Source organism: Saccoglossus kowalevskii, chromosome 4, assembly GCF_978046115.1.
Source record: "Saccoglossus kowalevskii chromosome 4, keSacKowa6.1, whole genome shotgun sequence".
Lineage (NCBI taxonomy): Eukaryota > Metazoa > Hemichordata > Enteropneusta > Harrimaniidae > Saccoglossus > Saccoglossus kowalevskii.
In genome coordinates this window covers 3,781,822-3,904,756 of record NC_140644.1, presented here as the reverse complement: position 1 = coordinate 3,904,756, position 122,935 = coordinate 3,781,822, and the positions used below count along the sequence as shown (strand labels likewise).

Sequence of the window (122,935 nt, the reverse complement as noted above, 5' to 3'; positions counted from 1 at the left end):
GCGTACATATAACTATCATAGTTTAAAGTAGTTAACTCGGTCTGACGAAAATATAATTAGCATAGTTCGTCGTAGTTAACCGGTCTTAACGAATATATAATTAAAATAGTTGATAGTATAGTTTACTAGGCCTGACGTAAATATAATTAGCATAATTCATTATAGTTAACTCGTCCTCATGAATATATATTTATCATAAGTTATAGTAGTTAACGAGGTCTGACGCAAATACAATTGTCATTGTTCATTATAGTTAACTAGTCTTCATGAACATATATTTATCGTAGTTTATAGTAGTTAACTAGGCTAGACGTACATACAGTTATCTTAGTTCATAACAGTTAACTAGGCTAGACGTAGATATAACTCTAATCATAGTTTGTAGTAGTTTCCTAGAACGAAAAATGTTACACAGATGTAATCTTTTTTATGAAAACAAAAAACACAATACCTTGGAATTATTTTTGAAACGTATAAACAGATATCAAAGACTATTTAAGTTGGTTTCTTCTAATATCACCGTGTTTGCAATCCAATAAATATCAGTGAGAAATTGGAAAAAATACAGCGCCATAATCTAGAATAAGATATATTTAGAAACTGGGTTTATTTTCCGTGACAAACAAGTGTTGAAAATGGATGCGATTAACGGTAAATTGACACTGATGACGAATCAAGTTGTTCGTCGGCTTGGTGGTGCGCCCTCTTGTGGTCATTGGTTCGAAAGGCAAAACAAATTTGTTGGCGAAAAAAGTGTGAAAATAATAGTTTGAGGGCAAGTAAAATATTTTATGAAAAGAAAATATGAGAATGGGATATAAAAATGAGAGAAAAAGATAAAATTGAGAGAGAGAAAATGAAAAAGCCTACGACACGTGGTATTCCCAGCCGGTCTCCCATGCAAGTACTAACCACGCCCGACGCAGCTTAACTTCGGTGATCGGACGAGAACCGGTGCATTCTACGTGGTATGGCCGTAGGCATCTGTATCACATATTTAAGTCACTACATCACATCGCGTCGACAAGGTTTCTTCTTGTTTTGTTCTATATATCGTGTGGAAAATTCCTAAATGTGGCGTATATAAAACTGAAACGGACTAATGATGGTAAAATGCCACAAACACCGTCAACACCTTTTCTAGTGACTACTATACAGTCATTGTGTCGGAAATTTGTACTCTGACCCTAGTTTCATTTGCATATTGCTTCATGCTTAAATATTAGATGTCGTGTGCCCTGGACTTAAAAACTCGTACGCATGACAAATAAATACATGTGTAGCGAACCCTCTTAATTTAGTTGGTTTGTTTTGTTTTGTTGTATTTGTGTGGGGCGGTACATTTTAGTGGGTGCCGTAGTTCGATGCATTAACGTAACGAGAATACTAGGTCTATTAATATAACTCCTATTTCAATTCTTCATTCACGGCTAATATTTACGAGTAGCGAATCTCCTTAATTTAGATAGTTTATCTGTGTGTGAGAGGGGCAGATATATTTGTAGGTATAATTACCATAGATCTTAACTAGGCTTGACGGAGATAACATTATTATAGTTTATATTAGGTAACTGATCTTGGCGTACATATAACTATCATAGTTTAAAGTAGTTAACTCGGTCTGACGAAAATATAATTAGCATAGTTCGTCGTAGTTAACCGGTCTTAACGAATATATAATTAAAATAGTTGATAGTATAGTTTACTGGGCCTGACGTAAATATAATTAGCATAGTTCATTATAGTTAACTCGTCCTCATGAATATATATTTATCATAAGTTATAGTAGTTAACGAGGTCTGACGGAAATACAATTGTCATTGTTCATTATAGTTAACTAGTCTTCATGAACTTATATTTATCGTAGTTTATAGTAGTTAACTAGGCTAGACGTACATACAGTTATCTTAGTTCATAACAGTTAACTAGGCTAGACGTAGATATAACTCTAATCATAGTTTGTAGTAGTTTCCTAGAACGAAAAATGTTACACAGATGTAATCTTTTTTATGAAAACAAAAAACACAATACCTTGGAATTATTTTTGAAACGTATAAACAGATATCAAAGACTATTTAAGTTGGTTTCTTCTAATATCACCGTGTTTGCAATCCAATAAATATCAGTGAGAAATTGGAAAAAATACAGCGCCATAATCTAGAATAAGATATATTTAGAAACTGGGTTTATTTTCCGTGACAAACAAGTGTTGAAAATGGATGCGATTAACGGTAAATTGACACTGATGACGAATCAAGTTGTTCGTCGGCTTGGTGGTGCGCCCTCTTGTGGTCATTGGTTCGAAAGGCAAAACAAATTTGTTGGCGAAAAAAGTGTGAAAATAATAGTTTGAGGGCAAGTAAAATATTTTATGAAAAGAAAATATGAGAATGGGATATAAAAATGAGAGAAAAAGATAAAATTGAGAGAGAGAAAATGAAAAAGCCTACGACACGTGGTATTCCCAGCCGGTCTCCCATGCAAGTACTAACCACGCCCGACGCAGCTTAACTTCGGTGATCGGACGAGAACCGGTGCATTCTACGTGGTATGGCCGTAGGCATCTGTATCACATATTTAAGTCACTACATCACATCGCGTCGACAAGGTTTCTTCTTGTTTTGTTCTATATATCGTGTGGAGAATTTCTAAATGTGGCGTATATAAAACTGAAACGGACTAATGATGGTAAAATGCCACAAACACCGTCAACACCTTTTCTAGTGACTACTATACAGTCATTGTGTCGGAAATTTGTACTCTGACCCTAGTTTCATTTGCATATTGCTTCATGCTTAAATATTAGATGTCGTGTGCCCTGGACTTAAAAACTCGTACGCATGACAAATAAATACATGTGTAGCGAACCCTCTTAATTTAGTTGGTTTGTTTTGTTTTGTTGTATTTGTGGGGGGGGGGGGGGCGGTACATTTTAGTGGGTGCCGTAGTTCGATGCATTAACGTAACGAGAATACTAGGTCTATTAATATAACTCCTATTTCAATTCTTCATTCACGGCTAATATTTACGAGTAGCGAATCTCCTTAATTTAGATAGTTTATCTGTGTGTGAGAGGGGCAGATATATTTGTAGATATAATTACCATAGATCTTAACTAGGCTTGACGGAGATAACATTATTATAGTTTATATTAGGTAACTGATCTTGGCGTACATATAACTATCATAGTTTAAAGTAGTTAACTCGGTCTGACGAAAATATAATTAGCATAGTTCGTCGTAGTTAACCGGTCTTAACGAATATATAATTAAAATAGTTGATAGTATAGTTTACTAGGCCTGACGTAAATATAATTAGCATAGTTCATTATAGTTAACTCGTCCTCATGAATATATATTTATCATAAGTTATAGTAGTTAACGAGGTCTGACGGAAATACAATTGTCATTGTTCATTATAGTTAACTAGTCTTCATGAACATATATTTATCGTAGTTTATAGTAGTTAACTAGGCTAGACGTACATACAGTTATCTTAGTTCATAACAGTTAACTAGGCTAGACGTAGATATAACTCTAATCATAGTTTGTAGTAGTTTCCTAGAACGAAAAATGTTACACAGATGTAATCTTTTTTATGAAAACAAAAAACACAATACCTTGGAATTATTTTTGAAACGTATAAACAGATATCAAAGACTATTTAAGTTGGTTTCTTCTAATATCACCGTGTTTGCAATCCAATAAATATCAGTGAGAAATTGGAAAAAATACAGCGCCATAATCTAGAATAAGATATATTTAGAAACTGGGTTTATTTTCCGTGACAAACAAGTGTTGAAAATGGCTGCATTTAACGGTAAATTGACACTGATGACGAATCAAGTTGTTCGTCGGCTTGGTGGTGCGCCCTCTTGTGGTCATTGGTTCGAAAGGCAAAACAAATTTGTTGGCGAAAAAAGTGTGAAAATAATAGTTTGAGGGCAAGTAAAATATTTTATGAAGAGAAAATATGAGAATGGGATATAAAAATGAGAGAAAAAGATAAAATTGAGAGAGAGAAAATGAAAAAGCCTACGACACGTGGTATTCCCAGCCGGTCTCCCATGCAAGTACTAACCACGCCCGACGCAGCTTAACTTCGGTGATCGGACGAGAACCGGTGCATTCTACGTGGTATGGCCGTAGGCATCTGTATCACATATTTAAGTCACTACATCACATCGCGTCGACAAGGTTTCTTCTTGTTTTGTTCTATATATCGTGTGGAGAATTTCTAAATGTGGCGTATATAAAACTGAAACGGACTAATGATGGTAAAATGCCACAAACACCGTCAACACCTTTTCTAGTGACTACTATACAGTCATTGTGTCGGAAATTTGTACTCTGACCCTAGTTTCATTTGCATATTGCTTCATGCTTAAATATTAGATGTCGTGTGCCCTGGACTTAAAAACTCGTACGCATGACAAATAAATACATGTGTAGCGAACCCTCTTAATTTAGTTGGTTTGTTTTGTTTTGTTGTATTTGTGGGGGGCGGTACATTTTAGTGGGTGCCGTAGTTCGATGCATTAACGTAACGAGAATACTAGGTCTATTAATATAACTCCTATTTCAATTCTTCATTCACGGCTAATATTTACGAGTAGCGAATCTCCTTAATTTAGATAGTTTATCTGTGTGTGAGAGGGGCAGATATATTTGTAGATATAATTACCATAGATCATAACTAGGCTTGACGGAGATAACATTATTATAGTTTATATTAGGTAACTGATCTTGGCGTACATATAACTATCATAGTTTAAAGTAGTTAACTCGGTCTGACGAAAATATAATTAGCATAGTTCGTCGTAGTTAACCGGTCTTAACGAATATATAATTAAAATAGTTGATAGTATAGTTTACTAGGCCTGACGTAAATATAATTAGCATAATTCATTATAGTTAACTCGTCCTCATGAATATATATTTATCATAAGTTATAGTAGTTAACGAGGTCTGACGCAAATACAATTGTCATTGTTCATTATAGTTAACTAGTCTTCATGAACATATATTTATCGTAGTTTATAGTAGTTAACTAGGCTAGACGTACATACAGTTATCTTAGTTCATAACAGTTAACTAGGCTAGACGTAGATATAACTCTAATCATAGTTTGTAGTAGTTTCCTAGAACGAAAAATGTTACACAGATGTAATCTTTTTTATGAAAACAAAAAACACAATACCTTGGAATTATTTTTGAAACGTATAAACAGATATCAAAGACTATTTAAGTTGGTTTCTTCTAATATCACCGTGTTTGCAATCCAATAAATATCAGTGAGAAATTGGAAAAAATACAGCGCCATAATCTAGAATAAGATATATTTAGAAACTGGGTTTATTTTCCGTGACAAACAAGTGTTGAAAATGGATGCGATTAACGGTAAATTGACACTGATGACGAATCAAGTTGTTCGTCGGCTTGGTGGTGCGCCCTCTTGTGGTCATTGGTTCGAAAGGCAAAACAAATTTGTTGGCGAAAAAAGTGTGAAAATAATAGTTTGAGGGCAAGTAAAATATTTTATGAAAAGAAAATATGAGAATGGGATATAAAAATGAGAGAAAAAGATAAAATTGAGAGAGAGAAAATGAAAAAGCCTACGACACGTGGTATTCCCAGCCGGTCTCCCATGCAAGTACTAACCACGCCCGACGCAGCTTAACTTCGGTGATCGGACGAGAACCGGTGCATTCTACGTGGTATGGCCGTAGGCATCTGTATCACATATTTAAGTCACTACATCACATCGCGTCGACAAGGTTTCTTCTTGTTTTGTTCTATATATCGTGTGGAAAATTCCTAAATGTGGCGTATATAAAACTGAAACGGACTAATGATGGTAAAATGCCACAAACACCGTCAACACCTTTTCTAGTGACTACTATACAGTCATTGTGTCGGAAATTTGTACTCTGACCCTAGTTTCATTTGCATATTGCTTCATGCTTAAATATTAGATGTCGTGTGCCCTGGACTTAAAAACTCGTACGCATGACAAATAAATACATGTGTAGCGAACCCTCTTAATTTAGTTGGTTTGTTTTGTTTTGTTGTATTTGTGTGGGGTGGTACATTTTAGTGGGTGCCGTAGTTCGATGCATTAACGTAACGAGAATACTAGGTCTATTAATATAACTCCTATTTCAATTCTTCATTCACGGCTAATATTTACGAGTAGCGAATCTCCTTAATTTAGATAGTTTATCTGTGTGTGAGAGGGGCAGATATATTTGTAGGTATAATTACCATAGATCTTAACTAGGCTTGACGGAGATAACATTATTATAGTTTATATTAGGTAACTGATCTTGGCGTACATATAACTATCATAGTTTAAAGTAGTTAACTCGGTCTGACGAAAATATAATTAGCATAGTTCGTCGTAGTTAACCGGTCTTAACGAATATATAATTAAAATAGTTGATAGTATAGTTTACTAGGCCTGACGTAAATATAATTAGCATAATTCATTATAGTTAACTCGTCCTCATGAATATATATTTATCATAAGTTATAGTAGTTAACGAGGTCTGACGCAAATACAATTGTCATTGTTCATTATAGTTAACTAGTCTTCATGAACATATATTTATCGTAGTTTATAGTAGTTAACTAGGCTAGACGTACATACAGTTATCTTAGTTCATAACAGTTAACTAGGCTAGACGTAGATATAACTCTAATCATAGTTTGTAGTAGTTTCCTAGAACGAAAAATGTTACACAGATGTAATCTTTTTTATGAAAACAAAAAACACAATACCTTGGAATTATTTTTGAAACGTATAAACAGATATCAAAGACTATTTAAGTTGGTTTCTTCTAATATCACCGTGTTTGCAATCCAATAAATATCAGTGAGAAATTGGAAAAAATACAGCGCCATAATCTAGAATAAGATATATTTAGAAACTGGGTTTATTTTCCGTGACAAACAAGTGTTGAAAATGGATGCGATTAACGGTAAATTGACACTGATGACGAATCAAGTTGTTCGTCGGCTTGGTGGTGCGCCCTCTTGTGGTCATTGGTTCGAAAGGCAAAACAAATTTGTTGGCGAAAAAAGTGTGAAAATAATAGTTTGAGGGCAAGTAAAATATTTTATGAAAAGAAAATATGAGAATGGGATATAAAAATGAGAGAAAAAGATAAAATTGAGAGAGAGAAAATGAAAAAGCCTACGACACGTGGTATTCCCAGCCGGTCTCCCATGCAAGTACTAACCACGCCCGACGCAGCTTAACTTCGGTGATCGGACGAGAACCGGTGCATTCTACGTGGTATGGCCGTAGGCATCTGTATCACATATTTAAGTCACTACATCACATCGCGTCGACAAGGTTTCTTCTTGTTTTGTTCTATATATCGTGTGGAAAATTCCTAAATGTGGCGTATATAAAACTGAAACGGACTAATGATGGTAAAATGCCACAAACACCGTCAACACCTTTTCTAGTGACTACTATACAGTCATTGTGTCGGAAATTTGTACTCTGACCCTAGTTTCATTTGCATATTGCTTCATGCTTAAATATTAGATGTCGTGTGCCCTGGACTTAAAAACTCGTACGCATGACAAATAAATACATGTGTAGCGAACCCTCTTAATTTAGTTGGTTTGTTTTGTTTTGTTGTATTTGTGTGGGGTGGTACATTTTAGTGGGTGCCGTAGTTCGATGCATTAACGTAACGAGAATACTAGGTCTATTAATATAACTCCTATTTCAATTCTTCATTCACGGCTAATATTTACGAGTAGCGAATCTCCTTAATTTAGATAGTTTATCTGTGTGTGAGAGGGGCAGATATATTTGTAGGTATAATTACCATAGATCTTAACTAGGCTTGACGGAGATAACATTATTATAGTTTATATTAGGTAACTGATCTTGGCGTACATATAACTATCATAGTTTAAAGTAGTTAACTCGGTCTGACGAAAATATAATTAGCATAGTTCGTCGTAGTTAACCGGTCTTAACGAATATATAATTAAAATAGTTGATAGTATAGTTTACTGGGCCTGACGTAAATATAATTAGCATAGTTCATTATAGTTAACTCGTCCTCATGAATATATATTTATCATAAGTTATAGTAGTTAACGAGGTCTGACGGAAATACAATTGTCATTGTTCATTATAGTTAACTAGTCTTCATGAACATATATTTATCGTAGTTTATAGTAGTTAACTAGGCTAGACGTACATACAGTTATCTTAGTTCATAACAGTTAACTAGGCTAGACGTAGATATAACTCTAATCATAGTTTGTAGTAGTTTCCTAGAACGAAAAATGTTACACAGATGTAATCTTTTTTATGAAAACAAAAAACACAATACCTTGGAATTATTTTTGAAACGTATAAACAGATATCAAAGACTATTTAAGTTGGTTTCTTCTAATATCACCGTGTTTGCAATCCAATAAATATCAGTGAGAAATTGGAAAAAATACAGCGCCATAATCTAGAATAAGATATATTTAGAAACTGGGTTTATTTTCCGTGACAAACAAGTGTTGAAAATGGCTGCATTTAACGGTAAATTGACACTGATGACGAATCAAGTTGTTCGTCGGCTTGGTGGTGCGCCCTCTTGTGGTCATTGGTTCGAAAGGCAAAACAAATTTGTTGGCGAAAAAAGTGTGAAAATAATAGTTTGAGGGCAAGTAAAATATTTTATGAAGAGAAAATATGAGAATGGGATATAAAAATGAGAGAAAAAGATAAAATTGAGAGAGAGAAAATGAAAAAGCCTACGACACGTGGTATTCCCAGCCGGTCTCCCATGCAAGTACTAACCACGCCCGACGCAGCTTAACTTCGGTGATCGGACGAGAACCGGTGCATTCTACGTGGTATGGCCGTAGGCATCTGTATCACATATTTAAGTCACTACATCACATCGCGTCGACAAGGTTTCTTCTTGTTTTGTTCTATATATCGTGTGGAAAATTCCTAAATGTGGCGTATATAAAACTGAAACGGACTAATGATGGTAAAATGCCACAAACACCGTCAACACCTTTTCTAGTGACTACTATACAGTCATTGTGTCGGAAATTTGTACTCTGACCCTAGTTTCATTTGCATATTGCTTCATGCTTAAATATTAGATGTCGTGTGCCCTGGACTTAAAAACTCGTACGCATGACAAATAAATACATGTGTAGCGAACCCTCTTAATTTAGTTGGTTTGTTTTGTTTTGTTGTATTTGTGTGGGGTGGTACATTTTAGTGGGTGCCGTAGTTCGATGCATTAACGTAACGAGAATACTAGGTCTATTAATATAACTCCTATTTCAATTCTTCATTCACGGCTAATATTTACGAGTAGCGAATCTCCTTAATTTAGATAGTTTATCTGTGTGTGAGAGGGGCAGATATATTTGTAGGTATAATTACCATAGATCTTAACTAGGCTTGACGGAGATAACATTATTATAGTTTATATTAGGTAACTGATCTTGGCGTACATATAACTATCATAGTTTAAAGTAGTTAACTCGGTCTGACGAAAATATAATTAGCATAGTTCGTCGTAGTTAACCGGTCTTAACGAATATATAATTAAAATAGTTGATAGTATAGTTTACTAGGCCTGACGTAAATATAATTAGCATAATTCATTATAGTTAACTCGTCCTCATGAATATATATTTATCATAAGTTATAGTAGTTAACGAGGTCTGACGCAAATACAATTGTCATTGTTCATTATAGTTAACTAGTCTTCATGAACATATATTTATCGTAGTTTATAGTAGTTAACTAGGCTAGACGTACATACAGTTATCTTAGTTCATAACAGTTAACTAGGCTAGACGTAGATATAACTCTAATCATAGTTTGTAGTAGTTTCCTAGAACGAAAAATGTTACACAGATGTAATCTTTTTTATGAAAACAAAAAACACAATACCTTGGAATTATTTTTGAAACGTATAAACAGATATCAAAGACTATTTAAGTTGGTTTCTTCTAATATCACCGTGTTTGCAATCCAATAAATATCAGTGAGAAATTGGAAAAAATACAGCGCCATAATCTAGAATAAGATATATTTAGAAACTGGGTTTATTTTCCGTGACAAACAAGTGTTGAAAATGGATGCGATTAACGGTAAATTGACACTGATGACGAATCAAGTTGTTCGTCGGCTTGGTGGTGCGCCCTCTTGTGGTCATTGGTTCGAAAGGCAAAACAAATTTGTTGGCGAAAAAAGTGTGAAAATAATAGTTTGAGGGCAAGTAAAATATTTTATGAAAAGAAAATATGAGAATGGGATATAAAAATGAGAGAAAAAGATAAAATTGAGAGAGAGAAAATGAAAAAGCCTACGACACGTGGTATTCCCAGCCGGTCTCCCATGCAAGTACTAACCACGCCCGACGCAGCTTAACTTCGGTGATCGGACGAGAACCGGTGCATTCTACGTGGTATGGCCGTAGGCATCTGTATCACATATTTAAGTCACTACATCACATCGCGTCGACAAGGTTTCTTCTTGTTTTGTTCTATATATCGTGTGGAAAATTCCTAAATGTGGCGTATATAAAACTGAAACGGACTAATGATGGTAAAATGCCACAAACACCGTCAACACCTTTTCTAGTGACTACTATACAGTCATTGTGTCGGAAATTTGTACTCTGACCCTAGTTTCATTTGCATATTGCTTCATGCTTAAATATTAGATGTCGTGTGCCCTGGACTTAAAAACTCGTACGCATGACAAATAAATACATGTGTAGCGAACCCTCTTAATTTAGTTGGTTTGTTTTGTTTTGTTGTATTTGTGTGGGGTGGTACATTTTAGTGGGTGCCGTAGTTCGATGCATTAACGTAACGAGAATACTAGGTCTATTAATATAACTCCTATTTCAATTCTTCATTCACGGCTAATATTTACGAGTAGCGAATCTCCTTAATTTAGATAGTTTATCTGTGTGTGAGAGGGGCAGATATATTTGTAGGTATAATTACCATAGATCTTAACTAGGCTTGACGGAGATAACATTATTATAGTTTATATTAGGTAACTGATCTTGGCGTACATATAACTATCATAGTTTAAAGTAGTTAACTCGGTCTGACGAAAATATAATTAGCATAGTTCGTCGTAGTTAACCGGTCTTAACGAATATATAATTAAAATAGTTGATAGTATAGTTTACTGGGCCTGACGTAAATATAATTAGCATAGTTCATTATAGTTAACTCGTCCTCATGAATATATATTTATCATAAGTTATAGTAGTTAACGAGGTCTGACGGAAATACAATTGTCATTGTTCATTATAGTTAACTAGTCTTCATGAACATATATTTATCGTAGTTTATAGTAGTTAACTAGGCTAGACGTACATACAGTTATCTTAGTTCATAACAGTTAACTAGGCTAGACGTAGATATAACTCTAATCATAGTTTGTAGTAGTTTCCTAGAACGAAAAATGTTACACAGATGTAATCTTTTTTATGAAAACAAAAAACACAATACCTTGGAATTATTTTTGAAACGTATAAACAGATATCAAAGACTATTTAAGTTGGTTTCTTCTAATATCACCGTGTTTGCAATCCAATAAATATCAGTGAGAAATTGGAAAAAATACAGCGCCATAATCTAGAATAAGATATATTTAGAAACTGGGTTTATTTTCCGTGACAAACAAGTGTTGAAAATGGCTGCATTTAACGGTAAATTGACACTGATGACGAATCAAGTTGTTCGTCGGCTTGGTGGTGCGCCCTCTTGTGGTCATTGGTTCGAAAGGCAAAACAAATTTGTTGGCGAAAAAAGTGTGAAAATAATAGTTTGAGGGCAAGTAAAATATTTTATGAAGAGAAAATATGAGAATGGGATATAAAAATGAGAGAAAAAGATAAAATTGAGAGAGAGAAAATGAAAAAGCCTACGACACGTGGTATTCCCAGCCGGTCTCCCATGCAAGTACTAACCACGCCCGACGCAGCTTAACTTCGGTGATCGGACGAGAACCGGTGCATTCTACGTGGTATGGCCGTAGGCATCTGTATCACATATTTAAGTCACTACATCACATCGCGTCGACAAGGTTTCTTCTTGTTTTGTTCTATATATCGTGTGGAGAATTTCTAAATGTGGCGTATATAAAACTGAAACGGACTAATGATGGTAAAATGCCACAAACACCGTCAACACCTTTTCTAGTGACTACTATACAGTCATTGTGTCGGAAATTTGTACTCTGACCCTAGTTTCATTTGCATATTGCTTCATGCTTAAATATTAGATGTCGTGTGCCCTGGACTTAAAAACTCGTACGCATGACAAATAAATACATGTGTAGCGAACCCTCTTAATTTAGTTGGTTTGTTTTGTTTTGTTGTATTTGTGGGGGGCGGTACATTTTAGTGGGTGCCGTAGTTCGATGCATTAACGTAACGAGAATACTAGGTCTATTAATATAACTCCTATTTCAATTCTTCATTCACGGCTAATATTTACGAGTAGCGAATCTCCTTAATTTAGATAGTTTATCTGTGTGTGAGAGGGGCAGATATATTTGTAGATATAATTACCATAGATCATAACTAGGCTTGACGGAGATAACATTATTATAGTTTATATTAGGTAACTGATCTTGGCGTACATATAACTATCATAGTTTAAAGTAGTTAACTCGGTCTGACGAAAATATAATTAGCATAGTTCGTCGTAGTTAACCGGTCTTAACGAATATATAATTAAAATAGTTGATAGTATAGTTTACTAGGCCTGACGTAAATATAATTAGCATAATTCATTATAGTTAACTCGTCCTCATGAATATATATTTATCATAAGTTATAGTAGTTAACGAGGTCTGACGCAAATACAATTGTCATTGTTCATTATAGTTAACTAGTCTTCATGAACATATATTTATCGTAGTTTATAGTAGTTAACTAGGCTAGACGTACATACAGTTATCTTAGTTCATAACAGTTAACTAGGCTAGACGTAGATATAACTCTAATCATAGTTTGTAGTAGTTTCCTAGAACGAAAAATGTTACACAGATGTAATCTTTTTTATGAAAACAAAAAACACAATACCTTGGAATTATTTTTGAAACGTATAAACAGATATCAAAGACTATTTAAGTTGGTTTCTTCTAATATCACCGTGTTTGCAATCCAATAAATATCAGTGAGAAATTGGAAAAAATACAGCGCCATAATCTAGAATAAGATATATTTAGAAACTGGGTTTATTTTCCGTGACAAACAAGTGTTGAAAATGGATGCGATTAACGGTAAATTGACACTGATGACGAATCAAGTTGTTCGTCGGCTTGGTGGTGCGCCCTCTTGTGGTCATTGGTTCGAAAGGCAAAACAAATTTGTTGGCGAAAAAAGTGTGAAAATAATAGTTTGAGGGCAAGTAAAATATTTTATGAAAAGAAAATATGAGAATGGGATATAAAAATGAGAGAAAAAGATAAAATTGAGAGAGAGAAAATGAAAAAGCCTACGACACGTGGTATTCCCAGCCGGTCTCCCATGCAAGTACTAACCACGCCCGACGCAGCTTAACTTCGGTGATCGGACGAGAACCGGTGCATTCTACGTGGTATGGCCGTAGGCATCTGTATCACATATTTAAGTCACTACATCACATCGCGTCGACAAGGTTTCTTCTTGTTTTGTTCTATATATCGTGTGGAAAATTCCTAAATGTGGCGTATTTAAAACTGAAACGGACTAATGATGGTAAAATGCCACAAACACCGTCAACACCTTTTCTAGTGACTACTATACAGTCATTGTGTCGGAAATTTGTACTCTGACCCTAGTTTCATTTGCATATTGCTTCATGCTTAAATATTAGATGTCGTGTGCCCTGGACTTAAAAACTCGTACGCATGACAAATAAATACATGTGTAGCGAACCCTCTTAATTTAGTTGGTTTGTTTTGTTTTGTTGTATTTGTGGGGGGGGGGGGCGGTACATTTTAGTGGGTGCCGTAGTTCGATGCATTAACGTAACGAGAATACTAGGTCTATTAATATAACTCCTATTTCAATTCTTCATTCACGGCTAATATTTACGAGTAGCGAATCTCCTTAATTTAGATAGTTTATCTGTGTGTGAGAGGGGCAGATATATTTGTAGATATAATTACCATAGATCTTAACTAGGCTTGACGGAGATAACATTATTATAGTTTATATTAGGTAACTGATCTTGGCGTACATATAACTATCATAGTTTAAAGTAGTTAACTCGGTCTGACGAAAATATAATTAGCATAGTTCGTCGTAGTTAACCGGTCTTAACGAATATATAATTAAAATAGTTGATAGTATAGTTTACTAGGCCTGACGTAAATATAATTAGCATAGTTCATTATAGTTAACTCGTCCTCATGAATATATATTTATCATAAGTTATAGTAGTTAACGAGGTCTGACGCAAATACAATTGTCATTGTTCATTATAGTTAACTAGTCTTCATGAACATATATTTATCGTAGTTTATAGTAGTTAACTAGGCTAGACGTACATACAGTTATCTTAGTTCATAACAGTTAACTAGGCTAGACGTAGATATAACTCTAATCATAGTTTGTAGTAGTTTCCTAGAACGAAAAATGTTACACAGATGTAATCTTTTTTATGAAAACAAAAAACACAATACCTTGGAATTATTTTTGAAACGTATAAACAGATATCAAAGACTATTTAAGTTGGTTTCTTCTAATATCACCGTGTTTGCAATCCAATAAATATCAGTGAGAAATTGGAAAAAATACAGCGCCATAATCTAGAATAAGATATATTTAGAAACTGGGTTTATTTTCCGTGACAAACAAGTGTTGAAAATGGATGCGATTAACGGTAAATTGACACTGATGACGAATCAAGTTGTTCGTCGGCTTGGTGGTGCGCCCTCTTGTGGTCATTGGTTCGAAAGGCAAAACAAATTTGTTGGCGAAAAAAGTGTGAAAATAATAGTTTGAGGGCAAGTAAAATATTTTATGAAAAGAAAATATGAGAATGGGATATAAAAATGAGAGAAAAAGATAAAATTGAGAGAGAGAAAATGAAAAAGCCTACGACACGTGGTATTCCCAGCCGGTCTCCCATGCAAGTACTAACCACGCCCGACGCAGCTTAACTTCGGTGATCGGACGAGAACCGGTGCATTCTACGTGGTATGGCCGTAGGCATCTGTATCACATATTTAAGTCACTACATCACATCGCGTCGACAAGGTTTCTTCTTGTTTTGTTCAATATATCGTGTGGAGAATTTCTAAATGTGGCGTATATAAAACTGAAACGGACTAATGATGGTAAAATGCCACAAACACCGTCAACACCTTTTCTAGTGACTACTATACAGTCATTGTGTCGGAAATTTGTACTCTGACCCTAGTTTCATTTGCATATTGCTTCATGCTTAAATATTAGATGTCGTGTGCCCTGGACTTAAAAACTCGTACGCATGACAAATAAATACATGTGTAGCGAACCCTCTTAATTTAGTTGGTTTGTTTTGTTTTGTTGTATTTGTGTGGGGCGGTACATTTTAGTGGGTGCCGTAGTTCGATGCATTAACGTAACGAGAATACTAGGTCTATTAATATAACTCCTATTTCAATTCTTCATTCACGGCTAATATTTACGAGTAGCGAATCTCCTTAATTTAGATAGTTTATCTGTGTGTGAGAGGGGCAGATATATTTGTAGATATAATTACCATAGATCTTAACTAGGCTTGACGGAGATAACATTATTATAGTTTATATTAGGTAACTGATCTTGGCGTACATATAACTATCATAGTTTAAAGTAGTTAACTCGGTCTGACGAAAATATAATTAGCATAGTTCGTCGTAGTTAACCGGTCTTAACGAATATATAATTAAAATAGTTGATAGTATACTTTACTAGGCCTGACGTAAATATAATTAGCATAGTTCATTATAGTTAACTCGTCCTCATGAATATATATTTATCATAAGTTATAGTAGTTAACGAGGTCTGACGCAAATACAATTGTCATTGTTCATTATAGTTAACTAGTCTTCATGAACATATATTTATCGTAGTTTATAGTAGTTAACTAGGCTAGACGTACATACAGTTATCTTAGTTCATAACAGTTAACTAGGCTAGACGTAGATATAACTCTAATCATAGTTTGTAGTAGTTTCCTAGAAGGAAAAATGTTACACAGATGTAATCTTTTTTATGAAAACAAAAAACACAATACCTTGGAATTATTTTTGAAACGTATAAACAGATATCAAAGACTATTTAAGTTGGTTTCTTCTAATATCACCGTGTTTGCAATCCAATAAATATCAGTGAGAAATTGGAAAAAATACAGCGCCATAATCTAGAATAAGATATATTTAGAAACTGGGTTTATTTTCCGTGACAAACAAGTGTTGAAAATGGATGCGATTAACGGTAAATTGACACTGATGACGAATCAAGTTGTTCGTCGGCTTGGTGGTGCGCCCTCTTGTGGTCATTGGTTCGAAAGGCAAAACAAATTTGTTGGCGAAAAAAGTGTGAAAATAATAGTTTGAGGGCAAGTAAAATATTTTATGAAAAGAAAATATGAGAATGGGATATAAAAATGAGAGAAAAAGATAAAATTGAGAGAGAGAAAATGAAAAAGCCTACGACACGTGGTATTCCCAGCCGGTCTCCCATGCAAGTACTAACCACGCCCGACGCAGCTTAACTTCGGTGATCGGACGAGAACCGGTGCATTCTACGTGGTATGGCCGTAGGCATCTGTATCACATATTTAAGTCACTACATCACATCGCGTCGACAAGGTTTCTTCTTGTTTTGTTCAATATATCGTGTGGAGAATTTCTAAATGTGGCGTATATAAAACTGAAACGGACTAATGATGGTAAAATGCCACAAACACCGTCAACACCTTTTCTAGTGACTACTATACAGTCATTGTGTCGGAAATTTGTACTCTGACCCTAGTTTCATTTGCATATTGCTTCATGCTTAAATATTAGATGTCGTGTGCCCTGGACTTAAAAACTCGTACGCATGACAAATAAATACATGTGTAGCGAACCCTCTTAATTTAGTTGGTTTGTTTTGTTTTGTTGTATTTGTGTGGGGCGGTACATTTTAGTGGGTGCCGTAGTTCGATGCATTAACGTAACGAGAATACTAGGTCTATTAATATAACTCCTATTTCAATTCTTCATTCACGGCTAATATTTACGAGTAGCGAATCTCCTTAATTTAGATAGTTTATCTGTGTGTGAGAGGGGCAGATATATTTGTAGATATAATTACCATAGATCTTAACTAGGCTTGACGGAGATAACATTATTATAGTTTATATTAGGTAACTGATCTTGGCGTACATATAACTATCATAGTTTAAAGTAGTTAACTCGGTCTGATGAAAATATAATTAGCATAGTTCGTCGTAGTTAACCGGTCTTAACGAATATATAATTAAAATAGTTGATAGTATAGTTTACTAGGCCTGACGTAAATATAATTAGCATAGTTCATTATAGTTAACTCGTCCTCATGAATATATATTTATCATAAGTTATAGTAGTTAACGAGGTCTGACGCAAATACAATTGTCATTGTTCATTATAGTTAACTAGTCTTCATGAACATATATTTATCGTAGTTTATAGTAGTTAACTAGGCTAGACGTACATACAGTTATCTTAGTTCATAACAGTTAACTAGGCTAGACGTAGATATAACTCTAATCATAGTTTGTAGTAGTTTCCTAGAACGAAAAATGTTACACAGATGTAATCTTTTTTATGAAAACAAAAAACACAATACCTTGGAATTATTTTTGAAACGTATAAACAGATATCAAAGACTATTTAAGTTGGTTTCTTCTAATATCACCGTGTTTGCAATCCAATAAATATCAGTGAGAAATTGGAAAAAATACAGCGCCATAATCTAGAATAAGATATATTTAGAAACTGGGTTTATTTTCCGTGACAAACAAGTGTTGAAAATGGATGCGATTAACGGTAAATTGACACTGATGACGAATCAAGTTGTTCGTCGGCTTGGTGGTGCGCCCTCTTGTGGTCATTGGTTCGAAAGGCAAAACAAATTTGTTGGCGAAAAAAGTGTGAAAATAATAGTTTGAGGGCAAGTAAAATATTTTATGAAAAGAAAATATGAGAATGGGATATAAAAATGAGAGAAAAAGATAAAATTGAGAGAGAGAAAATGAAAAAGCCTACGACACGTGGTATTCCCAGCCGGTCTCCCATGCAAGTACTAACCACGCCCGACGCAGCTTAACTTCGGTGATCGGACGAGAACCGGTGCATTCTACGTGGTATGGCCGTAGGCATCTGTATCACATATTTAAGTCACTACATCACATCGCGTCGACAAGGTTTCTTCTTGTTTTGTTCAATATATCGTGTGGAGAATTTCTAAATGTGGCGTATATAAAACTGAAACGGACTAATGATGGTAAAATGCCACAAACACCGTCAACACCTTTTCTAGTGACTACTATACAGTCATTGTGTCGGAAATTTGTACTCTGACCCTAGTTTCATTTGCATATTGCTTCATGCTTAAATATTAGATGTCGTGTGCCCTGGACTTAAAAACTCGTACGCATGACAAATAAATACATGTGTAGCGAACCCTCTTAATTTAGTTGGTTTGTTTTGTTTTGTTGTATTTGTGTGGGGCGGTACATTTTAGTGGGTGCCGTAGTTCGATGCATTAACGTAACGAGAATACTAGGTCTATTAATATAACTCCTATTTCAATTCTTCATTCACGGCTAATATTTACGAGTAGCGAATCTCCTTAATTTAGATAGTTTATCTGTGTGTGAGAGGGGCAGATATATTTGTAGATATAATTACCATAGATCTTAACTAGGCTTGACGGAGATAACATTATTATAGTTTATATTAGGTAACTGATCTTGGCGTACATATAACTATCATAGTTTAAAGTAGTTAACTCGGTCTGACGAAAATATAATTAGCATAGTTCGTCGTAGTTAACCGGTCTTAACGAATATATAATTAAAATAGTTGATAGTATACTTTACTAGGCCTGACGTAAATATAATTAGCATAGTTCATTATAGTTAACTCGTCCTCATGAATATATATTTATCATAAGTTATAGTAGTTAACGAGGTCTGACGCAAATACAATTGTCATTGTTCATTATAGTTAACTAGTCTTCATGAACATATATTTATCGTAGTTTATAGTAGTTAACTAGGCTAGACGTACATACAGTTATCTTAGTTCATAACAGTTAACTAGGCTAGACGTAGATATAACTCTAATCATAGTTTGTAGTAGTTTCCTAGAAGGAAAAATGTTACACAGATGTAATCTTTTTTATGAAAACAAAAAACACAATACCTTGGAATTATTTTTGAAACGTATAAACAGATATCAAAGACTATTTAAGTTGGTTTCTTCTAATATCACCGTGTTTGCAATCCAATAAATATCAGTGAGAAATTGGAAAAAATACAGCGCCATAATCTAGAATAAGATATATTTAGAAACTGGGTTTATTTTCCGTGACAAACAAGTGTTGAAAATGGATGCGATTAACGGTAAATTGACACTGATGACGAATCAAGTTGTTCGTCGGCTTGGTGGTGCGCCCTCTTGTGGTCATTGGTTCGAAAGGCAAAACAAATTTGTTGGCGAAAAAAGTGTGAAAATAATAGTTTGAGGGCAAGTAAAATATTTTATGAAAAGAAAATATGAGAATGGGATATAAAAATGAGAGAAAAAGATAAAATTGAGAGAGAGAAAATGAAAAAGCCTACGACACGTGGTATTCCCAGCCGGTCTCCCATGCAAGTACTAACCACGCCCGACGCAGCTTAACTTCGGTGATCGGACGAGAACCGGTGCATTCTACGTGGTATGGCCGTAGGCATCTGTATCACATATTTAAGTCACTACATCACATCGCGTCGACAAGGTTTCTTCTTGTTTTGTTCAATATATCGTGTGGAGAATTTCTAAATGTGGCGTATATAAAACTGAAACGGACTAATGATGGTAAAATGCCACAAACACCGTCAACACCTTTTCTAGTGACTACTATACAGTCATTGTGTCGGAAATTTGTACTCTGACCCTAGTTTCATTTGCATATTGCTTCATGCTTAAATATTAGATGTCGTGTGCCCTGGACTTAAAAACTCGTACGCATGACAAATAAATACATGTGTAGCGAACCCTCTTAATTTAGTTGGTTTGTTTTGTTTTGTTGTATTTGTGTGGGGCGGTACATTTTAGTGGGTGCCGTAGTTCGATGCATTAACGTAACGAGAATACTAGGTCTATTAATATAACTCCTATTTCAATTCTTCATTCACGGCTAATATTTACGAGTAGCGAATCTCCTTAATTTAGATAGTTTATCTGTGTGTGAGAGGGGCAGATATATTTGTAGATATAATTACCATAGATCTTAACTAGGCTTGACGGAGATAACATTATTATAGTTTATATTAGGTAACTGATCTTGGCGTACATATAACTATCATAGTTTAAAGTAGTTAACTCGGTCTGATGAAAATATAATTAGCATAGTTCGTCGTAGTTAACCGGTCTTAACGAATATATAATTAAAATAGTTGATAGTATACTTTACTAGGCCTGACGTAAATATAATTAGCATAGTTCATTATAGTTAACTCGTCCTCATGAATATATATTTATCATAAGTTATAGTAGTTAACGAGGTCTGACGCAAATACAATTGTCATTGTTCATTATAGTTAACTAGTCTTCATGAACATATATTTATCGTAGTTTATAGTAGTTAACTAGGCTAGACGTACATGCAGTTATCTTAGTTCATAACAGTTAACTAGGCTAGACGTAGATATAACTCTAACCATAGTTTGTAGTAGTTTCCTAGAACGAAAAATGTTACACAGATGTAATCTTTTTTATGAAAACAAAAAACACAATACCTTGGAATTATTTTTGAAACGTATAAACAGATATCAAAGACTATTTAAGTTGGTTTCTTCTAATATCACCGTGTTTGCAATCCAATAAATATCAGTGAGAAATTGGAAAAAATACAGCGCCATAATCTAGAATAAGATATATTTAGAAACTGGGTTTATTTTCCGTGACAAACAAGTGTTGAAAATGGATGCGATTAACGGTAAATTGACACTGATGACGAATCAAGTTGTTCGTCGGCTTGGTGGTGCGCCCTCTTGTGGTCATTGGTTCGAAAGGCAAAACAAATTTGTTGGCGAAAAAAGTGTGAAAATAATAGTTTGAGGGCAAGTAAAATATTTTATGAAAAAAAAATATGAGAATGGGATATAAAAATGAGAGAGAAAGATAAAATTGAGAGAGAGAAAATGAAAAAGCCTACGACAAGTGGTATTCCCAGCCGGTCTCCCATGCAAGTACTAACCACGCCCGACGCAGCTTAACTTCGGTGATCGGACGAGAACCGGTGCATTCTACGTGGTATGGCCGTAGGCATCTGTATCACATATTTAAGTCACTACATCACATCGCGTCGACAAGGTTTCTTCTTGTTTTGTTCTATATATCGTGTGGAGAATTTCTAAATGTGGCGTATATAAAACTGAAACGGACTAATGATGGTAAAATGCCACAAACACCGTCAACACCTTTTCTAGTGACTACTATACAGTCATTGTGTCGGAAATTTGTACTCTGACCCTAGTTTCATTTGCATATTGCTTCATGCTTAAATATTAGATGTCGTGTGCCCTGGACTTAAAAACTCGTACGCATGACAAATAAATACATGTGAAGCGAACCCTCTTAATATAGTTGGTTTGGTTTGTTTTGTTTTGTTGTATTTGTGTGGGACGGTACATTTTTGTGGGTGCCGTAGTTCGATGCATTAACGTAACGAGAATACTAGGTCTATTAATATAACTCCTATTTCAATTCTTCATTCACGGCTAATATTTACGAGTAGCGAATCTCCTTAATTTAGTTAGTTTATCTGTGTGTGAGAGGGGCAGATATATTTGTAGATATAATTACCATAGATCTTAACTAGGCTTGACGGAGATAACATTATTATAGTTTATATTAGGTAACTGATCTTGGCGTACATATAACTACCATAGTAGGAAATTAACATACTTTTGAAGGCCGTCAGTAAGTCGTAGTGTGACCTAATTTGCACGAATGGTCCTCGAACATTTGATCCGCGATATGTGAATGCAGAACATGTGTACGTGGGCAATGGCCTTTCGGAATGTGTGGTCCTTGTTCCCATAAACGTGCATACTGAAATTAAGGCAGGTGGGACGTATTCCGCATGTAAACTCTAAACAATACTTATGAATATTCATGACTAATGCGTGAAAAAAAAAACATAGACTGAATAAAATATGCCAAAGAGAAATGACCAACATCTTGTTTCAGATAGCTCAAATCAAATGACACATACGTCATGATGTATATTTAAGAGTAGCAAACCCCCATTGTTTTTATTGTGTGTGTGCGTGGAGGTGGGGGCAGAAGAAAATAAGTCGACACCTAAGTTCGATGCATTGACATAACGTGGTTACTGTGTGTATTACGTCAATTCTTAAATCCAGTGATAATATCTTGACTTTAAGTACTCATATGTCTTTTCAAATGAATAACTAGATAAATGCCTCATTAGCTACATAATTATAACCCGGGCGCAATAATATTCGTATAATTATTTAATCAATTACTCTTGGCGCAACAAAGTTATGTCCTTCGTCTTTATAAATATCTATAAATGTCAATCGAGCAAAGCAAAGTGCGGAGCTTGTGAAATTTATAAATATTTATGAAGATGAAGCGAATACTTTTGCTGCGCTGAGAGTGTCAAAGAAAAAACAAACAAACAAGCAAATACTAACCACGCTCGACGTAGCTTAACTCCAGCAATGCGGCGACAACCAGTGCATTGATGTAATGTTATAACTCTTCTTGACTTTATACGTCATTGTTACATCCTCGTCTATAGCCCAATTATGAAATAAATATATTTTCTTGGAAATGTGTAATGTGACGCCGTCCTACGCAACCTGTGAAATAATTTGACTGACCCGGTTGACGTGGCTCCAACCAAGCCTTTGCACGGGTGAGTACCAGCCTGAGATGACAAATAGAAATAATGTCTGGACTTATTTTTTGTGTCATACATCACAATTGAAATCTACTTCTTTAGTTAACCATGACATTTATTAAACATTTAGCGGCGTTTCAGTCAAATGGTATAGAGCATTGGTTTTAATTTAGTGTGTATGGAAAGATTTTAACATTAAGTTATGGGGTCCACTGTTTACAGAGTAAACATGGTGGGCTACTTTCAAATCTTGTCAGATATTTAAATCAAAGACTATATTGTTGATCTTAGCGTGTTGCGTAGCAAATAATACTAATGTAGATCACTATAAATTAAACATTCTGTCATTTATACTAAAATTTGTTGATATTACACATGTACTTCTTTTTTTAAAAATGTGTTGTGTTTCTACTAACATTATTTCCGGTCAGATACATTAATACATTATTTCATATACAGTAATATACACATAGTAATACAAATTAAATTGTGGAATCAACGTAAAACACACACATTTACAAACATGTTTTAAAAAGTTTAAGTGGGACACATTATTTCATAACACCCCTTCTTTTATTATACCATGAATTATTTGTTATGTATGTATTGTTTATCAACACAAAGTCTATTGTTTGCAAACACAATGCATTCTGCGATAACACTTACACAATACATAACGTTTGCGTGCTGCTGTGATGGCCGAGTGGTTAAGGCGTTGGACTTGAAATCCAATGGGGTCTCCCCGCGCAGGTTCGAACCCTGCTCGCAGCGATATATTTTGCATATCATCACACTTTCAATATCGGATTATGTTCTATCCATTATAAGTTTGTTGTGCAGATAACTATGACAGGAATCAGTGTTTCTTTTTAATGTTACAAGTGAATTTGTGATGGAAAACAACTTATAGATAAACAAACATTGTGACGTCGTGAAAACTACTTATATTTTATTTATGTAATCTTTTGTATCAAGTTTGTCGCCATTGACTATTTGTTCGGCGATCGACGTCATGATGGATAAATGGAAAAGAAAAAAAAATACCCGAAAGTTGAATATCATGGAAATACGTAATACTGTAAAATATTAAATTATTTGCTATTTTCGCTGAGGGGGGATGATTCAATTAAATGAAAATCAAGCAAATATACCAATTTCCCTATATTTTTCATTCAACTCGTCAAAAAACACTGAAAATAAATTCTATACAGGTACTAGTAAGTCTTTTCAGCGAAAATTAATTCCAGCTAAAATAAAGTATTTTACAGTAACTGATTTTAAACACGCGTGAATCGGACATACTCTGTTACGAAAATAGAAAGCGTATTTAAAACATATATTACACGTAGTGTCGTGTCTGGATGTTTTTGAGATTTCCTGCGTATTCCAGCCGTGCAGGTTTTTTTTTTTCTATAGGTGTCTTGACAGGGAAAGCAATTAGCATAGCGAGTATATAGCAACGCAGTCACGTGATCAGCCAAATAGAAACAATCTCGTTGACAGTAGGGTTCGCCATTTTTAGTTACTGCTCTTTGGCAATTTCACTTTCATGTCGACACTTCATTTTGCTGAACAAGGTATGTACGGTGACTTAAACATTGCTGTTTACATGTCAAAATTTTCGCCTACGCCGAATTTTTACGTAAAAAAATGTCAACGAAAGCGAATTCCATTACGAGGTTAGCGTTGTATTGTACGTGTACTGAACTTAGCAGCTGATTTCATAGTGTGTATCGTCGGAGAAGCATTTACTCTACGACCGTGGATCGATCATTAGCGGTTGTATTCATAGGGTAGCTATTGAAGATTGGACCCAAACGTTAAATGTGGTCTAATAATAGCAGAGTACTTCCGTGATTTCATATAAGAATATGTTTTCAGAATTACTCTGATTTCCTCCCCTGCCCGCTATGTACTACTCATCGTGCACTTAGGGTTATACTTCACTGTTCACAATACACAATAAGGTTGTTGTGACATCGACAATTTATTACGGTATTTCCATCGTTTGAGAAGACAACAATTTGACGGTATCACAAGTTTTACCTAACATTATAGTCCAGTTGCCGATTTGTATTATATAAACAAAGCAATATAAAAAGCAATGTTTTGATTTATTGTTTGGATTATGAGGGTAAATTTGATTAGTTTTTAAAAAAAACATCACAAACTTAACACTAATACTTAATTAAAACAGAATCTCGACTGTTTCTGTCAAAATATAATATATTTTGTGTTTATTAATGAACACGCTTTTCTAAAATAATATTACCAGTACAATTGTGTCTTCATAAAAAAAAAATAAACAAAAATTACTATTTCACGTTTTATTTTTACTATATCTGGTAATAACATTTGAAACATGTTTTAGACATTGTACTTATTCATATTTCATGCAAGCTGTTTGATCTTGCTGAACAATTTAGTAAATTAATTGTTTCTTTGAACCTCACTCTGCTTTACAAACGAAATCATAGATCCTTATTGCAGCACATTTTGGTTGTCCCATCAATTCTAGGAAAATGTTGATCCTATAAACCAGGACTGCCTACAAATCTAATTGTAAGCCTAATCCATGCCCCACTTATTAATATCGTGATTGACACAAATATGCTGGTATTGTTGCTTACTTTCATTTTTGTAAACGAGGAGATTCTTGCAATTTGAATGTTTAATGTTGATGCATGTGCATTTAATCATGTGCATAACATGCACATCTTCACAATGTGACGTAATACAGGACAGATTGAAAATGCATATCACATAGTTTGAAGGTTGTCAGTAATTCCTAGCTTTTTATAGGATTTGATAACTACAGTTTGTGGTAAATATGGTTTATTTTGGCAAGCTCATGTGTGTATTTTCTGAAATATTATTCAGCCCTATAAAAAATTAGTTGAATTAAAACTATTCTAGCAAATTGGATCAAATACCGAGAACAAGCGACTGACACTCCTTGGAAGTATGCACGACGACAGTACAGCTGGAGTATCATCCGACATGCAGTGGAGGTCGATGCGTGGCGTACTGTCTGAGTGCATACTTTGAGGTATTCTCGTAATAACCTTATTATTATACATCTTTTCCTTCCAAGGATACATCATGGGAATGCCGAAATCCAAAATGTTTAGAACAGAATCAGCGAACTTCCGGTCAAACCCTGATGGCAGCCATGTTTGTTTTTATTATTAGAGGATGCTTACATGCGTAATCATTCCATATTTGGAATTTGCATTCCCTAATATGGTAGGATGAAAAAACCCTGTTAAATACCTCAAAATTACAGCACGCTGTAACTTATGGCGTTACAGTGACAGATGTATAATAATATTGTTTATTTCTTTTTACACAATTAAACCATTCCAAGCATTCAATTGCATTCTGTGATGGTATTGGTTGAGAAATACATTATTGCGTGCATGGAATGTGATCATTTTCAAATGACATCAAAGCACAAAAGTTCACTTCTTGCGACACCTTTATCATATCATATCATTGTACATATGAAAGTTGCATACCCTCATCTTTTTGATACTTGGTTAAGTTGGTATTATTTCTTACCTGCATTAATACCAATTTGAGACACAGTCTAACATTGAAAATGTCTGTTTTTGTTGTTTTTTTGCGGTTCAATGAAGCTTTTATTGACTATTGTGACATGTAAAGACTGTTGCTGTGCAACTCTTGATGGCAACAATCACTAAAGTTTAACTGGATTTTTTGTTGAATACAAAATTATATAAGTAAATGGTGGAAAATAGTCTTATTCTTCAGTCTTTAATCTTGCAAGAAATCTATATAAAGCTTATACTATAAAATACTTTATTTCACCTGGAATTATTTTTACTGAAAAGACACTTTGGGTGTTTTGTATTAAATTTATTTTCGCAAACTGTTGATGCGTCGAATGTTAAATAGAAAAGGAAAAGAAAATAATCCCTCAAAATCAAAGCAATGGATTTTTCAATCATAAAAGAAAAAAACATTTTATTTTCGATACTGCCCATAATATACAAAACAAATGTACAAATTGTAGTCTGTATTGAAGATACATTTTCCAGCAAATTTAGCACTTTGGCTCGGGGGGGGGGGGGGGGGGGGGGGGGCTGGTTAAAGATCTCCCATGGTCAGCCATTTTTAGGCATGTATTATACAATCAAATATCTCAAGCATGCGTGGTGCGAAGATTATCGCCCTTAAAAAATAAAGGTAGAGGAACTATTGTATATGCTTTCAGTATGGAATATTGCCTGAATAATAACGTGAATACTCTATTGTAATGCTGATATTATTGAAATAAATATCTATAAATCCTAAAGTGTTTCAAAAAAAAGATTGGATAACATGATAGTTGTATTAGAAATTAATGTTCTTGAAGTTTCATAAGACTGTATTTATTTGACCTCATTTCAAAGCATATTATCAGTCCTGATCTCTTTTTTATACTACTGTATACTATACATTAATATACCGAATAATTAAAAGCATTCAGCATACACATTCTGCTCTTAACAATGGTGTACAGATATTAATCTTCCTTTTCACTGGAAGTTGCTCCTGTTTATATTTTATTAATATTATTACCGAAATGAATAATACTGTAAAATACTTTTACTTGGAATTTATTTTCATTATTTTCGCTGAAGGGATGATTCAGTGAAAATAAAATCCAGCAAATATAATTTTCCTATAATTAAATCAATGAAAATAAAATATCACCGAAAATTAATTCCAGCTGAAATAACATATTTTATAGTACCGTAATACATTTAAAATATAAAGTAGAGTAGGTCATGCAATATATTTTCCTCTTCCATTGTGTTGGCAAATAATTGACCATATGTTTAATTTCAAGCAAAATATCTTTCAATGAAATACATTACATTCATTTTATTGTAATTCCTTGATAATATATTTTTCAGTGAAATTATATATTAGTAGTAAAAACTACCAGTACACTGTTTGATGATGGCGGAATGGATAGCATACATATGGAGTTTGCAGGTTAGATTCCCATGGCCTACACAGTAGTGAAAAAAAAGAGTACCGGTACTTTCTCTAGCTGAGAGAATGGTGTACAGTGGGAGTGGATGTAAAACTGTCAGCTCTGTTTCTGTCGTCAATGCTCGCAATATCTAGTAACAATACAGGCATTGCTGTTTGAAAATAGCTGGACAAATATCCCTCCAAATAGTTCCGTGAATGAGCAATTCACTTGTGATTGCTAAAAAGAAAAGTCATGGTAAAACAGTCATTACTAATATTTAATTACTTCCTTTTTCAATAATTATGCCTGAGATTTTTTGAGGTTTTTCGGACACCTGAGTGAAATTGACAGTTGTCTGTGGACTAGAAAATATTCTGACCTTGACACACATTACATTTACTCTTTAAATCCAAGAAGGTTAATTCCTACCATTCAAATGTCATGACATGAATTTTGCATTTGATTATATGTAATTTGAACCGCAGCTTAACATCATGTATTGTATGATTTTTTGCATCGGGTTTTAATCTCAGAATTTTTGCTGATAAAAAAAAAATCCGCTAAATTAAATCCATGCAAGCAACCTATAATATTACAACTTCACGTCTACCTGACAAATCTATGAATTTAAAAGGCGGTGGTCGACGTGCTTTGCATGTGCGATATTTGTGTTGATAAACATTGATTTTCCCATAATCCAATGCGCTCTTCTAATGGGAATCACAAGTATGAGGTTCGACCTGGGCGCGGACTAGCACTAATTATCGCTTGTAACTCTTTCGATTCCTTCTAAACACCTAATAAAATACCTAATTAAAGCTTGGTAACGTCTCAGTTTGCACTCATGGATCTGCACAACAGTCAAAGTCACCATCTATGTTCATATGAGACCCATATATATCGCGCATGCATGGTGCGACGACTACCGCCCTTTGAAATACAATGAATATGCTCAAAATATCAAAATCTTAAAATTAAACAACCAGTGAAAATTTAATAACAATTTTACTACCTGGTATATCATAATAGGTTTATGTTTTTGATCAAAGAAGTTACATGTGGAAGGATAATTGTACATTTTCATTTTTTGAACACTACAAATCTGTTTGAATAATAAAATTTATTAACAAAATATTTGTTTTCATGTCTGATTACATCATACAGCGAAGACATTAGTTGCGTTCACGCACAGCTCCTCAGCACGGGCTAAGAGGTCAAATTCCTTAGCCCGTGCTAAGTAAACGTGCATGAACGCTTAGCACGGGCTAAGGAATGCTAAGTATGGGTTAAATCTGATTTGAATTTAAGACGCGGTCTAGACCTTTAGCACGGGCTAACGAAGTGTACGCAAACGCTTAGCCCAGGGCTAAGCACCCTCTGTAGCGACCTTTGGGTGTCAACATTATGCACGTGATCAAATACATCCAACTTTCTCATTCCCAAAATGGCAACCAAGCTCAGTGTACACACTTCCACACTGATCGCGTCGCTGTAGTAGAGCGTACAGCAGCTCCAATCGTAGACAAAATAAATTTGGTTCGCTGTCTACGACATGCATTAATAAAACTCTATATTCTGTTACGCCGTTGTATACTGTTTCTGTGCATCCAAATAAGTTGGGTCCGTCTTCTCTCGCATTCCTGTGCACGTCACTTCAAAATTAGAACGAAACATGTCAGCAGCAGAAATAGAACCTCGCACGTGTCATCCATTTTTCGTTCGGAAATAGCGGCTTGCCAAAGGTCACCGACTGATGGCACCCCTTAGCCTGTGCTAACGACTGGCTCTCCCTGTGCGTGGACGCAATAGATCTAGCCGAAATGCAAATATGCTAGATAAGCCTAAATCAGCTTGAATCTTAGCCCGTACTTCGTGTAACGTGAACACAACTATTGTTCAAGGCACTTAGCATCGAGACAATGCTGAAGCGTTTGATGTACATGGACATAAACTTGAGTATTTTGCTAATAACCTAAATTTGCATACAGGAAATATAACAGCCACATGCACTCCACTGATGCAAATTCTGAGCATTTGTTTCATAATTGATCCCCGGACTCATATCCTGAAAAAGGCAGTAACTACTCTCTTATGCTTTCATACAAGCTAGAACGTCCTTCTGGCAGATGTATTTGTGCAGTCATCTTAACAAATATCTTCAGAAAGAATTGTTGCCCAAGTAGTTTTACACCGAGAGAAGTAAAATCAACTTTAAAGATTAGCACTAGGAAACAGCTGCACCAAGTGAACTCATTGATAACCACTATCAACATTTCCTTGTTCATACAAGGTTCTGTGATAAAGTCAGTCAGGAAATTTTAGAGTTTGAATAATTAATATTTTACTTTAAATATGTAAATTTATTAATTAAAGTCAGCCTGATTAAAGGATGATTTTGTTAAATTTACATTGAACTGTCGATTAGGTCAAGAGGTCAAATGGAATCCTAAAATGTTGTGAGTTATTGGATCTGCATAGTTATTGGATGATGATACTGGAAATTATTATATTCTAAAGCTCTATAGGGTAAAGTAATAGATGTATATTAATACATAATTTTAAAGTGGTCTTTTTTAATATTAAGTTTTAATATTTCTTTCTCTGTTCATTGTTAATAAAAAAATAACCTGGTTGAATATATAAGCACATGAACAAATTTCATGCCCAACAAAAGCCTTCTGATAGTTTATATCTACACAATATAGTTACAATGATGTCTTGTCTCCCTGTGGCTTTAAATAATATTCCTGATTAAAAAAAAGTTTTAATTATTTAATGGAAAAGAACAAAACCACATGGAAGCTTATCGACGACAAACAAAAAAAGAAAAATTAAAAGTTTTATTCTGTTGAATATAAAACATCAGATCAGAAAACACAGAATTAAATATAGATCCATTAAAAAAAAAACTGTCTAATAAATGTGTTCAAAATGTCAGTAACTTGAGCAGTGCAACTGTATAGACCTATTAAAGAAGATTCCATGTAGAGCTACCTGAGACTATTTGTCCCAGTGTTAATATGATATGTGGGCGATAGCAATAACGCCAAGGGGAATGGTAGAGCAGGTGCACATGTGACGAAAAGATGTTGCCATTAGACATCATTGAAGTAGTTACGAATAAATGTCATGCATGAGAGTATAATGGACTACTGTAAAATACTTTATTTTAGCTGGTATTAATTTTCACTGAAAAGACTTTTTGGACGTTTTGTACGGAATTTATGATTTTTGACGATTTGAATGAAAGATATAGGGAAAAAAGTATATTCGCTAGGTTTTATTTTCACTGAATAATCCCCTTCAACGAAAATAGCGAAAATAAATTCCAAGCAAAAATAAAGTATTTTACAGTAAGAAGTGACAGAAAAGGAAGAACATTTTTTACAGTATTGTAATTAATATATTTGAAGCACTTCTGTGTTAGGAGTACATGTAAGCTGTAAGACATGGTTCATGTCATGATGCTTCTGAACAGGAAATCATGTTATGTGTAATTGCATGTCAATTGAAAGCTGTTATTACTGTGTTAACCATTAACTGTCGCTAGACATTTTCTTGATTGTGTTCAGTGGACTATTACCAAATCATTGTAACTACCTGTCTGAAAAACCCCAGTGAGATGCACGGCTACAGAATCTAATGATTTACTAGTAAATTAAACATAGTTGGTTCAATATTATTAATTAAGACTTTAGTTTGTTGAAACAACTGTGAAAGAAGTACATATACATGGTACAAGCCATTAGACTGATTGTTAATCCATTGGGGGGGGGCACAAACAATTATTTTGTTGGTCATTGCCATGGCAACAGCTGGACGGGATTTTTTTTTCATCAAATTTTTCCACCCACCGTAACTAGAGTACAGGTGTGACCAGCCTGTCAATTTTGAACTTAATCGGGTCAGCCAAATAAATCACAGTAAAGTTAACACAGACACTTGGACGTGATTACAGTGATTGTATGGGCAATCCTAGTTTGGAGCAGATCGCCATAGAACATAGAAGTTTGTCCTGAAAATTATTTTCAAGTTACTACAATATTTTTAGACAGGGCTTGAACTTCATGGATGTATACAAAGAAATTGGTTTGAGACCCAAGGAATTATTACAGAAATTCAAAATTACAGATGTCATTCCAATACACCTTGGAAAACGATTGTTATCAAATTTTGTTTTTTCAAATTGGTGTCTACTCAACTCTAAAGTCCAAGATCTGTTTTAGATATACATGCAGTTAGTATGTAAATGAAGTCATTGTTAAACGTAAAATTAAATAATAATTCATGGGAAATATGCACTAAAAAGAAAATTTATTATTACATTTCATTTTTCTAATCTGTGAATTGAGGTCAATGCTGACACTGTGAAACACTATTGGACAGTTTGAATCTGCAAACCTTTTCTGTTGTGAATAATGCAAGATTTGCATAATCACAAAAAATTCAAGTGTTACAAATGCATCTGATTGTATTTATTAATTGAATATATCATGTAAAATATGTTGCCATATAAAGTCATAGGTGAGATTATTTATACATTATTACAGTGTATATGCTAGGGTGTTGTAGTTGATACAGTTGTTGGTATATCAGTAATTGTCTATTTGTTTGGATCAAGTCACCTGATTTCAGAATAGATGCAAAACATATGCAGATATAAATAATATACATGTACTGACTGCAATGAAACTGTATACATCCAGTATAAGCAATTAAATTGATTAAAGAATTACAATTTCAACTCAATTCTGGTTTTCCATGTTTATTTGATGAACCTGATTCTGATTACCCAGTTGTACTTTTGTGAGTGGCAAGTATGTACTCTTTGTTTCTTTTATGGACAAGTGCATGTCTATTGCTTCAAATGCCACTCATCTCATCAAATATTTAGGCATAGATCATGTTGCTATAGCAACCTTTTTTCCTATCAATTTCATCATTCATTTTTAATGTTTTGTTTTTTATGATTGGGATTTATGTGTCTATATTGTCTGTCAGTCTGTGTTGATCATTTGTGTGGTTGAGCCTGATCTGTTAACGAATCCAAAACTTCTAGGTGAATGTAAGGTTTCTGGGCTTATTATTTATTTGTTTTGTATGTTGTTAGTTTACAGAGTTGAATATTAAATGCATTATTTTTATTTCAGGTGAAGTGAAATGGAGGAAGACGATCTGAAGATAAACCATCATCGGGATGGTGTTCCTTTAGAGCCAGTCTACAAAGAATCAGGAAATGATGCGATTGATGGCGATGAAGCAGACTATTTGTACAAACCAAAAAAAAGGAAAAAGAAGAAGAGATCGTTGAAAGATTATCACAAATCACCTCTGAATGAACCCATGAAGGAGACCCCATTCGATTCTCATACTTCTTTGAAAAGGATTGACTATGTCTTAGTGTATGAGAACAAAGAAATTGAAACGCTTGATAAAAAAGAACGGAAAAAATTTGAAAAAAATGAAAAACTCAGGGAGCGATTTGAACAAGTCCTTGTGAATCAAGAACATTTACAAATTGAGAAAGAAAGAGTCGGAGAGGTGACGTTTTTAAAAATTCATTGTCCGTTTCCTAGGATGAGTCAAGAGGCTGAAAGTGTTCATTTAGAAATGCCGCTAAGAGAGGTAAGATGCACTATATAATGTATGGGACTCGTGGTCATTGTAATTGTTATTGTACACCATTATCAAACAATTAATTCTACTGTTCCACACCATTATATCAGACATAGATGGATGGATTTTGTTCAAACATACAATCCTATTATGAGCTTTAATGTGACGCACTGGAATCTAATGCATCATGGGAAACATCCATTCCTGTTGCGATAATCTTAACATGAAACTTGTGTCATGACTTGTAGTGTGCTGAGCTTCACACAAAACAAACATTTTGTGATAATTTGTTGATTTCTCTAGATTGTATGATATATTTTCCAATGGTTTATGATTAATCATTTTGACATTCAATCATTATCATTTGAATTTTACCTGGAAAACTGGCTTTGGGTTTTTTTATACAAAAAATGTAATTGCTTTATGTAGAATACTGTATTTGCTCTATTTGTTCATTTTATTGTGTATACCCCTACATAAATGAAAGAAGTACTGCTATGGTCAAGCTAAGACATATTTTAATGACCCATTAGCTTATTATAAATGTGCTTCATTATCATTTTTGTCTGGAATACATAGCTTTGGATCATCAACTTATTCATTTATTTGAATATTTTTCAAACAGGATTTACTGTTTTTAATTGATATGGCACCAAGACAGTAGTTATACAAATGAATGCCACATTATAGTGTGCTTACATATGATTACAAAATATTTGAATCTGTCAGTTCATTATTTCAGAAGTGGTTTGGTGATTCCAATTATTTTGTTTTATTTTATAATTGAAGTGTTCAGTATATGTGCCTCATATTATATGAATCACAAGTTTTTAACCACTTCATTTCCAAGTTTACAAGGATCATCAGTTCAACTTGAATAATTTTTAATTTCAGGGTGCTATTCCAGATGATGAAACACATGGCAGCTGTTATAATTACTTTGTCACAGACAATGAACGTAAGTTATTTTTTTCCTTTGTGTACATATAACTGTCATGTTCTTTATAGTAAGTTTTGTTGATTTTCTTTTCTTTTTTTTTTTAATGATGAAGATTAATTGTCATGCAAAAATATTGAAGTAGACATGTTTGTCCCCTTGTGTTTACCTTTTTACCACCAGAATTTCTCACCCAAATTTTTTAGAACTTTTTTCTTATATTTTTCAATGTTTCTGGAAATGAACACTAATTTTGGAGCCAGTTTTCTGTTTTTAATCAAAAAAATGGCTATTTTTGTCTCAATCTTCTGATGAAAGTGCAGACTATAAGTAGGACTATTTTGTGAATTTGTGATGAAAAAAGGAGAACTGGTGGTGAAAAGTTTAATATGTTGGTGGTGCATATACTGTATATCCATTCTTGATTGTATTAACCCAACATTGTTTTAGGCCACAAACTTGGAAACCCAATAACTGAAGGGAAAACATTTATTGCTTCTGTGTACCAAATCACATTGTTGCTGAAGAGGGTACCCAAAATTGATAAAATTGCTGTAGCGCATAGGAATAGTATATAAAGAAAATCTGTATTTTTGAAGGGTGCCCAATTCTTTTGATGCCTCAGTGAAGTTCAAGCCTTGGATTTTTGATGTTTTCAAGTGTATAGGTATGTTAATGCAGCGGAGAGCATCATGAAGGGAGGTGTATAGCACCCAATATTTTCATTTTTATTAATTTGTTTTGTAACTTGTTATTGTTCATTATTCATTGTAGAGGACTATGTGAGTGCATCATATGAGACTGCTAAAAGACATGTATTTAAAGGTTTTGAGGATCCAGAGACCTTCTTTAGACCAGCTTTGCGTTCCTATTTGGTGAGTATCCCACTGACCAATAATACAATAGGCACTGTATATGAATTTTAGAGTCGCATATTCTGGCACTTTTAAACTGTTCTTGAACAGTGATGTGTGCTTGCACATTTGGAGGAGATAATTTATGATTTTTCATTTATCCTGAATAAGTCCTCCTGAAAGTACCGGTACCAGGATGTGTGACCTTAAGAGGTCATGCAAAGTACCAGTATGTGTGACCTTATGAGGTCACTTTGTTGAAAATCGATCAAATCTATGATCAATAGAGTGTCTCAAACTAAAAAAAAATGTTTCAATTGATTGGAGCCAGGCTATATGAATTATTATATTTAAACATTATCAATATCAGCTTGAATAATCTAATATTTACACTAATATTATTTTTTGTCAAGTTAATTATGATTATTTATTATGAACATATTTAAAAATGCAGAAATTAGAAAAAAAATATCTTATTATTCACGTTAAGTAATATAAAAAAATACAAATGTTGTATAATTATTTCTGCCAAATTTTACAATATTTATCTAAGTTACTGATATGAGACATATTCAGGGAGATTTTTCTGATGTGTGGCAGATTCACATGATAAGTTAGCATTAATCCAGCCTAAAGATAGTAAAATGTGGGTCTCAATAATTTACAGTTATACAGCTTTTATTGTGTTATTCATTATTGCTCAATACATTACCGCTGTAGCAAATTTTATTTACCATAACCACATAAACTACATTTGCTGACTCCAAAAAAAATTATTTATCACGATTCTATTTTATCTCAATTAATCAATGTTCCTAACATTGTATGTCTGATTGTTTGTTAACCTTACAACATGTTTACTCATCTCCCAAGGGACTCGTCAGGCAGTGAAGCGTTACAACAACAAATGAATGAGAAATGCCTGCCTGCATGTCAACCATATAGAGTTTGAAATGCACACAGAATCCATGAATCTATTCCCTTCCTGACTTCCTTGGTGCCCTTTAAATTAGTCTCATAATTAGAAATATTGGCCTTAAATTGGATTCTTTCTTAATAAAAAAATTTTAACGTCTGCCTTATGTGTGTAGATAGGTCTATCTGATGGCAATTTTTTGAAGCTTACCAGTCATTTCATTACAAAAGCTACATATGTATAGTACATTCAGATTCAAGGTGTGGGGGTGGGGGGGGGGGGCAGGCAGTTGATACATAGCTGGGTAGGGAGGTGCTCCAGAGTGCTCAAGAGTGTGACCATTTTTATACCTGGATAGTGGCAAAATCTATACCCATATTTATACCAACATTTCATTTCTGTCATCACTGTTTATTCGAAATATACCAAATCGGAAAAAAATTACTGATATTTATATCTATCTTAACCAGAAACAAGACCTGATACTTATACCTAAAATGTCCCCATTAGCCAAGTTCTACGTATTACAAGGGTTTTGACCACCAACACTGTTATTCTTCATCAGCAGTATTGGATACTGTTATTGGTGTGAAAATATAAATTAATGCAATACAATAACTTTGCTTAGACATGGATAACTTTTGCTGGCAACTCCTCAGCTGCTAACAAAAGTTATCCATCATTGTTAATGGGTGTGATTTAATTTTCTCAAAATTTGATGTTTATTGTCATCCAAAATAATAATAATACTATGATATGTCACTTGTAGAATTTGGATCAACTGAATTCAAGAAGCAATTGTGAAATCTTGTAAAATTTTGGAAAAGTAATGAATTTTTGTTATTGTTAACAGGTGAACCATATGCTAATAAACTTGGATATCACTGAGAACACAGATGAGAAGGACGAAGATACATTACGTAGAAAAGGTATGTACATATTACCGGGTAATTAAATTCCCCATAGTTACACCATGTAGTGAAATTATTATTATGAAGTCAAATAAATTGTGAGACGATAAATAAATTTGCATTTTTAATGCAGATACACAATTAAAATGAGGCTGTGAAAAACCTGGTTAACATTAATCTCAATCAGTTTTCGCTTGTGTGCTTGTTTCAAATGGAGGTTACATCAATGCCAATGGCTGAGATTCAGTTACTAATGTTTGGTGCCAGCAGCCCAGGGGTAGTGAAAAAACTGGCGATCTGAGGGACTATGCATGTCATCCTAATTAATGTCAATATTAGTCAGTTTAATATAGACAGTCAGTGGAATTTTATAGATTTTATAGAAATTTCTGGACCACCTGCCCAGAGTTTTAATTGAGTGGTCAGGGGTATAAGCATGCATAGCCATCAAACACAAGTTTTGTGAGCGGATGATGCAAGGTATCTGTAAAAAAAGACAATAAAGCAGTTTTCTCTCTGGTATGAGATTTATCGTTTGTATTACTTTATGACAAAGAGTGGTGGATACAAAATAAAAAGGGCTGTCTTACTTTACTGTCTTCATAAATCAGGCTATTGTGTAACTTATTTAATCGTGTATCCAAGAGAAAATGCTAAAGGTAATATTCTGTGTGCATATGCCCTTTAGTGCTTGCCTTGTCTCCATTAAAAAGGAAAGATACTTTGATAAATTGCGAAATTTATAAGTCTGACATTTTCACAGACTGGCTGCTATGATATTAAACAATGCCCCAGCTTAAGTAATAAATGAAATCATCTCGCTTATTATAAATATTAGTGGCTAGTAGCAATTTGCATACTGAGAGCGGCAATAATTTTACAAAGTTAATGTGCATTATATATGAACCCAAAGTTTTAAATGCTAATTTTTAAATGAATCAGAAACCACAATATTTTTTTTTTATTTCAAATCTTTATCAAAATATTGTTGCTCTTATTAATATTCTACTTTTATCTACTAGCCTGCAAGCATACTTTGCCTCAACAGCAATAGATTTTATAATTATATATAAATGTATATTTCCAGGGCTTCCATATTTATTGATGAAAGAGGCGTACACAGATGCCTTCATTCTTCATGATGAATCACCATACGAATATTACAAGAGAAAAAAAGATGCTGGAGAAGAAGTCCCAACGAAAGAAGAATTTGAGAAACATGCTAAAGCCGAAAACATTGAAGATCCGCGTAAAGAGTTGAATGATACATGGTGCCGTTTTACTAAGTTTCAGCCCCTGTGGAAGATCAGGAATTATTTTGGGGAGAAAATTGCTTTCTACTTTGCTTGGTCTGGCACACTTATTACCACCCTCTGGATTCCAACGCTATTAGGAGTGGCTATCACCTTGTATGGTTTATATCTAAGGTAATTTTCAATTTTATGTCATAATAGTTATGTTATAGATTATAATACATCCCAAGATATCTTATATAGGAGCAAACAAAATTAGAACATTTTCAAGCATTTTCGAGGAAGTGAATGTCGTACAATAATTTGCATTATTTGTAGTGTAATGTGTGTGGTTTGTAGTATAATGCACATGATTTGTATTATAAGGTGCATAGTATAATTTGCATTATTTGTAGTGTAATGTGTGTGGTTTGTAGTATAATGCACATGATTTGTATTATAAGGTGCATAGCGTGTAGTATAAATTGCATGATTTGGAGTATAATGTGCATTATTTGTAGTGTAATGTGTGTGGTTTGTAGTATAATGCACATGATTTGTATTATAAGGTGCATAGTATATTTTGCATTATTTGTAGTGTAATGTGTGTGGTTTGTAGTATAATGCACATGATTTGTATTATAAGGTGCATAGCGTGTAGTATAAATTGCATGATTTGGAGTATAATGTGCATTATTTGTAGTGTAATGTGTGTGGTTTGTAGTATAATGCACATGATTTGTATTATAAGGTGCATAGTATATTTTGCATTATTTGTAGTGTAATGTGTGTGGTTTGTAGTATAATGCACATGTTTTGTATTATAAGGTGCATAGTATAATTTGCATTATTTGTAGTGTAATGTGTGTGGTTTGTAGTATAATGCACATGATTTGTATTATAAGGTGCATAGTATAATTTGCATTATTTGTAGTGTAATGTGTGTGGTTTGTAGTATAATGCACATGTTTTGTATTATAAGGTGCATAGTATATTTTGCATTATTTGTAGTGTAATGTGTGTGGTTTGTAGTATAATGCACATGATTTGTATTATAAGGTGCATAGTATAATTTGCATTATTTGTAGTGTAATGTGTGTGGTTTGTAGTATAATGCACATGATTTGTATTATAAGGTGCATAGTATAATTTGCATTATTTGTAGTGTAATGTGTGTGGTTTGTAGTATAATGCACATGATTTGTATTATAAGGTGCATAGTATAATTTGCATTATTTGTAGTGTAATGTGTGTGGTTTGTAGTACAATGCACATGTTTTGTATTATAAGATGCATAGTATAATTTGCATTATTTGTAGTGTAATGTGTGTGGTTTGTAGTATAATGCACATGTTTTGTATTATAAGGTGCATAGTATAATTTGCATTATTTGTAGTGTAATGTGTGTGGTTTGTAGTATAATGCACATGATTTGTATTATAAGGTGCATAGTATAATTTGCATTATTTGTAGTGTAATGTGTGTGGTTTGTAGTATAATGCACATGATTTGTATTATAAGGTGCGTAGTATAAATTGCATGATTTGGATTATAAAGTGCTTGATTTGTAGTGTAATGTGTGTGGTTTGTTGTATAATATGTGTGGTTTGCTATATAATGTGCATGGTTTGATGTATAATATGCATGATGTGTAGTATAATGAACATCGTTAATAACATAAGTCGTGACATTTTATCGCAGTGTTGAGGAATATGAAGCCCAAAAGAATCAAGTCTTCAATTCTACAGCCAATGTAACATTCAACAATACTGTTGGTACAACGCCAGCGTCAGTGGTCGGAGAGTAAGTCTAACTAATCCTCCATTTAAACAGTGAATTTATTATTCATATCTTCTTTTTACTTTCCAATTTATTTTTAGTATGTGTTTAAATTTCTTATTATTTGATTTTACAGGTTGAAAAATTTAGGAATGGACATTTATTCCATAATTAAACAGTCATTTGACAACTCAGTAACGCCGTATTTTTCCATCGTTATCTGTCTGTGGGGTACGCTGTTCCTTGAGATATGGAAGCGTACAAATGCAAGGCTTGCATACGAATGGGACGTGGATAACTATGAGTTCAATGAAATTGACAGACCACAGTTCTATGGTACTAAAGAAAGAGTCGTACGTAAAAAAGACATTTTATTCAAGTTTCCCGGGAGTTTGATTTGAAGCTCAATGGTTCACAGTTTGGATTGTGTTGGCTTCGGTATGAATCTTTTGGACGCCCACCCAGACTTCTTCTCAAATTAAAAATAATTATTTAAGGAAAGAATACTTACTTTTTATTTTGATCTCTACCTTTTACCAACTCAGTACCATGCAGTTTTGTTTTGTGAGTTGTCGTTTTCCAAGGTACTGGAGCTTTTTGGATATTTTCAACTTTAAATAGTAGCCCTAGCTTATTTTTGCTGGCCAATTCAAAAAATTGAGTAACCCAACTATGGAAATAGTTGATAGTTATCACAAGCTAGTAGGAAGAAAGACAAAATACAAAAAATTTCATATGGATTTTGAATTATTTATTTTGAACCATGACAACTTTTTAAGCCAGCTTGGTTGAAATTTGCATAATCAAGATTTATGATTTACTTAAAATTTTACAATTATTGGGAACACTTGTCTCTTGAGTTGGTTCTACTTAATTTTATTGGGGAGTGGGCAAACATTTAACGTCATCATTTAATAAATTCAGTCGCATTAGCGATCATTTTTGTCGTTGTCGACGAGTCCATCTACCTCACTAAATTATCTTTAACTTCTCTCTTCTCCTTTTTAGGATCCTGTTTCTGAGCTACCAGATTGGTACTATCCATTTTACAGACAATTTGTCAAATTCATGATGTCATGTAGTATTATGGTGTTTATGGTAAGTGTTCATGGTGTTTATAGTAAGTGCTCATGGTGTTTATGGTAAGTGTTCATGGTGTTTACGGTAAGTGTTCATGGTGTTTATAGTGAGTGTTTATGGTAAATAATCATGGAGTTTATAGTGAGTGTTCATGGTGTTTATAGTGAGTGTTTATTGTGTTTATGGTAAGTGTTTATGGTAAGTGTTCATGGTGTTTATAGTGATTGTTTATGGTAAGTATTCATGGAGTTTATAGTGAGTGTTCATGGTGTTTATATTTTCAATTTTTTTCAAAATACAAATATCATAACTACAGTACGATAACTATATCTATGTATGATTTCCTGTTGCGTCAATGACTCACCAGTGAATTAGTACAATTAGTTGTGTCATAGCAAATTTGTGTGCGTCAGTGCGTCGCCTTAGAGGACACGCTGACTGTAGGTCATGCCCCTGACAAGTGAGGGTATAAGTATTATTACACATAGACTTAATGAATTATTTTTCTTTGCCAGGTATGTTTGGTAATTGCCAGTGCCATTGGTGTAATTGTATACCGAGTTGTATCCAGAGTGGATTACAGTAACAATCCAATGGAGGAGTTTGTTTACTCTACTCTACTATCTTCTGTTCTCAACTCAGTCTCTATAATGATTATGGGCAAGGTAAAGATAATTGTCTATAATTATTATTACATGCATAAAGTAGCTATCTCATCACTGTAACACAAAAAAAAGTTGATTTAAAGTAATTTATTTCATAATAGCAACATCTAATGTACAACATCGTCATTACAATATTTTCTGGTCTTAATACTTGATAAATCACATGCAAATGTAGACTAGATGCCATCTATTATCTTGATAATCTCAAAAATCTATGAATGATAGATTAGTGAATCGGTCTGGAGTGTTGTGGGTGGGCTTTATGTATGAGATCAGTCTGCGCAAGTTCCCATGGTGATGTACTGAACTCATGGAGACAGACAGTCAGTGATGATACAGAATTCTGATGTGTCTACGTATTTACGTACCGAATCACTGGACCATTCTTGAGTGCACTGGGAAGGGCTGGATTCCAGGCTAATACAACTGTAAATGAATACAAAACTGTTTTTGCATGGTGCAGCAAAATTTACAAACTAGAGAAAAATGTACATGAGATTTTTGGATGAAAACTTTTTAAAAAAAATAACTCTCAATGATGTATCTTGCTAATAGTTGTAAATTTCACTCATCAATATTTCATCTTTCCAGACAATATAAATACAGTATATATGTGTATGATAAATATATTTAAATTATTCATTATTCAGATTTTAAAATGTATGCATTATGCTAAATTATATATGTCTACATTGTGTATTAATTTGCTACTGATTCTGTGACATTTTCAATCATTTTCACAACATGATTTTCATAGTATTTGACAAAAAATATACAATAGAAGATAATCATTATTAGACTACCATGTAAATCTGAAGCATCTGAAAAAAAATTTGTTTGTACACATGCACTATGGTAATTAATTGTTAAAACAAGTTTTAAAAAAAGCGTTTCTATGATTTTGCATATGAAAAAAAAAATTTGGAAGTACACTTGGATTATTGTTATGATGTGTAGCTGCAAAATCAGGCAGTATCTCAGCTACAAAAACCCTACCATGCATTACTGGGTAGTCATGTTACTACATGGTTTTTACAAGAATACTGTAAAGTATGCACGAAGACACTACAGCGGGAGTATTGACCGATGCGCAGCGCAGGTCGATGCAACAACGTACTTACTGAGTGCATACTTTGCAATATTCTCATAATAATCTTTTCCACCCAATTATACATCTTGGGAATGCCAAACTCCAGAAACTTTAGAACAGATTTAGCGAACTTCTTTGTGTGGGGTCTGGTCAAATCCTAGGGGCCACCCTGTTTGGGTGCGTAATTGTTTCATACTTGGGAGTCACTTTTCCTAATATGGTAGGATGAAAATACCCAGTAAAATAACGCAAAATTACGGCACGCTGTAACTTATGCCGTTACGGTGACAGATGTATAATAATGTTTGATATTCTGCTGTATTCTTGCGAAAACACTCACATCATATCAATCCATTCATAAACACATGATTTTACTGATGCCTTTAATACGGTGGATACTTTCCTTGTTTTCATGTACACAATGTGAGCCTTTGTGTTCATCCTTTGTATGTATTTGTTTGTGCATCTGTTAAATTGATATATCAATATTCTCAACTATGTTTTCTGTTGAATGTGTCCCTAGCAATCAGAATCATAACATCTGCCCAGAAAATAGTTTTTTTTAAAGACAAAATGATAGTTATATTCAATGAATGATTTTTGGTCATAATAATAACCATAGCAACCAACTCAAAATCTGATATTTCTTCAACGACAATTAACTTATACATAGCTTATACATACATACATATATACAATGTATGGTTGTTTCTCTAGCAACCGTACTTGTATCCCTAGCAACCATGCCTGTATCCTTAGCAACTGTACATACCTTTGGTCCCTTTACATAGCTTCTTTACTTTCATCTTTCTTTAATACCGTATATTTAAAAAAATCGATATTGTATTCCATGCTTGTCATGTTCATTATTTCTGTCTTCTATACCTCCAACACATATCAGTTTTTATCAGTTGCTGAGTACCGAGACAAAATAAGATCTGAATAAAAAATAGAATATCTCTAGGACCTTATTAGTTCTGATGCATTCCTGTATTATTTTAATACTAGTCAGTCATAACATTGTATTGTGTTGTATTTGATTTGACCCTTTGATCTACTCTTTACTCAGTTTTCACAAATAAGTCCTGTTCAACTGATTGTTGTTTATTGCCTGGGGTTAGTTTGGTCACACCCCTTACTGTGCTATTTCCAGAGGGTTTGAGTGTCTATACTATTCACTAGGTTAGAGTGCATTTTATTGGTGTGGTGATCTTTCAACAAAATAATGCGTCTTGTCAAGCTTTAGGGAAAAAATTTACTCAGCATTTAGTGCAACACAAAAACATTGTTAGTGTAAATTTGGCAAGATTGTCTAGTGTGCTACTGATCTTTCAAAGCCATGAGCATTGTGTGGGATTTAAAGGTTATTTTCAGATATTTATTCTGTCAGTGGCTGATGGTAAACTAGAAGATGTATATCCACATACAATTTTTAATTTTTTTGTTTGTATATTTTTACAGATTTATGAAATACTGGCCTATAAACTAACTGATTGGGGTAAGCTATACAAATTTTAATTCTAAATTATGGTATGATATTGCTAGATATTTTCTAGAACCACCTGTTGAATCGAAAGCTGAGTCAGGTGAACTGGTTCCTTTTCCTGCTATTTTTGTCCACTTTTACAAATTGTGTATAGACTGAAATATTTTCTAATATGTTTATTTTTGTTTTTGTCTACAGAAAACCACCGTACTCAGACATCATACGATGACGCACTCATAATAAAACTGTTTGCATTCCAGTTTGTCAACAGTTATGTGTCATTGTATTACATTGCATTCTTCAGAGATGTAAGTTTTATCTGTTAATCTCATCCACATCACATTTTCAGCTCAACATTAAACATACATGTGTCCTCCGATATCACACACATTCACATACACATATCTACAGTATCCTACCATTGCAATAAAGAGTTCATTCATTACCATTCCTCTCAACAAGTTCTGACCTTCTTTCTAGATCCAACAAATCAAGATTTTTTGGATGCTGCCAAATGCTTATTGAATAGACACAGGTCATCAGAGATTTACCCAGTAGTAAAACATGCAAAAATGTCCTTTTTTTTGGAACTATTTGCATAGGAATTCATGTTGAATTAGTGTTCATCAAAATTTTTAAATAATTAGGGACCCATCTTCAAATTACATCTACCAGTAATTTATTTTCACCGTATATACCCAAACAAAATTTTGAGATATGAAAAGACGTTTAGGGACCAATAGTTTAAAAATCACTATTTTCATGGCTGTTTTACACATTTTATGTTTGAAAAGTACTTTGGTTACCATACTTTTTTATCTGGATTTTGAGAGCTACAATAAAGCCAATTCAAAAGTCTAGTTTTAATTACCGGTACACTATGTATACAGATATGTTAACACTACCGGTACATGTTGAATCCTCTCCATCCAGCCATTCTATCATCGTATATTTGTTTAGTATTGTGTTTCATATCCAAGAATCTAGTAACAACATAAAGTAGAAAATTTAAACTAACACTTACAGCCATCCATACACTTACCAGGGTATTACTCTATACGTTGTGGGTAACATTGTACATACTGATTGTTATTATATTTTATCTTTTTTTCTATTCCCAAGGATTCCACAAAAGAGCATACACTGTTGGTAAATGCCCTTTGCACTTTCTGTCATCTGTGTGCATAGCTTATAGCTTTGTCATGTTTAAAATGAAAAAGCATGAATTTGTGCTAATTTAGCTATTGTAGTGTGTGTTACTTATATGTACAAACCCAATTATGAAATGCTACAAAACCTATTGGTGTAAAATAGGTTTCAGTTGCTATGTAAGAATTAGGATTATTCAATTTTGACAAGAAACGCTACATTTATAAGTCCACATGTGTGAATGTTTTTAAAAGATTTCTCCATTCTGCTTCAATTGTTCTGTGCAAGTTATCTGATAAAACTTAACAGTTTGGCATGCATAGCATGGTGCTCTCATGAAGGCAACAAAGTTGTGCATTTTTATAAAATTTTAAATTATGCAATATGCTAAAATGCCAAGCATGTAAGTAATTTCAAGGTTTGTAATTTGTTAATTACAAAGTTGTGCACTTTTATAAAATTTTAAACTATGCATTATGCTAAAATGCGAAGAGTTACTAAACAAGGTTTGTAAATCTGTTTTTCACCATGGAATGTCAGAATGTTTTTACATTTTCACATAAAATTGAGATGATTACATACTCTTGATTGAAATTGGAATCAAGCATGTATAATATAGGGTTCAAAGTTGTAACATGGTGAAAACCCTGTGATCTTGTGATCATGAAATTGAGTAACTGAGAAACTTGCTGTTATTGTGTATGTAAACAAAATCACATGTTTAATATTACGGGTAATTGAACTGAGATGCAGATGGCTGATGAGATCTATTTGCAACGCAATAAAACACAGGAAAAGTACCCTAATAGTGAGAATAATACGCGTATAAACATCAATGGAAGTAAAAATCATCAAATATGGCCATCTTTTGGAAAGCTTCCCTATAAATTCTGCTGTGTGATTGCAAGATACCTATTTTAATGATATCAACAAAAATCACAACTCTTTTTTAATGAACAATGAAATATACAGGTAGTAGCATTTCATGGTTGTCACGTGCAGGGGTTTTAGTTCTGGAGTAGGTGACAAATTTGTTAAAGTAGGAAGCCAAAAATTAACACTTTTCTGTAGGTTATGAGTCTTAAAAATACAAAATTGACGACTGAACGAGTAAATTATTAAAATAGTTAGGTATTTAGCCGACAATCATCGTCTCTTAATGAAACCCCTACATGCGAGTTGTCCTATCAAAGTCACATGCATGTCTATTGCACGTGATCTGACTCAGTATGTTATATTCCCTGTAGGAAACTTCAAATGATGGGATCTTAGATTTTGGACCGGAGTATGAAGACACATGTGACAACAACGACTGCATGTCAATGTTATCATTTCAAGTCTTAGTGCTTATGTTGTTGAAACCTTTGCCAAAGTTCTTCAAAGATATTATATTACCGTAAGTATATATACACCATTATATTCAAAACTTCTATTTCTGTGTAGCAGGAGAACTATTATCTGAAATGATCTGTAATATTGGGGTTATCATATCAAATCTGTATTTTTTACAAATTTCACTGGGGTTCATTAGCCTGGGGTGGGGGGTGGGAACAGTGAGAATATAGTGCATGTGATTACCTTTGATCAATCCAACACTGTCCCAGTATGTCATTCTCACACTGTTGTTTATAACTTTATAGTTGGTTTATTAAAAACGTCAAGAAATGTCTGCGGAAATGCAAAAATAACAAAGTGGATGAAGCCGAGAAGCCGGACGATAGCACTAAGGTTGAAATGAATGATTTCTTAGAACGAGAACGTCAGAAACCTCCAGTAGGAGACGTTTCTCGTAGTCCACCCGTTGGTGATTTCACACTGATGGAGTACAACGAGAAGATAATCCAGTATGGATACCTTATGGTAAGTAATATTTTGATATCATCATATCAGAGCTTGCGTCCTGGGGTTGATTTTAATGTGTACTGATAATCAGTGTCTCATTGTTTACATATGAATTATCACTCATGGAGGCAAAATGACAGAATTCCAAAATTTGGATATTGGATGTTTGTGCATCAGTGTCAACTTTATGTTTTATGATTTCTTCTTACAAACTATTAGCTATTTGACTTTTCAGATAGTTATCATGGGTGGTTCCCTTTCATATTTTCAATTCTCCATTTTTAGCACTGGTGTAACTTCCCACCATGTCAACATTGCTATGCATTGATATTTGAATTTGGCTGGCAGTTTCCAAGTTTAGTTTAGTTTTTTGTTGTACAATAAAATGCATATCAAATGTATGCATATATTTTGTGATGAATAGATTGAAGTAACAGATTTAATATGCCAACAGTTCTAATCAGTAAAATCCAGTTGTTGTGCCTTGCTTAGACCAAAAATAAAAAGTTTTGCTTCTCGTGTTTAAATAAGGATATTGAAAAATTATGTAATGTGGCAGTTTTAATTTTTGTTTTTGTGTAAATTCAGTCGACAAAATAATTATTGAAACAGAAAACAAGCATTCCCCCACTCTAATCTATGTGGCACACTTTACCAATATGGAAAAGGCAAAAATAATGTCTCAATTCATTTATTGTTTTCTTGTTGACAGCTGTTTGCCTGTTCTCTACCATTGGCTCCGTTAATAGCTCTGCTAACTAATCTGTGTGATATACGTGTTGATGCTAAAAGATTACTCTGGTTCAATAGAAGACCTGTAGCCCTAGTTGCACAAGATATTGGTAAGATAAATACAACTGTCTTGAATAGTTCTCAATTTTTTCTTGCAAATTGTATTGCCATGAATGTTTACTATAGAAATCTATGGAATTCATTTGAAGCTGTATGTAAATTCTGTAAAACAGAAAACCAAAACTCCATAAAAAAAATAAATCTATAAAGTTATATAGAACATCTTCAGAATTCTATAGAAATTCTGTATAAGACTTCCATTGAAATTCTATAGAAACAATCTAAAAATTCTCCAAAAAATTTATAGAACAGGGGGCCAATCTCCGACGAGCTATGAGAATTCTATAGAAAATGAATAGAAATTCAGAGAGAAAGGCATTGTTATCTCTATAATAATCTCACTGTTAATTCTATACATATTTTACATAATTTGATAATGAAAATGACAAACTCTTTTAGCTCTGTATAATTTCAATAAAAATTCTAGAGATTTTCCACAAAATTTCCATACAATTACAATAGAAGTTCAATAGACTAAATATTTAAATGTTGAATTCATCTATTTACTTTTACACAAATGTTTCAGGATTTTATAAAATTAAATTTCCATTAAAAGTCTATACTAGCAAATATTTATTTTCTATGGAAATTTTCTATGAATTCTAAAAACTTCCATGAGAAATTTTCTATAAAATTATATTCTGGTAAATATTCAGCAATCCATAAAATTCTGTTTAATTACATAGAACTCTATAGAAATTCTAAAGACTATATTCTTAAAAAAGGGTTGCTTGATATTGAGTGTTAAGCAAAGAAATATATCAATAATTATATTGACATCTATAAATTACAAACTTTGAATCAATGTAAAACAACTGAATAAGAACTAAAAATTTGAATTCAATTTAGTTGGATGTAGATATTTCATCTGCCTTTATTATCATGGCTTCTCTATTTGCAGGTATGTGGTATGGAATCCTGGAATTTATGAACATGGCTGGCGTGGTGACAAATGCATTCCTGATTGCCTTCACTTCATCCTGGGGAAGAGAGAATCTTTCCATGGTTAACAAACTGTGGTATGTCATAGGATTTGAGGTGAGTATATAATACATGGAAATCAATGACGATGCAACTCATTTGCAAATTTTTTTTATCCAAATAAAAATGTAATATTCCCCCTAGCCTGGCATGGTGAACAAAAGATATAATAATTAGGTAATTAGGATAATTTTTTGATGGTGGTAACATGGTTACTTTCCCCGATTTTACATGTTGAAGTCCCTTTGCTTGTGACCAGATAAATATGCTACATTCTGTGAACATTCATTTTTACTGGGTTTTAATAACACAGCTTTTTGATGTAAGTACAAAAAAATATTTAGTTACACATTAGACGTATTGGTCAAATGTTGACAATTTTAACCATATAAGGAAACATATACTAGTATTTGTTTGATTCATTTGTCTCCTACATTTTGGAATCGACTACAGACTGACATAATGTCCAGCACCAAATGTGAAGAAAATCTTTAAATTCAGTCTTATAACCTAACTTTTTCAACATGCATTTTGTGAACTGTAAGTGTCATTGATAATTAATTGATGGATACATGTATCAGGCAAATATAATAATGTATTATTTTTATGTATAAAATACATAGTTAGTTGGCTTGTTCTTAAACTTGTCAGCTCTTGTAAACTTTATGAAACTTTATATTCACAGCATTGTGTATTTGCTATCAAGTTCTTGATTGCCTATATGATACCTGACGTACCTACGGATGTCAGCCTCTCAATGAGAAGGGTAAGATTAATTAATGGTTAATTTAAAAACAAACAAACAATACAATATTCCATTGTCTTCTATTTCTGTTTTGTGTCAAATACAGTTTTTGAACTATTATAAATCATCATTACTTCTGCTATTGGAAGTTATTATCATGCTGAACCGGTATTCTAGTACCGGTAGCTATATTGGTATTTCCATATTTGTTTCTATAGTTTACTTTAGAACCAACTCAGCAACAGCAGTTATCCAGTAAAAATACATCTAATTGTATACTGCTAAATTGGTACATGCATTTGACCTCCTACTTTATTTTTTAGGAGAAGTACCAAGTCACCAAGATATTGGAAACAGCTGGATTGATGCCGTTAGAGGAAGGTGCCCCGATGATAACTAGTGCAACGGCACATCTCGTAGGTGGTTACAGTATGCACCAGATTGGTTTGACTGGCGCTGGCGTCCCTGCAATCCATCCATATGAGAAACGCAGAGAAAGTCTATCATTCTCTAGTCCTACAAAGTCTAGTAGTATTGGCATTGACCGTGACATTGCCAGGTACGATACCCAGGGTAATATGCATTTTAAAGTGACTGATGATGTCAGTATACCCGGGGTTACTAAAAAAGACGGTTAGGAAACGAATCATGTTCTTTTCATTGGATGCGTGTCGCAGGTAAACATTTGAAACAAAAGACGTACTAATCTGTGATAAATCATTAACATAAAATGTAGACAGGAAATCACGCAAATATGACGTCATTTTCCCCAGAGTTCATTGCAATCAACAACTGCACGCCATTTTTTTGTGTCTCTGTCGATACCTTCAGTAATACTAAAGTGTAAGTTGTTCCAGTGAATCCTGACAAAACCTGTCGCTCGGTTTAAACTCAATATAAATTTGCCTGTCTTGTATGGCATTTTCGTTTCTAAATAACAAGATCGACAGAAAACTGAAATAAAAAAACCAACAAAACATGATCAGAAAAAAAGACGTCAAAGAAACCATACAAGTGTTTATATTTCAGCCAGGCGAAAGTTTTAATGAGGAGCCATGATACCACGTACATTTTGTTGGAAATAAACAAAATATGCAATAAGATAACTGAAATGACCCGCTCATGCTCTACAAAATGCATGTAAGCAGACCAAATATGCAACAACAGGCAGTTCCAATGAAATTAAGAACGATTAAAAAGGGTTCGAAAAATTGATTTGGCGAAGAGACTGCTAGAAAGTTGTACTGACAGTTGAATGTGTTCAAAAATTGTAGCGTTGACTAAAACCACATTTAACGGCACGCTGAATATTGCAACATGTAAAATTTTCCCAAAAAACTGAAACAAGGACAGACAAGAACAATTAAACAGGCATTTTATGAAACTGGCGAAAAATGTTGAATACATTTTCAACAATTTCTACGGCGTCTACAAAAAAAGTGTTACGACTTTGAACAAAATGGCTGATACAGTGACGCGAAAGCAAAACGACAAAAATTACTCTAATAAGCCCCCAAATCGCACACAACCTTCATAAGTACGCACAGTAGTATACTAAAAATTCATTTGGTAGTATTTTTGACTCCCGTGTGCGAAGCACAAAAAGGGAGTCTTTGCAGTTAGTTTGTCTGTATGTGTGTGTGTATGTGTGTCCATCTGTTCCACTGATATCTCAAGAACCATACATCAGTTTTTGATGAAACTTGGTGCATAGATGCTCTGGACCAATGCGCAGATTTGATTAGGTTTTGGTAAAAATCCATGCATATTAATTACCTAATTTGCATGATAATTAGCTGATTTTTGGCTGTTTCATCATGACTGTTCCACTGACATCTAAAGAACCACTCATTGGATCTTGATGAAACTTGGCACACAGATGCTCCAAACTAATGCGCAGATTTGATTGGTTTTGGGTAAAAATCTGTGCAATATTAATTACCTAATTTGCATAATGATTAATCAATTTTTGGCTTTTCCACTGATATCTCAAGTACTAATCATCACATTTCAATAAAACTTGGTACATAGATGTCATAGGACACTGCACAGACCTGATAGTTTTTAGGGTAATATGAGTACATATGAATTACCTAATTTGCATAATTAATTAATTTTCAGCTTTTGATATTTCAAGTACTAATCATCACATTTCAATGACACTTGGTACATAGATGTCATAGGACACTGCACAGACCTGATAGTTTATAGGGTAATACGAGTACATATTAATTACCTAATTAGCATAATTAATTATATTTCAGCTTTTGATATTTCAAGTAGTAATCATCACATTTCAATGAAATTTGGTACATAGATGTCATAGGACACTGCACAGACCTGATAGTTTTTTGGGTAATATCAGTAGATATTAATTACCTAATTAGCATAATTAATTAATTTTCAGCTTTTGATATTTCAAGTAGTAATCATCACATTTCAATGAAACTTGGTACATAGATGTCATAGGACACTGCACAGACCTGATAGTTTTTAAGGTAATATGAGTACATATTAATTACCTAATTTGCATAATTAATTAATTTTCAGCTTTTGATATTTCAAGTAGTAATCATCACATTTCAATGACACTTGGTACATAGATGTCATAGGACACTGCACAGACCTGATAGTTTTTAAGGTAATACGAGTACATATTAATTACCTAATTTGCATAATTAATTAATTTTCAGCTTCTGATATTTCAAGTAGTAATCATCACATTTCAATGAAATTTGGTACATAGACATCATAGGACACTGCACAGACCTGATAGTTTTAAGCTAATATCAGTATATATTAATTAGCTAATTTGCATAATTAATTAATTTTCAGCTTTTAATATTTCAAGTAGTAATCATCACATTTCAATGACACTTGGTACATAGATGTCATAGGACACTGCACTAACCTGATAGTTTTTAGGGTAATATGAGTACATATTAATTATCTAATTTGCATAATTAATTAATTTTCAGCTTTTGATATATCAAGTAGTAATCATCATATTTCAATGAGACTTGCTACATAGATCTTCTAGGATTATGCAGAGACCTAATTAGTTTTAATTGGATATTAATTACCTAATTTGCATAATGTTCCACTGATGTATGAAGAACCACAAATTGGATTTTAATGAAACTTTTAAAGAGAACTATGCAGAAACCCAATTAGTTTTTGGTAAATATTTATGCTTATTAATCTCCTAATTAACATAATTAATTAACACTGATATCTCAATTACTGATCATCACATTTGAATAAAATTTGGTACATAAATGCTCTAGGACAATAGACAGGCCTGATTAATTTTGGGTTAAAATTTGTTCATATTAATTCTCTAATTAGCATAATAATTCATAATTTTTTTGTTCTGTTCTGTTCATATTAGTTACCTGATGTACATAATTAGTTTTCAGCTTTTCTATCAATATCTCATGTACAAGTAATTTTGAATTAATTTTTAATGTGTCTTCAATACTCTCAGCACACGGGAGTTCTTTCTAAGCTTTCTTTGATTTATAATATAATGTATTTTAAAATAGTAACTTAGGGGTTAGAATTTTTTTCACTTTTCTACCGGGACCCAAGCTTACTCTCATGACAACAGTGAAAACGATAAATGACGATTCTCAATTCTGAATGTTTTCACAGTCACAAAGAGTACTCATCCGAAATGTAAGTGTGGTTCTTCGTAGAGCTTGTTCACTAAACGTGGATATTCTATCGAAAATGAGCTTAAAATTTCAAATTCGCGGAACATCAAGTGATCGACACAAAAATGAAACAAAATGGTGGACCTTGAAATCTCAAGCAATAGGGCGTACACAGCGCGACACGCATCCTTGAGGGATTAGGCAGATTCACACCTTTTAACAATGGCGTTTCCTAACCGTCTTTTTTAGTAATCGTGGTATACCTGACAGAGAGGCACCACAGCAGGCTGTTTATTTACCAGATAATCACATTGATTATGATAAGCAGCTTAATAATAATAACAATGATGACGGTGATGATAGTTGGATTACCAGCTCTGATACAGACAGATCACTAGATAGGTATACTCACTTTCTGTGTGGTAGTGGTTACGGAATATCGCCAGCACTTATAGATACGATTTCACTGAAAATAAGCTTGGCATTTTGTTTGTTGGTGGTGGAAGTATTATATGGTTTGTGTTTTTATAGTGTTACTGCACTAAGGTTGGTTTTGTTTGATTATTGTGGCACAGCATACCTCATACTCAAACACTTATTCCACTCTAGATTAAACCAGTGTATTTTTTATTTCCGGAATTTATCTGTGCTGTAATCAGGATTTCGCTGCATCTTTGATTGAATAAACAATATTTGTGATCAAGTGCTATCACAAGCACGATTTGATTTATTTTACTGTGGCAGATTTGTTTCATCCAAAAAAATAAATCAAACAAATTAAAAGATAAATGTCACATAGATCAAAAATTTGGAAATTCAATCTACATTATTATTTCAAGTGATTTTAGATGTGTTGAGTTTTTTAAGTCTGTATAAACGATGGGGAGAAGAGATGATAATATGATGTTGTTACTAGAATACACATATTATTCATGGAGACAGTATTATGATCAAGACCAAGTTCTCCTTAACTGGTTTAGTATGTCTGGTGACTTGGTTTATTCTCATATTTGACTTGCATTCTCATCACCATACAATAACATCCAAATAATTGATGTTACATCACATGCTACTTTGTAGCATCACTTGTGATTTTGACTGCCACCACAGATTTCACTACTCATTCATTGTGGCAGACTTTTGCTGTGCTGTGCTGTGCTGTGCTGTGCTGTGCTGTGCTTACTAAAAACTTTCATTCATGCAACCATCTGACAACAATGTAGAAGAAGGAACACTGCAGTGGAACACATGACTCTGTTACGATCATTCTTATTTGGTCAATTCCTATTAACATATAATAATGACATCACTTCCTATTGGTCATTCCCCTTTGTTATACTAATGACATCACTTCCTGCTTGCAGCTTCTAATATGGTGGTGATACTATAAAACAGAATATTTGTTTTTCTGTAATGATTTTTTTAGCTGTGGATAAAAATATTTTGTTTGAATCTGTGTACAATGGATATTTTGATCCGGTATACCAAATTATATTCTTGAATAGCAGTGCATGAGCTTACATAAACGACAGAGTCAAAATAAGTCATATTTCAATTATCAAACATACAGTCAATTTTCAGTTTATGTGCACTTTTATTACAGCAAACACATTATTTTATTTCGCAAAATAATTAAATTTATCTTATTACAAAAAATATTATGTTTTACAGTATAATACATAGTATGCATGCCTTTTTAACATAGTAATCACTTCATTCCGCTGTTTGTTTGTTATTTTCATTTCCCGCAGAAGAAGGAGAGCGCTTCGCAATGTCAAATGGTACATGTAACATACATAGGATACGTTAATAATAGTTGTGTTAATGGTAACAAATCAAACGTGTCAATTTATAAGTGTGATTTCAACAACTGTGGTGATCATTAAAGACATCTCAGTGTTCATTCATCAATATTTTCTCACTGCATTGTATGTTACGTTTGACAACAAAAACTATTTCATTTCTCTCAAATCTTACCCTCTACTGTTATGTCTAACCTCTTTGTTGAATGAGTTACTCAAAAAATCTGTGCCTTGTACTACTTGTTATGTCTACTAATTTGTTCATTAAACGGGCAAATTTGATAAGCTTGTAAGATTTTTTAGATTTTGATTTGTGTTTGTAATTCTTTGTTGCTGAAAATCTCTTCTATGGTCTATGCTATATGCACACTCAAACATATTGAACATTACTCAGCACTTTCTGTGTGCAGTGCTCATTTTTTGTCCATTTATAGAAATAATATTCTTGTGGTAAATAAATATACACAAAGATTAAAACATGAATAAACCGAAACAAGTCATCTGAGTAATCGATTTATACCTTACACGCATTCCTAATTTTTGATGATAATCTATTGCAAATAATAAAGAATAACATTCACTGTATTCCTGGAAAATGCTTAACATGTAGTAGAAGATCATATTAGAATATTTTCTTTTAACTCTATCTGCTGAATTTTTCATTTTGCCAAAATTGTGATAGAATATACCGGTAATAGTATTTAGGAACTTGTACCGGGGGTATCTTGATATTCAGATTGACCACTATGAGGAGAATTGTATCTGGTTTAATTATACGCATCATTTTTTGTTCTTTATATATTTACCGTGTCAAATGCGGTTCAAACCCTTTTATATGACAGTCAATGAATGGAAATATAAGGTCTTTATAAATTGTGTTTGGAGGTACGCAGAGTTTATTATTTCGTACACTAACTTGAATTTTTATTATTTTGTTTGATAGGTTGAGTTACGGAATGGATGGTGCGACGTACATAGATCCAGAGGTCGATGACAAATTCCCCGATCCTGAAAATAAATCAAAAAGAAGAAGAAGAAAGAAAAAACATCATCAGGACAGTGACCTTGACTATCATCCTAAAGATAATGAATTATATCCTGAACAGGAATTTGAAGATCCCAAAGTTTAGAATAACATGTGTTTGTCATGTGACATGTGTTTATTTGACATTTGACAAGTGTTTATTTGACATTTGACAAGTGTTTATTTGACATCTGACATGTGTTTATTTGTCATGTGACTTGTGTTCATTTGTCATGTGACAAGTGTTTATTTGACATTTGACATGTGTTTATTTGTCATGTGACAAGTGTTTATTTAACATCTGACAAGTGTTTATTTGAAATTTGACATGTGTTTATTTGACATCTGCCAAGTGTTTATTTGACATCTGACATGTGTTTATTTGTCATGTGACAAGTGTTTATTTGTCATGTGACAAGTGTTTATTTGACATCTGACATGTGTTTATTTCTTGAAGGAACATATAAAGAAAGTAAAACTTTGGATTTTAGTGACAATGAGCTTGCATGCTCAAAACGTTTACCTATTTTGAATAGTTAATGGATTACTAAATATTATTTTATATTTTAGTGAATGATGACAAGTTGTCAGTATTGGATTGCTTTGTTTCCCAAGATATTAGGCCATATCTAAAACAATAGCTTGTGCCATAGGATGAACAAATTATGAATTGTGATTGACAGGGTGGAGTACCTTTTGTTTAATATCCAGAATTATTTCAAAAATCTGGGTTTTATAAAATGATTCAAAATGCACTTTTGATTTAACATTGTGTAATATAGAACTGATCTAAAAAAATATTGAACAGTATTTGCCAGTATTAGTGTTACCAATGAACACTATGTTATTCATGGCTAACCTTAACAATATGATTAGACTTCTACATTTAGTCTGTTTCTCAAATACATTATCAGTTTTAAAAAAAAATATTATTCATTTCCACATGCATAATTCAATAAATGCATAAAATTTTAATTTACTACCAAATTTTGGAAAATGTTGTAATTTAAGTATTGTTTACAAATATTAAATTTTAAAGAATTAAATTGTTTTAAAATTATCTTCTAGAAATGTATATTTTGAAATGAAATTCTAGTATAATTAACTAAATAAATGTTTACATTTATTATTAAATCTTAAATTTTAAAATCTAATTTTAGTACAGTAGCTAGCTTACAAATGTATTTACTTAACAAGCAAGTAAAGCAGAGCTGTTTTATAGAAATACACATTTATTTCTATTACAAACTTTAATTTTAATTGGTTTGAAACTCTCATCTTAATATAAATCATGTGATTACTGCTGACCAATCAGGTTTGACAAGGACTGACATGATGTTGTGGGTTGGCTGCTCACATATGACCATTTCATTTTGTAGTAGTCTCGTATAATTAGGAAAATACAAAAAAAATTTGTACCAGTCGCTATAGATGCAAGATGTACATTGAGAAAAATGCCTGAAAAATAATTGCATTTAAAAAATATACTAATGATAAAATTTATTTCATTTCACTTGATCTTATGTTAATTAAATTTTAAATCTCTAATAAATTTTGTACAAATTGCTCCTATGTCTCTGCAATAGTTAAAGGCTTTATAAATTATTTTTCACTTCATTATTTGTAGATGTTGTTGAATAGGGACTTGATGTTCTGGGTATCGTTCATCTGTGTGTCCATCCATGTCCATCCTACATTATTTCTTGAACATGCTTAGACTGATTTTGTGTTCTAAGTTGGTAAAAAGACAAGTCGTAATTGTCTTAATATGCATGTTTGTTTTTGTTACCTTTGACTGACTTGTGATCATTTTTGTCAACAATTTCTCAGGTGTGACTGTTTCGGGGTTTTTATTCAAACATAGTATGAACAACACATAATATCCGTTGTGATATGCTCAAAATGTTCAACTTGTGGCCATTTTGGTTTCATTGGTATGTCTTCTTTGACCATTTCTCAGACACACAGTGACAGATTTTACAGTACAAAATAATGTTGTGTCCTTGAATACTATTTGAACCAAACAGAGACAAGGACTATGGCATTGACAATGACTAGTATCGCATATCATAAATATCAGGTGATATTGAAATTTCCATTTTTCTTATTTCCTATTCTACTATAAAATACAAAACACACAGGTATTTACTGTGGTGATATTTCTAATATTTGTATACATTCAGACATTTTTGTACAGTTTATGTAGATACTGTAACATATTTATTTTTGTAGATTTTGTAAATATTTCAGTCATGTGACATAATTAGTCACATTTTAACTTATTTCAATCTTTTTTTTATACTCCTCTCCATTGTTCATATTTCTGATTCATTTGACTCTATCCATATGCAGAATGAATTCATCAAATAAAACTTAACTTTAAATTTTACTGTACATTCCACACTCCACAGCTGCATCAAAGGTAAATGAAATTTGACTAATTTTAAGCATATTTATATAATAATTAAATGCAATTTTCAAAGGTTTTTTATCTTCACATTCTATAAAGTTGAGATCAAAACTGCTCTTCACTTTCATTACATTTTGCCAAATTTTGTACACATTTTTATGAATCTTGCGTGTTTATTGGCTCACTATTTTTATCGCATTTTCTGTGACATTTATGATCAAATAATGGAGTACTTGAAAACTGGTTTAAGAATTTTTTCTGTAAATATTTCTTTCAATAAAAACTTGCAATGACATTCATTGTTGTGTTCCTTTGCTATAATTGTCATACATGTTGGAAATAATATGTTGGCTACATCGAGTATATGCTGTTGTCATGACAACATTGATGAGCAGTGAAATCATCCATGTGATTGATCAACATCTAAATGTAAAATTGATAAATACTGCTCGGACCGAAAATATAATGTACGGTAAATGGTGGTATGTAATTGTAGTTCTTAATTATTGTTCAATATACCAGTAACCAGATGTTTTGAAGAAAGTACTCTTCTCAACATTTATTTCTGAGCACGTATGTTATGCATGTTTATTGTACAGAAATAACTACATGTATTGGGTTTTGAGTGGTTTCTGAAATTTAAGTGCCGAACACACTGCTATTGTGTTTTAACGTTGAAAAAGTGTTTGTTGCTGCCATTAACTAACACTAATTTTTATTGTTTTTATACTAATTTATTTATTCATATGTAAATTAGTTTAACAAATGTGGGATAAATCCACCAAAGACTGTAACCAAAAATGGCATTCAGAAAGATAGAGTAACACAACACGACAGAGTGGAGCTGTCCGCCTGCGCCAACTTTTCAATTTTGACTTTTTCTTGAAGACGGCAAATATGCTCGCTTTGATACTTGGTATATATGTAACTTGGGTGAGTCTCTCTCAGATTTCATACAAATTTCTTCATAGGTTTAAAGACGTCAAATTCCTCTTTGAAAGTAATAGCGCCCTCAGACCGTGTTAACCTTCAATTAATTTTAACTTAGACTTTTCCATTTCTTGGAAATAAAAAGAACAGTTGTTAAAGATCTTAAATGGATTCACGATATATGTTGTTTATTACCATCTCTAAGGCAGGGCAGTATGTAAATAATGTACATTTATTGAACGTGTCCTGTACGCCCCATGCACAGATAAAAAGAGACGAACTTCGCGGAAATTTGTTGAAAAAGAAATGTTTTTATTCTTTTTGATTAAGTTCATTTTAAGTGCGTCCATGGCATCCAGTTCGTAATATATATTCTGGTGAGAACCAAGTCAGGTACGTCGTCCAATGTAATTACTGAATGCAAAGCTGAATATCAATCCTGATGTTACAGAGACCGTTTAAAACAACAAGACACATTCGGCCCGGTGACATCACGGAATGACATGAAATAGTCGTATTATGTTTTATTGATTTGCCCAAAATTAATAAGTTTTGAATACATATAAAATGTCTAATGTCTTTGGTGTAAGCAATCTCAGTTGATTGGCAAACATTCGTCTCGAACTCACCAATGTTTATTCTGTTTATTAACGCCCTCAACGCTTGAGTCGGTTACTATGGCGACGACCTTTGGAATATTCCCAGACATTTGATTGGTTATTGTGTGTACAAAATACTAGCACTTAGCCGCTCTTCAAACATACTGTTCTCCACAACATAGCAAATTCAATGAAATATGTGTTAATTGTTTTTGCTGTTATTTATTTATTTTATTATTATTTATATTGATATTTTCTGTTTTGAATGTTTTTTTTCTAAAATAACAAACGACAATGGAAAATTTCTAGACGGGAAAAGTTTCTACTTGCATTTTTTTTGGATTGTGTCGGAAATCGCCACTCCCATTAGAATAAAGACAGTGTTTACAAACTAAAAAAAATGTTCCAACGTTCATTTAATTTCAGCTGTCACATATTTTGAATTAATACATGCTAATTGTGGTTTCATTAATTGAATAAACGTTGAAATTCGTATTTTATAATTTATAAATTTCTAAAGATCTGAAGAACTGATGTATTTCATTAAGATAAAACTATGTAACACTGTGTTATCCAGCTGTGTGCTAAATAATTTATATGTAATTCAAGATGATACTGTCAACCATGGAACTATAAACCCTCCCATGTGTCAACTTATAAATTGCTAATTGAATATATCATCTAAAAAGGAAGTCGATTAGTCGGTTAGACCAGCAGTAGGTAACAGTGTGTAACTTTACAACTTCTGCTCAGCCAGAGGTAACTATTTCTGTAAGTTGCTCTTATGTGCGGTATGCGCATCTCTGGGCTGGAGAAACTGCTGTGCGTCGTTATTCCGGTGGTGGCGCTTCAGTGGTTGCTGTATGTCATAAACTATCCAATACACAAATATTCAAGTCAGCTTTTCGTAGTATAGCAATGAAGTCGATGTGTTCGTTAAACTGAGTTCTACTACGTTCCGACATGGAATTCAATACACCACATCAAACGACAAGAGAATCTTCCTCGAATGTATAAACGAAGCGTGTACAAGCTGCTTGGTGCCCGGGCACGGGCGCCCTCTACGTAATACTGTGGGTGATTTGACGTCGATTTGTTGCATTTCATAGTTTCGATACGCTCATTTTAAGGATATATCATTTTATAACAAGATGGCATTATATTACTAATTAATGGAATTGATCTTCACTACTGATCACTATCAGCCCACTGGCAGTGAGCATAGATGGTGGCAATTTGACGAGAGCACAAGACACAGATGAAAACCACAAACAACCAACTTACCAGCACTGAGAGCATTTCACCCTCGTGAGCTGTACGGTGTATTAATCTTAAACTTGGCAATATATCGATATGCTTTCTAAGTCGAAATCAAATATACTAATTTAATCACTACACCGGGGCACGCCATCGAACATTCCAGCTTTCCTTCATGCGTAGACTACTAGTCCATATATTCTATACTCCACGGAATTATGCTATGCAGTTGGTGTATATAGGTTATCGCGGAGAATTTGGTGTACGATATACGTGCACTGTTTGAAAGTGGAGCACAGTCATTCATTGTCCTGTTTTGGTATTTCCTGTACAAATGTTAAAACCTATATAACTAAGGTCAAGAGTGCCTAGATTCGCGTGATTGACTCCAATAATACACTCGCGGACAATTTCAAAGCAGCGCTAGATTAAAACGCAGAGAATTTGTTTACCATCAAGTGCGACGTGATTTCTTGTACATTTCGTAACAACTGTCGGTATGCAAGTATTATAGATTCTAAATGGTTTTATTTGTTCGTGGCGAACCAGTTTAAATAACTCGCATATATACAAGCATGTCCCATACAGCGCTGAGCCGCGAAAGTACGTTGCACTTATCTTGAACACATGATCGAAGAACACCTTCACGTAAAAGCCCGTTAATTAATTAAGCTACATAACCATTTTAAGTAATCAGCCATGTATTGCATTGTGTTCATGTATGTTTATATTTGACATGTCAGTTTTCGAATGCAATTACTTTAAAACTTAAATGCTTACACTTACAGCTCCCTGCACTTACAAAGGTCACGCATAAACTGCCAAATATTAAAATGAATATATTCAAGGAGCTAATTAAATGAAAGTGAATTGTTTTCATATCTACGTTTGTTTGGGGGGTATCGTGTAGCCCCATGGTATTTATATCAATACATGGGAACTTATGGGTAATTTGATAGCATGTCCGGTAATCGAGCTCTGACTTCCGCTTCCAGACAGTGTCCGTCAGTATTTTGACAGCAGGTCCGATGACCTAACCTTGGGTTTCAGACGGTACGGTGTCCGTCAGTAATGTGATAACAAGTCCGGCAATTGAGAATCGAGTAAACATAACATTTTTCGGAGGAATGTTGTCACCTCAAATAGCGTCTCATTAATTTTGCCGAAATAATTATTGGTATAATGGGAATTAATGCATAATATTAAGTTGATAAATAATACAGAAACACGCAGTAAGTTGCTCCTGATACTAAACTGTTCAAAAAATGGTACAGCAACCGTTTTTTTCTTTTTTCTTTATACTTACTTTATTTCAAAATTGTAATGAAATTTTGGAGTTTTTGTAACTGATTCGAAATTCTAGATAATCTCATACAGTTGTTTATATGGAGGTTTTCGTGATGCAACAATTTGTTTATGCACATTCTTCAAACTGATACTCGTATTGCAAGATGTATCACAATTATCATTTCAGAATGTGGGCTTTAAATCCAGCCGCTTTGGGGCTTAAGCCCGGTAAGTGTTGTCCAGGAGATCGTTTTGTTTTCATTTTTTGTTAATGTGCAATTTCTTCTAAGAGACGTGTGTGTGGAAATACCATGCCATTGTGCATGTTACTTGTAAGTTTCAATATTATTTTCACCCACACGATCTGTTTCTAGCATAGATTCCCTCCCCGGTGGTTTATATAGTTTATTTCCACTGAGCAGTAACAATATCTCGTGCAATTAAACCGCTTTTCATGTTGTATATTTTTAAGTTTCTCTTTGTAATGGATATCATTACCATTTGTAATGTAGTGGACTTTCTGGGTCACAAAGTCTAGTCACAGCGTGTACGCCCAGCAAGAGAAAAGCCCTCGAGTGATCACTGCAATCGATGATAGAAGCGTTCACATGGTGCGGTACAAGCAACCGTTTTCTCTAAAAACAAAATTTCACACATCATGATTTCAATCAGGCTATTTATTTCTTTTTTCTTTATTTAATATTGAATTTAAATACTAATGTGTGTCTTTGATGAAAGTACTCTCACACGTGATTTGAATTACACGTACGCACTAATAATTCCAAGCGCATGTGTAATATTAGGCTAATGCGCCAGGTCAACACATAACATGGTAAGCAATTCCCGGTCTTCTATATTGTGTGTTGAGTTTCAGGCCATTTTAGCTGCGGGGAACTCATACCAATATCGAATAAACCTAACGAGAGATGTGTAAAAAAATAGCTGTTTATTATAATTACATAGTGTGAGAAAATAAATAAGCAAAAATGATCCCGAAATCACTGGATATGATTACGTATTTTTTAAAATAGCGGGAAGGGTATTATGACATTTTTGAATAAAAAATCCTCTGTCTGTTACCTCATTCAAAACTTTTATTTACAATGTATTTTTGAAAGCCAAGATATAGAGGAACAAAAATGAACATACCAGATAGACGTTTATTCATATAAGTGTCACATGACAGACGATTGTCAGACCTTATTTAAAAGACTACCCCCCCCCCCAAAAAAAAACACAGCAACAACAAACAATACAGTAATTCCGCTGAAATCATCATTTCTAAGTCCATGTAAATGTGTCCCGACTGTTTTATGCGTTTTTTTATATGTTTACTGAGAAGAGTTTTCCAATCTAATTCACCACATATTATTCCTTGTCAGTTCTGTATGTCAAACCCCAACCAAATTCACATCCATCATTCTTGTAAATTTAAAACATTTGGCTGTTACGTACTATTTGACGGGGATTCCAGGAATAGTTACATTTATTTTTCAAAGTTGCGAAAACAAAGAAATTAAAGCAACTATATGTACTTGTAAACATGACTGATTTGTTCTAATATTACAACAAATGCTTATAAATGTGTAAGTGTAAATGTAACCATTTTAATTCCCCCTGGGGAATTGTATGTGTTTAATAAAGTATAAGTATAAGTATGTTAGAATTTATAAACATTTTTACTACAGAAAATAATAATCATTCTGTGAAAAAATTCATTTCTCACCAAAGAGTGCAAATTTTTGGGGAATTATATGTTGCGTGTGTTGCTAGTGGTATGCTAGGTATCCGTTGCTATGTAAATATGGCAAACAATGGGTAATGTATTGCCAAACTGTTCAGTTCAACGACATTCACTGAATGTTTACCAAAGGTCATAGTTCAAGTGCGTCTGATAAGACACAATAAAAAGGCAAACATGTTGGGGACGTAGAACTAGCTGTGCTTTATTTTTTAATATACTGGTTTGAGTAGCATTCCAACGAAATTGAGATTTTTGTGATTTATCTACGTTTGAACATGGAGGTAAAAAACAGATTACCTCCATGGTTTGAAGAAGTGTTTTTATGTTTTTCCCTTCTCTTAAAACAGTGTCAATAAAACAATCAACTACTTATTTTTCTGGACTGAATTGGACAAATTTGTTGTTATGCAGAATACGTGCGTGAACGAGTCAAGCACTGACTAGATTTGAATTGAAGTTCGCTGACCCTAGCCACGGTGGTATCAATCGAATATTGCCACAATTGCCGTATAATAGGTTGTAAAATACTTTAATTTAGATTAATTTTACCTGAAAAGACATTGTAACTGTTTTGTATCATGAATTTTATTTCACTGATTTTTGATGAGTTGAATATAAAATATAGAAAACAAGCATTTTCACTAGTTCGCTTCTCTAGCAAAAATAGACAAAATAATTATTCCAAGTCAAATAAAAGTACTTTATAGTATTGAATATGTCCTGGGCGGCGTCACGTGACACTGTACTAGGACATCTGACTGAGTAATTTGTAAATTATAATATCACTTAGACAATATGTACAAATATAAAAGTAGTACTGAAATTATAAGTGATCATATCGACGTCACGTGATACACATTTCATGTTGTAGTTGATATGATTCATGTTATTGAATAATTATGAATAAATATCATAGGTTGACCCCGATCAGATGACTGGGGTCACGTGGTGGCACCCAAGTGTATCTCTCCAGGGGCCACCAGTATGAATTTTAACGTTTGAAATCAGAGCGTTTAATACAAACTAAAACCAGACTGTGTTTGAATAGTGCCGGTACTTCTGTTAGTATACTTGCCGTACATATCCATACACTGTGGGCTAGGCATTGTTTCAAGTCAGACTAATTGGAATTCTCAGTCATTTCCTTCCACGTCTAGACCATAGTCCCCCTTCTCGTGCACAGTGTACAGTTACTTATATGACGAGATGTCACTCAGACTGCTTCAAAGCCACTTTCGTTTTTTTTAGTGAGAAGCACAGATTCTTAGTTATAGAAATCAATGGGGGCTGTGGTTTCGAGTAGAAACAAGCAGCCTGTCGACTGAGATAGCTTCGCTGTTAGCAATGCACATTTCAATTAAAGAACTGAAGATATCATTAGAAAATAAACAATATGTATAGTACATAAAGCAATCGGACTAACTGTTTTCAACAATATTCGAAAATATCACTTGTTATCAAAATTAGAGAATCAAAGATATCATCTCGAAATGAACAAATCTGAGAGAGGTCTACCTGTAGTACCTATATATATATATATATATATATATATATATATATATATATATATATATATATATATATATAATATCAAAGCAATCAGACTTGTGGTTTTCAAGAAGAAGTTGAAAGAAGATTTACACGCAGGTGGCATATGGAGGTGGAGTATTCCACGTTATTTTTTGTTTGCATTTTATAATGACACAGCTGTATTGGTATAGGTCACATAACAGACAAACTTCTATCAACTATTTCAAAGCATAATATACTAGTATACATTTTGAAAAAAACAACAAAAAAAGAGTATATTGCACTCGACTCAACCATCTATTGTTATATTGACCTGTGTTACTACCATATTGCTCTATTGAAAAAGTTAACAGAAATATATGGCCAACCTGTGCAATATGTATCTACAAGTCGGTGTGCATTGTCTTGTGGTCGCCATAGTTACGCCACTCATATCGCTGATATGAACGTTTAGTTATAAGACCCCCGTCGTTTTAAATCCACCGGCTTAACTACTAGTATCTAGTATGAAGAACACATTATGGGAAGCAGCGACATCAGGGCAGTGCAGAGTGCTTTAACAGTGGCGGATCCAGAGGGGGGGGGCATCCCCCCCAAACGCATGACGATTCATATTATCTGGATTACGCATAGTTTATCTGCGAATTTCGCTCCGTATATCTTAAGCGAAGCTTGCCCCCCCCCCCACAATACATTTTGCTGGATCCGCCAGTGTGCTTTAACATATATATATGTTTGCATGATGGGACATGGGTCACATCCAGGTATACAAACATACACGCCCTTTACAGCTGCTTTTCTCTGCCACACATCTCCACTGGCAACACGACTCTGGAACAACAAACGTGTTCATTATTCATGTATTGACTGATAGATATATTGATGTGACCTATGACCTGTGCCATTCCAATTTTACGTAACATGCATAATAAGCTATTGATCACATCCGGACCAGTCGTTGATTTTTTTTATTCAGCGTGAAGATAGCTTATTTGCATAAGAAGAGCTATGAATGAATATTCAAAAACACACCTACTCAGCCACTCCAAGTACGCCATTATTCAGCTGAGGATACGTCGTAGACGTGATTTGACAGTCCTCGCAATACCGCTGACTCCAAAGTCCGTCCACTGAAGGCAGTAGCGTTATTTCTAAGCGATTACATGGTGCCGACAGGGAGTCGTCCAAGTGAATTAATACTAGACAGTTCTACATTAGTAGGGTGATTGCCGTTGTCATCATGCTCGGGACGTGGACTCTCCGACATTTAAGACGGAAAATATGCCTGAACGTGGTACTTGTCACCGTATCTTTATTTTTTATCATCGTTCTATTTTCAAGTCCCGATGTGAAATCACAGAGCGACTCTGCACAAGTTGAGCGCATGGTAGAACAAGTCCGAGTGACCTCGGCGGTACAACCCGATATTAACGTAAGTAAGACTGAACACACGCGTTCGCCGACATAGAATGTAGACAGGCTATATCACGTATATCAATTTGTCTCGGGAATACTAGATGTACATACAATGCCTTTATGTTATCCCAGGGGCTTTTCTGTTATCGTCTGGTCATTCCTCATTCAAACTTTGAGCCACGACCTCTCCGACCCGCTGGCTGCAACGCTCTGTTTATTATTGTTTTACTTGGTGCTTAATTCCCATAATGGCCTCCCGGTCGACTTGTTGAAACTTAACCCGTTGTGCATCCGAAATTCAATCGAACCCCTTGCACTTCAGTGTTGAATACAACGTATATTGGACACCTACATTAATACGAGTACGATCTAGCGATGAAAAAGGACCTACTCAGATGCGAGCTTTGTCAATGTATGGTATAGATCCACTCGATTTTAGTTATGGCCATTGGTTTTATGGGCACTATGGTCTATTGACCGTATCCAGTTGAGTGTGGGAGCCACATGAACCGTTCAGACCAACCGGCCGCATCGGCTAAACGGTACGTAGCAATGAATCGAAAGGCAGTCTAGGTTTTATACCCGACAACAAAGCGCCCATTTACTGAAAGTCTTGATTACAAACAAAATATGCTGTGCCCGTTAAGCTTGATATTTTAAAAAGTTAGTGAAACGAATGAAGGAGTCGACGTGCTTGTTATATGATATTCCATTAATACTATGCTTTTCTTAGTCACCAATAACTACCGACAATTAATTGCATTATTAGTGAGGCAAGTAACGCGCACGGCGGAATTGGGTCTATGTAAACTCTGCATTCCCTTATCTATTGTGGTTCCGTGGCTGTTTACATTGTTCGATGACAGCAATGCCTTTGAAGTCTGCAGCAAAGCGAATGCGACTTACGATGTTCAATTCAAATAAGGGCAAATATTGTAATTTGACAGCCGATGACTATCTCTGCATTGAAAGATTGATTGTTCTATACATTGACTTTCAAAGACGACTTTCTTCTTTCGTCATAAATATGTTTGACAGTGATGTATTGAACCTTGACCCCTACTGCCGTGACCGAGATCTCGCGTGGGAATCATGACGTTTATACTTCACGCCTGATACCAACAATTCAACTAGCAGCAAGCGTAGCGTAGTTTGTTTTCCATTAATCTTGTATATAGGAATTTGAGCTTGACAACATGTGCGTTTCCAACAGTAACTTGAATACTTCAGCAAATTATAACATCATGTTTATTTATCAACTTAATCTGTTTTGAGAAATACATCAAAACTATTGTTATCTTTGGAAAATGGACTTTTTAGTACTTTGTTTCAACGAGAGATCATTTGACAAACATATATGCGCAGTTTACGCGTAAAATAAGTTCCCGCACCTAACAAAGTTGTCAGAAAATTGCCAACATTTTTTGGCGATTTTGTTTGGTGATTATAAGTCACCGTAAATTTAAAATTCTAAGCATATCCAAATCTGCATATCGATTGTCATGGTAACAAAATAATAATAAAATTATTGTCTCGCATCTCCAGTTAATTGTAAACTTTGTGCATTGTGAGATGGCCGACAAAAAGATTTTATTTTAGCCCAGTAGACTGAATGGTTTATCCCTTAGATTTAGTCCGTGTATATGAAAGTGGGTTATCAAAGTTATGCGAAATTCAGATACCCCTGCTGGTAATGTACGCTGAAAGAATACATCTCGCATATTTCATAGTTATTCAGATACCAATGCTGGTAATACTGTAAAACACATTGAAATAGGGTATAGGTAAATATTTTTATTTTAATATAGCAAAAGTGCCAACAATTTCATTGTTAGAATATACTTTATTTTAAGTAGTAGCGACAACTTGATTTGATTAAATATAAACGTGTTCTATACAGAGGCGACGGCACGAAATTTTGCGTGGGGGGGGGGGGGTCTAGCCTCTCTGAAACGATATTTCCTGCATTTTGAGGGTTTCAGCTTGATGAGGCCACTGTTACAGCATAAGCCGAACTTGGAGGAAATGTATCGCCAATACTAGACAGTAATTCAGATATTCCCGCGGGTAACGTGCGCGTGAGGAAATACACACGTATTACATACTAATTCAGATATCCGTGATGGTAATATACGCCGAATAAAGGAAAACAAGTCTCGTATTGCAGATGTAGATAGAATCATGATATATCGATGTACGTGTCTTTCTTTGTGGACAGGACTCGCATACGGGGGGGGGGGGGGGGCACGTGAACATTCAGCAAAACCCAAACATCGCAATATCTTCTTAGAGTTCGTAACTGTTGCAGTGTATGTAATTTACCGGTCATTAACATAGAAAGCTTCTGATGTTTTATGAAATATTTTTCTGTGTTGTATACCGAGGTCCAAACTTGGCAATCTGTTTTCAATTCCACGCCCATTAGCGCGTTATGGTGCTAAACGCCCGTTGTCGCGTACAACTTGGAGGAGGTCGTGGGATGTGACCAGTATCTATTACACCTTATCAATTGTCCTTGGGCTCCAGTCACTGGGCGTTTCCAGTGTTAATATTAGAGACGATTCATTGTGTGTTGGGGATCTGGTTTATAAGATGTCGTTCCCTAGCATTACGTGTAACTGCCTGTCGAAAATACTTATTGTGTTTTTTCTTTTCAAGGTTGTGTACTCGTGTTTAACAGAACGTCCCACCCGGACACAGACATAATTATACAATTGTATATCATTTGTTTGTGTGTAGAATGTCACGTCTCGGAATGGGTGGCCCCCGAAAGTATATTAATGTTTTATTTGGTTTTTGTTTTCGATACTAATTAACATTCTCATAACAGTAAATTATATATATCAAGCCTGCTGGAATCGTTTATGTAGTTCACTGATCTCGTGTTCGTGTATTATAATTTGGTATCTAACTCAATTTTCTTCAAATGCAAAATTTCACGAAAACACACCACCATTTCGCAATTATCTATTTATTTTCAAGAAACCTTTTACTTGCGTTTATGATAAACAGTCTACGCTTGTGTCCCCGTTTAATATGTTTAGTTGCACGTTGACTGAATAACATTCATTAGCGAGTTGTTTGAAAAGCGGTAATATCTTTTGTCCTTGATATGTTATGCGCTGTCTTTCACTCTTTCTACTTACCGCCCGAAGGTGTATGCGGCACTTGAATTTGTTGGCACCCTATAGAGTGGACTTCCAGATGGACGCACGCCAAAACAGATTGGTATGCGTAACGCGTGCATGGCCCATCAACTTGATATGATAAATGATTAGCGGGCAAGTTTGATTTCAAGACTATCAAATAGTTGGAATTGTGTGAAGCTATTGAATTAGTGTATATACTGAAATGCAAAACTGTATATTGTGTCTAATTAACCAACTTAGCGTCCTGTTTTCTCTTTTTTTTTGTAGTTGCCATGGGAGACGAGGAGTCGGCATCTTGAGGCGTCTTGTAAGAATACAAAACTTTACAAAAGTAATATATCTTCTCTAACGCGGGATGAAAAATATACTCTGTACAAACAGATTATCGTCAACGATAAATACAAATTTCTTTATTGTTTTGTGCCGAAAGTGGCTTGTTCTAACTGGAAACGTGTAATTAAGGTATTAGATGGTTATATTGAAAACATCCATAAGCCAATTAAAATGGACCATCGCAAGGGACTGACTTTGTTGAGCGATCTTCCAGAGGCGGAAGCAGACTACAAATTAAAACACTATTACAAGTTTATGTTTTCTCGCCAGCCGCTAACACGAATGCTGTCCGCCTACAGGAACAAGTTCACAGAGAATATACCAGAGTTTCGTGAGAAGATTGGGCATGCAATCTTGCTGAAATATCGACACATTGTTGACGTCAACGACATTGCCAACATGACAGTGACGTTCAGTGAATTTGTGCAATACGTCATTGATAGCAGCGTCAGTAAAATGGACATTCACTGGAAGCCAATGCACGATCTTTGTCAGCCGTGTTCAGTACGTTATGATTTCATCGGCACACTGGAAAACATTGAATCGGACACAGAACACGTGTTAAATGCTGTGGGCGCCGATAATGAAGTGGAATTCCCCAAAAGACAAAAATGGTATAAACCCACGACGCCAGATATCTTACAAAGGGAATTTGCCACTATCCCCGCGCAACACATTGAGAACTTAGTGAAAAAGTACGAGACGGATTTTGATTTGTTTTCATATCACGTACCTGACTGGCTATAGAATAAAATGTTTACAATATGTCACGGGTACTAATAGGTTTTATCAATCGGGGATTGTCTTTTTTTTTCATTGTTAAACTGTTCTAAGACTAGGGTATGTTGGAATTATGATGCTTTCCATAATTGTGCTTTTTAAAAAAAACATTGTCAATATTAAATGCATTTCTGTTTTATAGTAGTACGTTTTGTGTGTGCCTCTTTATTATCAAACGCATATGAACCAGTTTAATCTGTGGTTCCATTCAACCAGTTTTTAAAGGGCGATGGTCGTCGCGCCGTGTCCTGTTCGATATGGGACCCATAGCGACGTACACAACGCGTGTAATATGCATTGTTCGTTTACATGAAATTTGAACAAGCGCTGCGCGATGACCACCGCCCTTTAAGTTCTGTGGTCCTTTTACTGAACCAAGTTCCCTAGTTTCTAAACTGAATTCTAGTTTTAATTCCCCCAAATATCAGTCAGTTTATTGAAAGCAGACAGGCAGGTAAGTACAAACACCGTGACTCTTACATCTATCGGGTATTTCGGGAAAAGGCTAGGTTTCACATCATAACTTGAATTTGCATCAAGGCGCCAAGTCACTTAGTTAAGAATGTAATTTGTTTATCTTTTGAAGAGTGATTTTGCAAGGGGTGGCATAGTCTTATTCCAAACTTTAGTATTTAATATATCAGAAAAATCAAGCCTTTGATTTGTGAGTCGAATTTTAGCGAATACCCATCTGGTTTTGAAATGCGTATCGTCGATTGTAGTTGTAAGCCACCGTATTGACTCGATGGTTTCGTGAGAATCGAGAAAAGTCCCCCCCCCCCGCCTCATTTAGAAGAAATGACTAGGTCGTACGATGCGTGGCGACAGGTGAAATACGATTGTAACGTCATTGCATTCACAGCCATCCGGTAGTTAAAATACATCGTAAATAATGTGCAGTACGCGACAGATTACCGTATTCATGTGTTGCAGTACTTAGCGGGTATATCGAATAAGAGTTACCAATAGCTCAATAAATCTCTCAAAATCACGTGACACAAGCACGGGACATTCCACTGTTTATGTGGCATGTGACGTACTCCAGCGTAGACTGGGTCGAAATCCAAATCACAGTCCAAGCACTGTTTTAAAGTCTACTGCATTTTTTTTTCAAAAACTGTTAGATAGACACTTTGTTTAATCAGAATCACCATGCACACTTTAAACAGATATATCCTCACCATGGAAACCAAGTGATAGGAACAGTTTTAAAACTGACCAAAGTGGCGGTCATTACTGAATGTAAACATGTAGTTCACCTTGGCGATAAATGCCATGGTAACCTCTTCAACTGTTTACATCATCGTAGTATACTGTAAAATACTTTTTTTTGCCTGGAATTTATTTTCGCTGAGGGGACTATTCAGTGAAAATAAAACCTAGCGGCGAATATACCATTTTCTCCATATCTTTCATTCAACTCGTCAAAAATCGGTGTAAATAAATTCCATACAAAACGTCCAAAAAGTCTTTTCAGTGAAAATTAATTCCAGCTAAAATAAAGCATTTTACAGTATATCGGATTTAACATATTTCTCTGTCCAGGGAATGAGACTGTGCCATGTAAAAACGAGGTTGGATAAGTGGTGAGCAAAGGTATCCTAGTACTAACCTTTGAGCATCGTTTTTCTTGAAACAGATTAACGGTTAACCATTTGAAATGAAAGGGAAATATTTTCATGTACACATGTATCCAAAACTTTTTTTTTTATTTATTTTTTTATTTCTTATAGCAGTAAATGTATTTCAGTACTAAGTTATAAAGAACTCGCTGGCTTTTATTTATGTAAATATTAAATAGCAGCCGACTCTTCTACCTAATCCAACCATATAGATCCCTTATCTGTTTCAACAAGGATTTTTCATCCGACCCGTGAACAAAATTTTGCTCACTAAAAATATGCTCAACAAATCTTGCTCATTATTCACATACCCCCATTAAAACACAGGTTAGTAACCCCTGTAAAAATCCAGCACGAGTTATTCCCGGAGTTATTGTCATAGATCGGGGGCTGATTGCTCTGTGCCAGGTGCCTGTGAGAAGAGAAACATGTACCGTCCACGGCCCGGCAATTAGCGAGGTCAAAGCTTATCTAACTGCAAACATTTCAAATATACTCTAAATCAGACTGACCACATCTCCCCTTTTTTATTAGCTCCGCTGTCGACTTTGTCGAGCGGAGCCTATCATATGAGTGATTGTATGTCGTCGTCGTCCGTCGTCCGTCGTCCGTCGTCCGTCGTCCGTCGTCCGTGTCAATGTTTTACTTTTTCGACTTCTTCTTGAAAACTACAAGCCTGAATGCTTTGATACTTGGTGTATATGTACCTTGGGTAGACCTCTCTCAGATTTGTTCATTTCATGATCATATTTTCAATTCTCTAATTTTGGTGAATATTTTTGTCATTTTTGGTAAAAAGTGATATTTTCGACTTCTTGTTAAAAACCGCAAGTCCAATTGCTTTGATATTACATATATAGGTACTACATGTGAATCTCTCTCAGATTTGTTCATTTTGTAATGATATCTTTAGTTCTCTAATTTTAATGAATATTTTTGTCATTTTTAGTAAAAAGTGATATTTTCAACTTCTTGTTAAAAACCGCAAGGCCAATTGCTTTGATGTTACATATATAGGTACTACATGTGGACCTCTCTCAGATTTGTTCATTTTGTAATGATATCTTTAGTTCTCTAATTTTAATGAATATTTTTGTCATTTTTAGTAAAAAGTGATATTTTCGACTTCTTGTTAAAAACCACAAGTTCAATTGCTTTGATATTACATATATAGGTACTACATGTGGACCACTCTCAAATTTGTTCATTTTGTAATGATATCGTCAATTCTCTAATTTTGGTGAATATTTTTGTCATTTTTGGTAAAAAGTGATATTTTCGACTTCTTGTTAAAAACCGCAAGTCCAATTGCTTTGATATTACATATATAGGTACTACATGTGGACCTCTCTCAGATTTATTCATTTTGTAATGATATCTTTGATTCTCTAATTTTGGTGAATATTTTTGTCATTTTTGGTAAAAAGTGATACTTTCTTCTTGTTAAAAACCACAATCATTTATGGTGAAAAATGATATTTTTGAATTCTTGTTGAAAACAGCAAGTCCCATTGCATTGATACTATGCATATTGTTCATTTTCTAATGATATCTTCTGTTCTTTAATTGAAATGTGCATTGCTAACAGCGGAGCTATCTCAGCCGAGAGGCTGCTTGTTAGTATAAGTATAACGTGCGACACGAGTAAACCCATAGTTATATGGGAACCATAGTTGTACATTGTAATTGCATATTACAGAGTATGACGTGATAGGAGTGTGTAAAAATCTTTTGCTGGGCATGCAGTCGCTGGGTTAGCATGGCTTGTTAGCTCGTGTATATATCTGGTAGCGTCGTTTATGTGCGGGCTTCGAATACAAACACAAGTGCAGCACCATCAATGAGGTTTGATTGACAAACCTCACTGACTGTGCTGAACGTCACTTACATAAAACGTAAATTGCAATTGACCTCGCTGTGATGACGCATTGGTTGTGGAACACGGAAAAAGAAACCGAAGCATGCGCACTGCGTTCACAATATGCTAATTGCCTTTAACGAGGTTATGATGTAGACATAACTCATGAATATTATTTGAAAGTGCAATTGTTAGTAGAAAGCATTTATTATAAAATGCCAGAATCACGTATATTCGGTCTTGACCCCTACTCTGTCTATTGTGGTAATTTGAAGACTGCTCACGATTTCTATCATACTAAACTGGTCACCAAATTTAACATGTGTTGCTGGCTTTTACACTGTATTCTGCATGAGCGTAGGCAAGCCTAAATAGGTTTCGATTGTATACAGCGCCACCAGTGGCTGTTCCCGGTTCTATGCGTCCAACGACGCAATATGACTGCAATATGACCCAATACTACACGTATTTTACACCTTTATTTTACTTGTATTTGATTCAAATTTAGAGGGGGGTCAACCTTTCCAAAATTATCAGCACGAGTGTGGTTTGTTTCTTTTTATTGAACTTTCAACAAGGCAAACTTTTGTTTTCAATGTTGGGTACGCATTTTCATAAAGAGTTTAATTGCAGTGTGGGACGTCCCATAAAACCGGAAACTCCGAACACGATACATTGAGTTTTATTGAACACACACTAAGTAAATGAAGTGGTATCTATTATCATGTACCGTCCTGTTGCCACGTTTTCACGCAACCACTGTAACGTATACAGACCACTGTCAACTGACCGCGACGACTGTGTTTACAGTCGACTTTTACTGTCGGATGCCTTCATGCCTCTTACTCCGAGTACAATGTACATACCACGATAAGATTGCCCAACAATACGTCTCATTGTTGGGGACCTTACCGAGTTTGGACATCCCTGAATGCAAACAAGGGAGTTGAACAAGTGTGAAATTTGATCCCGTACAGTACAGTAGTGCTTTTTTGAGAATGGCAACTTTTAACTCAGTGTACGTTATAATTGTTTCATCAAAATGGAAATATTCATTGAAATCTCAAGCAGACAGTGTGTTTGCATGCACGTGCGTTTGGAAGAGGTTGTTTGTATTTGAAAACGTCAGTCCCCGTCCAACTAAATAATTTAATTTTAAAATTGTATTGAGACCAAATATTCCAAAGTTCATGTCGATCCCAGTTCCAAGTTAAATTGAGTCGACTCTAATGTGTAGTAACAATATCGAGACATACGAAGAACAAGCCAATAATTTAAAACTGTCAAAATCTGACAGTTTTTTTTTTTAAGTTGTTTTTTAGCTATTTTTTAAATAGTGGCGATATAGAAAACTAGAAAACAAACTAAGTAGTCAGGAATGAATATACCGGTATAACATTAATTTGCCAATGGAATGTTTTTGCGCAACCTTTTGGGGGAAATCGATAATGCGTAAATTGCAGGAATTATAAATACCCACCCGTTGAGAAGAGAATGCAGTAAATCGAATAAATTTAGCGCAATGAAAGCGACAGAAATCATTTCACCACGGGAAAAGGTCTGACCTGCGGTGCTAATGGGGGCTATCAGTTTAGTAATACAAATTCTTACACGTCTGTGAGCAAATATTAAAACCGTTTTCACAATAATTTACTAGCAGGACAGAAAAGGCTACACGCGACGTCCGTTCATCACCATTCGCTACGTTCTTTTATTTTCCAGTCCTGTAAATAGTGTTCACGCGCGCGGCGGTAGTTATTGTATTTGTCTTTGAGTATTTGAATTTTGTTGGGATGTCTCCTTCTCTGCCAATTATTAAGTTTATTTAATTATTAAATTTATTATAGTAAATCACTTACAGCAAAGACCTTGATAGCGACTGAATTACGTTCTGTCTATTTTAGCTAATTACTAGTAATTTCATGCACGTGCCGACATGTGTACCTGAGTGGACACTCGTCGCCTTCTCGCTCATCTACTCTATGAGCTCTTCACGATGATTGTGCAATATGGTGAAGTTATTTGATGTTTCGGATGTAAAAGGTTCATAAGTTTATTTCACGTATTGTTAGTAACATAGATACACAGTTTCTCAACAAGTGTTGAGCTGTGATAGATAGTATTGCTAGATACTTTTGAAATGTGAATCACCATTGTGTAACATAATATAATTTGATGGGATGGTGCCACGTGTATCTCATCCTGTCACTCATTTGCATTGCATTTTGAACCAACTATATGTGTGTTCTTATCGTAAAACGTAATCGCACACACGCTATAATACTACACCGACCCCGGCCCATAGTGACCCTGTCGTGACGCCACCACACCCTTTTCTATTCCATGTGTGGATATCAGTAGAAGTATTTCTGAAATAATCGATACCACATACATCCAAACGAAGGTCTCGAACCGCCTAAACATATACATCATTAAAGAGATGTCAGGAGTCGGCACGCGTTCGAGGCAGCACACATTGGAAATGTACCAGCGTCATTTGGGTTCAATCAATTATACCAGAACGTGTCCCCCCCAAATGAAATAGACATACATCTCCAAACTGTTACCAGAGACAGTAATGTAAATTACTGGAATTGATTATTTAAACACTTGGGTGTGATGACACCAAGGTCATTGGTCTTTTCCTATCAGAAGTCTCTCGGGTGGTCATTATTATAATTGAAAAACTCTTTTGGATACTGGCATTTATTTTTTTATCCGCACTCTATGCTGGCGATTGCATTTATCTAAAAGTGCCTGCGATAAATGACGTTTTTATCGGGTCGTACTAATCCCCGAATACGTCCTTTTTCTGCCCTGGTGATGGCACCCGGGGACCCCGGTCTATCACTGTACATCGTACTTTGATGGCAGCGCATTACAGATGTGCAATTCCCGTTTAACTGTATTCCTAAAATGGAATAACTAACTGCCTGAACATGCCCGACCTTTTATTTTTTCAGGTATATACTAATTTTCATAGGTATGTACTAGCAATTGAACGTGATTTACACGTACGTATAGCTAACATGGTAGGCATTAACTATTACGTCTTCGTCGACGGAAGATTCACTCAGAGCAAACTCCGTCATCAAGAGGGCAATAAGTAGTAATGTCAGATTAAAGCGGAGGAGTCGTCACCTGCGCATGCGCGAAAATTGAGTTCCAACCGACGATAACAACGCGTACATAAAACGCAAAGGCTCATGGGTGGACGCTTGTTTGTAAACAATGACACGCTATGGCCATCTGACGCATGCGCATGTGACGACACCCCGCTTTAATTACCTACCAAAAAATCATAGTGATTTATTGGTACGTACACAAAATAGTTATGATGTTTGCATTACTCGGTCAGTGAAGTGCGCAATTTACGTGTCTTATTTTTATAATTTCATATTCATATTTGTTAATTTTGAAAAAGCAAACTGATCATATAGATATAGAATGACTACTGAAAAATATGATACCCTATTCTTTGTATCGTGAAATGTAGACGATCAAACTTGATACCTGGTTCACACAGATTACAAATACACCGTTGTAGGGCCAGTGAGAACACCAGTGTTCGCATTGGCCGTACATATTTAGGTAAAGTTGTTTAATTTTAGAAACAAACACATTATGAAATTGCAATCACTTATTCATTTGACAGGATCTACTCTCTGAAACACGACTTGTACCGCTGGCGGCGCCATTGACATACTCGGCCCGGGGATTTACGTTTCACGAGTTCAGATATATATACAAGACTGTTTGTCTTAAAAACCGGCGATTTGGATCAAAGTTGGTATGGTGATCATACATATTGGGTTATAGTTGCATGTCATATTTTTTCTGTGATTCAAACTAATATGGCTGACTGGTGGCCATTTTGTTTTTCATGATACCCATGCCTACTTTCCCATGAATGCAATGAACATTTCTGTTTAAATTTTGTACAAAGATAGTATACCAATAGATACATCAACATGAACATTATGTTTGTAATTTGATTCAATATGACTGCCCAATGTCCAATTCTCGGTGTCACGGTAAAAGCACTAAATCATATTTTTTTTTACAAATCCATCTCCTATTAATGGTTTCAATCTAATCTCAATGACTTCATCAGCATCAAATTGATATGTCAGATCACAACATTTTGGACGGGGACTGTGTCATTAACAATGACTTGTTTTGTATGTTGTTAATTATCTGTGCAACTTATCAGTTCAGTTGTTGATGTCAAATGAGATGGTAAATTTGGATTTTTTACCTACATTGTATATACATGTATTGGTAGATACTATCAAACTAGGCATATTTTGCAGATAAATCACCAGGTATTGTCTGAGGTGCAAAGTCAGAGAATATTTCCTTTTATTGTTGCATGAAAAGAAGATTTCCAGTGATGATGCAATTTAATTTTAAAAACCAATGAAAAAATATTTCCTGTTTAAATTAATGAAGCCATTGAATAAATTAACTCAAGTGTATTTTATGTTTGATCCCTGATGCACAAGACATTGTTTGCTACAACTAGGATATTTGCAAACATCAACCTAGCTAATGGTCTTGGGGGTACATGGCACAGATATGAAAAAAGATGACTAATACAGTCTGACTTCAGGTCTTTGTGAACAAATTATAATATTGAAAATAAGTTCTGGTATAAGTATTCTTTAATAAATATTGTTTATTCTTTAAATATTTGCTGTGTGTACTTTCAGTTATGAACTCTTCTCAGATATATCATTAAAAATCAGTCTTGGGTCACTCATTTATAATTTACAGTGTAGTTAGACATTCTTCAAGGAAGAGGGTCTGTATTCTTTTGCAAAAACAAACTCTGGAAAATTTCTTTATATCTGAAATTATTAGTTAAAAAAGGTGTAATTAAAGATATAGGAGAGGGCTTATCAGTATTTTATTTAATGCAAATGAGCCATGTGCACCAACCAAATACCCATGTTGATTTTCCCCACTTTTTATTTAGTGGATGACCAGTACCAAATATTACATGATGACTAGCATAGGTCATTATTGTTCCGAGTAAACCCTTGATTATATTCTTGCAACATACTAGTACCAGGAAGCTGTAATAAGGAGGAGACTGGACCAAGATATCTCCTTTGATCACATGACGGACACCCCTATTTACACATTAACACCTTTTCTCTACATGTAAACAGATTAAAACTGCAAATCACAAAAAGGTTTCATTGACATTGACTGATAACACTTAAACATCCTGCTTGAAACATGGTAGGCCCATGCTTGAGATAAACATAGCATCATGCCAACAAACGGACCCACATGGATACAAAAACGTTTTCATAAAAATCATTATTATATGTTATTTTTAGAAACAGTTACATTATAGTTAGCCTGCATTTATGTGATTTTAATAGTGTATCAGTTAAATAACATATAAAACATAGTTAAAGCAATTTGAAAAAATATGTCGTATAAATTAAACGTGTTGTAAATAATGGTCATGGTTGGCCATTACTGTCACCCATTCCATTGGAAAGATCATATGCTAAACTTTTCACAGGGCAAAACATTATTGTAGGAAGTCACAGGAACTTAAGAAAACACAAAATGAAAATAGAAAGCAAAAATTACTTAAGGGTGTATAACTTTATAAGATGTTATCACACATGATAATTTATTCGTCCAATTTGTGGAGAATTTAGACCTTTAAAAATGTGGATGATTTCAAGTATATTGCATGGAAATTAAGAAAGACAGAAATGTTTTGATTTTTGTTATATCAGTTTTTACTTGAATACACCCCCCCCTTTTTGGTAGGTGGCTATCATATAGTTCAAAGAGATAACTAGACAAGAGAAATAAGAGGATTAAACCAGTCAAAACAAAGTTTTTTTTTAATCCTATTAATTTGGTCAAGTGTCATTCTCATTACAGCTCCCTGCTAGTACTATGTCCCCAGGATTTTTATTTAATTTGGTAGTACCATAAATACTTTTTTGGCCTTGGCACTAATTTTTTTTCTTTAATAATTTGGAAAAAATAATAATTAAAAAATTAGTAGGCCAAGGCATTTAAAATTATAGTCACATTCATACATTACAATTCATTTTACTTCTCTCTGTGTCAAACTACCCCCCCCCCACCCACACATCATCGTCGGATTAAAAGTCGTATTAAATATGTGATGTCTACAACACTTGTGTTAAAATACCATGATACGAAACCGCTTTCCTTTCCGTCCATTATTTACGTTTCGCTTTTGATTTCCGTACTTTTGGGCAATCAACCATACTCTCATTGTATATGCGATGAATGAATGCGTCATTGTTCTGGGTCAGTGGACAACAACCTTTTGAATTAAGCCAATCATCGTTCATGTAAGAAAAGAGATGACCTGTAGAGCTTTAGCCAATCAGCAGAAGAGTTTAGCTGGTGTGACGTCAGAGGTAGGGAGAAAGTTGGACAATCGCGGTTATCGCACCTGTTCGCTGCGATTTGAGCGAGATTTTCACACTTTTGAATGAATTCATCTAAATTCAGTAGGTATTTTCGAATATCAAGAATAACACCGTTGCATCTGTAGGTTGAGATCGCATTTCCGATTATTTTTGGAGCCAAAAACGCCAGGTTAAAAAAGTGACCCGTTGGAAAATATGGAGATCTGTTTCCTAACTTGTCTATTTATATGTGTCGTGGAGGAGGTACGGACCTCCGATTGTTAATAAAAGACTTGTTATGGGTAACAAGTGACTGTGGTAAATCGAATACATTTCGCGCAATGAAAGCGACAGAAATCATTTCACCACGGGAAAAGGTCTGACCTGCGGTGCTAATGGGGGCTATCAGTTTAGTAATACAAATTCTTACACGTCTGTGAGCAAATATTAAAACCGTTTTCACTATAATTTACTAGCAGGACAGAAAAGGCTACACGCGACGTCCGTTCATCACCATTCGCTACGTTCTTTTATTTTCCAGTCCTGTAAATAGTGTTCACGCGCGTGGCGGTAGTTACTGTATTCGTCTTTGAGTATTTGAATTTTGATGGGATGTATCCTTCTCTGGCAATCATTAAGTTTATTTAATTATTAAATTTATTATAGTAAATCACTTACAGCAAAGACCTTGATAGCGACTGAATTACGTTCTGTCTATTTTAGCTAATTAATTTCATGCACGTACCGACATGTGTACCTGAGTAGACACTCGTCGCCTTCTCGCCCATCTACTCTATGAGCTCTTCACGACGATTGTGCAATATGGTGAAGTTAATTGATGTTTCGGATGTAAAAGTTTCAAAAGTTTATTTCACCACAGTCCCTCTATCCCTCTATAGAGGGACTGCGATTTTACGTATTGTTAGGAACATAGATACACAGTTCCTCAACAAGTGTTGAGGGACTGCGATAGATAGTATTGCTAGATACTTTTGAAATGTGAATCACCATTGTGTAACATAATATAATTGGATGGGATGGTGCCACGTGTATCTCATCCTGTCAATCATTTGCATTGCATTTTGAACCAACTATATGTGTGTTCTTATCGTAAAACGTAATCGCATACACGCTATAATACTACACCGACCCCGGCCCATAGTGACCCTGTCGTGGCGCCACCACACCCTTTTCTATTCCATGTGTGGATATCAGTAGAAGTATTTCTGGAATATTCGATACCACATCCAAACGAAGGTCTCAAACCGCCTAAACATATACATCATTAAAGAGATGTCAGGAGTATTGATGTCGGCACGCGTTCGAGGCAGCACACATTGGAAATGTTCCAGCGTCATTTGGGTTCAATCAATTATACCAGAACGTGTCCCCCAAATGAAATGGACATGCCTCTCCAAACTGTTACCAGAATCAGTAATGTAAATTACTGGAATTGATTATTTAAACACTTGGGTGTGATGACACCAAGGTCATTGGTCTTTTCCTATCAGAAGTCTCTCGGGTGGTCATTATTATAATTGAAAAACTCTTTTGAATACTGGCATTTTTTTTTTATCCGCACCCTGGTGATGGCACCCGGGGACCCCAGTCTATCACTGTACATCGTACTTTGATGGCAGCGCATTACAGGTGTGCAATTCCCGTTTAACTGTATTCCTGTAATGGAATAACTAACTGACTGAACATGCCCGACCTTTTATTTTTCAGGTACATACTAATATTTAAAAAAAATATTCATAGGTATGTACTAGCAATTGAACGTGATTTACACGTACGTATAGCTAACATGGTAGGCAACAACTATTGCGTCTTCGTCGACGGATTCACTCAGAGCAAACTCCGTCATCAAGGGGCAATAAGTACTATGTCAGATTAAAGTGGAGGAGTCGTCACCTGCGCATGCGCGAGAATTGAGTTCCAACCAACGATAACAACGCGTACTTAAAACGCAAAGGCTCATGGTTTGACGCTTGTTTGTAAACAATGACACGCTATGGCCATCTGACGCATGTGCAGATGACGACACCCCGCTTTAATTACCTACCAAAAAATCATAGTGACGTACACAAAATAGTTATGATGTTTGCATTACTCGGTCAGTGAAGTGCGCAATTTACGTGTCTTATTTTTATAATTTCATATTCATATTTGTTAATTTTGAAAAAGCAAACTGATCATATAGATATAGAATGACGACTGAAAAATATGACACCCTATTCTTTGTATCGTGAAATGTAGACGATCAAACTTGATACCTGGTTCACACAGATTACAAATACACCGTTGTAGGGCCAGTGAGAACACCAGTGTTCGCATTGGCCCTACATATTTAGGTAAAGTTGTTTAATTTTAGAAACAAACACATTATGAAATTGCAATCACTTATTCATTTCAGGATCTACTCTCTGAAACACGACTTGTAACGCTGACGGCGCCATTGACATACTCGGCCCGGGAAATTACGTTTCATGAGTTCAGATATATACAAGACTGTTTGTCTTAAAAACCGGCGAGCAAATATGCATCTCGTCAACAACTCCGATTTATGGTAATTTTTGGTAACATTTGTTGTATTTTTGAAATCATATCCTAAACCATATCGCTGGTGGCGCTATTGATTCGTGGAATCGTGTTTCACGAGGTCCGGTTTTAAAGACAGCCGCACACCAACGTCCACTACGCAACTTTCGAAACCGTCTACCCATAAGCCTTTGCGATCTTGGCGTGTGTTATCATCGCTTGGGACCCAATTCCCACGCATGCGCAGGGGACGATCCTCCCACTTTAAGTACTAAGTATTCACACGCGTGTACTAAAAAATCGAAATAAAATTAGGTAGGTTATATTTCAAAAGCACATTAAAATATTTAAGGATTTCCATTTTAGGGTATTAGGGGCGGACCATATGATATCCTGGGGGGCAGGAAGATTGAAATGAAGCCTACTTTTTCTCCCTTATCTGATATGGATATTTTTTCAGCAGACCTTTCACTCAACAGTTGTTTTTATTTTTTTTCTTCAGTATTTTAAGTAAAGTAGATGACTTGTACAATGTATAATGTCTTCTCTTTTCCAAACCACGATCTTCCAAACCAAGCTTCTAAACAGTACACTAATTCGACATTTATTTACCAACCCACCTGAAAAAATTCCGGACCATTCTCTGGTAAAGGGGGAGAAGGAAGCGTTTGCAGATATCAAACGCCTGGCTGGAGAAGAACATCAGGCTCTGGCTGTTGAAAAACTAAGGCAATTCCTCAAACAACCGAAGAAACGAGTGCAGGACCCCCGAAAGGGCAGGAAACCTTAAATAAACCAGTGATTCGGCACCCAAACCAAACGGGCCACCACATCCTCCCAAAAGAGACTGAACTAACGTTATTACTATGGACTCTGTCCATACAATCAGTAACACAAAACGCAATAGACACTTATTACGTAAGAAACACATTGTAAGATGCATAGGAATAAAGAAATACAATGCAAAACTGGCTAAACGGTTGGCTGTTCAAGCTCAGTTCGTCTCAAATTCTATTCGGAATGTTTCGAGTAAAATTCTAACCCCGACAGAGGTCATTGCCTTTGGCAACGGACTCAAATTTATACCAACCCCACCTAAGCCAACCTATCACACTTTACTCAGAGACATGTCTATGCTATCTAGGAGAATGCGTATCAAATATTTAATGCGTAATAAACAATCTCAACAACATCCTTTCAAAATGAAATCAACATGGAACCCACCAGACTCGCATAACAGTAACCTCGAAAATTACACTGAGGCAACCAAAGTTGAGATATCCAAAATTACCCAAACCCAAACAAAACATGAATTCTGCCGAAAGAACAGCAATAAATAGACTACATCATGATAACACAATTGTAATAAAACCATTCGACAAAGGTCGTGGCATTGCAATCATGAATACAACTGACTATATATAAAAGCCTTCGTCAACTAAACAACGAGCAATACTATACTAAAATTAGTGCTAACAACTATAGTTACAACTAATTTAATCCATAAGCTCGTCACAGAAATGTACAATCTGGAATTAATAGATTACGACGCGTATAAATATACAGACCCATTTAACTACAAAGTTAGAACGCCCCGTTGGTATTTACTGCCTAAAGTACACAAACTACCACAAGAGGGCAGTATACTCGTCGGTAGACCAATAATCAGTATTGGGTTGCTCTGGTCCGACAGAGAAAATATTAGAATTGATCGACCACTTTTTAAAAGGCGTTAAAAGTTAAAAGTTTTTAAACGTTAAAAAAGCAACATACATACATCAGAAATACTACTGATTTTATTAACAAAATCGAAAAAATACAAGTATCTGAAAATAACGTTTTAGTAACCATGGATGTCGTATCAATGTATACTAATATTGTTCACGAAGAAGCGATCCGAGCAACCGCTAATGCAATGCAATCGAATTGCAATCACAATGATAGATAGTCCTTTGAAACCACTACCTTTGGAATATATAGTTAAATCTAGTTAGTGAATCAATCAATGTTTAATAATACTGTACATCGAATTCTAGTAAACACGTACTGCGTGCGTGACTCGAACCGGCGCTCGCGTACGGCACCAAATCGCCTAGCTTCATGCCACTACACGTCTTCCCCTCCAGTCGGCCACCGGGCATCCCCAATAAAGGATGCTTAATAACCGAGCTTATTACGTGCAGAGAACATGATACCCGTCCACGCGATACGCGCCACACAGCATGGCCAGAATGCGGCAAAGGCCTTCAGATCTGGCTGTAGTAGGATGGTGAAAGTAATGGTACAGCATTGTAACAGTGAATAAGTACTGAGAAATAATTTTAAACTCATAGTTGCTGTTGACATAGAAAGTAAAGTAAGCAAATAACACCGAATAAACGGCAAGGTAAAGACTACGTCAAATTATAGTAAACACGTACTGCGTGCGTGACTCGAACCGGCGCTCGCGTACGGCACCTAATCGCCTAGCTTCACACCACTACACGTCTTCCCCTCTTTACCAATTTTTATAGCAATTATTTCTGTTCTGTCCCTTTATAACATGTAATGCAAATTATTATTATAATTTGGTGCCGTACGCGAGCGCCGGTTCGAGTCACGCACGCAGTACGTGTTTACTATAATTTGACGTAGTATTTACCTTGTCGTTTATTCGCTGTTATTTGCTTAATTTACTTCCTATGTCAACAGCAACTATGAGTTTAAAATTATTACTCAGTACTTATTCAATGTTTAATAATGAAGGGCAAACAACATCGGTCAAGTACTGTTTCGACTGATGAAGGGTTCAACAAAGAACCCGAACAGCACCATTACACATGTGAATGGTCCAATTACGGATAAATTTGAGTGCTATATCGACATAGGCTTTCTTCGTATTCAGTTTCATATTCCAATATTGTTTCCGTGTTTACTCACACCTGAAATATTTTAACACAGAATACATGTAATACGTCTGTTACGTATTTAGTTAGCTAATGCAATACTGCCCTCAGTCGGTGAGATGTTCCACCACACCCATCGATAATACATGCATTGTTAAAGTTTCTACAGAAATACAGCAGAAGGTCATTGTGAAAAAACTGTTAAACAACATAGTTGATGAAATTGTTGAGGAAAAGGATCAATAAAAATCATTCTTTAAAAATTTCATTTTTTGTCCTGTCTTGTCTTGATTTTTTCAGGGGGTCTGAAAGTTTCAGATTTTTTTTACATACATATAGTGTAGGATTTTTTTTCAAGCATTGTCATAAAAAATTTTTTTCCACGAAATCTTCCTGCCCTCAGGATATCGAATGGTTCGTCCCTTAGCAAAGCAACAGGGAAGTTCCCTTACATTTTTACAACTTATGCCTGGAATGATTTCCTTACCAGCTGAAAACAGAAAGGGATAAAGGTAAAAAGACTGAAACAAGAGACAGGGAATTAGGTTGACTGAAACACAGATTGACAAGGAGAAGGGAATTAGGTTGACTGAAACACAGATTGACAAGGAGAAGGGAATTAGGTAGATCAACCAGTAGAACAAAAATGATGATGATGATGAAAATGTGCACAGCTGTGTTCACACAACTCCATCACTGCACATCTGTCGAGGATTATTTCATCAGACAGACATGCATTAAATATAGTCCACGAGATCAATTCTGTCACAATTCATAAACAAAAGTAAAAAACTATTTACACACTTTATTGTTGGCAAAGCGGAAGAGCAGTGTCTCAAATGTAATTATCATCATAGTTTCAGTACAAAAAACTATTTACACACTTTATTGTTGGCAAAGCGGAAGAGCAGTGCCTCAAATGTAATTATCATCATAGTTTCAGTACAAAAAATTACCTGTACATGTATGTAGTCCATATTGCATCCTTGAGATTCAATTGAATTGGTCAATGCTGATAAAATGTGTATAGAAAATATTAAGACAATTTGACCTAAAGAATGGTGGTCAATGCACATCACAATGGAGTTTATATTCTATTGCATATGGGACTCATACTGAATACAATGCAGCAAGACCAAACCACCCTAACCTTTTTCACCATCAGTTTCCTCTTTTTATCACAAATTCCTTCAGAAAATGGGACAAAAGTAGCAAATTTTTTTTTTTTGAGTAAAAACTGAATATTGACTCAAGTTTTGTACATCTGCTATAAAATTAGGATTCATCTCGAGAAATATTGAATACAAGAAAAATACAGGAAAATTGGAACAAGAAAGTCTGGTGGTGAAAAGGTTAACCTTTGAATTGAAATGAAGTGTTGTCCTACTCCAATGAGGTATGGTTATGATAAAATCAGGAAAAAACAAGGCAAAACACATTTTTATTAAAAAATTGTAGTTTATTTACCATGGAAATACAAGTTTTCAATTCTGGTAAAAACTACAATTACATTCCTGCATCATATTTCAGTACTGTATTCGGATATGTAATATGGTTAACATTATTTAAGAAAGTTACTGTACCTTCTCATCTAACAAATCCTAGTAAACATTTGCCACAATTCACCTAAATTTATCTCACTCAAAATAAAATCAATTTGCTCCACACTAGCCATATGTACCCATATTAGCCCACCAACAGTGAAAAACTGATTGAGAACAGACAGGTCACCCTGATGTCCTAATGTTATACACCCACACAGGAGTTAGAGAATATCAATCCATGATTTGACCTCACCATTTTAATGGTTATAGAGGACACTCCATTTGATGTCATTATTCAAAAACTATCCCCCATAGTGAAGAACACTGACAATAATGCTTGAAAGCAATTATACGACAATAACATATTACTACCCGGTACTGTAATTAAGACATGAATGATAATTCTCCTACCTGAACAATACTACTATGGCCAGTACAAGGCCTAATTTACTTGGTTGCATTTTCTCAGTGATATCTGTATCTAACCGTGCAAAATTAAGACCTAATAGGGCGTCTCTTGCAGTATAATATAGGTGTATGGTGTTATTATTCATGAATAAAACATAAAATCCCTGAATATGATTAAAAAGCAAGCTGTTTTTTCAAAAAATTATTAAAGTGATTTGATAAGATTAAAAAAAAAAAAAATATTTATGGACTCCAAACAATATCTTGGCAGAAACCAGAAAAAAAAAATTGTGTACTGGGCAGAAATAAATCATTTTTATTGGGTCTAAAAGTTGATACAACTGAGATTAATAGGTTTCAAATTGTATATACTTAATGTTACTACAAATAAATTCATGAAAATTTGTGGTATAAACTACCGATATAATTTGCTTTGAAAACACACATCAACGAGACTTAACTGGTTTTTCTTGAATATCAGTCAATGTTCTGACATCATTTAACAATAATACACTGATAAAAATGTATTGCTTGATGCATGACCCCCTCCCCCACCTCAAAGGTCAAACATCCTGGTAATTTTCGGGGCATCATTATCAGTTGAAATTATTTTTATGTAAAAAAAAATTATCAGTTACTGAATTCAACCACACGACAAAGTGGTAGATATGACATCACAACAGAACACTATGTGAAACACAGTAGTGGGAAGTATTGCTGATATAGAGTGGCAATAATACCCTTAAAAATGCCAGGATACATGTGCAAACAAAAAATCTATAATGCATTACATTTCAACAAGATTTCAAAATCAAGTAAAATATTAAAGAAGTACCACCAACAGAAATATATAAAAAAAAACAATTAACTAAATCTTAAATTCTTACCAAGCTATGCATGTTCATGAATGTGGTAAATATTCAGTCATATGGCGAAGTAATCATATGACCTCATTATAAAATACCCTCATATACATAATTCCTGTACAGAATCATGGCTACTATGGTAACAGAAGTGAGAGAATAATTTGATTTCAATCACAAAATGTTGATGAGTTAATAACACAAATGTAAAGTTGTGTTAAGATTCTAATAAATCAGCTCAATTCTTGAATACAATTAAATATCACTCTGCAACACGAATATATTAAGTATTTTCAGCCAATGTATAGTGTTGATGAATGACAAAGCATGCATGCTTGTAAATACTGGTAACATATGGAGTGATTTCATTTGCCAAGCTTTAGAACAATACAGCACATCAACAAAGCTTTAAAGCAAATACAATAATAACGCGCCATATTTCAACATGACCACAAAACCATTTTAGAATGACTTCATTTACACGACTGCGTTCCGTGCAGGGAATGCATTTCATGATCATCAGCCATAACATGGTGGGATATACTTATCCCAGTGATTACCCTAGTTTTGTTATCAGTCTGTTTCATGCACATGGTCTTAAAAAATGTGGCATGTCCTGCCAATTACTAGATAGCCATACTACACGAATTATACACAAGTGTTGGACGTCATTGATTGATCTTTGCATGTTTTTTTTTATATCATGATTTGTATCTGGTATCTGAGTTCTAGGCTCAATAATCTTGCTAGCAGCAATTTAAATCATGTAAATATCGAACACAAATTGGCATGACAACTTCTGTCAAAGGATGCTATATCGTTTATTGCATGGAAGATATATTATGATTACTGTTTTAACCACATTTAACCACATTTAATTAAATTCATTATTTTGTGCTCGACGTTTTATATTCAATTCGAGAGAGCCCCACTCGTAGATTTAATTTATTGGAATTATTATTCTATTTATCCACAGATTATTAAATAAAAAAATGCAAGAGCCTAAGAGGAATGTGCAAAGTTAAAAACAATTGTTGTAAAAATAAAGATTTGCTCTGTGTTATAAAAAGAGTGAATTCAGCATTTAGACCAAATGATTTAAGACTGTGTAATCCTTTTGTTTAACCTTTATGGCCTCTCCGCCCCACTTCAGTTTGTATGTTCCAGTTTTCCACTTGAAGTCTGGGCTCCAAAGTGATTGCAGATATGTAAATATGGTTAATATTTCCCTCGTCATCCATGCCATGGCAAATTCAAATTTACCAAATGGAAGCTTATCATTCTGAAATAAAAACAAAATATTTATAAGTTTTTGGAATATATAGCTTTATACGCTATGGTGATAGTGTGTGCACACCCTAAAATTGTCAATTCTGAGACCATTGTTAATAAATAAATGGTTCAAATCGTACAGCATTTGGGGTAGGTACAATCACTGTGCGTTGTATCTACAAATATGTAGATTCCATACAAGTTTCTCAATATGCAAGATGAAACAATTTTGTTCAAAGTAATGTACACTACCATAGAATCAATTATAAATAATAAAGCATGTAGGTAGAATAATGAACAAGCTGATTCCTCCACAATAAGAACTACTGTAAAGTACTTATTTTTCACTTGAGATTTATTTTCGTTACATCTGAAGGGATGAATAAAATCCAGTAAAAATACTTTTTTTCCCCCTTATGTTTTACATTAAAGTCATCAAAAATCAGTGAAAATAATCTCCATACAAACACCCCAGAATGTCCTTTGATCAAAAATTAATTGCAGCTAAAATAAAGTATTGTACAGTATGCAAACCATGATCAGTAAATATAGGTTCAGGGTTTAATGACACAATCAGTGATATACAACTTACATAAACTCCTAGAATTTGAATGTAATCTAATAAAAACCACACCAATAGATGACATAAAAAGAAAACCACAGGATGGACATGATAGAGATAATATGAACCCCATGCAGTAAATATGCCTAGCGCTATGCATTCAATCAATGGATCAAATACATACAAGGTTGGAAGCATCGCCTGCCGCAGTTTAGACCATCTGAAAAAAAAAAAATTCTCAGTATCATCATCATCATCATCATCTAGGTGTGGAAAGTGTTTTATTTTATTTAGCTAGTTATGCAAACAACATTTCATACAGAAAAAAATAATATGAAAGAAGGCTGAGAAAGAACTCTTGTACACCAAGGCTATTGGAGGCATGAAGTACAAATTGTATTAATTGCATACAAAATCATTGAAGTATGTCTTATTTTGCATATTAATGAGGTCACATGACCATATATGGACATGTGGTATGTTACTCTGATCTCTTGTCAAATGCCTCCATTAAAGCACTAGTTGTACCTTCTCATCTTAATATCTGCAACAGTGCTTTAGATTATTCTTTATAGACTGGATACGGCTTTTGCGGCCCGAGCTCATGCGGCGAAAGCGCCTGAGCTTGCGAGGGTGCATAAGCTGTACGATCAAGGGCAGCGAAAGACGTATCCAGTCCATAAAGGTTTTAGGCGCGTTTACCAAATATGGCAATCTGGGCCCGGTGTGAAATGGAAAATTATTGCATGGCTCGCGCATCGGGATTCCCATAGCATTACGAGGCCGGGCAATACGAGGTATATGATAAATTACATTTATGCATATTGGTGAGATCACAATAACTGATTTATACAAAGTAGGTAATTAATATACTTGGATTTCAACCCTGAAGTAATCAGATCTGCAGATTATCCATAATCATCTATGTACATTTTGTACAAGTTTCATGCAAATTTGCTGAGTGGTACTCGAGATATTTATGAAACACCTACATGTATATATGGCTTATCCCAGAGCACCTATGTACCTAGTTTCATTGAAATTTGACCAATTGGCCTTAAGACCAATAAATAAATAATTGAAAGATTGAAAATATTTCTTTGATTGACATTAATGGATTAACACAATAATTGTAATTGTCAAGGCAAAGAAACATAGATAGATAAATATGCAATGCATACCTGGCCATACGAGCCTGATGACTGGAAATGGAATAGAATCCATGGTTCTGTAAACCCCAGTAAGACCCAATCGCAACTTTGAATCCTCTGAAAAAAAAAAAGAAGATGAAAACACTTTTACGATCAACACTTGCAGTGAATCATTTAGATTTAGCTGTGAGAGATGAGAATAATCCTGGTGATCCTGATAATCCTGACTGGTGTTAGGGTTGAGTGGCCAAGCAGACGCAATCTTTCAGTCATTTTGTCTCGAACATGTACAATATAGTGCGTCGTTTGAATTTTTTCTTTACAAAGACAACACCTAGCATATTTATTCAATAGATCAAAGATCTTCAATGTTCCAACACTGGATATGAAAATACACATAGACCCTATTAATTTATGTAATATATAATCTCATTGACTTTGTAGAAATGTCAAGTTATGAATACCATATTAGTGAGCATAGCAATTCAATTTTTGTTTTGTTTGGATTTGTCATACAATTGAGAAAATAGATCATTACATAAGGATGGATACTGAAGGATTGAGGAATGTGTGAAAAGATGAAGGATAAAGGGAACCCCCATTTGATCTGCAGATACGTGCAAATGTTGATTGTATGACAGCAATGCTTCAATGACTAGACTTCTAAGCATCTAGTACATGTATCCACACATGTGTTATCAAGTGAACGCATGCAGATGAGAATAAAAAATTCAAACAATCTAGTACACAGGCATCTTGTATATTGTAGCATAGTGGCGCTTCAAAGATGCAATTTGGACAAGAACATATCATATTCAGTATTGTTGTTTGTATATTGGACTATGTTTTATCCTGAAATCAGACACCTATACAATAACAACTGCACATATGCATTTCTGTTTTGTGTGTGCTGCAAAAACGACGTTTATAATTTATAATAAATTAATCCAATTTTGACCAAATTGCCTCTCTTATGTGCTATCAACCAATCATGCCCGCTAGAACCAATGCATCTGTGGATGGTTCCTCCAAGGAAAGGAAGTAATCTGGGGGTATTGGACATGTACCATTGAGTCAGTGAAAGTGAGTAAGGGTTGTTTGTGTTCAATAGTAGAGCTTGAATTTGGGTCAACAATCATTATGCTACTAATTATGCTACCAGTTGAATATATTTACAATGCAGGTATATACTAAAAATGTTAATTTGATGAACTACCAAATGAATATTCAGCTTTAAATTACAAAACTATAGGCATGAATATCTGCAAGAAATACAATAAAAATATGACTTCTTATATGGTAATGCAAATGAAAAGTAATGCTGGCTGAAATGTATAAAAAAAAAATTGCAATAATACTGCATGTCAATGATTTAACTAGTTTTTGACTACACAATAAAGTTAGCTACATTTTCCAAGTCTAGAGCATTTCACATTTAGTGATGATAACAAGTCTGACCAACTAAAATTCTGACAAGAGTCTAACTTAATCGTGGTTTCTCAAAATAAATTACCGGGGGTAAGCACATGTACACATGTAACACTAATGCACAAAATGGAACCCCTGTGTGTTAAACAGAAATTGCTGTAAGAACCAAATAAACGTAATAAATGCCTAAAATATCTACTGTAAAAAATATACAGTCAATCAATAATGAAGCTTATATTATACAGTGTTCACACTTGTGCCACAGAGCTGGCTTGACTAATTCTGTAACAATCATTGTTTTAACTGTGTTCATAAGTATATAAAGACTTAACTGAACAGGCCTTGTTAAAATCCGTTATGTTTCTTTAAAATACTTGATGAATGTAATTCCAGAGTGAGGCCGACATCCAGGGCATGCTTTTAAAGTGCTGCTATTATTGACATATGTTATAAAAGCCGTTTCTGTAGAATCGGGTGCCGGTCAAGACTTGCCATTTTAGGGAGGTTTAAACTAAATACAAAAGAGTCGGCTTATCTTGTTCACATGTGTTTCAATGCTGGCCTCACTTTAAAGCGGGAAGGTAGTCACCTGCAAACACGCGGAAATAGAGTCGCAAGTGATGATAACAACATGCGCTAAAAACGCAAAGGCTCATGGGTAGATGCTTGTTTGTAAACAATGACACGCTCTGGCCATCTGACGCATGCACAGGTGACGACTTCCTCGCTTTAAAGCTGACCTCCAAACTGGCTTTTTGACACATGTGTGAACACAGTATTAGGCTGATGTTGTTATAAATGATACAATGTTTAGATAATGCTAAAATTTGACAATACTGTAATGCTACATTGATGCCATGCAGATGGGAGGATGATGAGATGGTGGCATGAGAATACTCCATTGTATTCCTTACCCCGTCTTTTATCAGGCAGTAAATAACAGCAAACTTCACTCATCAACAACATTCCCTTTAAAGAAGATGTCCACTTTACTAGTCTAGTTTCACACTTGACTAGAACGGTGGTCATTCATGGTCTGTCAGGATAAGGCATGCAGGGTTTAATCATAAACAGAGAACAATTTAAATACATTATAATTAAATGTGTTAACTACAAATGGTGTTACTTAAAATTGCACTATATTCTGTTCGGAACACCAAAATAAGCTTTTTCAACAAAACTCAATTTTAGCTAAAAATTTACAGTATTCCTATAATGTAGATTATATGACATCAATCTCGATAAAATAAACATTCCATTGTTTTTTTATAATAAAATAAAGCATGTCCAAGAAATGGACATGACTGTTAGTCGGCCATTTTGAATTAAATTATTAGTGAAGCTCATACCATTTTTAAATAAAATCTGCACAGACATACCTGAGAAATTGTTGATGAAGTATTCAAATTTTATGACTTGTACAAATAATTGTTAGCTATCACACATAGTTGTTGGTTTGTATATACATGGAGGTATAAGTTTATACCTCCAATATATACGGTAGAAGTTAGCTACATGTAATTTGTTGTTGTTAGTTCATGTGTAGTTGTTAGTGTAAAGCTACAATGCTGACCCTGTAAATTTTCAATGTGGGTAAATCAAAATCTTGACACATTTATATTCCCAAGTCTATTATTTGGCTCAATAAGGTCACAATAAAAAAAAAAACTTCCATTATGTGTAACACTGTAGTCCTATTTTTAGTTTCATAAAAAAAAAACTCAGACCTTTGTGACTGTATATTAAAAAAGAATTTGAGGGAGGAATATTATTATAAAAAATAAATAAATATGTGACTTGACTTGAATTCATGAAATGGGGTACAGTTATAACAAATATTACACTGTGAACAACCACATTTCCAACAAGGTTGTTGACAGTGCCACACAGGTTCAAACATGCCTTGTTATCTCTATTGCTTCAATTCACATATCATGGCCCATCGTGTTAATACTGTGACCTCACCTACACTCATCACCAACACTATTAAATTTAGCAATAAACCAATAATAAACAATATAATCTAATATTTTCCTCACCTGCTTAACATATATTTTGCTATAAAGTAATCTTCTGCTATGTATTTGCCAAATTGTGCAATTCCACCACCGTCTTCCAGCACTGACTTTCTCAACAAGCAACACATTCCAGTTGGAACCAAAAAACCAAGTAAGTTACCACCAATGTAGACCCTTGCTTGGGCACAACCAAAATACACCTACAATCCAACAAACAAATTTAATTAAAAATATTTTACAGTTAGCAAACACATGTGAATCTTCATTTTACTTGCTGGGGTAATTGAAAACAAAACTGTCATTTAATTGTAAGGCCGTTGCTGATTGATTCCTGAGTTGGATGACAATTTCAGTTTGATTTTGGGTTTTATGTAATTAGGTGTTCTTGTGCAAAGAATATTCCCACACAAAAATGATGAATTCAGCAAAATTCTGTTACTGGTTGGCTTAAAGCGAGAGGGTCGTCACCTGTGCACGTGTGGGAATTGAATCCCAAGCGACGATAACAACACATGCTAAAATACAAAGGCTCATGGGTAGACACTTGTTTGTAAACGCTATGGCCATCTGATGCATGCACAGGTGACAACTCCCCGACTTTAATGTTGCTAAAATGATTGTTTGGCATTTTATTTCCTGATTTCTCGGAATCAGAAAAAACAGTTTCTCTCATTATTAGGCCACACCGACTTAATTGTATGGATGACATCCACGCGCGCATTAGTTTTTGCCTTTTCTCAAAAAAAAAAAAAAAAAAAAAAAAAAAATCTCCGACGACGAGTCTCTACAGATCGGTTTTCTGTCCGGAACTTGCCGACTCATATTGTCGCAAAGCGCCGGCTTGTCGTAAAACTCTTTTTGGACTATCTAAAAACGTGCCAATTTTGTCGTAAATGATCATAACAGTTCAGAGGAAAAACTGAGGGATTGTTGTAGACTGGTACGCAATTGACGTCGGCCAGGGAGATATGACGTTTACACAGCTATACGAGAGATTGGTTAAAGCTAACCCATACTGTGTAGAGAGGAGCAAGCAAGGACATTTCTGTATCATTGCAATGTTTTGTTAGTTATTGTCATAAAGTAGTGATATGTACATTCCGCCTTGACTTGTACTGAAAAGGATGTCCATGTTGTACCTAGCCTGACAAGTTGGCATAGGTGGCGCCCTGGACTGCTGCGATGGTGGTGATCACAGCAGTCCAGGGCGCCACCTACGCCAACTTGTCAGGCTAAGTTGTACCTTGAATGCAGTGTTTTTGACTGAAGATACTTCATCATGACTACATGTACTAGAGCTTGTCTGAAATGGTTATACCTGTGACAGTAATACAGTACGAGATGTGTATATCAACATGTGCCTCCTACAAATAAAGACTTCTTGTTGTTTTTTGGTACATTGTGTTCTGTGGTCCAATTTGTAATAGCAGCTCCGTAGTCCTGTGGTTTTAGTAGGATTTTTTTTTTTGGCAGGATTTTTTTTTTTCCCCCTCTCGCATTAGTTTTGGGGTCTCCAGAGGATGTCATCCATAAAATTTAATCAGTGTGGCCTTACCTTAAAATACTTTAATTTTAATAGCTGGAATTATTTTTCGCTGAAATGATTTTTTGGGTCTTTTGTGTGGAATATATTTTTACTGGTTTTTGACGAGTTCATGGAGAATATAGGAAAAACGGTATATTTACTGGATTTTATTTTCACTGAATCATTCCTTCACCCAAAATAGCAAAAAATTTATTCTAAGCGAAAATAAAGTATTTTACAGTAAGTAGTAGTTTCATGCAGTATACAAGATGGCGCAATAGAGTAAATAATAGCTGACTGTGGTATACCTATATTTTAATCACCATTTTTACTAGTGCAGGAATTGTGTTCTTTACACAGTAAATAGCACATGATGAACACAACTTACCATTTCTACTAGCGCTGCGAATCCTTTTCTGTGTACAGTAATTGGCATTTGATGAACCATTCCCACATTATCTTTCATATGAAACACCAAGTCTGGTATAGATTCATTAGAGATCCTTATGCCAGCATCACTAATCATCACAAAATCGTATTTAGAAGCCAGATATGCCGGCATCATGTTATTTATCTTGGGGTTTATACCAACTGGATGACCACCTAAAAAATGAAAACAAGAAAATTCAGATTTTGTTAGCTGAAAATCATGAATAAAAACTTCCGCAGATACATGTACCAACAATCACATGTGATCCATACATGAATTTATTGCAACTTTCCCTTGTTCAGCTCCAAATTTGACAACGTTTTTTTATTTTGTATATATTCATATGTATCTATGGTACATGTTTAGAAGATTTTTTTGGCATGATTTGTAATGATAACAAGACATGAATGTCACAGTCCTTGTTATTTAATTATAAAATACTCATGTTAAAATAACACATGGAACATCTGCAAACAATTGAATTAATATGTACTCTATGTGGCTACAACTCATCATAAAGTAATTTCCCTTAATCTGGTATTGTACTGATATAACTGAAAACTTCAATTGACCCAGGTCCAAAACAAGTGCAACCAATTTATGTCTCATACATGTATACATGCTCAAGAAATCATAAATCTGAGTAAACCTTGATGTACCTTTAATAATAACTTGACTTCTTTGTTAATTCAGGTCTTTGTATATTACCAGGACCTGGGTTTGTTTCAGTATTACATAATTCCCTTCAAAATTATATAAGCTAATTATTTTGAGCATGCTCAGTTGTTCTCTTAGTGGTGGTAATTTTGGATGAAAATCATGAAAAAGACCCACTTAGGATTTTCAGATCTGGAAAAAAAATGTATGCGCTTATTCGACAGAGACCTATTCATCAACCTTCCAAGTTACATCAATATCTGCTGCAGAATTTCTGAGAAAATGTTAGAGACGTCATAAACAGAATTTGGAAATAAGACACTATACTCCCTTTTCAGGCTGTGCCTTAAACAGGGACTAAAAATGTGGACAAAGGAACTGAGAATACAACAGTGAGAGTACACAAGACTTCTTTCACTGTGGATGAATGCAAGGATTATTATTAATAAATATTTACCTATAAACAGCTGACAATCAACTTTAGGATACTTTGACATCAACGGTTTGACAATACTAATGGCAGGATCACATTCATCATTGATGCAAAATAATAATTCATACTGAAAACAAAAAAATAAAAGTATAATTAACAAAAATAAAATAAAAATATAATTGTCATCGTACGTCTTCCACAATGTAGGCTGAAAATACTTTTAATGTCATAATTTTATTTAAAATGAATAACTAAAAGATACTGCCATGTGAAAACAAAAATATGGAAATTCTACATATGACTGAAATAGACAAGTAACAACCGTGTCAATCAAATATCAATTACGTTGCAATATAATTCTAGCCCGATTCCCGGAAATGATTTTTTTTTCTTGATTAAACATGTCGGAAGTTGTATTAAATATGCATAATTGTATGTAAACACACACTGAATGTTTTTATTAAAATAACAAGAATCCAATGGGTTTTTGGCAGTCTTTTTGATACACAAATGGTGTAAACTCTACTAATGGCCTAAATTTTGAACAAACAATTCAAGTTTTTTTATATTCAAATCTCTAGCCAAGTCATGGCAGTTAGCACAAAAGAGATATGTACTCTTATTTTTAAACTCAATATGGAGAAATTGTTAAAAACACAATGTAAAATAATGGTCATGTGACATTTCAGAAGAATTGAGTCAGTACAACACAGCATTCTGATTGGTTAATAACAGACTTGACCCATTAGGTCAAAGGACGTTGTTGCAGGTCAAATCGATACAATTAATTTCGCAATTTTATTTTCCCTTAAATACATAATATCTCCTCAATCTGTCACATGGTGAATTAAAATTGTCATTTGCACCTTTTTCTGAAAAAAAATCATGATTTTCTGAGTTGAGGATCATGGGCGCTAACGCTGTCGAGTACGGTATTTTAAAATGTCATGAACACTTAGCCTTTAATATGTACCATGGAAGTACATGCATTACTATATGCATAGAGCAGCACTTCAAAAACAAAAGCATTTTTAATTTATCACAGTCACTTTCAACTATATTCAACTCCTTTTTATAAAAACTGTGTGGATTATGACCACAACAATAACAGGAGTAATTTTTGTCTATGTAGTAACACACTGCTAATACAGAAAATATGGAATTTAAGGGTTTGATACCATTGTTAAAATTCCCCCAGGAAGAATCTAAACAATTGAAGCTTTGACTTTTCTTGTTAAGCCCTCAAGTGCGAAAACCATAACAAAGCTTACTATGAAGACAATAACACATTGTGCTTGCATACTAAAATTACTGTATATGAGAAATGTTCTCTCCCCAGACTTTTAATCAAGCATGGCAGTTCACAGGGGCGGATACAGGATTTTTTTATGGAGGGATCCAAACATTAAAATCGCCAGGTTAGGTTAATGATTTTTTTATACTGTAAAATGACTAATTTTCACTGGGTTTAAATTTCACTGATTTACCATTTCAGGCATATTCAGTGGGTTTTAAATTCACGGTTTCGTCATTTAGATAATGTGTTCTGTGCTAAATTTTACATATTCACTGTGTTTTAATTTAGCGCATTTTTCCAGTCAGCGAAATAAGCTAAATTAAACCAAAAAGCCTTTTCAGCAAAAATTTAATTCCAGCGAATATAAAGTATTTCACAATTATGGTTCTAAGAAACATGCAAATTGGATATTATTAATATGCAAACTATGCACAATGTCATTTAACTTACCTTAGGGTAATCAACAGTAAAATGTGATTCTAAATTATCGGCTAAGTTTGGATCAATACCAACTAGAGGTTTTAAAATACTAATTCCCGGAGCCTTATCTGGCGGAGGCGGTTCTCTTTTCTTATTGCAATGTATCCGACTAGAAGAGAAAAGAATGTCAAAGGTCAGTCACTGAATAAAGATTATGGTCAGTGGATATACAAGATGAATACGCGAGTCAAAAGTTTTACTTGGAATACCACCAATGCTACAAACCCGGCCCCCCCACTCAGGATCCATAGGGGGCCGCATGCGCGTTCCCATTTTCTCGGGAAAGGGGGTACTTTTTGACGATCTGTCTCGGGAACATTTTCCTGAGAAAATCGTAGAAAAGGGGGTATTTTTTGCTTGTTTTCCTGAGATTCTCAAAATAGGGGGTGTATTTCAAAACACTTCCCGAGAGATACAAAAAAGGGGGGTTTATTCCCAAAGCTCTTGAATCTGGTTTCTTAAAAGTCGCGGACAGCCCAAACTCCTTGTTAAACGTGCAGGACACCCAGTACATGTCCTTGTCTGAACTCCGGGGCTGAAATGTTATATTCAGGCTTATAAACCTGCTTATAAACCAGCTTATAAACCTGCTTATAAACCTTCTTAATGGAATGGTGAATTGACTCTCAAGGTGTATTTTGTGGTAATTAAATGTGCAATGAGCTTTATTTACAAATAGGTTGTTTGATTACATACTTCATTGCACTGCAAGTGCACAAAAATACACTTCCCTAAAGGGGTCTATGCTGAAATGTTCCCTAGATAGGGGGGGTCTAGAATGAAAAGTTCCCTAGAAAGGAGTTCTAGACTGAAAAGTTCCCAAAAGAGGGGGTGAAATTCATCGGAAAAGCCCATGAAAGGGGGGGTTAAATTTTCTTCTTTTCCCTAGATGGGAGGGGGGGGGGGGGTTAAAAAAAAAAAGAGTGAACAAGCATAGGCCCCTTTTAAATATAGGGAGTAGGGGGGCCGGGGCTACAAAGCCCAACAAACAATATCACATTTCATGATAAAAATATGACTATAGGGTTAACAATAATGTACATGTACTGAGCAATGAGTATTTAGTAATTTACAGTTGTTAAATAGCAATGAACCATACCAAGACAAATCATAAGGTGAATGGGATTGAAAGCAAAAATTCATACATGTACCAGTAAAAAATCCATCTTGAGTAATTTAAATGCCATTTAACTGACATGGGAATTTATTTTTAAAGGTAAAGATAAACATGGTAGAAGGGATATGCAATTATAACATACTTGGTACCAGCAACAATTGATTTTCACACACGATGATACATATATATGGATTTATATGATTTGGGAACAATGTAAGAAGTGATGGTGGGCCGAACAAAAAATAGAACAATATATAAATATGATGGTACAATAAACAGGTGAAAATAGAAGCATTGCATTAAATAATGACATGCTGTACATTATAACAGTATAGTGATGGATAGCATTGGGATATTTTGTAGGCCTTTAATAGTGCTACAACAAGTGTTCTGAAAAACCACACAACAGTCCAGCGTATGTTAACTTTCAAGTTGTCTGCCAAGCTAGCTTTGTCTTTTTATAAAAACTTAAAATTATTAAAGCAAGTACCATTAATAATTAACTAATTTTTTGTAACATAACTATTTAGCACTAACACACAAACATTTTTGGTGACACAGCTATAGTTACTACATGTATTAGCTTATTCCCTGATCCATCAACAATACAAAAGAATATCATACATTGATATACTGATCTTAAAACATGTATTGTGTTATGGAATTTGAAATTTGGCAATATGAAGGCGAACAATAATACAGCTTTAGTTATTTTTTTATAGTATATTTGAAACAGTATCTCAATATTGTAGAATAGGCAGGGATCTCACCAGCTCAATGGAAGTGCCGGTCATGAATATTAATAATGAGCTATATGAATATTAATTAGTCAATGAAGGGGTCCTCACATATTTGAATGGTCAGTCCCTAAGCAGATATACTAATTATTCCAGTTATCACAACAGGTTTTGTTGCAACATAGCTGCTGTATAATTTAACTGGAAATCTGGCAACAGTAAAATGCTATTTTTAGGCAGTTTGACAAAAAGTGGCTCACTCATAGTGAATTAGTTATTAGACTAATTATCCAGTTACTGTAGGTTTAATTTTAGAAAACTGGATGTTTCAAGGATATTCACTAGGTTCTAAATTCACCAATTCATGACATACATTCATTACTATTCACTGTGTTTTGAATTTGGCAATCAGCGAAATAAGCGAAAATAAAACCAAGCAAATAATTAAGCTTTACCAGGTATTTAAAATTATTATTCAAAGCACCATAACAGTTCTAAAATTATATCAATTTTATAATTTTGTTAACTGTGGCAGTAAAATTAGATTTTAGTTTTACATTTTACATTCAAATGTTGTGGCTTTAGGTAGGAATTAATCACCTAACTACCACAGTCTTCTCTCATACCAGTCTTGTCTCCATTGCTACAGGAGCATGTGTAAACAAAAGTACAAAAGGTGTTGTAAATACCTTCACGATTACCATTACAGTTAAATCTATTCACTCAATACAGGACAATTGTACTCCATGGCCACCAATTGTACAGTACAGAGCTGAAAGGTTATTGACATGTACTGACAGTGCATACCAGCTTGCATTGTATTTATGAAAATTCAACTTAATTAGTTTTCCTTAGATGTACTGTTTTATGAAATGACTACCTTACATTGCTACCAACATGCACTTCTTTAATGACACTTGTCAAGTGTTTGGTTCAATAATGCTTACATGGTTGACATATACAGGTCATTCACAACAAAATTGACATCAAAACTGTGAATGCATAGCTAAGCATCAAGTTCAAGGACAAACATGCTGCATAGAGATTCTTAAACTTAATGTTGGAATACTGCAGCAAATTTTGAATCGACTTCCTGCTGATCATGCCTGGTAGTTATATAAAAAAACATGTTACATCATAGTATTTTAGAAAAAAATAAAAGGTAGACATTGAATTTAATGAAAAATCAAAATACAGTGACTCTTTAAAATTAAAGTATATTAACCAGATTTTTTATCTTTTTTTTAGGCTTTTATGGTAGAAGTCACGTGGTTCTACATGTAAATGTGAAATGTGGTTTCTGAGACAAAGTTCAGTCTATATACTGTTAGTACTGGAATTGAAGCACTAAAAGAACAAACAAATATGGCCATTATGTCATACTGTAAAATACTTTATTTTCACTTGGAATTAATTTTTGTTATTTTTGCTGAAGGAATGATTCAACGAAAATACAATCTAGCGAATATACCTTTTTTTTCCCTACATTTTACATTCAGCCCAAAAGTCTTTTTAGCAAAAATTAATTCCAGCTAAATAAAGTATTTTATAGTATATGGTCTAAAATGGTGATGGTATTTACTGAAAATTTTACAAAATGTAAAAATATTTACACTGAATTTTTGGTGGTGAAAAATCTGGCTCTCAACGTGTTAAAAACCAGTGTAATTTAATGTTTTTTTATGAAACTTAAGGCATAGTAATTGTGCATTTACATATGAAATTCAATCATCAAATAAGAATAAGCATGTTTACTATTAAGGATGCATTTCTAATACTGCAAATGGATATACTAGTATTAAAATATTTCAGGAGCATGGAATACAACTAAAAAAAAAATAATAGATTCAAATCTATTTAGAATGACATATTCCAATTCACAACATATAATTTAGGATTTACATATTTGATATGGAACAAGGAAAATTCATGTAGAGTAACAGGTTTCCAGTGATGTTGTCCCAATGTAACACAGATCAGTGTTTCTCTCTCTTATTAGATAACAAAATTTAAAACGAATTCTCAAAATATGTTTTGTGAAAAACGTAAGCATGTACACCATTACATATACGTCTACAATATACAATATTATATTGTAGAGGAGAAGGTGATCATGTAGATGAGAAGTGCATAGTTTGGTTTACATGCCAGTTAATATACGCTGGTACATTATTATTTTGAGATTTTTTCAAACCAAGCCATGCCGAAACTTAAACAAAGCCTTTGAAATTTCCTGACTCTTAATTTATCTAACCCCCAACTTTAACTTCTACCTCGAAACTGAATAAATCTAAAACACTACACTTCTGTCTGAAGTAATTTAAAATGGCATTCCTACAACTGTCATCAAAATGACATTCCTACAACTGTCATTAAAATGGCATTCCTACAACTGTCATTAAAATGGCATTCCTACAACTGTCATTAAAATGACATTCCTACAAGTGTCATTAAAATGGCATTCCTACAACTGTCATTAAAATGGCATTCCTACAACTGTCACTAAAATGGCATTCCTACAAGTGTCATTAAAATGGCATTCCTACAACTGTCACTAAAATGGCATTCCTACAAGTGTCATTAAAATGGCATTCCTACAACTGTCATTAAAATGGCATTCCTACAACTGTCATTAAAATGGCATTCCTACAACTGTCATTAAAATGGCATTCCTACAACTGTCATTAAAATGGCATTCCTACAACTGTCATTAAAATGGCATTCCTACAACTGTCATTAAAATGGCATTCCTACAAGTGTCATTAAAATGGCATTCCTACAACTGTCATTAAAATGGCATTCCTACAACTGTCATTAAAATGGCATTCCTACAACTGTCATTAAAATGGCATTCCTACAACTGTCACTAAAATGGCATTCCTACAACTGTCATTAAAATGGCATTCCTACAACTGTCATTAAAATGGCATTCCTACAACTGTCACTAAAATGGCATTCCTACAACTGTCACTAAAATGGCATTCCTACATGTGTCATTAAAATGGCATTCCTACAAGTGTCATTAAAATGGCATTCCTACAACTGTCATTAAAATTGCATTCCTACAACTGTCATTAAAATGGCATTCCTACATCTGTCATTAAAATGGCATTCCTACAACTGTCATTAAAATGGCATTCTTACATCTGTCATTAAAATGGCATTCCTACAACTGTCATTAAAATGGCATTCCTACAACTGTCATTAAAATGGCATTCCTACAACTGTCATTAAAATGGCATTCCTACAACTGTCATTAAAATGGCATTCCTACAACTGTCATTAAAATGGCATTCCTACAAGTGTCATTAAAATGGCATTCCTACAACTGTCATTAAAATGGCATTCCTACAACTGTCATTAAAATGGCATTCCTACAAGTGTCATTAAAATGACATTCCTACAAGTGTCACAAAACACTACCCCTAATTGAAGCACTACATAAATACAAACTTAGTCGTTTTATTATTTAGATTACCATGGTATTTTTTATCATAAATTCAATACTTTGATTACTAGTACACTATTTAAAAGTATAATCCACCATCCAGAATACGTTGGTAGTGACAATAATTGTTAAAAAATGTACTCAATTTATGCACCAGTCAATGTTATCCTAATGTGACATATTAGACAGGATTTTCCTTAAGATTCAGTTCTGGGAGAGTGGGAACGGAACAATCACTGAATTTTATGAATCCATGTTAGAACTTATTTAATTTCACTTACATGTAGGTTGAGGGTGGGGTCAATGTGGGTGATTCGTTTTGTTTTAAGTAGTGATTTACAACATTTCCTGCCCCAGAGATTCGGTCATTTGGTAAATTCAACAACAGTTCAATTCCAAATTGACAACCGAATCCTAAGGTAATGGGGAGGGGTGAAGGGTTGACACTGACTGGTGCATTATGGCGACACGCCTATTCAAATAAAAATTCAAGGACGTGTCACACAAGTGTATTATTCACGTAGAATTATACATAAAACTACGATTACTGAGTGAGTTGGCAATATTATGTAAATTGAATCAAGGAAGAATGTAAAAGGATCATTTTTCAGCGTAGAAGTAAAACAATTCATGAAACACTACGTGCAACTGCCGCTGAGCGCGATGACGTATATATTTGACAATAATGTCGGCGCATAGCAAAGCCACACTGGAAGTGAAAGGGGTAGTTGTTTAGTTAATCACCAAACAAATTGCATAAAGCCGTGATAAAATATGAATCAGAAAGTTGAATATCTTACGTACCAGTAAATTATTGATAAAATATGAAGAAAGATAATTGCAGCATATGTTATTGACGAAAATCCTGCCAAGGCGGTGAGTGCCAAGACAATATTGGATACCATTATCGTACGTTAACGACTGGTCAGAGGTCACAGCAGTGGAAACACACCAACTATTTCGACATCGACTTGGCACTACCGTCCTCACTGACGTGTGGGGGTAATAGTTTAGTTCAGCGCGGTGAAGTTCAGTGTTGATGCTGTTCAGGACACCTCTTCCCGTAACGTAAATGACTACTCACACAGCCAGCTCACGACGGATTAGAACCAGGAAACATGCACAATTGAATTCTGGGTATGGCTATGACAACAAGCCCCGTGATTTAACAAGATGTTCACAAGGGTCTAATTGGTTAATAAAAGAAGCTTAGTTGATAACATTTATTTACGACTGAAACATCATGGTACCTAAAAATTAGCGTTTGCAGCAATCAGCTAATGATACTTTCTTGTTTTTACCCAGCAGCCAGCTTGAATTAAGTGTAAAAAGCAAGCGTTTCTTTACGCATTAACTCAATTAACCACCACGTACTGAAAACGAACGTACATTCTTCCGATCTGACCTAAACTTCCCGTTTTATTTGGTAATATGTTCCGGAATATGTCGTGGCGGCAATGCCCTTATATCAGGGTCAAAGGTCGGTGAAACGTGCCGAAACACCGTATATAAATGGTTTCTGAGACGTCCAAACCAATTCCCGTTTTTGAGCTTCTGCAACAATAGACATGTTATTACTTGTCCAGGCCCTACGAATGCTAAATTTGACACACCCGACTCGTGATGACTTATACCATAAGTGAGTAATAATACTGTGAGTTTTTTAAAATAAAATAAAATAAAGTAAAATAAAATAAAATAAAATAAAATAAAATAAAATAAAATAAAATAAAATAAAATAAATAAAATAAAATAAAATAAAATAAAATAAAATAAAATAAAATAAAATAAAATAAAATAAAATAAAATAAAATAAAATAAAATAAAATAATTAAATTACGGTAGAGTTTTTGTTGTGCCTATCCGCAAACAGGTGGATGCATATTTGAAACGCCGGACGAACAAGTTTTTGGGATTTTGCAAATGTGTGAGGATTATTTAAATGGTCATGGACAACTTGAATATCCGTGATTAGCGTTTGGCATAGATTGTTTGGCATATACTCAGCAAATCTTATCTAAACCTTCGTTTTAAGCGAGAAATTGATCCCTTGTTAATGCGTTTAGGTTTAAATATTTGCGCCATAAAATTTATCAGTCATTAACAATTGTAGTCTGAACATACTACTGAATTCGCAAATTGGCCTACAGAGGTCGCCGTTGATCGATAAAAAAAAAACAACCGCAAAGGTGGGATCATGCGCCATTAATAATGTTAACGAAAGTGACTTCGCTCATCGCTTTGCTAGCAGACATTACTCTGTAATCGCGTTGCGCGCACAGTTATTGGAATGAGCCTTATGAATTTGTTTTGTAATATGGGTAATTCGGTGACTCCGTACAGTGGACATGGAGTTAAGGAGAGCCCTTAATATTAGTTTGAGATAAAGAACAGATTCGTTCATTGAAAGTGAAATATGTATAATTATTTAATACCACAATTCATCACAGGAAATACCCGAGCTTGAAAATGCTTTGAATACGCACAGTGCACATTAGTTGTCATATTAAATTTTCAAGGTATAATATTCACATTACTTCGAAATATCGATACGAACGTGACGTATGTTAGTTGCGCCATCACAGGTGAAATTGTGCAATATTTAGCCAATCAGATTGCTTCAATCTAGTACAGCAATTAATTGTATTGATTGAAATTATATTTTCATTTTCGTGTACTGTAAAATACTTTATTTTCGCTTGGAATTAATTTTCACTATTTTCGCTGAAGGAATGATTCAGTGAAAATAAAATCCAGCGAATATATCTTTTTCATATAATTTCTATCCAACTCGTCAAAAATCAGTGAAAATAAATTCCCTACAAAACACCCACAAAGTCTTTTCAGCGAAAATTAATTCCAGTTAAAATAAAGTATTTTATAGTATGCAAGAAAGGATATCGGGCGTATCGCTGTGGACGATTGAGGTTTCTCCCAGTTTGACTAAGTGATCTAACGAATCAACACAATTTCACAGATTACATGTCTGTGACGGGCTACATTTCTCGATGCAGTCTCCCTTTACGTGTAATTTGTATGTGTGTCAACAAACCTCTCCGCTTCCAGAGGGTGAATCAAACATTCTGCACGGAACTCTGCAAGTGAATGTGTATCATACCCACAACGGTTACTAAAAAACGATCACCCATCCACTGGTTCAACCCTAAATTGAATTCGTGACGCAACGGCGCATCAACCCGAGCAACAAAACAATTTTGCTATCATTGCCTCACGAGCGGTGACCCTGCCCTCTATAGGCCGAACATGATAAAACATTTGTAAAGACGTAATATCTTTCTCCAACTGCACGCACTCTTGAGAACGAAACAAGCATGGGCTACAACAGTGATTGTTAATCATCACAAACTGCCCGCAAAGTCAGCTCGGAATATTTGAATTGTTGAAACTATGCCAAATCAGATACGATCTCAGACATTCTCGCTTATGTATTTATCACATGGGTTTATAGAAAGAGAGGTAAACGTACACGAAATCGTGTGATCGGACGATGGCGTTTCACACGTCCCATGAGACATCCCAATCTGTCGTCTTCACTGTTGAATCAGTCTTTTCCAATGTTCAATCCGTCTTCTTCAATGTTCAATCCGTCTTCTCCAATGTTTAATCTAATCCCAATATGTCTTCTTCATTGTTCAATCCATCTTCTTCATTGTTCAATCCGTCACTCCAATGTTCAATCCGTCCTCTCCAATGTCCAATCTATCTTCTCCAATGTCTATTCCGTGTTTTCCCAATGTCAAACCCGTTTTTGTACATGTTCAATCTAACCCAATCTATCTTCTTCAATGTTCAATCCGTCTTCTCCAATGTCAAATCCGTCTTCTCCAAAGTCTTCTCCAACCAGTTTTCCCTTACTATGAAAATCCTTCTTCTCCAATGTCAAATCCGACTCTAAACTACCTGCTCTGATGTCTAATCCGTCTCCGCCATTTTTCATGTCGTCTTTTCTAATGTTTAATTCGACTTTTCTAAAGTCAAATCCGTCTTCACCAATGTCAAATCAAACCTCAATCTGCGTTCTCCAATAGTCAATTCGATTCGAATGTCCAATGCGTCCGCTCCAATGTCAATTTCATCGGAATTTGTTTTTTTCTAATGTACAATCGATCGTCTCTAATGTCCAATTTTTTTCCGATGTTCAAACTGTCTACTTCATAATATCAACTCCGCCTTCTCTATAGTCCAAACCATCTTCTCCAATGTCAAAATTGTCTTCACGAAAGTCCAACCTGTCTTTTTCAATGTCCAATCCATCTTCTCCAATGTGTAATGCGATCCCAAGGATCAGTACTAAATTGGGACTGAATTTTAATTTGATCAATTCAAATGTAATAATAGTGGTAGTGATAATTTGATCACCATAAAATACCTGAAATGCAAACAACGTATGATTTTATTGTTTTGTAATGTATTGTTAATGTATTTAAATTGTAGTTGTTTTGTTATAATGAACTTTCTAACATTTGAACCACAAGCTGGTTTAGATACTTTGCAGTGCTCAATGTAGTTTGTCCAAATGAGTTTCTGGAACGCAGAGTTAATAATTAAGGTAGCGAGAAGGTTTTGTGACGTTTTTAAATAAAACATTCTCTGTCTGTTGTCTCGTTCAGAACAGTAATTTAAGTTATATATATCAAAAGACTAAGTATAGAGGTGCAAGTTCGCACAAACTGGACAGGCATTGTTTACATAATTATCACGTGACATCAAAAATGGCGAACCTTGTAAAAATGACTAAGTACGCGATTGCGAGAGCACACTGCGGAATTTCCTGGTGAAATTTAAGTTATGCATTGTCCGTAATCAAGTCCATTGAAATGCGTCTCCGATAATCAAAAGACCTATTATTACGATTTCTATGCAGGTTTGTTTTTTTGTCCCCAAATTATTTCATACTTGGCACCTTTAACAGACTATTATTCTGTGACAAAGCATTTTCTTTAAAAACCCAGACATATTTCGCACCATCATTATCTTTTGAACGATAACTGCGAGTTTGAATGTCCTAGTCCGAACGCACTTGATTTGGCGGCGGTCCCAATCTGATTAAAATCTGATGTAGTGTACGGGCTTTAATTATTTTGGCTATAAACTTATTTTAATTTTATGTTTTATTACTTTTGTTATTAATGCCTTTTTATGTTATTATTTTACTTTGATTTTGTGATTTTTTTTAAATTCCGCCCTACATACATCTGAGCCGATGCCTATGTAACGAGATTTCAACGAGACCCACTGTCGACGATTTTAGTCAACGAATCACAGACCTTCTTCTATAGCGCACATGATGACGTCACTGGGCAGAGTCAGGGTGGCAAACACACTCAAATAAAATGGCGGATTATACCGACGTTAGCGACCGAGAAGAACACGGCTTTTCGGTAAGTTTATCATTGTCAAATGCAACGAAAGTCATTTTTTTATGTTTATATTGTGGCTCGAATGGTTCGAGTTTAGATCGTTATTTTGCGTAGTTATTCTGGGAGTGACGATTTTGTTTCCACCGGTTCGACCGAACACCGGTGTCTTTTTCCAGTCGCTTGCCCTGGAGACGGGTGATGTTTTGTTGACGATCGGGTCAAAACCGTCTACGGTATTGAAGCCGTAGCTGTAAATAATCATCAAAATGTATCAACATTTTGTACATTATACAATAACTCTTTATTAAAGTAATTGAGCTGATTTGGACTGGAATAAAATATTTTTTATTTGGAATACATCGCAATTGATCAGGAAATATTTTTTTGCTCCAATTTTCTGCGTCGATGCCGTGGGCCGGTGACCGTTATACAATTTAAAATTTGCATTGTTTACTATAGCTGTTTACAGTGTTCTAATCATTACGATTTACTTATTTTTTTGCTTCCATTCTAGATAATTATGCTCAGTGTTTGATGTAAAATTGAAGCGATGACTGAATAAACGAACCTTGGCTGAAGAAGATGCTGGCGAGGACGTGTACACATTTGTTGGAAGTGAACAAAATATTCAATGTAATGACAAACATTGTAAAATGCTGTGGAATTTCTTTTGTAAATAAAAATATACTAGCAATTTTCTATTAATGGTTTATTCAAGTGGGCAAAATATAATGTACAGAAAGATTGCCCGTAGAGTATCGCTACACTGAAAAGTAAGCAACCGACAGCCTGTATAAAAGGGGGCCTGTGATTGGCTGTTACTTACGCGAGATTTGAACGGGACTTACGTAGGCGTCGGGTCAGATGTATGTAGGGCGGAATTAAAAAAAATCAAAATCAAAGTAAAATAATAAAATAAAAAGGCATTAATAACAAAAGTAATAAAAAATAAAATTAAAATAAGTTTATAGCCAAAATAATTAAAGCCCGTACACTACATCAGATTTTAATCAGATTGGCGGCGGTCCCAATGAGTCGTTCTCGATCAAAACTTCAACTCGAGAAAAACGCGAAAAACAGTTTTGATTAATAAAACACTGTAGATTTGCTGCATTATTATAAATATACACTAAAAATGGCCAAACATATTAACCACTGATATCATAGAACTCATAAAGAGTGTCAGGTAATAAATAATTTCAAGCTCGAGCGTGAAAAATGAAGAAAACTGCTGGCATTTGAGTCCGTACTCCAGGAACGTTCGGGTTTTCCATTGTTATGCAAACGAACAACGAGGGATAATCCTCTGACAAACATTACTGTCCCACTGTACACGCTGACAGTTTACAAACAAGCTAATCCTTCAAGTGTCTCAGATAAGACATCTAATAAAACGGTTTTCATGGTGAAACAAAATGCCCGATGTTTGAAACAAAATTGCTGTGTCAGAGTGCGACACTGAGTGGCAGATTTTTCTTTGCCTCGTCTATCAACGCTTTCTTTCTTTTCTTCGCCATTGCGTTAGAAAAAAAATGTATTAGTAAAATAGAATATTGACTTGGAAAATAAAACGATTTAAAAGAAAGTTGTGCAAAGTTACAGTACTCCTTTCGCACAACCTCCCGCCCGCTTCCGCTTTCCAATCACCTTTTTCTCTCGCTTTTGCGACCGCTTGTTGAATGCAACCGGACAATTTCCGCTTTATTTTCGACCGCGCAAACCCCGAAATATCACCGCCCACCTGCTCGCTCGCGCGCATTTAAAATTCGGACTAACAGAATAATTTCCGAGGTTCACATTGTCTTATAATTGTCTTTCTGGTTTTTATAGATGTTGAACAGCTGACAAAAGTTCAAATACTTTTTGTTTTAATTATATATAATTATATGCACGCAACCTGACCCTTTGACCTCGATTTGGCTTGGACTGAATATTTTATTTTAAACAATATTCTGACGTGAAATACAAAATGTATTTCAACACAAGTACGACATGGTTGTCTGGGGTTTCTTTCCTGATTGTTGAGTCTTCGCAATGTGTTTTGTATAATTATTGTTGTTTTCCCCCGATGCTGAAGGACCGTAAAGCTAAATGGCAGTTACATGCATGGGCTGAGTGAAAGAAAATATTTCTAAGCCTAAAATAAAACCTAATATTACACCTCTTTGTGTATTTGTTAATTTTACATATGTTTGTCATGACAGTATGTTTGTAAATATCTAGAAAAATCTCGTCTTTCGTTGATAATTTCGATTGTTTGTTTGGAATGTCGATCCCCATTGGTTTCTCCATACTGAGTTTAGGAAGGGCGTCGATCAACACCGTGACAATCTGCCGAGAGAAGACAAACATTGACCGTAATTCATGGAGATCATGTCCGTAATTTGTGGGCTGAAACCCCAAATAATTAATCAAGTATTATTATTTTAATATCTATTTTATTTTACATCGCAAAACTAAACCATGCCCAAAACAGAGCTAGAGTTGTTCGCGGTGAAACAACCGCATTGAAGACGATGCAACTTCAACTAGCCATTTCTTACCTTGAAATAACAAACAAAAAAATTCGAAGAGCATCGGGGAAAATATTAATAATCATCCTTATCAATCGCTTGCTTTATTTTATTCGAATCCATGAAATTCACGATTTTTTTTTACATTTGTTGGCAACTTCCGCGCTAAAAAAGATTGAAAATGTGGGTGTGGTTATTTTGCAAAGTCCTGTTGATAATACGGACAAATATGGTTCTGTGACCCAGTTCGTGCTCCGATCAGGTGACTCTCAGCCAATCAATGATGTTGTAACAAAGCATATTTGACGCTAATTGAAGGGTCGTCGTACAATCCAATCACCGGCGTCGATTCACATAGTTGTTTGTGCTGTGACAGGCTTCAAAATTATTCGCTGAAAAACATATATTTTGACATACTGATGGAATTTGTCCTTAGTTCAAAAAGAAAATACTAGGCTAAGATACATAAGAGCTCACGCGAATCAGTTTTCTCTGCAAGTTGTGAAATAAAGTAAACCAGAGTAGCGTCGATAATTTTCAGCCCTGAAGGACTTTGAATTGTTCATCGACTGGCCACCAAATAGTTATGGCTATAACTAAATTTGACACGTTTTTCTTTTAAGCCCAATAAATTATTCATACATGTCAAGCTCTGTTCGATTTTTTCAGGGCATGTGGCCGTTTTTAGTCGAAAATATTTTTTGTGGGAACACTTTTGCGGTACGTATACGGTATAGACCGAGCTCATTCAATGATCGTGACTTAATTTAAAAAATTGAATGTCAAATTTTACCAGACGTGGACCGATGTGGATTCGATATCGTTATTTTTGGAATTAATCACTAACATTTCCTCGTTTCTCTGCTCTGTCAAAAGAAGTTACCTAGGCTTTTTTCACGTAACTGTCTCATTAAAATAAAAATTAAAATATTACATCTAGAACAAGCACCCAAAACACAAGAGGTCCCAGTTCAGTTGCTTTCACGATACAAGTGTAATACAGCTATTAGATTTGAAGTGTCGTTCAGAATGTAATAATAGTTAATACTAGTTGTATGTTCACACTTTACTATCAAAACCACCATTTCGACCACCCATGTGCCAGTTTTCAGTGTTTGGGCGAGCGGTCAATGTTTTCAATGAGCGAGCGAGCGAAAAAAAAAAACGCGATTAAAATGCGGTCGGTTTCCGGTCGGACAAGACCGCGTGGTCGGAAATTAAGCGATAAGCGGTCGATGTAAAAACGGAAGGTTGGGCGAAATGAGTACTGTATGACCATGTTTCTCCGACGAAGTCTCGACTGACAATAATGCTGACAATGGACGTTAGATAAACACGCATTGTTTGCAACTGGAAGCTTATCACCCGTTATATCAGAATCGTCAACAACAGAGTATACAGATAAGATTTTATCATTTAATTACTTCCAAAGATAAACACTATGCAAATATCCACGAAACGGCAGTTGTAGTCTTTTCTGCTAGTGTTTTAAAACACTAATTTGAGCAACGTTATTTCGCAATTTAGATCTTTTGTAAACCTGGGGTGATGTATCAAGGTCTAAAGTAACCGTTTTATCAATTTTTGAAAAATCAAGAAAAAAGTGAAAATTTCCCTTCTCGCTACCTTAAGCGTGAATAAAAATCACTATCATAATGGTAGTGTATAGCCTACTAATTTACCGCCCTCTACATGTGAAATAACACATGACAAGATTTGTTTATCTCCAGAGGGCGCCATCGAGTTCTCGCTGCATGAAGCATGCTGTTTCTCAAATATTGTAAAATACTTTATTTTCGCTTGAATTAATTTTCGCTATTTTCACTGAAGGAATGATTCAGTGAAAATAAAATCCAGCGAATATACTTTTTTCCCTATATTTTAAATTCAAGTTGTCAAAAATCAGTGAAAATTAATTCCATACAAAACATCCTAAAAATCTTTTCAGTGAAAATTAATTCCAGCTAAAATAAAGTATTTTACAGTAATATTCCGAGAATTGAACAAATACTTTTAGTATTCATGGCAACTCGCTGATTTGAATAGTTTTAGCCCAAATCATATAACTTACTTATTTTATCTAAAAAAAATTTAAATTTGTGAAATGCTTTTGAAATTCATCTGTGAAAGCTTTGGGAAACTAAAGTCAGCTATTTAGTATTATTAAAAGTATAACAATGAGTGAGGATTGTTACGAGCTCGTTTATATATTTAATAAATGTTGATTAATATTGTTATTGTTTATTCTAATTTAATTACCTGGAAAATATTATCCAATGGCATAATACGTAACAGAATATTTTCGAAATTCTAACTGTCCAATGGCGTAATGCGTAGCATAACATACTAGGAACTATAAAATATCCAATGGCGTAATACGTATCACAACTAAAACTACATATGAGCATAACCCGCTGACAGACGACGATTATTATTGAGAACATTAAAGACATTTAATAGTCGTAAATGTAGTCAGCACAGACTCTTGTCTTGAGAAGACATTCATTTTTCTGTCACACACAAGAATCATCGTTATACCTTTGCTGACAGAACCGCTTGGAGTTCTGGATTAGCAGAGTTTTCGCAAATCGATATTCAACAAAACACCGAAACGGTAAGTAAGATAATTTGTGACGTCACACTATTTAGGGGCCAACCATATGAAATCATGGGGGTGGGTGGTAGGATGGGCTGCACATTTTTATTTCTCATAAAAAAGCCAATATTTTGTTTACGCACTACACGCATTCAATTTCCTTTTCACTCGGTGCAGAACTTGCATTTTTTTCATTTCAACAATTCTTCTAGCCAACCCCATGATTTCAAAAATGGTTTACCCCTTAAGCAATGCTCAAGACAGAGAGTTATTGCCTATTTATTTGTTTACATTATTCTGTATCATGGTGGATAGAAATAATATATTCAATTCATGTTTAGGACTACGTTTTTGATATATATGTAGCAGGGATTGCCAGGCGAGCGAGTACATCCGAGCAACTATTAATTTACTAAAATAGAACTGACATAAACCACGTCGAAGCGGAAATCGCGAGTTGAGCGGGATTCAAGATGGCGCCACGCACAATTTTGGTTACGATTGCCTCAACATTGAACAACATTCTGAAGATTTTTTATCATGGGCTGTCCCGCTTCGTATAATTTGTGAAACAAAACAAAATTGCGGTGCGCATTGACCGAAAGTGCACCATTTTCAAACTAAAATAATAGATTTCTTTCATACTCTTTTATACACACACATGTTATCTATAGAGCTCCCATCGGCCACTCTCGCTGCGCTCTCTATAAATACATTTGATAAAGTTTCCGCTATTTCATTCACTGACTGATTATGCTAGGAAATTAGTACGCCAGTTATGTGTCATGATTACCGGAACCAAGGAAGGCGACACGCCTACACGTGCAAAAGTCACGATCGAATGATAATTGCGTAATAATGACGTAATTACCAATCAACTAATCACGATCATGTTCATCGATCAGCTGACTAATGTGTCACTTTTCTGTTAAAAAAAAATAAAATTAAACCGCCTCTTTCAAATCAATTATGCACGTGTATCAAAATAAAATAGCAGACTTTCGTTATAGCTTGAAGAATATGAAAGAAGAAGAATGTAAAATTGATCATTCGTTCATTGATGGGAAAAAAAAACATGTGTTATGATGTTTCAAATTAAGTCGTAGTTGACAGATGATCGTACTATATTGATCAATGTATTATTATATTGTATTTTTTAGGAAGTGTAATTGTATGAATGCATTACACATTAATGGACAAATGGTGAGTCAGACTATGGAAACAATGCCTGATTGAACAAAGGTTCTAACTACACAAAACCTAATGCACATTCAATCAATGGAGAGGTACAGTTGAGTATATATGCCATCAGTTTCTTATTTTCATTGCTGTAACATTTCTTGCAATACACATATCTTATGAGTATTGACAAAGTAACGCAGTACTACATTGCGTGTTCAATGGTGTATGTTATCAGTGTATCAAGTCAATTTTGAGGTATGTATTGATCATTTGTTTCAGTAATTCAGTTTTTGAATGACATTTTTCACAACAGTACCATGTAAAATTGCTTACCAATATGCATACCAACTTTTTATATATGCAATTAAGAGGGACAAGCTGTTACAGGAAATAAAACAGCATTTTACGTTTTTACAGGAAATAAAATGAATATTTACATTTACAGTAAAAAACAGTTTATTTACACTTTACTGATAAAGCAAATTCCTAATTACAGTTAAAAATTGTTATAATATTTTTGATAATTTGTGTTTAAGAATGGAATCTGCGTACGAATTACGACATTTAATTTGGAAAATGTTTTATACGCTTACAACAAATAATATTTTTGCACAAATTACGCAAGAATAAAATAGCTGATTAAATTTTACACCTTGACCATGTCTACGAATTTACGTTTTTTATTTATTTAAATTACATTATTAACAAAATAAAAACAACTGGTTACAGCTTACGAAAATACCCCTTGCCGACCCTGTGTTAATGTTGTTTCAGGACCGTCTTTTAATCGACACAATCAGACTGGTTAAAAGTTGTTGGAACAGTCGTGTTGGATCATCGTCGACCACCTCTAAATTATCACCACCACCATTATCATCACCATTTACGCTGTCATCATCCTCTCTTCTATAGAAACATGTCATCTTGCAGTACTTGGACAGACGGATACTTCGTTTTTCTAAACAGTTCCAACACCAGCAACATAGAAGATTCAGACAACGGTGAACTGTATGAATTCATTTATATCGGTTTATACATTGTAATGATTTTTGAAAACATATTTGTTATTTTAGCAATTATTTTGAGTGCTCAGCTACAAAAGACACCATCCAATTTTTACATATTAAACATGGCAGCAGCTGGTTTCTTTCTTGCGCTCGTGCAACTTGTACTTTTTGTATGTATTACGTTGTCAATTTTTACATCACAATGCGTATTTGTGGTGCTATATTTTCCTTTCCAAATGCTGAGTTACTATGGTTACATTGCGTCAATTATATTGATAAGTGTTGATAAATACATCTTCATCACTTTTCCACTGCGTTATTCGACGCTTGTGACAGCCAAGAGAATCGGCATCTCCATAGTGACGACGTGGTTATCAGTAGTGATCATTCTCATGATCACAGTGATAGCGGATATGCTCAACCCGTCATATAATTGTCTGACTGTGAGTGCGAGGAGTCGAATTACGCATTCTGTTGTTCTGTGTTTAATTCCTACAACTATTTTAATTTTTACTAATGTTAAAATATTTATGGCAGTCAGGGAACAGGTACGAAAGATTCAGTCGCACGCTATTACGGACATGTCGCAAAACAACCAAATGAAATCTGCTGAATTTCGAGCACTAGTTAACACTTCTGTTTTAGTTTCACTGTTTGTGTTTATGGTGTTACCATATCTAATAGTAGGCCTTGCAGCACTCGCTACATCTGTTCAACCTGCAGTTGTCAAGGTAACCCTGATTTTTACATACGTAAACTTCATTGTAAACCCATGGTTGTATGCTATGAATTCACAGTTTCGTGAAGCTTACAAGAACGTTCTTTTGTTGAAATGTTTTAGGAAGTAAATCAACTACAAATATTTTCACGGATTGTGTGAATGAAAAACATAACAATGTCACCCATGACTACGAAAAAGAATAATTACGCTATGAATGACCTAGGACAATCAACGAAAACAGACAACAGTTCCTGTCACAAGTTGCAATGATTGTACGCTATTAGTTTGATGGGGAGAACTGTCGATGAAATTATAGATACAATGTTACTGTATTGATAATACCCGTGAGTAAGAATCATCGTAGGATTCAACAGTGACTGGCATTGGCTATCGATTAAAACGAGGTTATGCATAATAGTGTTCCATTATGTAAAGAAAAATAAATAAATCAAGTAATTGCTTGTGATTGATTATACGCAATGAAATGTCAACATAATGCCCGGCGAAGGAAGACATGTCGTAACGTCACGTGAAGATGAGGTATTAGGTGCCGTGTGCAATCATTGGTTCGATTTACACACGCAGTATTTACTTTGCCGTGTATTCGGTGTTATTTACTGACGTTGCTTATGCAGTTGGGTTGTATGCAAGATTACGTATTCACGAAACAGTATAATGTATAGCATAATTTAAAGCTGTTAAATTAATTATTATATTAGAATTATATGTATGAACATTATTCACATTCAAATTGTGAAGACTTTTATATGCCAAGTATTACGTGTACTGTAATAAATGCAACATCCACAGAGTTCGCAAAATACCCACCCTGCCAATAATCGATTCAGCTTCGACTGAGTTTTGATTATCTGAGGGTGTCATAAAGTCACCGAATCGCACGCGAGATTCTCTGTTCGGCGATCGAAGACTCATTACAAAATCAATATTAGATGTGATATAAATATTATAGACATTGGGTCACAAGATTTCAAATTTATAGGATGTCTATTTTACTCGTATCATCGAATTTACTTATTCGTAAAACTGATATCGATTCATTAAAAATATATTGTGTGTGACAGACGAATTTATTATTATAATCACGACCTCGCCCAAAACTGTTTGAGATGGTAGGCACGGAATATAAGCAGATACCATATCCGGAATTCAATGTATTACCAGTGCAAAACAATCGGAAAAATATAAGATATATACATATTCTATTCCGGTACTTGCGTTGGATATGAAAACAAACAATGAAATAACATAATAAACACGTCAAGAAACTGGCACAATTGGCAGACTTGGTTGCATTGTGTTGGTTGCATTGTATCTCACATTATAATATGCCGTTCCTATTCAAGCAATTCTCAATGTCTGACATTTATTACCATGTATTGAATAAGCTGTTGTCCCGCCCTCATCCACTTGTCGCCAGGCAACCAAACACAAACAGGCTATCGGACCAATATTTCGGATCCGAAGTGGACGAAGGGGGAGCATAAATTTTTCCTCACAGTATAAAAGGGGGCCAGCACACACAGTCCCCAGAGAACGGTCCTCTCAATCCAAATCAAGGGCAATGGATAAGTATTGTGTCGAACCAGCTCTAACTGTACCCACAAACACGCTAGCACAAATAATGAGACCTTAATAATTCCAAACAACAAACGGTATATTTTCAAACAACTGGCAGTCATGCAATACAAGATCAGTAAACTGCAATACATCAGCAGTAACATTAATCACTAATCACAGCTACTACTACACAGTTGTGGCTGAAACAGCACTCAATGCACAAAAAGGTATCTCTACAGTTCAGTGAAGACAAGTAATCAAATGTCTCTTTACAAATGTCACTGCACAAACTACCAGCCAGCACTATACCACGCTCTGCACCAGTACAGTCTCGATCAGCTACCAAGTGCGTGCAACTCCTTATATGGCAATAGTCTTAATGACGTCACAATATTCACAAATCGTAATAACGCATGCCACAAAACTCAGAAAACACAGAAAAATAACAAGTCACAAGTTTAACAAAAAGTCAATAAATGTGAAAGCTTATACACATCAAACTAAATCAGTGGAAACCAGCAACCATGTTGTTGACATATTTTCCGTTCAACTTGAGCAAGTGTCCAAAATTCGCGCGCTGGCGAACACAATTTTGGCGGCAAACAAACCACAAATCCAAAATGTAATGCTTGCACTCAAGATCCGACACGGACAATATCTCAGCACAACAACATTGAAACAATAAATGACCCAGGGAAACCGAAACAGGAGCGGTGGGGGAAATAACCCAGGGAGAGAGTGATTTCGAGCTCACTAATAAACGGTCACTACATTACATCCAACTCGTCGTCGACCTGAGTATCACTACAGTTTATTATCGTGACAAATGTAATACTCGGCTATGGCGAAGTCGGCCTATCACACATGAACCAGACGGTTTACCTCAGAGTCTTCTCTCGACTTGCTCGCTTACCAGCAAATCCCACGCCGTCTTGATCACTCGTCGATGTCCCAAGTTCACCACACAACAGCAGGCAATCGGGGTTACAGCATCAGCCTCGTGGTTTCTGGAAGCGCAACGTCTTTCATTCATGGAAAGTTCGTTTCACAGGATCCAAGACTCCCTCAGTCTCACAGCTGACTCCA

General features: G+C 34.6%; 3 protein-coding genes, 1 long non-coding RNA gene and 15 other non-coding genes across 19 annotated transcripts; 4 read left to right on the top strand and 15 right to left on the bottom strand.

Moving 5' to 3' along the window:
• Positions 1 to 863: 863 nt before the first annotated feature.
• LOC146746192 (5S ribosomal RNA) lies at positions 864 to 982 on the bottom strand. Its single transcript, XR_014929357.1, has one exon. It is a non-coding gene; the product is annotated as a 5S ribosomal RNA (ribosomal RNA).
• Positions 983 to 2,443: 1,461 nt separating this feature from the next.
• Positions 2,444 to 2,562, bottom strand: LOC146746191 (5S ribosomal RNA). The gene has a single exon (XR_014929356.1). It is a non-coding gene; the product is annotated as a 5S ribosomal RNA (ribosomal RNA).
• Positions 2,563 to 4,031: 1,469 nt separating this feature from the next.
• Positions 4,032 to 4,150, bottom strand: LOC144353964 (5S ribosomal RNA). Its single transcript, XR_013420909.1, has one exon. It is a non-coding gene; the product is annotated as a 5S ribosomal RNA (ribosomal RNA).
• Positions 4,151 to 5,611: 1,461 nt separating this feature from the next.
• Positions 5,612 to 5,730, bottom strand: LOC144362035 (5S ribosomal RNA). The gene has a single exon (XR_013422516.1). It is a non-coding gene; the product is annotated as a 5S ribosomal RNA (ribosomal RNA).
• Positions 5,731 to 7,191: 1,461 nt separating this feature from the next.
• LOC144362034 (5S ribosomal RNA) lies at positions 7,192 to 7,310 on the bottom strand. Its single transcript, XR_013422515.1, has one exon. It is a non-coding gene; the product is annotated as a 5S ribosomal RNA (ribosomal RNA).
• Positions 7,311 to 8,771: 1,461 nt separating this feature from the next.
• On the bottom strand, positions 8,772 to 8,890 carry LOC144353968 (5S ribosomal RNA). Its single transcript, XR_013420913.2, has one exon. It is a non-coding gene; the product is annotated as a 5S ribosomal RNA (ribosomal RNA).
• Positions 8,891 to 10,351: 1,461 nt separating this feature from the next.
• Positions 10,352 to 10,470, bottom strand: LOC144353970 (5S ribosomal RNA). Its single transcript, XR_013420914.2, has one exon. It is a non-coding gene; the product is annotated as a 5S ribosomal RNA (ribosomal RNA).
• A 1,461-nt stretch (positions 10,471 to 11,931) lies between these two features.
• Positions 11,932 to 12,050, bottom strand: LOC144362031 (5S ribosomal RNA). The gene has a single exon (XR_013422512.1). It is a non-coding gene; the product is annotated as a 5S ribosomal RNA (ribosomal RNA).
• A 1,461-nt stretch (positions 12,051 to 13,511) lies between these two features.
• On the bottom strand, positions 13,512 to 13,630 carry LOC144362036 (5S ribosomal RNA). The gene has a single exon (XR_013420918.1). It is a non-coding gene; the product is annotated as a 5S ribosomal RNA (ribosomal RNA).
• A 1,467-nt stretch (positions 13,631 to 15,097) lies between these two features.
• Positions 15,098 to 15,216, bottom strand: LOC144362030 (5S ribosomal RNA). Its single transcript, XR_013422511.1, has one exon. It is a non-coding gene; the product is annotated as a 5S ribosomal RNA (ribosomal RNA).
• A 1,461-nt stretch (positions 15,217 to 16,677) lies between these two features.
• Positions 16,678 to 16,796, bottom strand: LOC144362029 (5S ribosomal RNA). Its single transcript, XR_013422510.1, has one exon. It is a non-coding gene; the product is annotated as a 5S ribosomal RNA (ribosomal RNA).
• A 1,461-nt stretch (positions 16,797 to 18,257) lies between these two features.
• LOC144362037 (5S ribosomal RNA) lies at positions 18,258 to 18,376 on the bottom strand. Its single transcript, XR_013422518.2, has one exon. It is a non-coding gene; the product is annotated as a 5S ribosomal RNA (ribosomal RNA).
• A 1,461-nt stretch (positions 18,377 to 19,837) lies between these two features.
• LOC144353962 (5S ribosomal RNA) lies at positions 19,838 to 19,956 on the bottom strand. The gene has a single exon (XR_013420907.2). It is a non-coding gene; the product is annotated as a 5S ribosomal RNA (ribosomal RNA).
• A 1,461-nt stretch (positions 19,957 to 21,417) lies between these two features.
• LOC144362028 (5S ribosomal RNA) lies at positions 21,418 to 21,536 on the bottom strand. The gene has a single exon (XR_013422509.2). It is a non-coding gene; the product is annotated as a 5S ribosomal RNA (ribosomal RNA).
• A 2,293-nt stretch (positions 21,537 to 23,829) lies between these two features.
• On the top strand, positions 23,830 to 23,911 carry TRNAS-UGA (transfer RNA serine (anticodon UGA)). The gene has a single exon. It is a non-coding gene; the product is annotated as a tRNA-Ser (tRNA).
• A 690-nt stretch (positions 23,912 to 24,601) lies between these two features.
• LOC100369417 (anoctamin-7-like) lies at positions 24,602 to 59,449 on the top strand. The gene is made up of 19 exons (XM_085497669.1): positions 24,602 to 24,717; positions 33,278 to 33,752; positions 34,638 to 34,701; positions 35,455 to 35,555; positions 37,304 to 37,379; positions 38,449 to 38,788; positions 40,295 to 40,396; positions 40,509 to 40,725; positions 41,381 to 41,470; positions 41,968 to 42,117; positions 44,669 to 44,705; positions 44,892 to 45,001; positions 47,090 to 47,238; positions 47,483 to 47,702; positions 48,397 to 48,526; positions 49,438 to 49,574; positions 50,203 to 50,283; positions 50,586 to 50,821; positions 56,664 to 59,449. The coding sequence occupies exons 2-19, from the start codon at positions 33,288 to 33,290 to the stop codon at positions 56,848 to 56,850; spliced, it is 2,892 nt and encodes a 963-aa protein (XP_085353795.1). The 5' UTR covers positions 24,602 to 24,717; positions 33,278 to 33,287; the 3' UTR covers positions 56,851 to 59,449.
• An 8,094-nt stretch (positions 59,450 to 67,543) lies between these two features.
• On the top strand, positions 67,544 to 72,323 carry LOC100369274 (carbohydrate sulfotransferase 14-like). The gene is made up of 2 exons (XM_002734713.4): positions 67,544 to 67,933; positions 71,334 to 72,323. Exons 1-2 carry the CDS (start codon positions 67,742 to 67,744, stop codon positions 72,144 to 72,146), a joined length of 1,005 nt encoding a protein of 334 aa, XP_002734759.1. The 5' UTR covers positions 67,544 to 67,741; the 3' UTR covers positions 72,147 to 72,323.
• Positions 72,324 to 88,939: 16,616 nt separating this feature from the next.
• LOC100368981 (ceramide glucosyltransferase-like) lies at positions 88,940 to 108,000 on the bottom strand. The gene is made up of 8 exons (XM_002734711.4): positions 107,676 to 108,000; positions 101,540 to 101,678; positions 99,817 to 99,919; positions 98,661 to 98,875; positions 96,769 to 96,947; positions 93,332 to 93,418; positions 92,181 to 92,370; positions 88,940 to 91,598 (listed from the first exon to the last, which is right to left on the bottom strand). The coding sequence occupies exons 1-8, from the start codon at positions 107,774 to 107,776 to the stop codon at positions 91,401 to 91,403; spliced, it is 1,212 nt and encodes a 403-aa protein (XP_002734757.2). The 5' UTR covers positions 107,777 to 108,000; the 3' UTR covers positions 88,940 to 91,400.
• Positions 108,001 to 112,129: 4,129 nt separating this feature from the next.
• Positions 112,130 to 113,215, top strand: LOC146746190 (uncharacterized). Its single transcript, XR_014929132.1, has 2 exons — positions 112,130 to 112,273; positions 112,767 to 113,215. It is a non-coding gene; the product is annotated as an uncharacterized LOC146746190 (long non-coding RNA).
• The last annotated feature ends 9,720 nt before the right edge of the window (positions 113,216 to 122,935 follow it).

Excerpts from the sequence above, each read along its gene's own strand:
- LOC100369274 (XM_002734713.4), top strand. The coding sequence starts at position 67,742 with ATGCTCGGGACGTGGACTCTCCGACATTTAAGACGGAAAATATGCCTG. Across the intron at positions 67,934-71,333 it reads CGGTACAACCCGATATTAAC|TTGCCATGGGAGACGAGGAG; the intron begins GTAAGTAAGACT and ends TTTTTTTTGTAG.
- LOC100369417 (XM_085497669.1), top strand. The coding sequence starts at position 33,288 with ATGGAGGAAGACGATCTGAAGATAAACCATCATCGGGATGGTGTTCCT. Across the intron at positions 33,753-34,637 it reads TAGAAATGCCGCTAAGAGAG|GGTGCTATTCCAGATGATGA; the intron begins GTAAGATGCACT and ends TTTTAATTTCAG. Across the intron at positions 49,575-50,202 it reads GGTATGTCATAGGATTTGAG|CATTGTGTATTTGCTATCAA; the intron begins GTGAGTATATAA and ends TTATATTCACAG.
- LOC100368981 (XM_002734711.4), bottom strand. The coding sequence starts at position 107,776 with ATGGTATCCAATATTGTCTTGGCACTCACCGCCTTGGCAGGATTTTCG. Across the intron at positions 99,920-101,539 it reads TTACTGTTGATTACCCTAAG|TATGAATTATTATTTTGCAT; the intron begins GTAAGTTAAATG and ends TTTTGTTTTCAG. Across the intron at positions 91,599-92,180 it reads TTCAAATTCTAGGAGTTTAT|AATGATAAGCTTCCATTTGG; the intron begins GTAAGTTGTATA and ends TTTTTATTTCAG.